This window comes from Sorex araneus, chromosome 6 (assembly GCF_027595985.1).
Source record: "Sorex araneus isolate mSorAra2 chromosome 6, mSorAra2.pri, whole genome shotgun sequence".
Taxonomy (NCBI): domain Eukaryota; kingdom Metazoa; phylum Chordata; class Mammalia; order Eulipotyphla; family Soricidae; genus Sorex; species Sorex araneus.
In genome coordinates this window covers 52,911,019-53,050,557 of record NC_073307.1, presented here as the reverse complement: position 1 = coordinate 53,050,557, position 139,539 = coordinate 52,911,019, and the positions used below count along the sequence as shown (strand labels likewise).

General features: G+C 55.9%; 3 protein-coding genes across 4 annotated transcripts; 1 reads left to right on the top strand and 2 right to left on the bottom strand.

The window, feature by feature from the left end:
• Positions 1 to 34,916: 34,916 nt before the first annotated feature.
• On the bottom strand, positions 34,917 to 73,216 carry LRRC28 (leucine rich repeat containing 28). 2 transcript variants are annotated; one of them, XM_055143097.1, is made up of 10 exons: positions 73,090 to 73,216; positions 70,956 to 71,184; positions 67,521 to 67,561; positions 64,010 to 64,047; positions 62,751 to 62,888; positions 52,065 to 52,271; positions 47,816 to 47,918; positions 43,166 to 43,341; positions 42,218 to 42,377; positions 34,917 to 35,161 (listed from the first exon to the last, which is right to left on the bottom strand). In XM_055143097.1, the coding sequence occupies exons 2-10, from the start codon at positions 71,121 to 71,123 to the stop codon at positions 35,089 to 35,091; spliced, it is 1,104 nt and encodes a 367-aa protein (XP_054999072.1). In that variant the 5' UTR covers positions 71,124 to 71,184; positions 73,090 to 73,216; the 3' UTR covers positions 34,917 to 35,088. The 2 variants fall into 2 exon arrangements, with proteins under 2 accessions (XP_054999072.1, XP_054999073.1); XM_055143098.1 differs by lacking the exon at positions 52,065 to 52,271.
• A 1,395-nt stretch (positions 73,217 to 74,611) lies between these two features.
• Positions 74,612 to 114,105, top strand: TTC23 (tetratricopeptide repeat domain 23). The gene is made up of 11 exons (XM_004617744.3): positions 74,612 to 74,800; positions 80,277 to 80,482; positions 81,832 to 81,955; positions 83,204 to 83,354; positions 83,465 to 83,590; positions 85,845 to 86,022; positions 95,068 to 95,173; positions 99,866 to 99,993; positions 101,624 to 101,773; positions 111,594 to 111,676; positions 112,417 to 114,105. Exons 1-11 carry the CDS (start codon positions 74,776 to 74,778, stop codon positions 112,529 to 112,531), a joined length of 1,392 nt encoding a protein of 463 aa, XP_004617801.3. The 5' UTR covers positions 74,612 to 74,775; the 3' UTR covers positions 112,532 to 114,105.
• Positions 114,106 to 114,253: 148 nt separating this feature from the next.
• Positions 114,254 to 129,157, bottom strand: SYNM (synemin). Its single transcript, XM_004617767.2, has 5 exons — positions 128,257 to 129,157; positions 126,909 to 127,033; positions 119,965 to 120,035; positions 117,475 to 119,678; positions 114,254 to 116,614 (listed from the first exon to the last, which is right to left on the bottom strand). Exons 1-5 carry the CDS (start codon positions 129,058 to 129,060, stop codon positions 116,315 to 116,317), a joined length of 3,504 nt encoding a protein of 1,167 aa, XP_004617824.2. The 5' UTR covers positions 129,061 to 129,157; the 3' UTR covers positions 114,254 to 116,314.
• Between the last annotated feature and the right edge of the window lie 10,382 nt (positions 129,158 to 139,539).

Genomic DNA, 139,539 nt, shown 5'->3' with positions numbered 1-139,539 from the left:
AGCACCTCAGGTGCCTCTTGCAGGGAGAGGACTAGGAACAGTGCCTTGGCAAATGGCGGCCAGAGCTGGGGTCTGCTGTGCTAACAACGTTGCCAGCTTCGCTCTGCTCTCCAAGGGCGTCAGTGAGGGAGGCTGTCTGCCGACTCTCACCTCCAAAAACCAGGGCTGAACCACATGACTTGACGCTGGTCATGAGCACGAGCAAACCAGCGCCGCGCCATGCCCCCCCCTCCCCCCCCCGGCCATCTGCAAGTCCCCAGAGCTGGCCAATTGTCCCCCAGACAACCCATGAGTGTGACCTTGACCTCAACAAGTCCTGACCACCTGCTAGCATTTTGCTCCTGTGTTCGAGAGGCCAAGGGTAATCGGGCTGTCGGGCGGCAGGGCCCATCAGGTGCTCCCGGGTGAGGTACAGACATCTGAGGCCTGTTTCTTCGTGTGTAAAATGAACTGGAAGCCTAGCACGGGGTCAGCCCACAGCTGAAACAGACTCCGAGCTCTCCCACTCCTCATCATCCGTCTGTTTCTCTGCTAGTAGGAGAAAGAAAAGGGCTCCCAGAGCTGGGGGGCGGGGGGAGCTCTCTAAGGCCGGAACTCATACCTCACGTGCGCAAGACCCCAAGTTCAACCCCTGACACTGCCTGGCTCCCAGAGGACCACGGGCAAACCCATGGAAGCCTGGCTGGTGGAGTCACCCTGAGGGCCCTGAGGGAGGCCCCTCAGAAAAGGAAGTTCCTGGAGACTAGGAGATGGGGCAGGCCCACCGAGTATGCGACCCACGTTCGATTCCCAGTACTACGTGGTCTGCCAAGCATTGCTGGTCCAGGCCTGGGGGCTCCAGCGTGATATTCCCCCTGGAAGCAGCTTTGCCTCCTCTGCCTCTTATCCTCCACTCCCCAGTGGCTGAGAATTGTCTCCTGAGCACTGCTTGGGAGAACCCCCAATGGAGCTGCCTAAAATGGGCCCCAGAATGTTGAGCACGGGTCAGAGAGATAGTACAGCGGGGAGGGCATTTGCCTTGCGCACAGTTGACCCAGGTTCGATCCCATATGGTCCCCTACGCACTGCCAGGAGTAATTCCTGGGTGCAGAGCCAGGAGTAACCTCTGAGCATCCCCCGGTGTGACCCAAAAAGAAAAAAAAAAAGAATGTTGAGCACTTAGGGCCGGAGCACTGGGACAGCAGGTAGGGCGCTTGCCCTGCATACACGGCTGACCCAGGTTCGATTCCCAGCGCCCCTGAGCACAGAGCCGGAGTAAGCCCTGAGCACAGCCAGGTATGGCCCAAAGACCAAAAACAAAAGAAAGAACCACAGCTGGCAGTGGGCCCTGTAGGAAAACCATCCACATGCCAAGGGGGCACCCCGGAGCGCCCCTTCCTTCCTCATTCTGGGTCTGCCTGAGCCCCCGCTGAAGGGAGGCAGACAGGGCTGGGGAGACTCAAAGAGAACCCTCTCCTCCCCCCCCCCACACCCTGGTTTCTATGTGCACCCCGCAAATCCTCCTGCACCCCAGCCCCCAGGCCCTTGGAGGGAATCTCCTGCACCCCCACCCTGGATCCAAACTGCATGTGGGGGGTGCCTTCCAGCACGGGGGTGGGCGCCCTGCCTTGTGGGGACACTGGGCTCTTCCAGGCTGTGGTACCTGGCAGGAGGAGGTTTCTCTTGCGCTGCCAGGCTTGTGCAAATATTTGGCTCGGCCCCCAACCCCCCTTTCTGATTCAGCGCGTGCAGGAACCCCCTAATCTCTGCATGACTCAGGCCCGAGCGCGGCTGCATGAGGCCGGCCGGCAGCCAGCACCCGCCGCCCAGGGCCCGGGGCCGTGCAGGGCCCAGCCCCAGATGGAATCTCAGGGTGATTCATGGAGCCGCGAACACGCCTTGGCGGAGGGTGTGATGTGAGACGCTCTTTGTACCTTTTCCAAGTTTTTTTTTTTTTTTTTTAGTGTGGGGGGGTGCTCAATTCCACTGGCATCTCATCAATGATATTTCGGCTCTGAAATAAAACATGTCTGACGGTGCAGGCGTGCTGAGGGTGGGGGATCATGCTGGCTCCCAGACCCCACGGCTCTCCTGACGTGTCCCCAGAGGGATGGGGGAGCTGAAGAATGACCTAGATTCCACAGGAGCAGGGCAGGTAGAGCCGGCTGGCCTGTCTTCAAAAGGTGCCCAAGCCTCGGTTCTCGGGAAGGAGCTGGCGGAGGGAGTGGCCTGGGGGTGGTGTTGGAGGCACGGGGGTGTTATCACGTTCCTTCTAGAACCTACTGTGTTTGTTGGTGACGGTCTCTCCTTGCTCTTCCTGTAGGATTGGCTGCTTAGGAAAATGCCCACAAGTTGGGTTGGTGGATCCCCCCTGCTCCCCTCTCCTTCTACCCCACATGCCTGGCTAAGAGACCTTGGCAGGGGTGTGGTGGGAGGGCGTGATAAACAGCAGAGGGGTGAGACTGTCCTGGGCAGGAGCGGCTTCGTGACTCAGGCTGTGTCTGATGGGGGTCTTCAGGGCTCAGAGAACGTACTTAATATTTTCTCTGTTTAGGGACAGACTCTCCAATCAGTGCTCAGGAGCTCCAGGAGCCACCAGGGCTGTATCAGCAGAGCTGGGGCAGGGGCATGCAGTACAGGGGGTCAGACTCAGATCCTTGTGTTTGCCAATCATGCCTCCGTACACCCCAATCTAATAAAGAGCTTTGTTTATTGTCCCATGTATGGGGGGTTTTTTGGTTTGGGTTTGGGGGCCATACTTGGAAAGGCTCAGGGGTGACTCCTGGCTCTGTGCTCAGAGATCATGCTTGGAAGGACTCAGGGGACCCTATGGGAAGCTGAAGATCGAACCCGGGTATGCCATATACAAGGCAAGTACCCTTCCCACTGGACTATCACTCCACCCCCCAACAATCACCTTTAGACCTTCCCCGATCTGTGGCTTTGGACAACTTTGCGCCCTCTCTGAGCCCTGCTCCCTCACCCACCCTGCACCCATGCATGTACACATCCAGGCACTGTGTTCTGAAGCTCCTCGGCGTCTGCTCTGGGCGCTGGGGGATGTGTGTACGTGGCTCCTGTGGCACCGTGGAGGGGGGACATTGCCAGCACCAGGCTGGGAGGGTGCAGCCTGGGAGGCAGGAGGAACCCGGGAGAGAGAGAACAGCGGCAGGAAAACGCGAGAGCCACACCCAGTAGCAGCTCCTGGAGGTTTCAGCTCTCGCTGGGAAGGGAAAGAGAATCTAGAGTGGGGGAAGGGCGCTGGAAATGGCTTTTCTAGGGAGGTGTTCAAAAGGCCGGGGCTGCGCATGGGGGCTTCCAGCCCTGAGCCCTGAGCCAGGAGTGAGCGTCACACCCTGAGCAGAGACTCGGGGGCGGCCACAACAACAGAGCCGAGTCAGGGAACGAGGCACAGGCGGTTCCAGCCTCACCCCAGGCCCCAGAGGGCAGCCGGTGTGGCTGCCACCAGCGTCCACTGCCGGCCCAGCTGCCAGCAGAGGATGCCAAGTGGAGAGGGGTGCGTTGGGCAGCGGTCCGTGCCCAAAGGACCTGAGTCACACCGGGGCCAGGAGTCATAGCCCAGGGTGTCCCGGGTCTGTGAAGACTCGGACAGACTCACAGGCGCTAACGTCCAGGCCCCTGGGTGGTGACTGTCCTTGTTTCCTGTATTTTTTTCTTTCTTCTTCTTCTTTTTTTTTTTTTTTGCTTTTTGGGTCACACCCTGCGGTGCTCAGGGGTTACTCCTGGCTCTGCACTCAGGAATTACTCCCCACGGTGCTCAGGGAACCCTACAGAGTGCCAGGGATCGAACCCGGGTCAGTCACATGCAAGGCAAACACCTTCCTTGCTGGACTATCGCTCCGGCCCCTCCCTTTTAATTTCTTATTGGGATGGGGCAGTCCCAGAATCCCCACCTGGCAATTCTCAGCCAACCAGGGCGTTCAAACTCAGGCTCTGTTCCCTGGGTCCATCGGTGCTGGCGCTGCTGCCCGCAGCAGGGGGGGGGGGTCGGGGGTCTGCAGTGTTGAGGGGGTTAACCCTGGGACCAGTCCTGTCATAGCGCTTTGATCTCACTCCCATCTTTAAAAGAGGGAAACTGAGTCTGTGAGTTGTTCCAAGGCAAGAAGCTGTGCTTCAGGTGGCGGGACAAACATCTAAGTGCCTGGCTCTGTGTGTCTGTGGAGGTGGGAAATCAGGAAGCAAGAAAGAGGACGCCACAGTGGCCATGCCCAGGACATGGCCAGTATCGTGGCATTCCCTGTCCTCCGACAGAAGGAGTCAGTCTGTTCCACTAGCGGATGCAAGAGGAATTTTCTGGTTCTTTGACCTCGAGCTTGAAGAAGATCCTCAGAAAATCATGGAATTTAATCCAACCCCCAGCCCTACCCATCCCCCCCCTTTTTGTACCTTCAGCAGCAATGAGACACAGAGACACATCCATGGGTGTCCTTGCCCTGGAGCGGGTTGGGGGGTCCCACAGATGAGGCCCCACCACCTGCAGTCTGCACGCCCCTCTCACCTCTTCCCTCCTGCTTCCAGTCTCAGAGGCAGGCCCAGGCCTTGGCCGTGGTCAGAGAAGTGGCTCCTTTCCATTTGTTCACTCTTCTGTGTTTTGTTTTGGGGGGGCCAACTCTGGGGATGCTCAGGGATCACTCCTGGCAATGCTCAGGGGGACCCTGAGGGGTTGGTGAGGTTCGAACCCCGGTCAGTTGCATGCCAGGCCAGCACCCTCCCCCCTTTTGTGCTATCACTCCTATCTGGCCGTCTGGACCCTTTTCCTTCCCTAATGCCCTAATGCGTGGCTCAGCTGGTGCAGCTGCAGAATTATCCTGGGGCTTCTACGGTGCTGGTCGGGGGGAGGGGGGAACAGGGCAGCAAGGGGCTGGGATCCTGGCTCTGTGGCAGGCTGGAATATCCTCTCGGAGGGGCCTTCACTGAGGGGTTCGGGCTGCAGGTGCTCTCCAGAAAGGAAAAGCCGAGCTCCCCTTGGGGGAGGCTCCGAGGCAGCCAGGGGACGGAATCTTAAGGCTTTTGCTGCCTGAACGGCAGACGCATAATTCTCTGCCTTTGTTCCCCGCCTTTGTCTTGGGCGAATGCTCCTGGCCACACCGTGCCTGTGGTTTTATTGTCATCCGTTTGGAGACGGGCAAGGGCATCAATCAACCGGGAAACGCACAAACGGAACCCTTTGGTCTCGCTTTGGAAGTTGACAAAGAAGGTGTCGGGAGAGGTTTGTGATCTGCCAGGGCTTCCCATGAAAGGCAGAGGCGTTGCTTTGAGGATCCACACAGGGTGGGGGTGGTTCTGGGGTGCCGGGTCCCGTGGGAGCCCCGCAGGTGCCCTCTCTTGTGAGCCTCAACTCTCACGGCTGCCTCGTGATCTGCTCCGGGATGCCGTAGGAGCCGAGGCAGCAACGCATGTGGCACTTGTTTTTCCCCTTGTCCCAATTAGGGGCACCAGTGGCTTCCCCAAGTTTGCCCTTGGCGCCCAGCAGAGGTCTGTGTTGTTTTGGTTTTCTGGGCACAGCCAGCAGGGCTCAGCGCTGACTCCTGGGGGATCACCCCTGGTGGAGCTCAGGGGACCCTACGGAGTCCCGGGAATTGTACCCTGCTGGGCTGTGTGCAAGGCAAACGCCCTCCGCGCTGTGCTAGGGCTCCAGCCCCCAGTGGACACCTGACGGTAGTGGGGAGTCAGGGTTCTTGCTGGTGCTTTGCCCCTCCGGCCCCCTGCCCCAGGCTGGACCCTGCTGTGGGTATCATGGAATCATGCGGAGTTGGGGGAGCCAGAAAGAAACTGAGACCACCCAGGCACTCACAGAACACTGGGAAGACTCGGCCCAGATGTTGTGGAGGTCTCTGAATGGGGGTGAAGAGCCAGGGAAGGGCTGTGGCGTGCTGGGGGGTGCCCAAGGTCAGGGGCAGACAGAAATCAGGGGGTTAAGACTCAATGGTCTGGGTTGCCGGGGGCATAGCACAGTGGGGAGGGTACCAGCCTTGCACGCAGCCGACCCCGGGTTCGATCCCCGGCCTCTCATAGGCTCCCCCGAGCCTCCCTGAGCACAGAGCCAGGAGTCAGCCCTGTGTGGCCGGGTGTGGCCTCAAACCAATATATAAATAATTAAGAGTGATCAGGGGTGCTAGGCCAGGAGGCACTTTCTGTGTCCACGAGGGAGTGTGGAAAGGGGGATGGTCCTGGGGCTTGGCGGGAGGGGGGTGGGGGAAGCAGAAACTGACTCAGGGGTGCACCAGTGCGGGGCTTCACATGCTCCAGGGGCCAGGGGGCGGGACAGGGGTGCTGGGGATTTGCCTTGCACATGGCCCACCTGGGTTCGGCCCCCAGCCCCATAGGGTCCCCTGAGCACAGAGCTAGTGGAGTCAGCCCCAGTAGACCCCCAGATAAAAACAACAGACCAAAAAGAGCTCCCAGGGGGCCGGAGAAAGAGTCGAGTGTGTGGAGGAGCACTCGGCCCTGAGCAGGTCCACGAACCGAGCGGCGAGACGACAGAAGCGAAAGCGCTGTCAGATCAGCGCCACGCCAGCTTCTCCCACTAGTTCTCACTCTTGGGACGTCCACCCGGCTCCGGTCTCTCAGCTTCAGCTGCCCGCTGGGCTTACCAACCCCGCATCGACCCTGGGTCCCAGCTGGTGGCTCAGCCGTCTCCGGGGAACTATGGCCGGGTCGGTGACTGGGCTTGCAGATCGCACGCCCTGAGGACTGGGACTCGGCTGCCTCCTGATGTCCAAAGCCCCCGTGCCTGCTGCAGGGGAGGGGGCCGCCCCCTCTGATGCCATTTCCTGCTCCCACGTCCGCTCCTCGGCACTTCTTTGTCCCTCTTCCTCCCGGGAGAGCGTCTTATCTGAGGATGGGCCCTAGCACAGCAGGACGCCCGGAGGGGCCATCCGGTCCGCTTCCTGTCCTGGACTTGAGTCAAAAGATCTGGGTTGGAAGCCAAGCTCCATTTCTTCCCGGCTCCACACCCTCGGCCACGGCCTTTCCCCCTCATACGCTCAGCCTCAGTTTCTCTGTCTGTGAAGTGCTTTCCCCTTTGGGGAAACTAAGGAAAGAGGAAAAAGAGTGAGGGGCCGGGACAATGGCCCAAAGGGTTGGAATTCTGCACATGGAAATCCCTCTCGAGGTTCCTGGTCCCCCGTACACCCCTGGGAGTGACCCCTGAGCACTAAGCTGGGAGTATCTCCCAGTGATGTCCAGCATGACCCCAAATGAAATGAAATACAGTAGAAGTGTGTCTTTTATGGAGAGACAGTCCAGGAAGGAAATGTTTGTCTTGTATGCAGCCAGCCCCCATTCAATTCCCAGCACCAAAGACGCCAACAGGAGTGACTCCTGAGCACAGAATCAGGAGCAAGCCCTGAGCACCACCAGATGTTCCCCCCAGAAGGAAAAAAAAAAAAATTTGTGTCCTAGCCAGCCCCTTTCACTGCAAAGTATCGCTGCTACCACGCTAGCAGGTCCCTCCAGACCTCCGTTTATGTGTGCATTCACAAACACCCCTACTCGCTCCCTGGTTTCGTAGAAAGGGGATCCCATGGGCACACTGCCCTTCACATGCCTTCACTGAGATCTCTCTCCCTCTGGACCCTGGCTCAGCACAGATGGCGTTTACCTTGGTACCTAACTGTTGACATTTCAGCTGTCCTCCTCCACAGATGGCTGATTGGCCAATAGTGGCCTAGGAAGTGACAATTTACAGGCAGTTCTGGAACAAGGCAGAGACGCGCATGTACCCTTTGGCCCAACTTCCCCAGTACTAACAAGTGTTCCAGGGGTAGGGGCCACGGCTCAAAGGGTACTGCATTTGGAAATTTCGGGATCCATACCTGGCACCACTGGGGTGATCCAGCACGGAGCCAGGAGTAGCTCCCAAGCATGGCTGCATGTGACCCCAAAATAGGAAACCCAACTTCAGTCCAGTAGTTCAAATACACCAATTATGCATTGACAGGGCTGAAGCAAGAGTATAGTGGGTAGGGCATTTGCCTTAAATGCAGCTGACCAGGCTCGATTCCCTGCACCTGTCTGGTCCCCCAAGCCTTCTGGGAGTGATCCCTGAGTAAGCCATGAGCATCTCTGGGTGTACCCCCCCTCAAAAAAAAACCCAAACAAAAAAAATTAGGGTCTGGAGAAATAGTACAGTTGGTAGGGAATTGCCTTACAGATCTGAGTTCAATTCCCTGCATCCCGTATGGTCCCCCAAGCCCACCAGGAGTGATCTCTGAGCACAGAGCCAGGAGTAAGACCTGAGCAAGCATCTCCAGGTGTGACCCCAAAACAAACGAGCAAACAAAATTTGTGTATTGGCATAGTTGAGGTGCAGGACCTTTATCTCACCACTAGGGTCACTCCTGCCGCCTCCATCCCTGCTGCCTTCAGGCTTGGCCCCTACTCCCAGGAGAACACTGGCTGTCTCCAATGTCAGTTTGAGAATGCTGCTCCTTTTTGATTGCAGAATAACATTCCTCGGCATGGGCATGGATGTGCCACAACTTGCATCATCATTCACCGTTAAGGGAGACCTAGGTCATTTCAAGTCCAGGACATTACCAGTAATGTGTGTAACAAATATTACTTGTAACAAAATGTTGTTGTGTCCACTTGTGCACGCTGCACAGCTGTTTGCAGGAATATGGATTTCATTTCTCTCCTTTAGCTATAAATGCCCCGCAGGGCCACTGCTAGCATATACATGGTTAAGAGTCACATATTTACTTGCATCTGAACCCATTCAGTTGATTCCTGCCTCAGTTGCCCCATTTTCCATTCTCACTAGTCACCCATGAATGATCAAGATTTCATATTAGCGTTATCTTATTTTAGTCATTTAAACGATGTATGGTGGAATTTCAGGGGGCTTTAATTTGTGTTTCCCTATGTCTAGTGATGTCAGACATCATTGGTGGAGGGTTTCTTCATGCCATTTTCTTTAAAAAATTTTTTTATTTTATAAAGTAATTCACAATATTTGATTACATTTAATATTCAAACACCAATCCCACCACCATTACACTTTCCCACCACCATATTTCGATGTTTCCATACTGAACCCCGATGCTTGCCCCAAAGCAGAACCGAAATTATATATTTCGTTATGAACAATGGCTGAAAATGCTACAAAAAAAGTTTCCTTAGAGTAAAGAGTGTGAAGATTGTTGTATTTCACCCAGGGGCTATTAAGTCCTTCTATAAGAGATCACTAACATGTTGTTAAAGGGTGAGACTTGTGTGTGCTTATATATATGTGTATGTATACATATATATATATATGTATATATATAAAATATTCCCCTCTAAGATTGGTTGCCTCCTACTTTAACCCCATCAGACGTGATGCGATACTCTTGGAGTATGGGTAGGGAGTGTGGTGTGAAGTGTCCATTCACTCGTGGGTGAGGTTCGGCCCGAGCGTGTGGAGAGTGGAGCGGTTGAGTTCTGGAGGTTTTCAGTTACTGGGGCTGGGTCCCTCCGGGCTGGGAGGGGTCTCATCTGCTCCCCTCCGGGGCGACCCAGTGAAACACCCTGGCGTGTGGTCTGGCGGCACAGGGTGAGTGTCATGTTATGCTCCCTTCCGGGAGAAAAGGACATGTGACTCTGGATGGTGGCCGATGGCAAGACGGTGCCAGCCAGAGATGTCATGCCACTTTCTTTTTTTTTTTGGGTCACACCCGGCGATGCACAGGGGTTACTCCTGGCTCTGCACTCAGGAATTACTCCTGGCAGTGCTCAGGGGACCATATGGGATGCTGGGATTCAAACCCGGGTCGGCCGCGTGCAAGGCAAACGCCCTACCCGCTGTGCTATTGCTCCAGCCCCCAATGTCATGCCACTTTCGAATTGGTTTCCCCCTTTTCAAAAATGCTAACTTTTGAGAGATCTTTCTGTATTATTCTAGATTATTCACGTTTTTATTGGAGATGTGACTTGAATCTATTTCCTCCCGTTTTCCAGCCTGTCTTTTCATGCATCTTTTACAGAGAAAAGTTCAAAAATGGTCATCAAGTCTATGCAATCATGGGGCCAGAACGATTGGACAGTGCAGAGGGTGTTTGCTTTGCATGTAGCCAACCTGGGTTTGGTCCCCAGCACCCCATGGCGTCCCCTCAGTGATCCGCGAGCACAGCGAGGTGTGCCCCCAAAACAACATAAAAAGTCCATGCCACTAGTTTTTGCTTTCATCAGTTGTGCTTTGGAGGTCAAATTTAGAAATTTTTGCTTTACTCATAAATATGAGCTCTGTTTTTGTTTGCCTCCCCTCCCCCGACCCCGGACCGACAATTAAACATTTCGCATTGCGGCCGTGATCCATTTCGGATGTGGTGTGAGGCTGAGGTCCACGTTGGCTTTTGCCTATGACTGCCCATTTATTCCAGCACTGTTTGTTGAAAGGACTCTCTTTCTGAAGTGCTCTGGGGCCTTTGTCCAGAACCAGTTGGGTGTTTTTGTGTGAGTCTATTTCTGGGTTCTCTGTTCTGTTCTGTTGACTAGGGCTAGGTCCAGGAGAACTGGCACAGGGTTATTCCAACAGTTATATAAGTTCCCCAGCCAGCCAGATCCTTCTTTCTTCTTTTGTTCTGATTTTTAAAACTATTTTAGAGGGGTTTTTATTTATTATTTTTTTGCTTCTTTTCCATCTAGTTTGGGGAGGGGGCCAAAAAATTGTATTGACATCTATGAAAATTGAGATGAGGTTTTGATAGAAAGCTTTTGAAGTCTGTCGATCAAATTGGAGAGACCATGTGGCATCTTCCACTACACACAGATGGTCTCTTTCCACTTTTGAGATCTTCATTTATTTATTTATTTTATCAGTTTTGTCACTGTCATTATATGCTTTTATATTTTGTTAAGTTTGCCTCTGTATTTCTTTTTCTTTTTTTCCATAGATGTCAATTACATTGTTCATTGCTGATGATCATTAATAGTATCGAAAAATAGATCTTATTGCTTATCATTTTTCTTTTATGGGGGAGGGGCTGGGCCACTCCTGGCTCTGTCCTCAGGAGTTACTCCTGCTGGCAGTGCTTAGGGGACCAGGATCAGCCATGTGCAAGGCAATCCCTCTGGCTCTAAAGTTTATTTTTATATGACTGTTTTGGGCCCTACAACCTTACTGACCTCACCTATTATTTCTAAGAAATTTTATTTCAGGGAGGGTAAATAGATTCTTAGGAATTTTCTATATAGAAGACACTTGAAAAATAGGGACCTTTATAAAAAATTTTGGTGAGGCCAGAGTGATAGGATGGAGGGTAGGGCATTTGCCTTGCATGCGGCCAACCAGGCTCAATCACTGGCATCCCATAAGGTTCTCCAAGCATTGCCGGGAGTAATTCCTGAGTACAGAGCCAGGAGTAACCCCTGAGTATTGCTGGGTGTGGCCCAAAAAGAAAAAAAAATTGGTGACTTGTAAACTGTTTGCTTTAATTTAATCTTAAAATAAGGGATATTTTAAGCTCTTTTATTTAACCCTCTGAAATTTTAATTTTTCTTTCCCCCAAACTGTCTGACTCTTATTTACTTTTCTTACCTTATAGCAGTGGTTAGAACTTTCGTTTCAATAATGAACAGGTGATGAATGAATATCTCAGAGGGTGAGTATTGAGTTGGTAATGTAACCAAATTACAAATCAGATAGAATGTTACTGTAGACTTTCTGTAGATTTTTTTAAAAGAATTTTATTTTATTGAATCATCATGTGGAAAATTACAATGCTTTCAGGCTTAAGTCTCAGTTATACAATGCTGAAACAACCATCCCTTCACCAGTGCCCATATCCCACCACCAAAATAAATAAACAAACAAAAAGCACACCTCCCATCCCGCCCCCAAGCACCCCCCCCGCCATGTAACTGATAAATTTCACTTTACTTTCTATTTACTATGGTTACATTCAATATTTCAACACAAACCTCACTATTATTGTTAGGAGTACCCCACTAGTCAGACCTGTTGTGAAGAGATAGGAGTTCGAGCGGCCGCTACTGAGCATTTTGGATTTCTGTACTTTAGCAACTAAGTCCAGGGAGATTTCTTCCAGATATTGGATCATTGCAAGCTTGTAAACCCCATCTGTGGTTGTCATAATATGGCGGTCACCACGCCCTTCACCCCCGGCAAGGAAGAGGGGAGAGAGAGAAATACCTTTCCCCTCCTGGGCGGGCATGGGGCCTTGGCTTAGTTCTCAGTCTGGAGACATTCTGCGAGGAGCTGCCCATGCCAAAAAATTTAGCTGGCATCTGGAGTCATGCTCATGCAGCTGCGGAAAGGCTGCACACACGTGCAGCCCCCGGGATCACATCTTGGCGGCGGCTATGTAGATTTTTTTAAAAATCAAGTTGAGGGGCTGGAGTGATAGCACAGCGAGTGGGCATTTGCCTTGCACATGGCCAACCCGGGTTCGATTCCCAGCATCCCATATAGTCCCCTGAGCACCGCCAGGAGTGATTCCTGAGTGCAGAGCCAAGGAGTAACCCCTGTGCATTGCCGGGTGTGACCCAAAAAGAAAATAAAAATCAAGTTGAGTACCCTCTATTCTTGGCTTGCTGAGAGTTTAATTTTTTTTTTTCACTAATGGATGTTATGTTTTATCAGTTTTTTTTTTTAAGACCATTATAGGATTTTTCTTTAGTGATGACATGGTGGTGGCTTCCATTAATTGATGATGAGATATTGAGCCAGTCTTAGAAAACTGGAAACATAAAATCAGCTAATCATATATAAGCCATATAAAATTAAATAAAATCATATAAAATCCATTTACTATATATCTGAATTCTATAAGCCAAAGCTTTATTTTGTTATGTTTTGGACCACTCAAGGCTTATTTCTGACTCTGCACTCAGGATCACTCCTGGCTGGGCTCGGGGGACCATATGGGGTGCCAGGCATCACACCCAGGTCAGCTGCATGCAAGGCAAGTGCCTTCTCCACTGTGCTATCACTCTGGCCCTGCCTAAGCTTATTAGGAATTTTTTTCAGGGCTAGAAAGATAACACAGATTTTAAGTCACGGCTGGACCCGAGTTCGATTCCTCCGCCCCTCTCAGAGAGCCCGGCAAGCTACTGAGAGTATGGAGCCCGCACGGCAGAGCCTGGCAAGCTACCTGTGCGTATTGGATATGCCAAAAACAGTAACAATAAGTCTCTCAATGAGAGACGTTACTGGTGCCCGCTCGAACAAATGGATGAGCAATGGGATGACAGTGACAGGGACAGTGACCTCACATATGACCCATCCAAACGCAAACCCAACTCTACATATGGTCCCCGAGTACCACCAGGGGGCACTCCTGAGCACAGAGTCTGGTGTGTCACTGGACGTGTCCTCCCACCATCTCCAACAGAAAAAAAAAGGTTTTGCGTCTAGTTTCACGCGTGATATTAATCTGTAGCTTCCCCCCACCCACCCACCCACTCCCCGGTTTTGGTGCCAGAGTTTTAGAACCGGATTGAGAAATGTTCCCTCTTCTTCTGGCTTCTGAAAGAGATGGTGTAGAACTCATCTACACAATTCTAATTTGGTTCATTTTTTCCCCCTTGTGATGTGAACCCTTCTTTAAGGGCTGGTAAAATTCTGTAACGAAAGCAGAGATTTCTTTGGAAGGGGTTTAAAAATTATCAACTCGGGGCCCGAGCGATAGTACAGCGGGTAGGGCATTTGCCTTGCACATGGCCGACCTGGGTTTGATCCCCGGCATCCCATATGGTCCCCCGAGCACAGCCAGGAGTAATTCCTGAGTGCAGAGCCAGGAGTAACCCCTGAGCATTGTCGGGTGTGACCCAAAAAGCAGAAAAAAAAAATCAACTCACTTATGTACCTGAATATTCTATTTCCCCACGGGGGTGGTTTGTGGTAATTTATCATTTAAGACTCGGATGCCTCTTTCAAAGTTGTTAGATTTGTGTCTGAATTTTCATGGTACCCTTTCATTTCCCCTGTAGTTTGGGGGTGCTATGTCAAAGTTTGTTCTTGCTGTTTATCTGTGTGGTATCTCTTTACCAATTTGCTTTAGTTCACTGATTTTAATGGTATTTTAAAAGAATCAGCTTGTTGGTTTTGTTGAATATTTTTGTTTTTGTTTTTCCCTATTGTTTTTAAATCCATTCACTTACACTCATGATTATCTTCTTTCTTCTGTTTGCTTTGGGTTATTTTGCTATTGTTTTTCATATCAATGATAAAGGAGATTATAGGCATTTCCCTTCATTTAATATAAACATTTGATGCTTGGAAGTCCCTCTCAGCTTGGGGTCACACCTGGCGATGCTCAGGGCCTTCTCCTGCCTCTGCACCAGGAATGACTCCTGGCAGTGCTAGGGGGTCCCTATGGGGTGCCGGGGATTGAATCTGGGTGGGTTACCCATTGTACTATCTCTCCAGTCCCAAGTATCCCAAAATAGTTTTGTATTTACATTTTAATTTGGTTCATTTTCTTTTGCCTCAAGACTTCCTTTTGACCAACAGATTATTTAGAAGTGTACACGAAGCTGGAGAGAGCTTGAAGGCTTGAATGCCAGCTTTGTGTGAGGGAGCCCAGGTTCCATCCACCGCACCATATACGTCCCCTAACAGCGGAGCGCAGAGCTACAAATAGCCCCCCAAGGCCACAGCGGTGATCCCCAAACCAAACCAAAATGAAAAAGTGCATGTTTAGTGTTGGGGATTTGACTCAATATGGGCCATCTGCTTCACACGTGTCATGTCCAGGGCTTGACAAAAACCATCAAGGACAGGATGTGTTTCATTTTTAAATGTCGGGGATTCTCTTGTCATCTTTGACTCTCGTAGCCTGAGATTCCATTGTGGTTAGAGCACGGGCTCTGCATGAGACGGATTCTTTTCACTTAGTTGGGGTTTATTTTATAACTCAGAATACTGGTGTGTGTGTGTGTGTGTGTGTGTGTGAGCACGTGCATGCCTCAAGGGCTGTTGCAAAGAAAGGATCTTCTGCTATTATGGGAATGAAGCTGTAAGATATCGATCCTGTGGGAGATCTTGACTTCTTCCCAATGCCCGCTGGCTGAGTTCTTCAAACTCCGGCTGATTTCTTCCAACCACGAGCTGCCTTTCTGTCTCGTGGTGCCACCAGCTGCTGAGAGGTGTGTGAGGAAATCCCCAGCTGCTATTTTCCCACTCAAGTTCCTCCCCTCCTCACTCGATGTTCGGGGCCCCGAACAATGTCTTTTGGTGCACGAGCTTCTCTTTCATTCGTTTCCCCTTCGTGCCTGGTTAACTCCCTTCGCTCCGACTCGTGCTTCATTTGAGACTAATATAGCCCCTCCTGCTTTCTCTTTTGAAAATGAGCTTTTTAAAAAGATGGGTTTAGGGGCTGGAGTGATAGCATAGTGGGTAGGGCGTTTGCCTTGCACGTGGCCGACCCGGGTTCGATTCCCAGCATCCCATATGCATATCCCCTGAGCAACGCCAGGGGTGATTCCTGAGTGCAGAGCCAGGAGTAACCCCGTGCATCGCCGGGTGTGACCCCCCCAAAAAAAAGCAAAAAAAAAAAAAAAAAAAGATGGGTTTAACTCAGGTCCAGAGTCCTGATTTCAAGTTTAAGGAGAAAACCTTGAATTCCCTACACGCCCCAGACCCTTTCCCATTTATAGTCTTTTATGTTTTTAATTTTTTTTAATTGAATCACTATGAGATAGATCCTTACAAAGCTGTCTATGATTGGGTTTCAGTCATACTATGTTCCAACACCCATCCCTTCACCAGTGTGATTTCCCAGCACTGGTGTCCCCAGGTTCCCTCCCATCACCCCCCTCCTCCTCCCCAGACTGTCTCTATGGCAGGCGCTTTTCCTCTTTCCCTCTGTCACTCCCTCTCTTTCTCCCTCTCTCCTTCTCTCCCTCCCTCTCTCTCTCTTTGTCTCTCTCTCATATAATATTCCCTCATCAGCATGTAGAACCACATCGAGTGAATCTGCATATTTTGCTTTGCTTCAGCTTTCAAACACTTTTTGGAAAATGTTTCAAGCATAACTTAGGAAGAGAGAAGTTGAAGAACGTATCTGCAAATGTCATGACTTTCAGCTGTTCTTTCTTTGTTGCTGATGTTCTAATATTCCTTTTCCTCTTCTTTTTCCTCCTCCTGTTCCTCCTCTTCCTCCTTTTCCTCCTCTTCCTCCTCCTCCTCCTCCTCCTCCTCTTCTTCCTTCTCCTCCTTTCTCTCCTCCTCCTCCTTCTCCCTTACCCAGTGGTGCTCGGGACTCTCTTGTTTGTTCTCAGGTCATGCATTGCCGGGGATGTAAGCCAGGACTCCGACACGCCAAGCCTGAGCACCATCCTCTGAGTCATCTGCAGGGCCCCTGACAGAAGCTCCCCCGTAAGTCCCCATCCCCAGGACTCACAACTGTGACTGGCCCCGCACACAGCATCACTTACCGAGCGCCTGGCTCCCGTGGCGGGCACGCAGCTGATAAATCGGAAGAGCGCGCTGCCCTCGGGGACCAATTTCTTTTTCCATTGCCCGTGTTCTCTGCACACAAATTACAGGCGGCCCCGAGGACTCGCAGCTGGAGGCCGCTCTCCGGGCTCCTCTGCTGCCAGGGACCTGTGTGGCCTCTTCCCCCTGTCACCCCACATCTCCCAAGACAGGGAGCGAGCAAAACGCAGGGCCCGGCTCTCTTCCGACATGGAGAACAGAAACAGTCTGTTGACAGCAGCTGTGCTGGGCAGCAAAGTGGACGGAAGGCCCTGCCCCACTGCCCTCAGACAGGAAGGAGTCCCCAGGCTGGCCCCCATTTCCCTCCAGAAGAGGCGGTCAGCCCAGTGTCAGGCCGGCACTCACCGTCTCCACGCTGTTTCTGTTTAGGGGCTGCTGAGAGCTACTCCTGGTCTACACTCAGGGATCACCCCTGGGAGTGCTGAGGAGACCCTCTGGGGTACAGGGGATCGATCCCGGGTCAGCGGCGTGCAGGGCAAAGGCTCTCCCCGCTGTCCGGCTGCACAGGCCTCACCTCTGTTTCTTTTTCTTTTTTTTTTTTTTTGGCTTTTTGGGTCACACCCAGTGATGCTTAGGGCTGACTCCTGGCTCTGCACTCAGGAATCACTCCTGGTGGTGCTCGGGGGACCGTATGGGATGCTGGGAATCGAACCCGGGTCTGTCGCGTGCAAGGCAAAGGCCCTACCTGTGCTATCGCTCCAGCCCCATCGCCTCTGTTTCTGATGTGGGTTCTCTTGTCTGTCTTTGGGGAGAAGGTGAAGAAGAGGGGGGCTGTTCAGTGACCCCCTGCCCAGTCCTGTTCAATTCAGCACAGAAAGGAAGGAGCAGCTTTCCCTCGCTAGAGAAGTCAGGGTCCCCCTCCCCTGATCTCTCTAAATTTTTTTCAATAAAAACTATTTCGCTTCACTGTTTTACCTCCTGATTTTTTTTTTTCCATGAGAGAAGGTGACACGAGGGCAGCTGTGCCACATAGACGAGTGTCCATGCCGTGTAGACATCGTCCGTGCCATGAGCTGACTTCCCCAGTTCTGACCCCTCCAGGCGTTTCCCGGGGTGGGTCGAGCAGAGGCAGGAGCTCTGCTTTTGGGGGGCTTCCCCCTCGCTCCCCACTTTACCGAGCCCCCCACAACACCCTTCTGAATGCTGAGAACTCCGGGCCAAGAAAATCTGGAGAAATTGTTTCTAAGCTTCTCCCAAAAAGCCTTTTCTCCACTCTTGAAAAGCCTGTTTCTCTCTAAACATGTTTCTTTCCTTCTCTCTGCTCACATTTCTCTAAGCGAATCTCTTTTAGTAATTTTACAAGAGGAGGAGGAGGAGGAGGAGGAAGAGGAGGAGGAGGAGGAAGAATAAAAGAAGGAAAAGCTAAGAGGCTTAGAACATGTGCCTTGCAGGCGTGTGGCTGTGAGTTCAGTCCCTGGTGCTGCCACATGCATCCAGCATGCCCCTGTGCTCCCTGCGCAGGATCCTGTCCCCCTGCATTCAGGGGTGTCCACAGGGCACACCCCGATGCCAGAGCATCAGAGCTGAAAGGTGTGTGAGCACCCCCTGGGGAGCACTGCAAGCAGCAGATGCATGAGCACAAGAGCAAGAGCCCTTTGTAAGCACCTCAGTTGCACATGGAGCACCATAACTTGGTGAGCACTCCAGCCATAGGAATATAGGGGGAGAGAGAGCACGAGAGGGGGAAGGGAGCACTGTAGGGGGCAGGGAGCACTGTAGGGGGGAGGGAGCACGGGGGGGATGAAGAGAGCCAGGATTCTGAGGGCTGAGCTAGGGAAGGGTGGATCTGCAGTGGGTTCGGGGCGTCACCCTGGAGCGGGGCCTCAGGACTCAGGATTCAGGAGCACTGCTTGGGAGGGAGGCAGCTGGTTTCCGAGCGCAGCGCTGGGCCCGGGGTGGGGCGGGGCAGCCTGCAGATACGGGCGTGGGAGGTGCTGCTGCGTGGACATTCCTTCCCCGCTGCTCAGACCTGGCACGGGCCCTGCCTGTCCCTGGGGCCGAGGCCCCTCCCGAGGCCGCCTGCCCACCTCCTCTCTCTCCCGGGGCAAGGGGACAGCACAGACCCCCAGCCTCGCCTCTGAGGACCCTCTGAGCTCCACCCAGCGTCCTGGGAGGAAAGAGGTGGCAGCCGGACCATCACGAGACAGCAGCACCCGGGACACGGGGCCCCGCGGGAAGCGTCCCCCGAAAGGAGAAGCCAGACAGACTGGGGGGGTGGGGCGGGGTGCTGGGGGCGCAGAGGAAACCGCCGTGACTCAGCCCCGCGGTCGGACCAGGATGCAGGGGCTGGTGCCAGAGAAAACACATGCCTCGGCGTGGAGGAGGGCGGGAGGCTCCGGCGGCGCCTGGTGCCGACGGGGCATCAAGGTGGGGGGGTGCGGGGGGGACGAGGGACCCGCCCCAACGTGCCCCCCAGGGACCTCGCTTCTGGGGCCCCCCAGGAAGACCCTGCATCAGATGGACGGAGGCTGCTGGTCAGGGTCAGAAGAGAGGAGCCGCCAGCCCCCCTGCAACAAGCCGAACAAGCCCAGTCTCTGCCCAGTACCCCAGGCAGGGTTGGACACGAGCGGCTGGAGGTGCAGTGCTCTGCAGCACCCGGTGCCCGTTGCCATGGCAACAGGCAGGCTTTGGGCACAGGTGCGGCGAGGAGGCCCGCTGCAGTCCCTGTGGTTGCTGGCCCCTGGGTTTGCTCAGTGCGCAACCTACCCCACCATCCCTGGCTCCCCGGAGGCAAGATCCCGTTTGTCGGTAATTATTTAGAAACAGCCAGAGCCAGGGCAATAGGACCTCGGGGGAGGCACTTGCCTTGTCCATGGCCAACCCAGGTTCTGGCCCTGGCACCACATAGAGTCCCCCACCCCCGCCAGCCATGCCAGGAGTGACCCCTGGGTGCCAAGTCAGGAGCCGGCCCTGAGCAGCACCAGGTGTGGCCCACAAACCCAAACGAAACCAAACCAGGGGGTGGGAGATAAAAAGGGCCAGAGCCGAGGGCGCTGGGGGGAGGCAGGGGGCAGCGCTGCCTGCAGACCACAGGGCCAGTCACACTGAGAGCAGAAGAGGCAAACCGCAGTGGCCAGACTTTCAACTGCGCCTGTGCAGGACTCGGGCTGGGACGCGGGTGGTGGCCTTGGCGCAGGGACAGCTTCCCCGAAACCCGATGGTGAATGACTTTACACATCGTGATGTTTTGGTAAAAGATTACAAAAAAAAAATTAAAACAACAAAGGACCAGAGCCTGAGCACTGCTGGTTGGGGTGCAAGACCCTCTCTAAAACGGCTCCACAAAGCCCGAGGCCGGCCCAGGTGCAGCCTGGTTCTGGCGGCTGCGACAGGTGACAGACAGGAGGCAGCTGAGATTCGGGCAAAAAACAGGGTCCCCCCTTCCCGAGGGGCCGAGGCTGCTGAGAGTGGGGCTCCTTCGGGGCCCCTGCCCACGAGCACCCACTTTTGCTTTCGCTGACCGACGGCGGGAGGAGCTGGGGCTATGGCGCTGGGGTCCCGTGTCCCCAGAGTCACCAGACGGCGAGGCCAGACCTTGTGTCTGCATTTGGGCAGGAAGTGGCCGGGCCGCAGGGCGGGGACAGCCCTGCCTCCACGCCTGCCCCGTGCAGTCAGGGGGCCCAGCGCGTGGGGGAGGGGGACACATCTGCTCCCTGCTGCGGGGCTGGGGGTGCAGGCACCAGGAGTAAAATCCAGGTCGGAACGGGAAAGGGGCCCAGGGCACACGTGAGGTTCTGAGCTTGATCCCCACGCCCCCACACACACACCATCACTGAGACATGGCTCGGTGGCCTCCAAGCAATGTCTCCTACAAAATCCAGGCAGACAGGCAGGAGGAGGTGGTTCTAACTCACATGGGTTCTCCTTCTCCATGGCCACTCTGTCTCGGGGTCACTCAGGGCTCCAGGCTCCTCCCCTTTATGCCCTGGAGTCTCCACGTGAGGACAACCCCCGTGACAATGTCCTGTCCTGGGTTCATAGCCCCCAAGCTGGGCACTCTCGACCTTTCTGGACAGCCAGGTGGTGCGTCTCGGACTGAGAAGAGGGGGTGGAGGTGGCACCCCGGGGGTCAGGGCACATCCCCAGCACCCCTGAGCACTGCCAGGCGTGACTCCGGCGGACTCACACCTCCTGGCCCTAACAGCTTCTCCAGGCTGAGCACTGCCAGGCGTGGCCTGGGTTTCTATCCCCCGGCAATGCCAGGAGCTAATTTGGAGCACTAGACAGGGAGTATCCATTGAGCACTGCCAGGTATAGCTCAAAAATAAACCAAGAGTGCCCCAGTCATCAAACTTGATTTTATTTGGGGCCCGCAGCCGGCGATGCTCAGAGCCGACTCCTGACTCTGTGCTCAGGGCCGACTCAGGGGACCCTACAGGGTGTGGAGGATGGAACCCTGTCTTTTGTGTGCAAGGTCGCCCCCTGCCTGCCCCTACTCTCGCTCTGCTGGACTTTCCCATCCTCTTTCAATCCCTCCCCAGTGCATTTAGGACCGGCTTCCAGTAGGGGGAGCTGCGATGGTCTCTGGCAGTTTCTCTTTGTCCTCCCCCTCCCCCACCCCACCCCAGACCCCTTGACCTTGGCCAGCCTCGGGGACTGGGGCTTTCCCAGAATTGCTGACAGCATGAGGGTAGCTGCGGCCAACAGTGGACCCAGGACTTGGCAGATGCAGCCAATGCAGCCCCGGGCGGATGAGGGAATGGAGCGAGAGCCCGGAGGACGGCGGGGGGAGGAGGAGGCAGGGCTGATGTGGGAGAGGGGGCTGTTCTGAGTGCTTTCTGGGGGCCTCTCTTCAGGGCTGCAGCCTGCACCAGGGAGCACAGGGCACCTCCGGCTCCAAGGAGATTCTGGGTCACTGCCACTGAGTTTGCCCCCTGGAGGTGCCTGGGGCTGTGGCGGGGACCCCTGTCCCCATGCCTGCAGGAAGGGCCCCATGAGCTGTGTTCAACGTGGCTCAGCCTCCGTCATTTCCCCATCCCTCGAACAGGCTCCTAGCACCCTAGGAGCACTAGACAGGGAGTATCCCCTGAGCACTGCCAGGTGCAGCTCAAAATCAAACCAAGAGTCATCAAAATCCAGTCATCAAAAGTGCTTCTGTTTGGGGGCTACAGCCAGCGATGCTCAGGGCTGACTCCTGACTCTGTGCTCAGGGCTGACTCAGGGGCCCCTGCAGGGTGTGGAGGATGGAACCTTTTGCGTGCACTCGGGGGACTTGTCTATGGGGACAAGCCTCCCCACTCATATTTCTCCCAAGCAGGAGCGTGTCAGGCCCTCTAGTGCAGGGCCATGGGGCCCGTTGGCAGAGGAGCCGGCAGGACATGCGGTGACCCCGTGGCGGCCTTTCTCCTGACGCCCCCAGGGGGTCTGTGTGAGATCTGCTTTTCCCCCGGGGCCACAGCCCCGCTGGTCACCCTCGGCACAGAAGGCCCCTGGGCCTGGTATTTCCGGTCTGCTACATATCGCATCGTGGTGGTGGCCGCAGTAAGGGAGCCCCCCTTCTTTGGTTCCCTGCGGGTGGAGACCCCGCCCAGACTGGGAGAGGCCAACCAAGGCAGGCCAGGCCTCATTAGGAGCTGGCCTGTGGTGTGAGGGACCCCCAAACGTCCCCAGCGGAGGTTGTGCGGGCGGGACAAAGCCTGCCCTGTCTCCCCTCCCCCTGGCAGGACTAGGATGCCCCTCCCTGGCCCCCAGGTCCTTCTTGCTCTGCCCGCCTAGAGCCAGGCTGGGAGTGGCACTCCAGGAGGGTCGGCCCAGACCCAGGTGCCGCCCCGAGACGCAGGGCCAGCAGCCGTCCTGGGCCCAGGTGCAACCGCCCAGGGCTGTCACAGACCGTAGTCGCCCCTTCCCGTTAGCGGAGGGAGCCCATTAGCACTCTCTGGGTGCGAGAGGACGGGGCGGGGGCTGGGAAGGAGGGGCTCTCAAGGCCAGGAGGGCGCACTGGGCTCCAGGTGCAAACAGGCACAAGCTCCAGGGAGTGGTTTCACCCTGAAGACTTCCTGGGGTCAGGAGACAGTGCGGGCGCAGGGGTCACTTCCGGCTTTGTCACCGTGGGGCTCGTTTGGGGCTGTACCTCGCAGTGCTCAGAGGCTATTCTTGGCTCTGTGCTCAGGAGTGACCCACATGTGGTGTCGGGGTTCAGGCCAGAGTAAGGACTGAGGGGGCTCGCATCTCCTGTGCTGTCGGGCCCCCAGTCACAGTCCTGCACGCGGGAGGCCCCAAGTCCCGTCCCCAGCACTGCAGGTGGAGGTGGAGGTGGAGGCCCCAGCGTGCAATGACCCCTGGGGCCCAGGACAAACTGTCACTGTCACTGTCGTCCCGTCCCCGTTGCTCATCGATTTGCTCGAGCGGGCACCAGTAACGTCTCCATTGTGAGGCTTGTCGTTACTGTTTTTGGCATATCCGATACGCCACGGGGAGCTTGCCAGGCTCTGCCGTGTGGGCGGGATACTCTCGGCAGCTTGACGGAGGAATCGAACCCGGGTCGGCCGCATGCAAGGTGAACGCCCTACCCGCTGCGCTGTTGCTCCAGCCCACCCAGCACTAAAATAATCCTTAAAATCCAGCACGAAATGATCCCTGGGCCCCAGTGTGAAATGATCCCTGGAATCCAGTAAGAAATGATCCCTGGGATCCAGCGTGAAATGATCCCTGGGCGCCCCCACACGTGGGCCCAGGCTCGGGGTGGCCACGTCGCCTCTGTTCTGGGCCCGTGGAGTGGGTTTCTGTTTGAGAGTCTAATCTGGGGACTTTGATTAGAGCAGCCGGGTCTGTTCTGAATCTGCATCATTAACCGCACAAAGGTCCTTATGAATATGCAGATGGGGAAGGCCGTAACTTGACCTTGGAGGCGCCAGAGTCCTGCGCTCCCTGCACGCCCTTCCGCTGAGCAGATCAGCGGGAGAAAGCTGCCTCCCCCAAGCGCAGGGGGGCACCGCCTTCAGCCACACACTGATTAGGATGGGATTTGCGGTGCTCTGCTGGCCATGAACCTGCGTGTAGGCAAAACCGTGGTGATTGGAAACGCCTCGAACACACGTCCCCTGCAGGAAACTCAGAGGGCTCCACGTGCACCAAGGACAGTGCAGGGTCTGGCCGCAAAGTCCCCCCTGGAGCCTCATTTGAAGGGTCGGTGGCTTTGGGTTTTAGGGCCACACAGGCAAGGCCCAGGGTTACTCCTAGCTCTGTGCTCAGGGGTCTCTCCTGGTGGGTCTCGGGGGAACCCTATGGGATCCTGAGGCTCAGACCCTTGCAAGGCCAGTGCCCCCCCACCCACCCCTGCCGTGCTATGGCTTCACCCACCTTCCCTGGTAGGACCTGGTGAGGGGTCTTCCCTGGGGGGGGGGGGCGCGGCAGAGAGCTTGGCCCCTCCCCGGGAGCCCCAGTCTTCATTCCCTGGAGAAAGCACCGTCTCCCGCTCTGCTCAGGGGGGCCAGGGAGAGAAACTGCCCCACAGTGGGCCCTGTCCGTACACTTTCTTCCTGCTTGGAACATTTTTTTTTTCCGAGTTTAATTTAGGGGTCACACCCAGAGGGGCTCAGGGCCTCCTCCTGGCTCTGCACTCAGGAGGCTCTCCTGGCGGGACCTGGAGCACCAGACGGGGTGCCAGGGGTCGAGCCTGGACTCCTGTGTACAAAGGGACATGCCCCAGAAACTTCTCCACAGCCCTTTCCTCTCTCAGACCAGCACCTGGGGGAAACACAGCCCCAGGCCCTCCCAGACTCGGGTCCGAGCCTGCTCTGGGGGTTCACCCGTGGATCTGGGCTTTGGAGGTATCCACAGGGGAAGAATGAGCCCGGGATGGGCACCAGGCTGGGTAGGTCCAGGGCCGGCACCAGCATCAGAGTGAGCTCGAGACACTCCTCCCTGTCCCGGGGTGTCTGCAGGGCGGAGTCCCCTTCCCCCAGGGGCGGGCATGGTGGGGGGCGGGGCAGGGACGGGGAGAAGCCAGGGGAGACGGCCTGGCCTGGGCATCAGCCTTTTGGGGGCATCCTCTGCACCCCTCATCATCAGCGGAGGCAGCGCCACGTTGGATCAAATCAAAAACCTCCCGGGAGTTTCTCCGGAGGCAGCGGCTCTGGCAGCCCTCTGCTCCTTTCCTGTCATCCGGGCATTTCCCTGTGTCTCGGACTCGGGGGAGTCCAGGGGAGACAGGTCCCCCCCCAGCCCTCTGCTTCCCACTCCTCTCAGCCCTGTATTTCACACGCCTGTGATGAAGTCTGTCAAGGGGTTTGGATGTTTGGTCTCTGAAGAGCCTTCAAACCTCTCCCTCTCTCCCTCCCTCGCACCCTCCCTCTCCCTCTGTCTCTCTCTCTGTGTCTCTGTGTCTCTCTCCTATCTCTCCCTCTCTCCCTCCCTCACACCCTCCCTCTTCCTCTCTGCCTCTCTCTGTCTCTCTTCTGTCTCTCCCTCCCTCGCACCCTCCCTCTCCCTCTGTCTCTCTCTGTCTCTCTCTCTGTGTCTCTGTGTCTCTCTCCTATCTCTCCCTCTCTTCTTCCCTCGCACTCTCCCTCTCCCTCTCTGTCTCTCTCTATCTCTCTGTCTCTCTCTTTCTCTCTGTGCCTCTATTCTGTCTCTCCCTCTCTCCCTCCCTTGCACCCTCCCTCTCCCTCTCTGTCTCTCTCTCTGTGTCTTTGTCTCTGTCTCTCTCTCCTATCTCTCCCTCTCTTCTTCCTTCTCTTCCTGTCTGTCTGTCTGCCTCTCTCCCTCCCCACCTCCCCGCCCCGTGCTCTGAGTTGGGTGCGAGGATCAGAAACATTTCCTGGCAGTTTTGTGGGGTGCATTCCCCCCCCACCCCCGCCCTCCCCAAGGAGGGCAGATTCTCAGCCAAGTCTGGGACTGGCCTCAAGGAGACGGCCAGACATTTCCAGGTTTCGGGGTGTCCTGCTGCTCTGGGGTGGGGGTGGGGGGCGGGAATCAAAGCCAGGCTGGTCGCGGCGCTGGCCTGGCCGACCCCAGCCTTTCAGGCAGGGCGGCCGCTGGGAAGAGAGAAAGCCCAGCCGAGCCTGCAGCCTGCAATGAAACCGGGCCGCGCGGACAAAATCCTTTAAACTCGACCCAGGAACAAACGGAACCTTTTTATTTTTTTCCTGTGCAAAGCCAGCACTGGGGCTTCCATCCTCAGAAGCCTTTGTTCCGGGTACCTGCGCCTCACCCCCCACCACCGCCTTTCATTATTCCAGACTTTCTTGGAGGCTGGGCTGGGGGCAGACGGGTCCCCCCAGCCAGCCTCGCCCGGGGAACCACAGGCCCTTGGGGCTCACTTGGCCGCAGGCCAGCCCCGAGGGATGGGAGGGCCTATTGCTGGAGAAAAGAAACGTCCCGGGAGTTGTGGGGGTGCTGCCCACAAGTGGGGGTCTGCCCTGCTCCCCTCCTCAGGGGCATTCCCTTGGGGGAGTCCCACAGGCCTGGGGCAACTTTTCATTCTTTTTTTTTTTTTTGCTTTGGGGCCACACCCAGCAGTGCTCAGGGCTGACTCCTGGCTCTGTGTTCGGGGATCACACCTGGTGCGGCTTGGGGGATCCTGTGGGGTGCTGGGGGATTGGATTGGGGTCAACTGCATTCAAGACAAGGATCTCGTGTGCTGGACTATGTCTCCGGGCCTCTGGGGCAAGTCTTTATAAGCAGAGGTGAAGGAGAGAGGAGTGGAAGGGGGGAGGAAGGGATGGGTAGGTACAGAGATGGGTGGGGGGATAGAGGGATGGGAGGATGGAGGGATGGAGGGATGGAAGGATGGATGGATGATTGGATGGAGGGATGGAGGGATGGAGGGAGGGGTGGAGAGAGGGATGGAGGGAGGGAGGGATGGAAGGATGGAAGGATTGAGGGATGGAAGGATGGATGGATGATTGGATGGAGGGATGGGTGGAGGGAGGGATGGAGGGAGAGTTGGATGAAGGGAGGGAAGGTTGAAGGGGGATGGATGAAGGGAGGGATGGAGAGAGGAATGGAAGGAGGGAGGGATGGAGGGATGGAGAGATAGAGGGAGGTAAGATGGTAGGGAGGGAGAGAGGGAGGGGTGAAAGAATAGAGGGAGGGAGGGAGGTGAGGTGGATGGAGGTATAGACATGTGAGTGGTGAGCATGCCTGTGTGACTGAGTCCCCCTGCCCTCGGTGGCTTCTCTCTTTCCCTCCTGCTCTCTGTCCCCTCCAGGGCTCCCGTGGCCCTGGGGGTCCCAGCACTTACACCATCACATATTTCACAATACACATATATACACTCATACAACACACATAAACACACTCAAACACAGCCATAGCCACAGCCACAGCCACAGCCACAGCCCCCCCCCCCCCATACACACAGCATCCGGCACCCAGGGCCGGGGAGGGCGTTTGCCTGGCACACACCCAACCCAGGTTCGACCCCCCAGCACCCCGCAGGGCCCCCTGCGCCCTGTCAGGAGTGACCCCTGAGCACCACTGGGTGTGGCCCCCAACTTTGGACTCTGCTTAAACTTAGTTCCAGGAAATCCTTAGCTCTGTTCTCCCCCCACCCTGCACGTGCACCCCTCACGGCCGGTGTCTGTCCCCACAAAATAAACTGAGACGGACCCCTGGCAGAAGCTCTGCCGGGCCGGCTGCGTCAGGCCCTGCACAGTTCTGAAGGTCACAGAACCACAAACCACTGTGACCTCGGCAGATGGGGAAACCGAGTCACGGCGTCTGGACGGAGGGTGCAGGCCCTTCCCTGGGGCAGCACTGCACGGGGTGCGGGGAGGCATCTTTGCTCAGCTATTCACTATCCCCCCTTCCCGGGCCTTTCGGCAGTGTTTGTCTCGCTTCCTAACTCTTCCTTTTGACTAGGCTGGCAGCCCCCAGTGCCCGCCCCCCCAGCCTAGTACCTGCCCCTGGGGTGGTGGCTCATGTAGGGGGCAGGCTGGGGTCATGGCCCCCGATATCCCTTAGACGGCCCCTTCTTCCACGTGGGGCCCGGCTCTCTGCCTGGGCCGTCTCTCGGGACCACCCGACATTTGCTCCTCCCCTAGGGGCTCCTGGGCCCTGTCTGGAGGCAGGACGCTGGGAGGGGGGGCGGGGGCCTGCCATGCCCTCCCGTCCTGTGGCACTCCCACACCTTTGGAGCTCCTCGGGGCCTCCAAAGCCAGAACCCAGGCCCTGGCCCGCTCCGCCCCACGTGGCTTCCTCCCCTCCCCCCTCTCTGTCCCGGGGGGCTCCCGGCCCTGGAGGGCCTTTCTCTGTTGCTGCCCTGTGAAGGCTGGCTGAGAACATCTGGTGCTGAAGAGCGAAACTTATCACCCACCCCATCATCAAAGGCCAGGTGGGGTGGGATGGTTTCAACTCGCCCCGACTGTCTCCGAGCCATCTGGCCGGCTTTCAGGTCCCCCTCCCGAGGCTGACGTCAGTCCCCAGAAACAGGATCACGGCTGTCCGGCAGGGCCTGGGGTTTTGCTCAGTCCACAACCTCTCCAACTGGCCCTGTGCTGCTGGGAGGGGGCAGGCGAGCCTCGCCCCGCGCTAGATCTGGAGTCGCTCAGCCTTGGACGCGGGACTCTAAGAATAGTCTCTTTGTTTCTGGAAGGGGGTTTTAACAACCTAGAAAGCTTAATTAAGCTTTCCTCTGCTCTTCTTTTTAATTGAGTTAGTAGTGGTAGGGTATTTTTAGAACTGAAGTGATTATTTCCGTAATAGATACACGTCTAAATGTTCTTAACCTCTGTGGGGAAACAGCCAAACAGTGGACAGATGCCACAGGGCTGAGGCACACACACACACACACACACACACACACACACACACACACACACACACACACACACAGGCATCAAGTCTCTTGTGCTCTTTCATTATTTAAATCAAGTTTCCTTCGGCTTCTGAAGTTGGGGTGTGGTAGAGTCGGGCAAGGTTTTGCAATGCCTTTCAGATCTGCTGAGCGCTGGGTTGCTGGCTGGCTTTGCTGGCTTCCTTTTTCCTCTTTCTCACTTTTTCCCTTTCTCTTCCCCTCCCCTCCCTCCCTCCCTCCCTCCCTCCCTCCCTCCCTCCCTCCCTCCCTCCCTTCCTTCCTTCCTTCCTTCCTTCCTTCCTTCCTTCCTTCCTTCCTTCCTTCCTTCCTTCCTTTTTGAGTCACACCCTGCGATTCTCTAGGGCTTACTCCTGGCTCTGCACTCAGAAATTACTCCTGGCAGTGCTCAGGGGACCATATGGGATGCCGGGGTAAAATCCGGGTCAGTTGTGTGCAAGGCAAATGCCTTCCCCTCTGTACTATCTCTCCGGCCTCTCCCTCCCTCCTTTCTTCCTTTTCTCTTTCTTTTTCCTTCCATCCTTTCTTTTCTTTCTCTCCTTCCTGTCTCTATCCTCTCCCTCCCTCCCCCTTCTTTCCTTTTTATCTCTCCTGTCTTTTTATCACTTTTTTCTTCCTTTCTTTCTCCCCTTCCCCTCTCCTTTCTCTTCCTCCTCTCTGTGTCTCTGTGTCTCTGTGTCTCTGCGGGGCTGAGGTGTGTGTGGGGGAGCCTGGGGCCTATCTGCACCGCAGCAGTTCTCCAGGCCCTGGGGGCTTCCCCGTCCTCCCAGTCCCACTGCTCTGCCCGGCCTTGCTCTCTTGGCTTCAGTCTTACTTGGGTTCCCAGAAGAATTTCGACATCACGAAGGGGGGGCGGCAAGGGTGGTGCCTCGATAACCCGGAATAGTGCAAAGGGTTTGCTACGAGGAAGTGGCACCCAGAAAAGAGAGCAGCCATTTCACCAGTCATGGAGTGCGGCTGTCCCAGTCACTCACACCCCACGGCCAGGCCAGTGGGCAGCGAGGCGGCTCGTGGGACCTCAGCCAGCCTGGTGGGGGCTGGGCTCAGTCCTCCGCACTGCATAAAAAGGGAAGGAAAGAAAAGTCATCCGTGTGACTCCGATTTTTCTATTTATTTATATTGGTCTTGGGGGGACTGTGCCCAGCTGTGCAGGGGTCACTCCTGGTGAGGCTCCGGGAAGGCTGGGCGGAGTCAGGCATTGAATGTGGGTCAGCCGTGAGCAAGGGAAGAGCCTTTCCTGCTGTCCTTTCTCTCCAGCCCCATCTCGTTTATTGATAATTATTATTCTGGACTGGAGCCATGGCACAGCGGGTAGGGTGTTTGCCTTGCACGCGGTCGACTCGGGTTCGATTCCTCTGTCCCTCTCGGAGAGCCCGGCAAGCTACCGAGAGTATCCCACCCGCACGGCAGAGCCTGGCAAGCTACCTGTGGCATATTCAATATGCCAAAACCAATAACAACAAGTCTCACAATGGAAACGTTACTGGTGCCCGCTCGAGCAAATCCATGAACAACGGGATGACAGTGCTATGGTGCTACATTATTCTGGTTAACTCCCTTTTTTTTCTAGAAGGTTCTCTGCATGAGAAAAGAGGTGCATTTAATACTTGTGAGGTGAAAAATGCAGTTTGCTAGCATTGAGTCCTACCACTTGGCTAATGCTCACTAAAATATTTCTCAATCTATATGTATGTATCTTGTTCTTTTGGGGGGACACCTGGCAGTGGCCAGGGCTTACTCCTGGCTCTGGGATCAGAGGTCACTGCAGAGGGGCTCAGGCGATGCCGGGATCACCCCCAGGTTATGTGTGCACAGGGCCTAATGCGCTACCCACTTTACTATCTTCCTGGCCCTCACTCAACTATTTCTATACAAAACGGCCTTCCTTTGTTTATTCATTTTGTCTTTAATTTTTTGGATTTTGGGGTCTGGCAATGCTCAGAGGTTACTCCTGGCTCTATACTCAGAAATTACTCCCGCTGGTGCTCGGGGGACCGTAGAGGGTGTCGAGGAGGGAACCTGGGTCGGCCGTGTTCGAGGTCAACACATCTCCCTGCTGTGCTATTGCTCCGGGCCCCTGAAACGACGAGCTTTGACTCAAAAGAGCACCCGTTGGGAGAAGCCCTGAGCCCCATTTTCGGAGTCTCTGCCTGGGCTGAACAGGGGGCACTCGGGGCCTGCGGGCAAGGCGGAGCAGCCCAGGTTCTGTCTCAGGAATTTTCCATCTCCTCCAAGTGCGCCCCGCGATCCACGTGATGATAAGGGGTGGGCAGGGCGGTCCCCAGGAGCGCTGGGGATGGCGCCTGGGGCAGAGGCGGCTCGCGAGTCCGTTCTTGCTCAGCGTTTGAGAGGGCGCCCCTGCTCCTTCCTGTCCCCTGTCCAGGATGGCGTCCGGGGGAAGCCGCAGCCCACCTCCCTCTCTCCCTCTCTCACGGGCTCTCCCTCTCTGTGTCTCTCCCTCTGTCTCTCCTCCCCGACACGCTATGGTCAGTGCCAACTGGACGTTAAATGAAAGGGTAAAGGGCAGGGGACGTGACCTCACCTTCAGGAGACCTGGATCTGATCCTCAGCACCGTCAACTACATGTGGAAAAGTCAGTTCCCCGCCCGTCCGCTCCCCACCGCCAGCAGAGAGTCCTGCTCAGTTGAGCCCTGACACCGCCGGGGTGGCCCCCAAATCAACAACAAGTAAAGGATCCGGATCTTTTGTTCATTTGTTTGGTTTCTGTTTGGGGACCACGCTGGCAAACGCTCAGGGCTTACTCCTGGCTCTGTGCGCAGGGCTTATTCCTGGTGGGCTTGGGGGACCCTCGGGGAAGTCGGGGATCAAACCCAGGTCAGCTGCATGCAAGGCAAGTGCTTTGCCTGCTGTACGGTTACTCGACTCCAAAAGGATAAAGATTTCTAAGACTGCCTTAGCTGGAAAGAGCTAAACTGATCATAGGTGTTGATAAAACAATCTAGTACTTGTTTTCACCTTTCACACGGCCGACCCGAGTTCGATTCTTCCACCCCTCTCGGAGAGCCCGGCAAGCTACCGAGAGTATGCAGCCCGCACAGCAGAGCCTGGCAAGCTACCCGTGCATATTGGATATGCCAAAAACAGTAACAATAAGTCTCTCAATGAGAGACGTTACTGGTGCCCGCTCGAACAAATCGATGAGCAACGGGATGACAGTGACAGTGCTTGCTTATAAAAGAATTAAGCACCCCCCTGCATTTCCCAATAAAATGGTCCTAAAGAGAGGAGGAAAGGGAAGAAAACGGAATTGTTAAATACAGTTAAAAAAAAAAATCCTCATTACTGGGCACAAAGAGAAAAGGAAGAGGCAAATCCTCATCCAGACACGCAGGGAACCTGAAGTTTTTTCTCCCTCCCCTCTCTGGTCTGCAGTATCGCTTTGTAATTAAAAAACAGAAAACCAAAAACCTAGTTAGTTGGAAAGTCTAAGCCAGGGCTGGAGCAGTGGACCAGCGGGAAGGGAGCTTGTCCTGCACGCAGTGGACCTGCCGTCCACCCCTTGGCACCCCTTGGGGTCCCCTGAGTCCACCACAGGTGATTTCTGGGAGCAGAGCTGGGAGGGAGCCCTGAGCACCGCCGGGTGTGACCCCCAGACAAACAAAAGTAAACAGTGAACCACAGTGTGCTGGTGTGGAGCAAGATTACTGCAGGGAGTAATTACGTGGGTCCTTAAGGGGCGCTTCCCCGAGCTGCAGAGTGACATGCGGGATTCATCACGCCAAACACTGTTTCTCTGAATTATGTCAAACAGATCATACAACTGCAAACGAACTTGATTTTTTTTTTCTCTTAAATATGTTGCCAATTCAAACTGCCCAGAGATAAAGAGCAGGTCTTTAGGGACAGTATGATATCGCTACTTTTGGTGACGCAGTTAAACACTCCCGTCAACTGACTAAATATCTGGTGTTTTTTTCCCTTTTTCTTTTTGGGTCATACCTGGTGGTGCTCAGGGGTTACTCCTGGTTCTGCACTCAGGAATCACTCCTGGCGGTGCTCGAGGGACCATATGGGATGCAGGTTGGCCACATGCAAGGCAAACATTCTCCCCACTGGACTATCACTCAGCCCCCTCCAGCAGTTCTTTTGGGGACTTGGTCCTGTCACAGAAGGGTCAGAAATTTAATGGTAATTTTTGATTAGTTTCAGAGACTCACTAACAGGCCAGGGATCAAGGTATTTTTTGGACCACCTGATAATATAAACACAAATATTTAATAATTATGCTGCAGAGACTAACCCTTTGGTGAAGACTTTCTGCCTACATATTTTTACTATTTTTTTTCTTTTGGGTCACACCTGGCGATGCACAGAGGTTACTCCTGGCTCTACACTCAGGAATTACCCCTGGCAGTGCTCAGGGGACCATATGGAATGCTGGGAATCGAACCCGGGTTGGCCGCGTGCAAAGCAAATGCCCTCCCCGCTGTGCTATCGCTCCAGCCCCTGCCTGCATATTTTTGTGCTCGGTCAAGAACGGCACCAAGGCATAGCACACTGGGGGACAAGCAAAGATACCAGCCCCAGGCTCCTCAGCATCCGCAATGAGATTCTATTTTTGAACTCAATTTCTCTCATGATTTTGCCTTTTCTTCATTTTGGTTTTGGGCCAAAACTGGTACCCAGGGCCCCACTCTTGGCGATGCTCAGGGGGCCCGAGGGGGCATGGGTATCAGAGCCAGGCACTTCCCTGCTGTGCTCTCTCCAGCCCGGCGGAGCACGGGCGTTGGAGTTTTCGACATGCTTCCGTTCCAGAGACACTGGCCCAGATCTCCCTCAAGTGATGACTCCTTTGTTCAGTGTGTTAAGTCAGTTGGGAAACCTGCCCACCAGGACTTTTTGAAATTACTTGCTGGCGTGGCCTGGAGCTGGTATCTGCGGGTGATGACAGCGTCTGCCGCCGAGATTCCATCGCCGCAGCGTCCTGGCCCGGAAGGCTTGTGCGTGCACCCAAAACTGTGCTTATCATCAGATCTGGAAAGTATGCTGGCTCACCGGCTGATTTCTTTCGAGATAACATCATTGCACTATTAAATTCACCCTTTTGATGCGTGCAGTTCAAGTAGGTTTTAGGATAGTTACTGAATTTTTTTTTTAAATTTTTATTAGTGAATCACCGTGAGGTACAGTTACAAACTTGTGAACTTTCATGTTTGCATTTGGTTTACATCTCTCCACCAGTGCCTGTTATCCTCCACAATGATCCCAGTATCCCTCCCACCACCCCCACCCCAACCCCCACCACCCCACCCTGCCTCTGCGGCAGGGCATTCCCTTTTGTTCTCTCTCCTGTTGGGTGCTGTAGTTTGCAATAGAGGTACTGAGTGGCCTTCATGTTCGGTCTACAGTCTATGTTTGGTACGCAGCTTTCAACCCGAGTGGGTCCTCCCAACATTCTCTGTGAAAAATATTTTTAAGACGACCACTAACTGCAGACCATGGTCGGCACCTGCGAAACACCCCACCCGCATTGGCGGTCACTATCCCTCTCCTCTCTCCAGGCTCTGGCAACCAGGAATCTAGTTTATGTGGTGAGCATTTGCCTGTCTGGACACTGCACATCCCCTGATCTTGTGTCTGGTTAGTGCTCCCGATGGGAGCTCGGAGATCTCGCCTGGGTTGGCCGCGAGCAAGGTAAGCTGTCCTATGCTCCAGCCCAGGGTGATCCTTTCTATTATTTATTTATTAAATTTTGGGCCACATGCGGTGATGCTCAGGGCTTGCTCCTGTTTTTTGCATTCAGGAATCACCCCTGGTCGGGGGGAAAGGGGCGGGGGGGGGGGGGGAGGATGGAATCCTATGGGATACAGGGGATTGAACTGGGTCAGCCGCCTGCAAGGCAAACACCCTCCCTTCTGTCTTAGCACTCTACTCTGGCACTGGGTAATCCTTTTTAAATCAAACCCTCTCATGGGAGAACCTAAAAATCTTCTGATTTTTACCCTTATCAACACATCACGTCCTTTTGCTATCAGTTTGCTTGAAGTATCTTACTTTGGGGTACTGGGGTGGGGGTACGAGTATTTCTCCACCAGCATAATCACTATTCAGAAAATAACACGCACTAAATAATGCTTTTCTGGAAAAAAAACAAAACAAAGAAGGGTTCTGGATGCAGGTTGGGTGGTCAGCAGCACTGGGCACCTCTGCTTGACCCGCTGGAAGAGTCAAAGGCTCAGGGCTGAGACAGTCCCTGGTCATGGCCAGCTGGCCTGTCTGCCGCTGCCACGAAGCCACGGTGCATCAGACACCAGCGCAGAGTTGGATTACAACATCCTTTTACACTCGAACCTATTCAGCCCCCAGAGCATGACCTGATTCCAGGGCAACCCCGAAGGCCAGCTGAGCTCCAGGGCTCGTCTGAAGGGCTGGGGTGGGCGAAGGGCAGGAGAGTGTTCTCAGGGGGCTGAGAGACAGGACTGGGATTCAAATGCTGGCCCCCAGCTGATCCGGGTTCGACCCCTGGCACCCCGTGGGGTCCCCAGAGCCCCGCCAGGCAGAGAAGAATCTGGGGGGGAAGAGTGAGGGCGGGGAGGAGCAGCCCAAGGCCTATGCCCAAGAGAACTGGGCCCGTGTGGAGCTGCAGTTCACTGGGGGAGAAACTTACTCAGGGGGATGCCCCTCCCCCCTCCCCCCCCCTCTCCCCCCAGGGGGTGCCCCTGTGGAAGGAAGACACAGATGACAAGAGACAAGAGACTTGATTTGGGGACGGATGTATTCTAACACGGTGGGGAGTGGGCCGGCAGACACGCCTCGGTGACCTTTCCTGATGCAGCGGCGTGTCAGCCTGCCTCAGTGGCACCCACGAGAAGGATGGGCTGCGGGTGTCACAGCGCGGGCAGCGCTGCGTGGACACCATGGGACGCGGTCAGCTGAGGAGGTCGAAGGTCTGCAGGCAGCCGGCAGAACAGCAGCATGCCACGAAGCTCACGGCTGTCCTCCTGCAGGGGAGAGGCGGGAGGGGGTGCGGTGAGGTCCAGATTCCCGTCTCGGGGTGTCTCGCCTGCATTAAGTGGAGGACGGGGCCAGGGCGGCAGCACAGCGGGGAGGGCGCTCGCTGTATACGCGATGGGCCCCGGTTCCATCCTGGCATTTTATAGGGTCCCCCAAGCACCATCAGGAGAGATCCCTGAGCACCAATGGGTGTGCCCCGCAACCCCCCAGATATATAAATGATTAAATACAATGGGAGACGGCAGGGCTGGGAGATCATGCAGCAGTCTGACGTGGGCCACACCTGCTGGTTCCTGCTGCCATACGCTCCCCCCAATACTGCTGCTGTCACCTGTGGGGGGTGGGGCGTGCCCCCAAGCACTCCAGTGACCAGCTAGTGACCAGCACTGCAGGCCCCTGAGCAGCACCAACTCCACCGGTCAGGATGGCCAACAGGTGCCATGGGCGGGCGCCCTGCTCAGGTGAGGGGGAAAAAAGTCAATCGTCATAAAAAACCAACACAGGTGAGGATGCCATCTGGACGATCCCCCATACCTGGACGGCCTGTCCAGGTGGCCTCTGCGGAACTGAGACGCAGAGACAAACTGGCCTCAAGTCCAAGTGAAAATGAGATTTCACTGTTTATTTCTGGTTTGGGGGCCATGTCGACTGGGCCTGATGTCCACAGTCACTGAGATATGGCAGACACAAAACATTATCGCAGTGGTAGCAAACGGGAGCCAAACATACTAGAAAACCGAACAATGACGCCACCACTGGTTTCCAGGGGGGCACTCCCAGACGGTGCTCGGGGGCTCTGTGGAGGCTGGGGATCGAACCCCATCAGCCACGTGCAAGGCAGACTGGACTATCGCTGGCCCTCTCCCCACCCCCTTCAAAAAAGAGACAATACGTAGAGTCAAAGGGACTCCCTAGGAGGGACTCATTCCACACTGCAGGCTGGAGGAAACCGTATCTGGGCCACCAAGAATTCCCACGTCTGTGTATTTCTTTCCTTTCACAAGACTCAGCAGTGGCTAACTGCAGCTGCGAGCTGTGTTTCTCATCTAAGTGACCACAAAGACACTTTGCATGCAGGACCCCTGGGTTCGGTCCCTAACACCCAGGGGTTTGGAGCGACAGTACAGTGTGTGTGTGTGTGTGTGTGTGTGTGTGTGTGTGTGTGTGTGTGTGTGTGTGTGTGTGTGTGTGTGTGTGTGTGTGTGTAGGGGAGGGTCTTTCCCTTGCACGCGATCAGCCTGGGTTCCATCCCTGGCACCCCACAGGGTCCCCTGGACCTGCAAGGGGTGATCCCTGAGCCCAGAGTCAGGAGTCAGCCCTGAGTAACTGCTAGGTGTGGCCTGAAAACAAAACGAAAGAAAGAAAGAAAGAAATAAAGAAAGAAAGAAAGAAAGAAAGAAAGAAAGAAAGAAAGAAAGAAAGAAAGAAAGAAAGAAAGAAAGAAAGAAAGAAAGGGAGAGAGAGAGAGAGAGAGAGGGAGGGAGGAAGGCAGGAGGGAAGGAAGAAGGAAGGGAGGAAGGAAGGAAGGAAAGAAGGAAGGAAGGAAGGAAGGGAGGGAGGGAGGAAGGAAGGAAGGAAGGAAGGAAGGAAGGAAGGAAGGAAGGAAGGAAGGAAGGAAGGAAGGAAGGAAGGAAGGAAGGAAGGAAGACAAAGCCCTCAAAGGTGTGTTGGTTCAGTGTGCTGAGGTTTTGCAGCTGAAGCTCCAGAGCCACACGGGACTCAGGGCACAAACTATGAGCTGAGCCTCCAACTCTACAGGCAGGAGAAGCGATGCCCGAGGGGCTGCCGTCGGTCCCCACAGTCACCGGCGAAGCAGCAGAAAGCACAGTTCAGCATCGTTTGGAAACACGGAAATGCCACGAGACTTAACAACACACACCACACCACTGTTTGCACATATGGGGCCCTTGGAAACCAGAAGAAACGTGGGATTTTCTTTGCAGAGACGCTGCCTGATGAGCAGCAAAAAAAAAAAAAAAAAAAAAAAAAAAAAATTAAAAAGTAGCTCCCTGACTCAGAAGGAAATTCAAAGCAGAAGGGGGGAAAAATTAGTGCAGGTGGTCAGAGAAAAATCCTGAGTATGTGAGCACATTAGTAAGTCCAGGAGAATGACTGAAAAACACAGCAGCCAACCTGCTGTCCACTCAGGCTAATGTCCACTGATGCGGGCAGCGGTGGCCCTGTGGGGCGACCCGAGTTCAGTCCCCAGCGCCGTGTGGTTCCCCCCACCCTGCCCCCCAAGCAAGGAACCAGGAGCAGTGCCTGAGCACTACCAGAAACTGAAAACCCAAACCCAGCAAACAAAAACCCACCTGCGGCGTGACCGGGAAAAGGAGGGCCAGGGGGTCTGGCCCAAGCACCTGTGTGGTGACAGGAGAGGCAGCACGAACAAGCGAATGCAGCCTGCTGGCCAGTCGGGGGACGGAGCCACAGCACAGCGGAGGGGGCGCTGGCCTGGCACACGGCTGACCCAGGGTGGACTGAGCGCTGCCAGGAGTGACCCCTGAGCACAGCCCGGAGAGGCGGACGGCCTGCTGCCTCCATGGCACACGTGCCCGAGAGAGAGCTGCCAGTCCACCAACCACCAAACATGGGGTGCAGGAAAAGTGGGGCCACACCGAGGCAGTACTCAGGGGTCACTCCTTGCAGTGCTTGGGGGACCCTATGGGTTGTGGGGATCGAGCCCAGGCAGGAGCGTGTGCGAGGCCAGTGCCCTCCCCGCTGTGCCAACTCTCCGGCGATGAAAACCGAAAGCTGCCCAGACCCGTGGTCCAAGTCAAGAACCAATTAGCAAATCCTCGGCTCGAGGGAACCGGAGGCCCAGGAGCTTATGTTTATGCAGAATGCTGTCATTTCTTTCTCTTTCAATCTATGAGGCTGGAACGGACAGCCTAATATTACAGAGAACTTAGTATTCGAGAAGCCTATGAATTCTGCTCCTTAAAATAATGCCAGACGTCCACACTCATTGAGATATGGCAGATATGAAGCATTATTTTGTCACCTCAGCGGCAAACAGAGTCAAAGATATTAGAAACCCGAATAATGATGTCATAAAAATCTCTGGGGGCTTGTTGATATTAAAAAGAGTGAATGGGGGGGATACGGGGAAAATAGTGAATTTTTATTTTTAGCAATAAGCAACTAAGTTGTGAGTATTGGCTTTTCAGGGACAAAAACAGGTCCTTTCATGAATGCTTGTGACACCACCTCCGTAGCTACTGAGGAATACAACCTGGCGAGCCGGTTAGTGCCACACACTCACTTGCAGACCTCAGCTTCGACTTACAGCACGTGTCACGTTTATATTCCGGCATCTCCTTGGCTATAAACAAGAGGTGGGGCTGGGAGCAATAGTACAGCGGGGAGGGCATCTGCATGCACACGGCTGACCCAGGTTCGATCCCATGTGGCCCTCTGAGCACCATCAGGAGTGATTACCGAGTGCAGAGCCAGGAGTAAGCCCTGAGCATCACCAGGTGTGACCCAAAAAAGCAAAAGACACAAAACCAAAAAAAAAACCTTAAGAGACCCCCTCAGGCTTTGCTCAGTAGAAGCGCAATCAATCCCCAACCCCCAGGCCTGGTCTACTTCTTTTATTAGATCAATATGATCAGACTGAATCAGTGTCCGAGTCTTCATACTCAATCTCGTAAGTCACAGCAGAAAAATAAATTGCCATTAATACGGGAAAATGCAAATACTGACGAGGTGCCTCAAATGGTCAAATGGAGTTAGGAAGCTAACCCCAAGGGGCTGCACTTGAAGAACCTGTTTAATCTTCACAAGTGAATACAAACAAGACATGAAATTTTGCTTTTCAAAGAGGTCTTTAAAAACCTACCACGAAAGCAACATGAGCAACAGACAATAGAGATGACCTCACACCAGGCTGTCTCATCACAGGCTCGAACGAGCCTCATCCATGAGTAAATCTGCCGAAAAACCCCCCCGTCTCCCTGTGCTTCCGGTAGTCTGACGGTCATGCCGAGGAACTGCCTCTGGTGCCATATAAGCTCATCAATGGCCATGATCCAGACACTCACAAATAAACATCTTGGAAGAGAGCAACACGAGAGCAACACACCACTGAGATGCCTCCAGACCTCAAAATCATCATTCATTAAAAAAAAAAAATTAACCTCAGCTGTATCACCGTATTTAAAATTTCAGAATTCCTGGAGCGGGTAGCTGCATTTGCACCTCATACTCTACACCACTGATGTACCAACAAGAGCTTAATGGCTCCAGGGTGAAATACAACAATCTTCACACACTTTCCTCTAAAGAAACTCTTTGGGATAATTTTTAGCAGACTATTATAAACACGCAATACAAAATAAATTATTTATGTCCTCCTTTGGGGGCAGGCTTTGGGAGTCGGGGTGGAAATATGGTGGTGGTAGGTGTAATGGTGGTCGGATTGGTGCTGGAATATTCAATGTAATAAATTATTGTGAACAACTTTATAAAAATTTTAAAAAGACTACCAGCTTCTGGGCCAGAGCAATAGTCCACAGGAAGGGCGTTTCCCTTGCACATGAAGCCTGGGTTTGATCCCCGGCATCTTACAGCGTCCCCTGATCACGGCCAGGAGTGGTTCCCGAGTGCAGAACCAAGAGTAACCCCTGAGCATTGCCAGGTGTGACCCAAAAAGCAAATAGAGCAGATGATTCGGTTTCACTTTCCTCCTTCCTGTTTCGGTCTTCCACAGTAGGAAACAACGCATCAGTATCTTCATCTCACTTTGCACAACTGGTTCGGGTATTTCATGAGTGCACGCTCACAGGAAGCACGTGTGTATGCTAGGTACATGCATGTCACACGCACACAGTGCAGTGGCAGCAAATTGTCCGAGCTGCCCAAGCCGAGAGCAGCGACCCTGCAACAAGATTCCCTCTCGGTCAGCCTCAGACTGGCCTCTGGGGAGCACTGAGCCAAGGGAGCCTCCCCAGGCCCTGCATGGAAGCCGCGACAATGATCTTCTTCATTTTACACTCGAAAGCACGAAGCTCAGGAGTCTCGCCAGCTGCCCCCATGTCCCGGGGAGACCCGAGTCCAGGGCCTGGTGTCTGCGTAATTCAGGGGCGCTACTTGCAGGCCACGTGAGTGGGCCTCAAGTTTCTAATTTAGAGATCTTGTAGTGCAGATGCAGAGGCAGATGAGGGAACAGGTCGGGGGGGGGGCCGGGGGAGAGGTGAGAGCACTCCCCACACCGCAGGGCTGAACTTGTTTGCCCTCAGCCCTGCTAGTCAGAGCGACAGGACAGGGAGGATGTTTGCCTTGCACGTAGCCAACCTGGGTGTGATCCCCCGCATCCCATATGGTCCTCCGAGTAGCACCAGGAATGATCACTGAGCACAGAGCCAGCCAGTAGCAAGCCCTGAGCATCACGAGGTGTGCCCAGAGTCTGCCCCCCAAGGCAGGACCTAAGTAATTTACTTTGTATTGCTTGTTAATGAATGTAGCACTGCTGTCCCATTGTTCATTGATTTGCTCGAGCGGGCACCAGTAACGTCTCCTTTGTGAGACTTGTTAATGAATAATCCACCAAAATAAATTTAAAAATCAATAAAAAAAATAAAAATCAATAAAAAAAAATCCTTCCCTCTGACCCTGCCACTCTGGGTTGGGGAGATGCAGCAGCCTAGCCCTCTGTGGGGGGTCCTGCGGCTCATCACCTGGTGAGTCACTGAATTTTGGAGGAGACTCGTCCAGCCAGTGCTCGCCCTTGAACACGGGTCTCGCTGGCTGGTCGTGATATTGCTTTACCTATTCCCACTCTGGAAAAGCCGGGTTCTCTCCAACCTGTCCTTCTCCTCCTCTCTCCCCTCTCATCTCTCTACATGAGGTTCAACAGAGATGATCATGCGTCACAAAAACAGCAGCAGCAGCAACAGGACGACAGAGGAGGCTTGAGCTTCAGTTTCCATGGCTCCTCCACTCCCAACGCCACGGCTGGGGCAGGAGTGAAGCAAGACAGTGTTTCCTGGAAACTCTGTGCTTAGAGAATCGGTAAGCTACGATGGGACAAGTGGAGTTTTGGGAAAAAAAATTGTCATTCACCTTTTGTTTTGGGGCCATACCTGGGGGTGCTCAGGGGTCACTCCCGGAGGGGCTCAGGGACCCTCCGCAGTGCTGGGCTGTCTGTGTGCCAGCCCACGCCTCCCCCGCTATGCCAGCCTTCCCGCCCCGGTGTCCTTTGAAACTGCTGCCTTTCGTCTTTTTGCAGCTACCACCCTGGGAGTCTCCACCTGGTGAACCTTCTCAGGACCCCAAGGCAAGGTCCCGGAGAAGGGCGCAGCCGGAGACTGCCACCTGGACAGGTCAGACATCTAAAACCACTCCCACCCACGCCTGTGCGCACACACATGCATGCCTGCACATTCACACACTTTGAGAAAGTAACGCCCATGAAGTCGAAGGTCTGGGCAGGCCCGTCATATAACAGGTACTCTGCACGTGAGCAGGGAGTGTCGGGAAGATTCCAGAGACTGAGAGGCTTCGAGCCCCAGCGACAGCACAGTGGGGAGGGCGCTGGCCTTGCAAGTGGCCGCTCTGGGTTCGAGCCCCACCATCCTATAGGGACTAACGAGCACCGCTGGACTGATTCCTAAGTGCACACCCTGCCGGGTGTGGCCCCAGAACCCAAACGTTTTGCCACCCTACATGGATGACAATGGAACTCTTTTCCTGCCCCGAGAGACATGCTGCTCACAAAAGGCTGAAAGGCTCCTCCGAGGGGCCGGGGCAATAGTGCAGCAGGGAGGGCGCTTGCCTCGCATATGACCGATTCAGGTTCGATCCCCAGTACCCCACAGGTTCCCCCAAGTGCCGCCAGGAGTAAAGCCCGAGTGCAGAGCCAGGAGTAACCCTTGAGCATCGCTGGGTGTGACACCCCCAAACAAAAGCGAAACTCCCACAGACACACGCGATGCCCCCTGCAGGCTGCTGACGGGCGATCCTTGCACTGGTGCCCCCCCCACCCGCTCCGCCACCCCCCACCACCCCGTGCCCGTCCGTGGGTGGGGGAGGGTGGTTACCCCTGGTGCAGGCCCGCCATGGGCGTCTCTCTTAAGGGAAAGAGCTTGGGGTAGACGATGGTGAACATGGGTTCCCCGCAGCGGTGGCAGTGGCCCAGTGGGCAGCGCAGCAGCTCCAGGAGGCTTCTGGGTAACGAGACAGGGGACAGACCCTCCAGATCTGGAAGACACAGGGAAGCCCGCCAGTCAGCAGAGCCGGCCAAGGGTGCCTGGGAAACACTGCAGGGGGCCTGTTTGGGGGCCACACCTGAGAGCACTCAGGGATCACTCCTGGCAGACTATGGGAGCCAGAGGGGGTGCTGGGGCTTGAACCGGGTCAGCTGTGTGCAAGGCCAGCACTCTCCCCACCATACTATCACCCTGACCCCAGTGTTGTATTTTGAGGAAAAATAAAAAAAAAGAAAAAGAGGCCAGAGCATTATTCTAGCAGGGAAGGCGCTGGCCTTGCACGCGCTGACCCGGATTCAATCCCTGGGAGTCCCCTGAGCCCCGCCAGGGGTGATCCCTGATCACAGAGCACAGGAATCAGCCCGCAACACTGCCAGGTGTGGCCCCAAACAATACGGAACACAGGTCTAACTGCACCCCCGTCAGTGTATATGCCACACGGGGCAGGCAGGGCCACACGCCTCTCGCAACCTTCGCATCTGCCCTCGGGCACTGCTGGGCAGTCTCCCCAGAGAACCACACTCGTGTAGTTAGTCAGGAACGTGGCCCCTGTTCCACTGGAGCTGGAAGCGGTTTGGCTTTGTTTGGGGGGTGCAGTGGTGCCCCCGCCTGCGCTTCCTGATGCTGCCTTTGTCCAGTGGGAGACGGACACTGGGGCTTCATGCCGGCCCGGCCTCTGGTGGACATGGCCGATCTGAGGTCAGGACTGCCGTCGCTGGGGGCAGCGGGGGGGCTCCCTTTCTGGAGGGGCTGCCCTGAGGTGGGGGGCGGTGCACATACCTTTGGGGGTGCGGGAGCAGGCGCGGTGGAGTGTCCGCATGACCAGCTCCTGCAGCGGGAGGACGGTGTCCTGCCCCGTGCCCACGGCCTTCACCTCGGCGGGCAGGAACACGGTGAGCGGCCCTGACGAGAAGGCCAGGAGCTTCGCCTCGGACACCTGCAACGGGGCCCCGCAGCTGCCGAGAGAGGAGGGGCGGGCGGGGCGTCAGGAGAAGAGGCCCTGGACCCCCGCGGGGTTCCCCACCCACTCAGCCCCCACTGGGAGTGATCCCTGAGCACCGCCAGGTGTGAATCCCCAAAGAAAACAAGTATTTGGGAGCCTTCCTTGGCCCTTCTCCTGCCCTCCAGCGGCCGCCGGCTTTCTGTGTATTTGGTTCTGGGCTTTTGGGCCATTCCCCAGAAGTGCTCGAGGAGCAGGTGGTGCCAAGGATCGAAACCGGGGCTCCTGCATGCAAAGGCCTGGGCTTCTGGCCCTTTGAACCCTGACCCCAGCTGCTGCTTCTTAGCTCGTGTGACCTCTCCATGAACCCTGCCCAGGACTCAACACCGTCAAGTCCCAAATGCAGGCTGAGAAGCCCAAAAGCCCGGTTCTCGGGCTCCCACGGATCTGTCCTCAGCGCTGTGGCCCACGGGAGGTGGCGAGCGGCTGCGGGCGTGGCACGGGCTGCGGGGGCGCTGAGCTCGCGTACCGCCTACCGTTTCCCTTGGCCGTTACTCCCGCTAGCAGAACTGGCTCCTCGTTCGTGAATGCCACAGGAACTGCTAATTACGTTCATGTGGCAATTAACAGTAAATGTCTCCTCTGCTTGGCACCAGCCAGGGCAGCTGTGTATAGAACCCGGGTAGCGAGCAGAGGGCAGACCCGGCCCAAGGGCCCTTTCTGCGCTCCAGGGCCGACGTGTGGCCCGTGATCTCATCGGCATCAGTGATGGGAGAGCAGCAGGAGCCCCAGAGGCGTTTCCCTGCGTGCTGGGAGGGGTCAAAGAGGCGCTCAGGCACACGGGGGACGGGATTTTGTGAGCGAGGGGCCGGGAGGTGGGGAGGTGAGGAGGGCCCGGGAGGCGTTCTGAGATGATGGAGCGCTGAGAACATTCCCGCCTCACATCATCTCAGGGCTGAGCTGCCGTCATTGCTAAGGGAGGGGCAGTACCACAAGGGCCTCTGGGAGACGCTGCAAGGCAGAGGCACTCCTGAGAAGCCCTGCTCGAACACACGATGCACAAAGACTCGGGTGACAGGCTGCCAGGGAGCAGACACAAGTCCAGTGTCCCACAACTCGGCTACCACAGGCCAAGACTCGGCAAACACCAGTCTCGGTGTGGCTGGGGGACAAACTATGATTAGGATGACGATAAAAGGCACAGGTGGGGTAGGTACGGTGCCAGCAGGCCAACCTGCACCTGCGGGCCAAGTGCAGCGGCAGCCTGATGGTGCCCTCAGGCTTCCTGAGGCCCCAAATTGCTGCTGTGCCTTTGGCCAGACCCCAACAACGTGGGACCAAGTTTACCAAGAAATTAAATGGCCAAAAGTTAGGTATTTACACACCCACACATGTACACCCACAAACCACCTCCGGCTCAGCTACACAAGCTTGTTTATTGGCCTTGTTTCAGAGACCCACAAATAAATCTCGAAAGAGATCAAAAGCCACAGTTAATCTTGTTTTTTTTTTTTTTTTGCTTTTTGGGTCACACCCAGCGATGCTCAGTAGTTACTCCTGGCTTTGCACTCAGGAATTACTCCTGGCGGTGCTTGGGGGACCATATGGGATGCCGGGGATTGAACCCGGGTCGGCCGTGCGCAAGGCGAACGCCCTACCCGCTATGCTATCGCTCCGGCCCAGACACAGTTAATCTTGAACTAGAGTGAGGCGGGTCAGCCTGGAGTCGCACAAGCAGAGCCCCTGGCAGCCTCTTGTCTTCACAATCCAAAATTGCCGCCACACGCCCGGCCTGACTCCACTGTCTTAGGACGGACCTCACCAAGATAAAATCCGCTGAAAATTCTGGCATGTGGGTTTTGTGACTGAAATCTCCAGGCTTTCTGGGGTCGGGATGGGCTACCTCTCCCCAGCTCCCTGTTCTTCCGGAAGTCACATCCACACCCCAGAGCAGACACCTGATTGAAAAGCTACTCCAGCCTTACTGTCCAAAATACCAAATGCCCTGAACTAATACCATGACCTCCTAGCAGCTGTATTGCAAACCATAATGCACAAAGGGAAAAGGAGAGAGAGAGCAAGAAGGAAAGTGTCCCCATAACAGGGAGTCTGGGGGCGAGGGGTGGGGTGTTGGGGGATGGTTGGTGGGAAACAGGGGACACTGGTGGTGGGAAATGTACACTGATGGAGAGATGGGTGCTGGATCATTGTATGACTGAAGCCCAATTATAAACAGCTTTGACGTGGTCTATCTCATGGATATTCAATTAAAAATATTTTTTAAAAAGTAATGTGGAATTCATGCTCAATTCAATCAGCTTAATCAATGGCTGAAAAAATAGTACTCCCACATTAAAAAAAAAAAAGGCACTGGGGCTTAAACCACCCGCCCCATGCCAGTGCTAGACTCACGGGACAGAGAAGTGGGGAGAGGCCTGGGATGGCTGTGCCCTGAAGACCCAGGGCAGTGGTCTCTATTGGAATTATGGGGGGCTGGAACAACAGGACAGTGGGGAGGGTGTTTGCCTCGTACAAGGCTGACCCGGGTTTGATCCCCAGCATCCCACAGGGTCTCCTAAGCTGTCCAGGAGTGATCCCTGAATGCACAGAGAAGAGTCAGCCCTGAGGACCACTGGTGTGGCACCAAAACAAACAAAAAGAATTAGGAATAAATGATCTGTTGGAGGATGAAATCCTGGTATGCTACAGTTCACAATGTAATGAGAGTCACTGCCAGAAGCCTTTCCTTAAACTCTCTGAATGTAACAGATCTTGCAGGAATTGTCTGAGATTAAATGCCAAAGTGATTGCAAAAGATTGTACATTTGGGGGCCAGAGTGATAGGACAGTGGAAAGGGCACCTGCCCTGCACATGGCTGACCTGGGTTCGATCCCCAGCACCCAGGGTCCCCTGAACACAGGCAGCAATGATCCCTGAGTGCAGAGCCAGGAGTAAGTCCTGAGCACTGCTGTGTAGCCCCCTTCCCCCAAAATAAGATTGTGCATTCGAACCCTTAAATAAGCATAAATTGGAATCTAGTACCAATATTAGTACCTTTTAACAACAGTAAGCTGGCTCAAGTATTGTTCATTTGGATCCAGAATGTTTTATCAGATCCCCCCCAACACACACACACACACACACACACACACACACACACACACACACACTGGAACTGGTTTGCTCATTACCATATATTACTGTATATACTGTATATTACCATGTGTTACCTTTATATTACAGTACTTACTGTAGATACTGTATATACTGTGCACACTGTGTGTTACTGTGTATACTATATACAGTGTGGCCTTTGTGGCCAACCAGAGCCACACCAGAATCAAGGACAGTGACTTCCAGGCATCAAACACCCTCCTGCAGCAGGGGGCAGGGAGCCTGGGAAGGAACGCGGGGCACGCTCCCTTCGGGGCTGCCAGCTTGCATCACCCAGTCTCCTGGTGGCTGAGGGCTCGGCCCTGCTCCGGGCGAGCAGGAGAATCTGCACGAGTCTCCAAGAACTGACTGGGCCTAACGAGCGCATCTGTCTCACGGCCCCTTCAGCAGTGGCAGAAAGCACGAGGGGAGCTGCGAACGGCAGCCCGCCCGCCCAGTGTCTGCGAGGAGGGCTCTGGGCCCCCGCGCAGGGTGAGGTTTCATCAGCCTGCAGAGACGCTCGCCCGCCCGCCCGGGGCTTCCCAGGACAACTCTCTCATTCCTCCTCAGGGAGGGACCTGGTTCCTGCGTCCTGCCGGTGCTCTGGGGCAGGCACCCAGGTGCTCCGGGCCACGCCGGCCCCTCTGGACAAGCTGACGTGTCGCCCCGTCCTGCTGGGAACACGGCTCAGGAGCCCAGGCCTGAGGATGCTGAGGACGCCAGGGCGTGAGTGGCACGTCCTGGCACCGCCGCTGGATTCCAGGCAGCCTCTAAGGTCAGGCTCGGGGGGAGCCTGGCGCCCAGCCTTCCCCTGTGGGCGTCACGGTCCGCTGCCTGCAGAAGCTGAAGCGGGGCTCTCTGGGACCCCCGGCTGAGCGGGAAACCAGGGCGGCTCTGCCGGGAAATGCCCACCAGGTTGATGAAGATAAACATCGGATTTGCTCGCATCAGGCTCGGCGGGGGCCCAGGGACTATTTCCAACTGTTGCGCTGTGAACGGTCCAGCCGGCCTGGTGCCAGGGCTGTTGCTACAACCAGAGGCCCAGCGCCTGGCGGGGTTGGGGCGGCGGGGCAGAGGAAGAAAAGTTTTTCCATTCATGCCAAGCCCGGGGGCATCTGGGACCTGGCTGGGCCACCGAGTTCCTAGCGCTGTTTCCTTTTGAGCGGAGAAGGAGGAAAACTCACGGCGCCTGGGCTACTCACAAAGCACTCGCGGGCCCGGGCCTCCCGGCTACCACCGGGCGGCGTCTACGGAGACACCGGACAACTGAACGAGCTCAAGGCGTGCAGGGGGATTCTGAGGGACCCAGGGCCGAGCTGGGCTTGGGGGGGCTTACCCGCTGCACCCGACGACCTTGTTGTACAGGTAGGAGGGCAGGCCCTGCAGGTGGGCGTTGTTATCCACGAACACGTACTGCAGTTCCCGAGAGCGACCGAGATCTGCAGCAGAAAGAAAGTGGCCGTGGGGCTGGAGCGATAGCACAGTGGGTAGGGCGTTTGCCTTGCACGCGGCCGACCCGGGTTCTAATCCCAGCATCCCATATAGTCCCCTGAGCACCGCCAGGGGTAATTCCTGAGTGAAGAGCCAGGAGTAACCCCTGTGCATCGCCGGGTGTGACCCAAAAACCAAAAAAAAAAAAAAAAAAAAAAGAAAGTGGCCGTGATGCTGGCAGTCAGAGGCCAGGGGCTTCCAGGCCTTCAGGCGGGACACCAGAGCAACGGAAAACGGGGATTCTGGATGGGAACTGGCAGCTGCATTCCGGGGGAGCAGCGGGGGCTCATCCAGCGGTGCTCAGGGTAGAACTTGGGTCTGAGGTGTGCAATCCGGGGCTGCATCTCTCTGACCCTTTGTTTTCGGTCCCTGGGGGATCTAAGCCGGGTCTCCTTCCTTCTTACCTACGAGAGCCCCGTACTGCCACCCCCTCCTCCGACTGTCCCCTCCTCCTTTCCTACCACCAGCCATGTCTCTCTGGCCCCGACTGGACTTTTTTAAATTAAAAAAAAAAAGTTACAAGTATAACTTATATACAATTATTATTTTTTAAATCCTTTGGGTCATCCCCTCAAACAAATTTTTATTGTTGTTTCACTTTGGTTATTTTTGTGTTTTTCTCCCCCGCATCCCCCCAGTTTTATTTTTTATTTGTTTACTTTCCCCAATATTCCCCTTACAATATATAAACACAGGTTTACAATGTTGTTCATGATGATTTGTTACAGGGCACCATCTATGATGCCAGGGAGTGGAAAGAGGTCACGTGCCTGGCAAATGCCTTATCCGCCCCATGATCTCGTCAGGTCCTGGTCGGAGATTTCAACACCTCTGGGATGAAACCTGCTGTTGACCATGGAAAAAGGACTTAACCTGCACTCCTGGCAGGGCTGGCTTCGGGGAACACATGTGCTGCTGGGGATCGAACCCAGGAAAGTTGCACGCAAGGCAAGCGTCCTGCCCACTGTACTATCTCTTTGGCCCTTCATGCGCTTAAGTTTTTAATCAATGCATTTTTATACTCCGTCTACCCCTCTCTTCTCCTTTGGCAACCTGGGTTCTGTTATCAACGGTTGATCTTTTCATTCTATTTCTGTTTTGTCACCAACTTTCCACCTTTAGGCATTAACTACCTATCAGGATACAGAGGTAAAATCACCGAATCCTTGTCTCTCCTTCTGACTTCTTTTGCTTCCCATGATTCCCCTGCAAGCTCCTACTCTCTTGTAAACTGCATCTTCTGTCAACAGCTGCCAAAAATCCTACTGTATTGATGCTTCTCCATTACCTACTGCACCAACAGACGAATCAGCTGGTTCCCTAGTTTAACTGCAAGAAACCTTGTGGGTGAACCACCTTCTTGTGGTCATGGTACTGACACTGAGTTGGTGCCCTGATGAGGCTGGGCCTTCTGGATCATACACACTAGCTTGGTCTTCAGCTTCCCAAGGATGCTCGGAAGCATTTTCCCATGACGGCTGCACCTCTGCATCCATTTCCACCAATCACGGGCGAGGTCCCTTGTGTGCTGCAATCACTGCTTTTAGAAAGAGCTATCTTCCCAGATGGGCATGGTTTGTTTCTGCTATCCAGGAAACACCTGGCAGTGCTCGGGGATGACTCCTGGCTCTGTGCTCAAGGCTCACGTCTGGTGATGCTCAGGGGACCCTCTGTGGCATGAAGGATCAAACCGGGGTTGGCTGCAGGCAAGGCACATGCCTCACTGGCTGTCCTATATGCCTGACCCTCCACTGTCATCTTGATCTGCGTTTCCCAGGAAGCAGGGAGCACTTCCCGCATGCTCTGCACGGCATCCTGGGAGACGCTGCCTCAAGCCGTTGACATCTGCTAGACTTACAGGCAGAGAAAACTCAGGACTACTCCAAAAAAGAAAAGAAAAAAAAAACACCCAAAAAACAATCTGTATTGACCAAATCCACACCCTTGCTGGTCTCAGAGTTGCCCTTTAGAATCTTTTGAGCCCGTCCTCACTGTCTATTGCTCCAACCCCCCAAGTCAACTATTTAATAGCACTTTGGTCTGGATACTACCACAGTCTCTGAATCCCACTGGGAGCTCTTTTTTTCTGTTTTTGCTCCAAGGCCACATCTGGTGGTGCTCAGGGCTCTGTGCTCAGCGGTCACTCCTGACAGGCTCGGGACCTTACGGGATGCCGGGGATTGAACCTGAGTCTTTCCACCAAGTGAACCTACATAAAAGTCGGCAGGAGTGAGAGCACAGGCCAGAACCGAATCGGCCCCTCCGGCACCACGCTCTTTCTGACCCTGTTGGCGCCACGTGGTTAGAGTCCACTGGGGATCATGACCTATGATGGTTCTGGCCACCCAACATATCATCAGGAACAGTAACGCTGAAGTATATGGACTTCCCAGAACTCGGGGTGTCCTGAGCACTGTGTGGAGGGTGCTCCACCAAATACAAAGATAAGGAAAGAAGAGGAAAACAGGAGGAAATGTAGGCATCCATGGCTCACAAGTCTGAGGGGCTGCCGTGATCTGCTGCGGCTGGACACTGGCGAGCCTCTGTGATTCCACTCTCGTTTTCCTAGACCCCGTGGGCCCTGCAGTGGACATGTTTCCTTATAAAATCTACTATTATTGGGGGTTGGAACAATAGCATAGTGGGGAGGGCGCTTGCCTTGTGTGCAGCCGATCGGGGTTCGATCCCCGGCATCCCAGAGGATCCCCTGAGCAATACCAGAAGTGATTCCTGAGTGCAGAGCCAGGACTAAGTCCTGAGCACTGCCAGGTATGACTCTCCCCTTAAAATAAAAGTTACTAATATCCCCCTTTTTCTCTCTCAAAAGACTGTTGGACTTCTCAAACTCATAGCATGCAGAGGAACTGGTTTTATTTTGTTAATTTCCTAAGTGCAGAATTTAATTCTGTTTGTAGGAAAGGCATCCTCTTAAGTGGGACAATTATTCATTATTATTCAAATCGGTCCCCATGTCTCTTGGTATTCTGAAATGTCCTTGAAGACATTTTAATGGAGAAGAATATGTATCCCTGTATTATGCTGGAAAGTAGTTCCTTTCGGGGGACTAGTAAATTATTCACATTCCTGACCTCAGAAATAAATCATCCACTCTAGAAAATTCTTTCCCCAAGTCCTCGGGGCTGAGCAGGACAGCTGAGACACAGCAGTTTCCTACTTTCATTTTTAATCACACTCATTATCCCCCAAATTAATTCCCAGTGAAAAGAAACAGAAGATGTCAGTACAGTCCTTTTAAGATAAAGAAGCCACGACAGATGTGCTGCAGGGACCAACCGCGGCCCTCACGCTGGTCAGTAGCGGGGAGACACGCTCCGTGGGCAGCCACGCGGTCTGCTGTGAAAGCCCCGAGACTCGGGGGCTGGGGACCTGCAATACCAATCAGCAGAGTATCGGGCACAGTTCCTGCACACACAGGTCAACGTGCATCCTTTTCTTTCTTCCTTTCTTGGGGTCCTGGGGATCCACCCCAAAGCCTCACGCTCTGCTTCTCCGCCAGAAGTCAGCACCTCAGCGTCCCCGGGCGGGAATCAGCACCTCAGCATCCCCGGCGGGCGGGAGTCAACATCCCTGCACCTGCAACAGCGCTGGTCCCTTCCCACTGCTCAACACCCTCTGCCTACACTAGCGACGGTCTTCACGTCCTTTTCTGTATTATGTACAGGCTACATACTATATTTGCACTTGCCTCGAAGTGAATCATCTCTTCAGAGCATGTTTTATCTGTAAACACACTTTGCCGTACATGACTTTAAAAAAAAAAAAATGGAATCCCACGGGGACTGGAGAGACAGACAGCTTAGAGGTGGGAGCTCATGTATCACACATGTGAGGCCCAGTCTGATCCCTGGCACTGCATGGTCCCCCGAGCACGGCTGGGAGTGACCCTGGAGCACGGAGCCTGGAGCATGTCCCCACACAGAAAGGAAGACCCGGCTTCACCAACAAGCCACAGAGAGGAAAGCGCTCCTTCCAGCCAGGGAGCCCACCTGGCGTCTGTGAGTGGCGATGACGTCGGGGAGCAGACACGGAGGGACGCACCCTTCCTCGGCGCCAGACCCCTTGCGGGCACTTACCGAGCGGCAGGAAGGCGAGGCGGTTTCCCGCCACGGAGAGCTCGCTGAGGCTGGGCAGCTGGCAGAGCCGGCGAGGCACGCACCGGAGCCGGTTGCGGTCGGCAGTGAGGCACTGCAGAGAGAGGCAGAGGTGGAGGCGGTCGGGCAAAGCTAGCAAACGGTTGGCAGACAGGTCCAGCGTCTGCAGCTCCTTCAGCTCACCAACCTCTGCGGCCAAAACCAAAACGAGAAAAGTCGCATCCTGAGCCCGGGACTCCTCCACGAGGCGCACGCGTGCGAGCCCGAGACAGCGCGGGGAGACGGTCCCGGCAAGGCGCTCGGCAGCCGTGTCCAGCCGGTGGCCAGGCCTGGACGCCAGGACCGTGCGGGCTAATAAAGCGCACTGTCAGGTGTGTACGTGAGAGCCTGCCGGAATGTTCCAGCACAAAGGAAGTGTGTGGGCCTGGACCAAGGCAGTGCTCAGGGCTCACTGCTGGCAGGCGCGGGGGGACCCTCTGGGACGCTGGGGGTCCAACCCAGGCAGGCACCTGCAAGGCAAACGCCCTCCCTGCTGTCCGAGCACTCCGCCTCGGACTCTGCTACTGGAGGAAGCAGAAGCTGGTTTCGAGAGTGAGACAAAAAGATGGTTCCACCCCTTCCCGGTCCCGGGGTTTTCGGAGTGAACTTTCATCTAAGTAGACAGAGACGGAGACGATGAAGACTAGTTTGGCAAGGCTGACACTCAGTTCTCCTATGAACTCAGTTAAAAATGAAAACTCTCAGTCCAAAAAAGAAAAGGCAGAGTATCTCTGGGGAAGTTTCCACCAGAGTGAAGGGTTAAGGCACTAGCCATGCACCCCATGAGCCCCGTTTGAAGCCTGAGTATCATCGATCAACAGTCCCCAAGCACGCTGAGGGGGGGTGACTCCTGACCACAGAACCCAGGAATAGATCCCGAGCACCGCCGGGTATGGCCCCCAAACCATAACCAATAATAACAAAATGCAACTATCAGAAGGTAACATTTGTAGATACTGTTCAGACCTGGGCAATATTTTCTGCTTGTTTGATTTGGGGGCACACCCAGCAGTGCTCAGAGCTTACTCCTGGCTCTGAACTCAGGGATTATTCCTAACGGTGCTGGGGGACCATCATGGGATGCCGGGGATTGAACCTGGGTCAATGTATGCAAGGCAAGCACTCCACCAGCTCTGCTATCTCTCTGGCCCCAGGTCTTTTGGGGGTTTATTTTTGGACCACACCCGGTGATACTCAGGGGACCCTATGCGGTGCCAGCGATGGAACCTGGGTTAGCTGCATGCAAGGCCAATGTCCTCCTCGCTGTACTAACTCTCCGATCCTTCCTTCTTCTTTCTTAAATATTAAATAAACAGTGTCTCTAAAACTCTTTGGCTCCTTAGAGTGTGTCCGCATCACTGCCACACGGTAATTACTTATCCCGAGTCTAAAAATAACGCAAGAGTGCCAATTTCCAGAGGATGACACCCGGCAGGTCCCCTTTAAATCACCGGTCTCTGCAGAGGCATGGACTTAACCTCACATTTAAGCGGGGGACGGGAAGGAAGCTGCCCACCCGGGCCAAGCCAGAGACCACACCGTCCATCACACGTGTGCCAGGGTGTTTTCAAGCAGAGGCTTTTTCCGGGACCGCTAAAAAAAGCTCCCATTTGAGTCCAGAGCACCCCAGGTGGGGGACAGCACACGGAGAAAGAAAAGACAATATTTTCAATGTCCAAGTCTACTGGGCAGGTAAACAGAAGTTATTCTTCTTGGGACCCATTCCCTTCCTCTGTGAGTTAGAAAGAATTTCTTCCCATAGGCTACTTATCTGCTCTGTGAGTTTGGCTCAAAAAGAAAAAAGAAAAAGGAAAATCCACAGAAGGGGCTGGAGAGGCAATGCGGGGAGCTGAGGGCTTGTCTTCAATGAGGCTGACCCTGGCTCCATCCCCAGCACCCCACCGGTCCCCAGGAAGCCCCGAGCCCCGCTGGGTGTGGCCTCCCCAGACAGATGAACCGTATGTAGACAGCATTACAATACTATTATAGTGGTAACATGATAATCACAATAGTGTAACAGTAATATGGTAGAATGGTAATGGGATAATTATATTCACAATAGATTAGAAAAGTAATACATTAATTATAGTATTATATACTATATGTGTACAGTTTATTTGTATACATAGAATTTTTGTTTTTGTTTTGGGGGCCACATTTACACATTTTCACACCTGGAAGGGAGCCAAGCAGGTGCCTCTGGGTGGGAAAAGACCAGCCTAGGCCTTACCTGGTCTGTTGGAGGGGCCAGAAAGGGCCTCTATGGGCCTCCTGTTTTTTAAATTTTTTAAAATTTTATTTTAGTTTTATAAAGCTGCTCACAGTAATTTATTACATTCAGTATTCCAACACCAATCCCACCACTTTACACCTACCTTCCCACCACCGTTATTTCAAATTTTCCTAACACCACCCAAACCTGCCCCCAAAGCAGGTCCTAAATAATTTTTTAAAAAATTCTTGTTATAAATATTCCACTATAAATGATTCAAAACAGTTTCCTTAGAGGAAAGTGTGTGAAGATTGCTGTAACTCACCCTGGAACCAGTAAGCCCTTATGTAAGAGATTACTAACAGGTCGTTACAGGGTGAGCCTTGTATGCTATATATCTATATCTATATCTATCTTTTTTTTTAAATCAATATCGGTTTCCTTCTACTTTATACCTCATCAAATGTGGTGTGCTACTCTTGGAACATCCAGTGGCAAATGTGGCCGCGCTCCAGGAATTCTAAAATTTTAAATAGGTTCACTGGCCTTCTGGCAGGATACAATCGAGTGTGTGTGGGGGTGATTTTCCTGGGGGCGGGGGTGGGGGGTGGTCAGCACGTTGCCCCTCTTCACCTCATCTCTCTGTTGCTGCCGTGTGCTGACTTCTATTCCTCTTCCCCACAAGAGCAGTGCTGTGTGAAACACGTCCCGGGCCCTACAGTCACACAGGTGCTGGGAGAACGGGCGGAGGAACTTAGTCACCAACTACATTGCTGCCAAGGGACAATGGGCCTCAAATTCAATAAGGATGACAAATACGATTTTTGTTTGTTTTTTTTGGGGGGGGGGTCACACCCAGTGATGCTCAGGGGCTACTCCTGGCTCTGCATCAGGAATCACTCCTGGTGGTGCTCAGGGGACCCTATGGGATGCCAGGATCAAACCAGGTTTGGCCCATGCAACTGTCCTCCCCAATGGACTATCGCTCCAGCGGCCCCAAATAAAATTTCTAACATCCTGCTGGGAGGACCCTTCTGGGTCGAAAGACGCATGCCAAAAGTAGACTATAGACTGAACATGATGGCTGCTCAATACCTCTATTACAAACCACAACACCCAAAAGGAGAGAGGGAGCAAAAGGTGCCAAGAGGTGGGGGGCGGGGTGGAGGGGATGGCGTGGGGGCGGTGGGAGGGATGCTGGGATCACTGGTGGACAATGGGCACTGGTGGAGGGATGGGTACTCGAGCATCATATGACTGAAACGCAAGCATGAAAGTTTGTAAGCCTGTCACTGTACCTCACAGTGATTCACTAATAATAATCAAGAAAATTTCTAACATCCTAAGTGGCCCTTCATAGTTTTATGATCTAGATCCAAGCTCTGCTCGACCACAAAGGGCCTAGAATACCTCCGCCACCCTGGTCCTGCCCAACCGCAAAGAATCACAAAGAAAAGAAAAAGAAGGGAAGGAAGATGCTCAAGAACATCTCCTCACCACGCGTGGATGAATAAGTGGATAAATGGGTGAATAAAGGCACTGGGTAGCAACCTTGCCAATGAATTCCCAACAGAACTTTTTATACGTTCAAGAAATGGCTCCAAAAACAAAAGAGAAAAGAAAAAGGAGCAGTCACGCTGCGCTGGCACTCTGCCTGCTGGTTTCGCGTGACTGCCGGAGCACACACGGAGCCTTCGGCGTTCCTCAACGGTGACTAGCCACGACTCTCTGGACTCTCAGACCAAGAAGTGCACTTGGCACCCGAGGGCCCTTGTAGTTTGCCACCAAGAAGGTTGCAATCGGCAAACAAAAGTTGACTCCAAACTCGTCTTCCGAAGCGGCAGTTAGAACTGCCCGCTAGCATGGGCAAGCGAGAGACGCTTTCTCTGGATCTATTCTGCCATCGAGATTTGAAACCGTTTGTTCTGAAGCTTCTCATCTCTCTGATTGCTCGTGGCAGTGCCCGCTAAGAAAGGTTCTTTTTGTGCAAGATTCACGGTGGCCACGTGGGGCCGGGGCTGGCTTGATGCGGCAGTGCAGGGCCGGGCGTACTTCACAGACCTCTTAGACGCGGCTCCCCCCCTTCTGCTGAAACAGCACAGTGGGAATTTGAGGGTCTGGCCTGAATGAGACCCACTGGACGTCCATTATGGACCAAATTAACAAAGTGTTCAAAGGCCCCTCGACAACAGTAAGTCACAAGAACAATGACAGAACGGGCTGAAAAGAAAAGCACAAGGAAACCGAGCAAACGCATCAAGACTCCCAAGCAGATCAAAACCGGGAGTTTAAGATGCCTTGGGCGCCCACAGTTACTTCCCTTTCAGAAACGTGTCGGTCGCAAGCAAAGGGGCCGGGAAAATGAACAGCGCCGGATTAATTTCTGTTCTGCTTGTCCTATTTATGACCTGATCCAGCAGTTTCGTTTTAAAAAATAATAAAATAAAAAGAAAATCATGACAAAATACCCAAAAAGCAAACTTAAAAAGTGCCCATCTTTGCCAGCCAAAGAGAGAGTCTAGCAGGGAGGGCGTCTGCCTGCCTTGCTCACGGCTGACCGGGGTTCAATCCTGGAACCCCCAGAGCTCCCCTGAGGCTGCCAGGAGAGATTCCTGAGCACAGAACCAGGAGTAAGCCCTGAGCACAGAACCAGGAGTAAGCCCTGAGCAACACCGCCCGTGTGGCCCCCAAAACAAAACAAACAAAAACAGTGCCCCTCCTTCACGGTTACGCAAATGTGGCCAATATCTGTACCCACAGCTGAGACCAGCTTCACCCACCGCCAGAGGCGCGTTTACTCCAGCTAAGCCAACGGGAACCAGTGCAGAGCCGAGTTCTCAGGGCAAGCAGGTTTAGGAAAACGGTTCTCCAAACACGAGAAGCCCTCGGGAACCTACTTCCACACACCAGTGACTGTGTACTGGTCGGCCCTGCCCATAGTACGCTTTCTTGATTGTTATGGGGCCACACCCAGTGATGCTCAGGGCTTACTTCTGGCACTGAGCTCACGGATCACTCCTGGCGGTGCTCAGGGGACCCTATGGGATGCTGGGGATCTAATCCGGGTCAGCCCTGTGCAAGGCACAGTCCTCCCTCCCAACGATGCTATCTCTCTGGCCCCAACACAGTACTTTTTGTCTTTCTACAGACAATGTAGAGAAAATGTGACAAGTGCTAAAAAATAAAAAAAAAAAATTTGTATTAAAAAATACTATTATAGGGCTGGAGCAATAGCACAGCGGGGAGGGCGTTTGCCTTGCACACGGCCGACCCGGGTTCAATCCCCGGCATCCCATATGGTCCCCCAAGCACCGCCAGGAGTAATTCCTGAGTGCAGAGCCAGGAGTAACCCCTGTGCATCGCCAGGTGTGACCCAAAAAGAAAAAAAAAAAACAAAAACAAAAACAAAAAATACTATTATAAAATTGTAAACATTTAAATACAACTATCATTTTTTAATTATTTAGGCATATGCTTTCTGTAGTGTTAATCTTTATGGTCTCGATATATGTAGCCACAGAAGATTAACTGAAGCCACTGAAAGAGAACGAGTCTCTGGTGTGTGTCTTTCGAAGGAGGGTTGCTCAGGACCACAGACCCAGGTTCAGAGAACAGGAGTAGGCCAGGTCTGGACGCCTCGCATACTAGAAGAAAAAGTGGTTTAAAAAAAAGAAAAAAAATGTTGTGTGTGTTCCCCTGGCTCAGGGGGGGTTTCTCCTGGCTCTACACTCGGGATCACTCCTGGCAGGCCTGGGGGACCATATGGGATGTCAGGGATCAAACCAGGGTGGGCAGCGTGCAAGGGAAGTGTCCTTGCGCGTTCCTAACTCCCAGGCCCCGAGGAAGTGATCTTTAGTCCGTACACAACACAACGCCGTGGACAAATGTGGCAGGAGATGAACAGATACTTTGCAAAGAAGCCAGATGGATGGGGGAACAGGCTGATGGAAAAGGGCTCATTATCACTCACGAAGGGAAAAGCAAATCCAAACACCCAGATGCCATCTCACCGCCCTGAGGGTGGCACCGGCCCCAGCGTCTGGAAACAACCACAGCTGCTGCGGCTGGTGACAACGTGTCGCATCCACCTTGGTGGCAATATCACCTGCGGAGATTTCTCAAAATATGAAAGGGAATGAGGCCCAGTGATACCCTCCTTGGCAGCTACCCTCAAACACAAAAACATTCACTTGAGTGGACATATGCAGGGGCTGGCGTGATAGTCCAGTGGGGAGGGCATTTGCCTTGCATGCAGCCAGCCCGGGTTCCACCCCGGCATTCCAGAGCACAGAGACGGGAGAAAGCCCTGAGCGCTGCTGGGTCTGGTCCCCAAGTCCCCAAACCAAATGTTTTTTTTTTTTCTTTTTGGGTCACACCCGGTGATGCACAGGGGTCACTCCTGGCTCTGCACTCAGGAATTATTCCTGGCGGTGCTCAGGGGACCATATGGGATGCTGGGAATCGAACCTGGGGCGGCTGCCTGCAAGGCAAATGCCCTCCCCGCTGTGTTATTGCTCCAGTCCCCAAATGGTTTTTTTTTTTTTAAAAAAAAAGAAAGGATATACGCACCCCTATGTTCACTGCTGCACTCAGCCCCGTCCCCAGGGTAAGGAAACTTGCCAAATGTCCAATGATAGTGAATGGATCAAGAAGCAGGTACCACCCAACAGCCTCCACTCGGGAACGGCCCAGCTCCACTGCTAATCTCAAGGAGACCAAGGAGCCTCCCCAGTCTCCAGGCGCTGGGGTGTTCCCAGACTGGGGGTGAAGACTGCGACCACGGACCCCACACCACCACCAGAAACCCCACAGCCCAGCTCCAGAAGAACACGATGCCACGACTCCTCCCGGGTAGGCTGGCGGGGGTTGAGAGCTCTGGGCCCCCTCAGGATGGGGCGGGAAGACCCCCTCCTGCCTGGTAGCCCTGCAGCCCAGCCACACCCGACACCCTCCGCCAGAGAAACGCAGCTGCACAGCTGAACTTCATCGAGCTGCCAGGCCACCCCAGGGTGCAGAGCACAGCTCCTGGCGTGCACAGCTACACACATGGCGGTGTGACCCCTCCGCATCTCCTAATAGTACGGCAAATCGGACGGGAAAGTTGCCCAGAAGGCCAGCAAGCTCAATGCGGGAAAATAACACAGAAGGTCCAACAGCTCCGAGCGGCCCAGTCAACCCTCGGACGGAGACGTCTGTGACGCCACCGAGAGTGAGCACGATCACCACGATGTGACTTTCACTGATCGATTTCCTGATCTTCCCGTCTGTCGGTGTGTTAGTGCCTGCAAGGGGACAGGATGGGGTGAGGGGTGGGAGACTGGGGACACGGGGGGGGGGGGAAGGTCACACGGGTGGTGGGATTGCAACTGGAACAGTAAATCCCCCCAAAAACTGTACTATGAACAACTTGGTAAATCATGGTGTTATTAAAAAAAAAAACTGTTTATAGAGACAACAGAAAACCATGCAGTTCTAAGAAAGAAGAAAAATAAGGCAATTTGCAGTAACATGGATGAAACTAGAGATCAGACTGAGTGATGTCAAAAAGGGACAGAGACAGAATCTCTCATGTGCGGGACTTAAAGATACATAGCAAGGGGGCGGCAAAGGGCCACGGATTCACACAACTAAGTATTGGGGTGGGGGAGTTGAAAGGAAGAGGCACTGGGGACCTTGGGTGAGGGAGGTGGGTACACGGGTGATGGTGAGGTGTTGGAACCACTGTCACTGTCCTCCTGTTGTTCATCGATTTGCTCGAGTGGGCACCAGTAATGTCTCCATTGTGAGACTTGTTACTGTTTTTGGCATATCAAATACGCCACGGGGAGCTTGCCAGGCTCTGCCATGAGGGCGGGATACTCTCGGTAGCTTGCCGAGCTCTCCGAGAGGGACGGAGGAATCGAACCCGGGTTGGCTATCTGCAAGGCAAATGCCCACGTACCCAGGAAACCACAGAAGCTCAATCAAAACATTTCTTACTAAACAGAGAAAGGAACTTTGCACACTGACCCAGGCCCTGCCTTGCAGGCATGAGGCCAAGGGTTCGATCCCCGGCACCGCCCACATGTGCTGAGTGTGGCATATCACCTCGAAGCTTAGGACGCCTCCTGCGGCTCTGCCAGTGCCTGAGTCCTGGTGAGCACCACAGCCAGGAAAACAGCCAAATGCAAGAACAATGGCTTCACAGCGAATCGTGCTTCCAAACTCTGCCATCAGCGTGGGCTTAGAAACAGAGCACTGTGCCCACAGATCCGATTCCACGCTGGATTTTGAATATCAACTGGGAAAACTGAAAGGGTCATCTTGGGGGAAAAAAGAAATCTCATTTTCCGAGTGGCCAGATACATAAAGGTGACAGAAATGAGATCACGAACCAGCAGTGGGTGTTGGTGCCAGGCTCAGCAGCCAAGAACATGTTCCAAAATGTACTGAAGACACTTCAGCATTGGGGGTGGGGGGCAAGTGACAGCACAGCGGGGAGGGCATTTGCCTTGCACGCAGCCGACCCTGGTTCTATCCTCGTCATCCCATATGGTCCCCTGAGCCCCGCCAGGAGTAATTCCTGAATGTAGAGCCAGGAGTAACCCCACAGCACTGCCGGTATGACCCCCAAAACCAAACAACAACAACAACAACAACAACAACACCCCTTCAGGGGATGGAGCAATAGTACATTGGGGAGGGTATCTGCCTTGCATGCAGCTGACCCGGGTTCAATCCCCAACATCCCATGTGGTCCCCTGAGCACTGCCAGGAGTGATTCCTGAGTGCAGAAGCAGGAGCAATTCCTAAGCATCGCTGGGTGTGACCCAGAGAAGAAGGAAGAGAACCCTTTAGCATTAACTGGAGTTGAGAAAAGCAAGGCTCCTATTAAAACTAATAACCAAACTTTCTGAGCAGAGTCACAGCTAATCCAGCACCGTCTGATAAACACCACTAGGCCAGCACTAGGAACCCAGCCACCAGGGTTTCCACTTGGAAATCTCTGCACCTGAAAACACCAAGGGAAATACAATATTTTCCATATTTCATTTATTTATAGTTTTGGAGGGGAGAGTCGCACCCAACATTGCAAGAGTGACCCCTGGCTCTGTGCTCGGGGGCCACTTCTAGCAGGGCTTGAGGGACCTGATGTAGTGCCGGGGGTGGAACCTGGGTCAGTCGTGTGCAAGGCAAGAGCCCTCCCTGCTAGACTATCTCTCAGGCCACTGAATTCAATTTTAATTGTATTGATTTTTGGTTTTGAGGCCACACCCAGCAGTGCTCAGGGGTTCCTCCTGGCTCTGCACTCAGGAATTACTCCTGGTGATGCTCAAAGGACCCTACGGGATGTCGGGAATGGACTCAGGTCAGTTGTGTGCCAGGTAAATGCCCTCCCTGTTATACTATCACTCTGGCCACTAAACATCTTTTTTTTTTTTTTAAATTTGCGCTTTTGGGTTACACTCGGTGATGCTCAGGGGACCATATGGGACGCCCGAGATTGAGCTTGGATTGGCCGAGTGCAAGGCAAGCACCCTCCCCGTTGTACTATCGCTTCGGCCCCTGACTATAGTTTTTAAACCATCACTGTCACTGTCATCACTGTCATCCCGCTGTTCATCAACTGACTCGAGCGGGCGCCAGTAACGTCTCCATTCATCGCAGCCCTGAGATTTTAGCAGCTTCTCCTTACTCATCTTTCCCAACTATTGGAGGCTCTTTCAGGGTCAGGGGAATGAGATTTGTTATTGTTACCGTATTTGGCATATCAAATATGCCACGGGGAGCTTGCCAGGCTCTTCCGTGTGGGCGGGAGTTTTTCACTTCTGGGGCTGATACACCTACTCTGCAGTATTTTCGTACCACTGACACTGGCTGCATGATGTCATCAGTTACTGCCGTTCCACTTGGATACCCCAAGAAACAGATCAGGAGGCCCAAAAGACACTCAACAGGAAAGTATTCCAGGGCTGGGGAGACACAGCAGGAGAGTGCTGGCTTTCACCCACCCAACCCAGGTTCAGTTCCCGAGCAGGGCCAAAGGCGTGTGGAGACTCCGGTAGCTACGCCACAGCCCCACGGGACTCCCGGGCAGAGGGACACCTCCAGCCCTGACCCTCCGAGTCCACTACTCAAACTCCAGCCCGAGTTCCTGGGAAGTCAGCGTCCACGCGCCTCCGTGTCCCCGCTGCCACAGCTGCTCTGGGCGCCCGGCAGACACGCGAGAACCATCACTGCGGGCTGCTGCAGAATCCAGAATGGGCAGGTCTGGAGGGGCCCCACTCTGCCAGGGGGACGTGGGGAGGATGGGGGACACGTATCCACAGCCTTCAGGTCCGTCTGGGCACGGGTGGCTGGATACCAACTGTCCCACTGAGACACGCACACCAGAACCTGTCAGACAGACCCCGGAGGGCGCCCCCACATCGGGTTACCTGGAGGCAGGAACTGCAGCTGGTTGTTGGCTAAGCGAAGGTGCCGTAACGCCCTTAGGTGGCCGATTTCTGGGCAGACGACTTCTAAGGCATTGTCGCTGAGATCCAAACACTGGAGTTTTACCAGGGACCCTATGGCTTCAAAGAAAGCAAAGGTCAAGCAAAGCTGACTCAAGCCAGATGCAAAGCTCAAATGAGGCACCACAGTGTCACTTAAAATGCTCTATTAATATTAATAAACAATGATAGCTATAAATCCATATTAATAAAGACAATACTATATTAACTTTAGCATCTCTGCCTCTAGTTTGAGCTCTGTCTTTTTTTTTTTTATTTTGTGAGCAACTGAAATTAAAAAATTTTTGTTTGGGGTAGACACCTGGTGGTGCTCAGGGCTTACTCCTAGCTCTGGACTCAGGGGACCCTCTGAGGTACTGGGGAATGATACTGGGTCAGCTGCATGCAAGGCAAGCACCCTACCCACTGGACTACTGCTCCAGCCCCGAAAATCAACTTTATGTCAGTGCTCTAACTTGTACCTCGATCTGAAATATAATGAAAAGTGAAGACAAATAATAAATAGTGAACCAATACAAAACCTGGGTTGCTAAGTAATTCATGAAACAATATATGACAGTCTTTTTTAGATCTACCCCAATTAACTTGTTTTTATTACACTTGGATTTGGTCATTTTATTATTTGCCAAATAACTCACCTAATAATAATTTGCCTATCACCCTAAGTATTGCAGGCCTATTATTTCTTAACCAATTACTAATGAGGGGAGAAACGTTTTGAAATTAATAAAATTTTAAGTCCTTTTATATTGGCACAGTTTGAGTTTATTTCTTTCTCAACCTCTTCTTCTAGTTCCTTTAAAATTATTCAGGGGGCTGGAGCGATAGCACAGCGGATAGGGCGTTTGCCTTGCACGCAGCCGACCCGGGTTCTAATCCCAGCATCCCATATGGTCCCCTGAGCACCGCCAGGGGTAATTCCTGAGTGAAGAGCCAGGAGTAACCCCTGTGCATCGCCGGGAGTGACCCAAAAACAAAAACAAAACAACAACAACAACAAAAAAATTATTCAGGTTTTCTAAAATACACTGGGTAAAAGAAAAAAAAAATCTCTGATATCCCAACTGAATTAGTTTCAAAGAGACAAATTATTTTACTATACTAAAGCACAGAAAATTAAGAGGAAAACTTACACAAAATTAGGGGAAAACTAAAAATTGAAAGTGGTTTGTTTTTTTTACCTTCTGGAATGACAACAATGTTATTTGAGTGAAGGTACCTGCGGGGAAGGAAGAAAAAAGACGCCGTTACACTCACTGTGCTGGATCATGTTGATAAAACATCCACTTAGAAAAGTTTTCAAACACACAAGAACTAAAACTCTCTTGAACAAACCACTGTAAGTACATACAAAATAATGACCCTGGCTAATACAAGCTTGAGAACAACTTTATGCTGGAATCTCAGGTACTAAAATTATTTACGGATTTAGCTGTCATTCTAAAATAAAAACACGCAGAAGAGACAGATTAGGTTTTCCTTTGCTATGAATCAACTTAGTTTTATTTTAAGGTCCTTTTATATTGGCATAGTTTGAATTGGTTCCTTTCTCAACCTATTTCTCTAGTTCCTTTAATATTATTCAGGCTTTTAAAAATACTCTGATTGGGTAAAGGAAAAAAAAAAATCAATAGGCACTGAATAAAGGAAAAGGCAACTGCGTTTTGTGCAAAAAACCAAGCACGGAAACCATAACTGTCCCGGCAGCCACTGAAAATCCACCAATGCCAAGGTGCTTAGTTTATTTCATACTAAAAGAAATTTCATAAACAAATTGAATTCTTTCCTTGATTAAAAAAAAAAAAAAAAAGGATTTCTACCCCCTCTCCCCATGGCAAGGCTAAGGCGTGCTGACGCTTCCACAGAAGTGTCTCCGGCGCCCTCTGCTGGAATATTCGATCAGCAGCATCACCAGTTCAGGAGCAAAAAGACTACACCAGCGCCGACCAAACACAAACGCATCAGCACACGAAGCAATTTCCACAAATGCACCTACGCATTTAAGCAATTTCCACAAATGCATCTGACATTTAAGCAATTTCCACAAATGCATCTACATGTTTAAGCAATTTCCACAAATGCATCATCTATACCACTGATTTACAGACAAGAACCAGGCAAGCCATTTTCAAACCGTGTTGGAAATCAATCCTCAAAAGGATTTTGCTTTTTATATTCTGGTTTTGGGGGACACTTCCAAAAATGCTCTGGAATCACCCCTGGCAGGGCTCGGGGACCCTATGGGGTCCCAGGACGGAATCTGGATCTACCACATGGAAGGCAAGTGCCCTCCCCACTGTACTATCTCTCCAGCTCTCCTCATCAAGTATTTCAAAATACAAGTTGGAAAATTTCCTTTCATTTTTTTTTTACAAAAATTATCTATTGTGCCACCTGGGCTCTGTGCTCAGGGATCACTCCTGGTAGGGCTCAGGGAATCAGATGCAGTGAAAATATAATAATAATCAGTGCAAAGAGACCTGATGGAATCAGCAAATAAGAAGGGGAAAGATGGTCTGAATACCGAGTTTGGGTATTTCAACGAAAATAAGACGACAGAGAGAGATGATGAGGTACAGAGAAGAACAAAAGGCTGTTCTGAGATGAAAAGTACAATGAACAGAGTGAGGGAAGGAGGGCGAAGCTACAGGCCAGTGGGGAGGGCACTGGCCGTGCAGTACAGACCTGGGATCCATCCCTGGCACCCCACAGGGTCTCCCGAGCACCCTTGGGGGTGATCCCAGAGCACAGACAGGGGTCAGTCCTAAGCACGGCTGCGGGGGCCCAAACTCCTACAGAACACCCCTCCCCCCAAACAACAACAACAACAACAACAAAACTTAACCTGGCCACCAAGAATTCCAACCCCCAAAGACAAAAATAAAACCTCAAATGATCAGAAATGACAATGATTCATGTGGCATAAAAACTGAGACGCTTTTGGTCTCTGTTGGGGAGGCCAGCCCCAGCCATGCTCGGGGCTCACACCGGGCTCTGCTCAGACAGGACGTGGACAGGACAGTGACCCTCAGGGTGCTTGGCAGGCACACCGCCAGCGTGAAGGTGCAGGTCGGGCTGGGAGCGAGGCCACGCTCAGGGAGACGGGGCGGACGCAGCCGTCTGCCGGCGCGGCTGGAAGCCGACAATGGCTCACCAGGATGCTCTCAGGATGCTCTGACAACTCCGTGAGACTTGAACACAATTCAAAGAACTGCGGTGTTTATTTCAGTGCTGGGTGATGTGTGAGGCAGTGACACAATATTTTGTCATTTTCTCTACGATGTGAGTTTTTGGAATTGTTTTTTCTTTTCCTCCTGCAGATAAATAGCCAAGATCGCTCCCCACCCTCTCTCCACCGCAAAACTCTTCCTTCTTCATAACTGACCACTAAGGTAACCGAGTGGAGCATTTAAAAAGGATTTTTCCACGGGGGGCAGGGGCAATAGGACAGCAGGGAGGCACTTGCCTCGCATGCAACTGACTTGGGTTCGATCCCCAGCATCCCACATGGTCCCCTGAGCACCACCAGGAGTAATTCCTGAGTGCAGAGCCAGGAGTAACCCCTGAGCACTGCTGAATGTGGCCCAAAAGCCAAAAAACAAAACCAATACATTTTTCCAATATTCGGAAAGGAGAAGAACACAAAGGAAGGCCCCCAATCTATCCCAGAGGGCCTAGGGTCCTGTGATCACAAACACCCAGACCAGGGCATCAGAAGACAATGAGGAATATGAACTTAAAAACGATCCCTGATAAATACGGATGTGAAATTCTTCAATAGCCGAGCGAATCCCATGACACAGGGGGCTGCATTCACGATCCAATAGGATTCCCCACCCCAGGACTGTCACTGGAACATCAGAGAATCATTCAATGGAACATCATCACAGCAAAAAGGACCCAAACTGGCTGGCCATCTCTTTTGGGGGGAAGACGTGAGAGGCTGAGCCACACCCAGGGCTCTGTGGAGACTGGGTAGTGCTGGGGGTGGGACCAGGATCTGACACAAGCAAGGAGGCATAGGCAGAAACCAGGTCTGAAGGGTCTGCAGCCCCCGGAACCCCCCAGCACCCACACTGGAAGCAGCCACGCCCCTAACCCGCCAAGGGTGGTGGTGCCAAACCAAACTCAAACCTCCCAAAACCCTTGACAAAAAGAGAAACAGGCTTTTAAAAGCAGGGCAGCACAGGGGGGAGGGCGTTTGCCTTGCACGGGGCTGGCCTGAGTTCAATCCCCGGCATCCCATAGGGTCTCCCAAGCACTGCAAGGAGTGATCCCTGAGTGCAGAGCCAGGAGTAAGCCCAAGCATCGCTGGGTGTGACCCAAACAAACAACAACAACAAATTCGGGCTGGAGGGAGGGCATCTGCCTTTCAGGCAGCTGACTCAGGTTCGATCCCAGCATCCCATATAATCCCGAGCACACCCGAGTGATTCCTGAATGCAGAGCCAGGGGTAATCTCTGAGCATGGCAGTGTGACCCAAAAAGCCAAAACAAACCCTAAAACAAACAAAATAAAATCCATTAAAAAAAAAAAAACAGCGTTTGGAAGCACCCTACCTCTTCCACCTATGCTCATCACCGACAAATTAGAAACCAACACATTAAAACCGCATATCCTGTTTTTCTCTGAGTAACTTCTAACTCTTTGCCATTGGGGTTTGTGTGGAAAAGCAAAGAAACGGGACTCACAGTTCCACAAGGTTTGGGAGCTTCTGGGCAAGGTTTTCTGGCTGCAAATGAAAAGCTCAGAATTAAAACACTCATCCAGCACCGTCAGGAAACCCCTCTCACTAGCTTAAAACACAGTGTGTGGGGCTAGAGCGACAGTTCAGCGTGGGGAAGGTGTCTGCCTTGCACACGGCTGATCCAGATTTGATCGCTGGCACCCTACGGAATCCCCCAAGCCCTGCCAGGAGTGATCCCTGAGCACAGAGCCAGGAGGAACCCCTGAACACTGCTGGGTGTGGCCCCCAAACCAATAAATAAATAAACAAATGCTTTATAATGGCAGTTTTTCTTCTTATTTTGGGGCCTACAACTAGAGATGTTCAGGGACTCCTCCTGGCTTTGCACTCAGCAATTGCTCCTTGCGGGCTCAGGGGACCATAATGCCAGAGGGTCTGCCATGTGCAAGTCAAACGCCTCCCTGCTGTACTATCTCTCCAGTCCTAGCATCAGAACTTCTGATATGCAGTGGAGAATTGAACTCTCTGGCCGGACTGCATTTGCCGTGCTGGTTTGTCTTGGTTGAGAGGATTTATGATCCTGGAAATTCCAAATGTTTTGACCTGTAAAGATCCTGATGAATAAAAGCAATATTATTTTAATTCCACTGTTCTATGTATTTTACATAAAATATATATTTATAGCACTGTAGCACTGTCATCCCATTGTTTATTGATTTTTACTCAAGCGGGCACGAGGAACACCTCCATTGTGAGACTTGTTGCTACTGTTTTTGGCATATCAAATAGCCATGGGTAGCTTGCCAGGCTCTGCCATGCGGGCGGGATACTCTCGGTAGCTTGCCGGGCTCTCCGAGAGGGATGGAGGAATTGAACCCGGGTCGGCTGTGTTGGCCCTGTGCAAGGCAAACGCCCTAACTGCTAATTTTATATTTTAATTATATTTAATTTTAAATTTATTTAAATTAAATTTGAATTTTAATTAAGTTAGAATTTTAATCAAATATTAAGAGGGTTCTCAGAAATGGTCACTGCTATTAACTTCGCAATTTTAGTACATCCAAGTTTTAGCAGATCCTGCACCTAATGCCTTGAACATAACTATTTCCTACTCAAAAGATGGCCAGGAGGACTACTGCTACAGTGGGTGGGGAGGGCACTCAGGGCAGAGAAGGGACCACTGTGACAATGTTGGAAAGTACCACTCCGGACAAGAACCAAGTGTTGAAATAGGTAAAGTGACATGCAGGGATGGAGAGGGACGGAGGAAAGGAGAGAGAGAGAGGGAGGGGGAGAGAGAGAGGAAGGGAGAGGGGAGAGGGGGCAGGAGGGAGGGAAGAAGGAAGGGAGGGAAGGAGAGAGGGGGGAGAGAAGTAGTGAGGGGGGAGAGGAGAGAAGAGGAGAGCACTGCCGGATGTGACCCCAAAACAAAACACAAAACACACAACTACACAGCAGAGAAGAGGGAGGGGCAGGCCTTCGCCCTTCGAGCACTCTCCAGTGGCGAGATGGACACTGTCATACGGCCATTCCTTCCCCTCAGAGCAGGAAGGGAGAGAGGAGGGCAGAAGGGGAAAACAGTGAGAACATCAGGCCGCCCCAGCTTATTCCCCAAAAATGCAAGACCATAAGTCGGGGGTTCGAGAACCCAGGGGGCCCGGCGACACCCAGAATCATCCCCCACCCCCACTGAAACCTTCGAGTGAAAAGCTCCACGCACAGCGAGGGCCACTGGGCCCACTGAGTCCAGTGGTCAGCAGACAAAACACGCAAATGGCCAACAGCAGGAGCGTCTGGTGGCCGGTGACCTGACAGAGCCGCAAGCAGCCAGGGGCAAGACACGGCAGAAGGGACGCCGGAACCTCAAAGCTCGGTCACGTGGCTGACCTGGAGGGCTTTGGGTTCCGTGGAACAAGGCGGGCGAGGGGGTGTCTCACTCATCTGTGGAATTCAGAGCCACGGAAGTGGGGCGCAGACAGAACCCAACAAGACAGTCCTATGATCCCTCGGGGCTGGAGCAGCAGGCCGAGGGAGAGCGAGCTCGCCTTGCACCCAGCACACCCAGGTTCGAGTCCCAGCGGGTATAAAGTGAGCCCGCCAGGTACAAACTCTGAGCTATGCTGGGTGTGGCCCTAAAAAAAAAATGAAATAGCAACAACAACAGCATCACTAAAAAAAAAAAAAAAAAAAAAAAGCTGATTTCCAGGCAAGGGAGAGAAGGTTACTTTTTAACTATCCCTCAAAGAGGCTGACCTTTATTTTGTGTGTGTGGCCATTTCTCAGTCACCTTCTTGTTCAGGAAAGTATCTCTCTGTTTTGCAATTTTAATTGATCTTCCTGAATGCCCATGAGGAGGCCTTTCTTGTTCATGCTCAAGCACCCGTGTATTCACTAGTCAACTGTTGTTTAGAATGATCCTCTTTTTTTTTTTTTTTTTGTATGAGGGAGGTCACACCGGGCAGTATTTCTGGTTCTGTCCTTAAGGGTCAGTCCTGGAGAGGTGGGACCTTATGGGAGGCCGGGCATTGAACCCAGGTCAGCTGTGTGCAAGGCCAGTGTCCTACCCACTGGACTCTCTTTCTGGCTCCTGCTGTTTAATGCTTCCTCCCAGCCTAACCATTTCAAATCTATGTGTCAAAGATCATTTCTTTTGTTTGTTTGAGGGGGGGGCACCTCGGGGCTTATTCCCGGCTCTGGGTGGCTCTGTTGGTGCTGGTACTGAGGAAATCCCACTAGCAAAGAAAGCCCAGGGGCTGGAGTCAGAGTGCAGCGGGGAGGGCGTTTGCCTTGCATGAACAAAACAAAACAGAAACCCAAAGCAAACCCAGGAGGTGCTCAGTGGGGCCAAGGAAAGAGAAATTTGTCTTAGTGTTCTCGGTCACACTGAAAACGACGCTCAGAGCTGACTCCTGGTTCTGCACCCAAGGATCACTCCTGGCCGTGCTTGATACGGGGTGCTGCGGAACGAACAGGGGTTGGCTGCCTGCAAGGCAAGCACCCTCCCCACTGCGCTAGGGCTCTGGCCTCTTTTAAGGGAAGAGAAAGTTTTGCATCAATTTTCTCAACGGCGCGTTCGTGGACCTCTTTACCTTTGTCTATTCCTGCAGCCTGCTAACCACAGTGGGACAGGAATTCTGAGTGCAAGACCCCCCCCGCCCCCCCACCCCCCGTGGCTGAGATGACAGCATGTAGAAGACAAAGTAAAGGAGGCAGGGTCCAGGACTGTGGGGCACACAACTTTTTTGTTGGTTTTTTTTTGTTTTTTTTGGGGGGAGTCACACCTGGCAGTGCTCAGGGAATACTCCTGGCGGTGCTGGGGGACCCTATGAGGTGCTGAGGACTGAACCAGGGTCGGCCTGGAGCCTGGCCGGCGCCCTCCCGCTGCCCCATGGCTCCGGCCCAGGGTGCTCGGTCCATCCCACGCCGCCCCGCGACCTACCAAGGTGGTGAGAGAGTTGCGCTTCATGTAGAGCCGCTGCAGGTGCTGCAGCCCCTCCCCCCTCAGCAGCTCCCGCGGGAAGTGCTCCAGGTTCCGGTAGTTCAGGAACAGGTTCTTGTGCCTCTCCAGCCGGGCCACGGAGATGGCCTTGCACAGTTCGGACGCCATGTCTGCACGGAGCCCATGGGCGCGCTCCGGCACACTACATCTTGTCAAAACAGCTTCATCTCTGCAGAGAACAAGGGCACCGGAGTGAGTGGGGGTCTCGGGGGGAGGCAGCTGCCCACTTGCAGCCATGATTTGGAAGGACCCCAACTCTACATAGAAACCACCTGAACTTAACACAGGATCACTGACTTCATATTCGGAGTATGAATCCCGGACCTGGTCGTATTTCCATGCAACCCAAGAAACAGCTGATAAATCAGAGGCAGAAAACTCATTCTTTTTGGGGAGCGGGGTTGGGTTTGGGGTTACCCCTGGCTACGGTCAGGAATCGCCCCTGACAGTGCTGAGGACTGCGTCAGCCACATGCTAGGCTGCATGTTCATATGGCCTGCACATAGAAAACCAGCGTGAGGTGTTTTCTGTTGTTTCTTTTTTTTTTTGGGGGGGGGGGTGGGCACACCTGGTTTACACCTGGAAGGGCTTAAAGGATCCTCTGGGATGCTAGGGATCAAACCCAGGTCGGCCACACGCAAGACAAATGCCGTCCCGGCTGTGCTGTCTCTCCAGCCCACCCGTGCCCATAGTATTTGATCACGATTCCCCCGGTTTGCTGAACCAAGTGTTCTTCACACTTTCCACTCCTGCATTTGTCCTGCACACTGGCCCTCCTTAATCAATGAGACAGTGATTTCCAATCTTCTTACACCTGCCAGTGATCAAAAACAACAGCCTAACCTACAAAATATGAAGGGCGATTTATAAGAAATGGTCAGGTCCCAGAGTAAGAAAATCAATCCTGTCCTCACTGCAAAACTGACCAGTAAATTTTGTCAAAGGCCTTGCCTGGACTGACTGGTCTGATCAACCAGTGTTATCAAGACCTCCTTGTTCCCCGCCTCAGGATTGTCTTGGGGTGCTTGATTAGGCAGAACATCCTTTACAACAAGGCGAACGCTGTTTCCCTTTGAGAAAAGGAAGCCTTCTCAGTGAAAGAGAATGCCAGGCTTTCTCAAAGAGAGCATTCTTGTGGGTGCTAATGTCTGGACTTAATAAGTGGAATATTTCACCAAGCAATGCCTCTGGCATGTGATTACTTACATGGAGACCAAAGGAGTCACAGTCGCTGTGGCTATTTTCATTCTCTGACTTGTGGGTATTTTGTACTTGTGCTGGCTACTGTATAAGTCCCCCTTGCCCTTACCATGTGCAGGACCCCACTTTACAGAGAAGCAATCCCCCTCCCCTTCCTGCAAATGTAAGCCTTTCCTGCAGTCCACGGGGCCTGGCTTTCTTCCTATGATCCTGTGACGGCCGCAAAGCTCACACACAGAACACACAGAGTCTCCATGAGACCTCAGCAGATCCCGTGTCCTAAGCCTGGGACAGGGTGCCTCTCTTTAAAGTAACACCCTGTGCCATGCATCGAGCTGCAAAGCTAGCTGGAGAGATATCAAGCTACAGAAAACAACAGCTTCGAGGTTCATAGTACACACATCAGGCTCACAGGTTTGCCATATGCAGCCCTAGGCACGACGGATCATTCTAGAAAGGCCACGACCTTCTGCCTGCCTCCCAGTTCTGCAGCCCCATGACCAGCGTGGACTGAGTATTAGCTGCCCACCCTCCTACCTCATGCCATCTTGCACAAGCACATCAGACTTGGCATGAGAGCCGTCAAGGCGAGTCGCTTTGATCACAATGACTCGGAACTCGATTTAAAATTTTCAAACCAGCCAAGGCAGGTGCAAAAAAAAAGGTCATGCAGGTGTCGGGACCAAACACCTGAGCAAGTGGAGCGTTACGTTTGGGGCAGCGAGCCCCGGGCCAGGGCGGCCAGGCCAGGATGCCTGGGCTCAGGCGGACCCCGCTGCCCAGGCCTCCCCGGGTCCACTGGCCGCGGCCTCGACGCAGCCGCGGGACGGCCGCTGCCACGTTGAGCCCCTAAGCCAGGGCCAGCCTCACTCACCTCGGCGCGGGCGGAGCCAGGCTCCGGGGCGCGGGCAGCGCTGGACCGCACAGGCCGAGGGACCAGCAGGCAGGACGGGGCGGGGCCAGGCGCGGCGGCGGGGCGGGGCCAGCGGCGAGGGGCGGGGCTCCTGGAGCGCGGGGCGGGGCGGGGCGGAGACGGAGCGACGGACAGGAGGACGAAACCTCGCGAGCCTTCACTCTTGCTTTTTGCGCTCTCCTGATAGGTTGGCAGGACGCGCGCTCAGCGACCCCAGCGCGGTGCCTATTGGCCGAGAGCTCGGCTTCCTCTTGCCTGGCCCCACCTACTGCTCGAGCCCCACTTCCGGTTCCGGCAAGGCTGGCAATGCGTTCCAAGTGGCGTTTTGCTTGGTACTTGGCTGGGTTTATTTCCTCCAGCGCCACCCTCTGTTGCCCTTTTCTTCAGCCATTCGTGCTTCCGGGCCTCACGTCCTGTTACTACTCCCCTGGCCCGCAGAAGGCCGCCGCCCAGTGGGCTTATGTAACTTGGCCGCGGCTCGTCAGGGTTCAGCCCGGGGTTTCAGGGCTCCCTGGGCCCCTGGTGCCGTTCCAAAGACGCGGCAGTGACCTCGCCGCTGTCCTGGAAGGACCCGTGGCCTGTTGCGAAACGCTAAGCGACCCCGACGCCGTGGAGCCCCGCCAGTGCTCGGGCGCTGGGCGCTTTCCCCGAGACGGGAAGTCTGCCCACGAGCGCAGCCTGGACGCTTTGCTAAAGCAAAGGGGGGAAATCCGATCCAAGCGTCGGTACTTGGATTGCGTGTGTTTCCGAGACCTGTCGGTCTCTAAAAACCTAAGAATTGTGCTCAAAAGTCTTACTAAGCTTTAAAAAATAGATGCCTACAGTTGGTGTAAAAGCGACAAAATCTTGTAGAGTGTTAAGTACTACTCTAGGATTTAAAAGCAAAAGAGCAAAGAAAAGGATTACCAGTAGCTAGAATACTAATTCTTTGTGTAATATATTTATTCTTTTGGTGCCCAGGGGTGGGACCCAGGACCGCATAGGGACAAAGGACTCGCCCAGTCTCTGAGCTACATTCCCCGCCAGACTAAGTTTTTTTTAATTATCAGTGTGAAAGTCTCCTGACTTTCACTTACTCTTGAAAAATATTTGTTTAACTAGTATGAAATACTGAATGCAAAATGCATCATCTTAGAATTTTAACACCCTCCCTCCCACCACCAGACAACAAAAGTTAGTCACCGGATTCTGTGTGTCGGGTAATATTTTTAAATTCTGTTATTAAGATGACTAAATTTTCATACACAAAAACACTAAGTGTGAGATCTCTTGGGGGTGTGATTTTGCCAGCTTTGGTAAACTTCCACAGCAACAGGCAGTGTGTTACCCCTTTAAGAAAATTACAAAGAAAAGGCACCCCGGGTTTAAAATTCCCACCTCTGGCTCTCAAGGATTGGGCTACAAACTTCCTCAAAATTCCTTTCTCCACTCCCCATTGGTGCGGGCTCCATCATTCACTGCTCCGCCTGGAGTTTCCCTGAGTTCCAGGTTACTTCATAGGAAAAGTCTCCAATTCAGGCTGTGAGAGTCTGGGACTTTTTCAAGGTTATCGATCTGATCGCCAGAATCTGGGGAGCTGAGGCAATGGGATGCGATGCGAGCTGGCCAGAGTGGCTGCTGAGACAGCTGTGACAGCTGGGGAGAAACATGGAGACGCCCTCCTGCTCACCGGGTAAACCGACAAAGGATTTTATGCCACGGGTCTAAGCGCGAGTGAGACTTTTCCAAGAGCTTTGGGAAGGAGCAAGTGTTCAAGGGATAATGGATAAAAAATACTAGCTGTCTACTACTTGTGGCGGGAAGAGGAGTTTTCTGGGGTGTTTTCTCCTTAGAGTAAACTGGATTCCTGGATCATCAGGATGTGGGACCATGCAGAGCCTGGGATCCAACCTGGGACCCCTGCCCCCAAACCCCCCCCCACCCCATCTGCTTATTTGTAAAAGAAACAAGACAGAAAGATTCATCACAGGTTCTTTTATACTCTAAGAAGCTGTGATTTGTCATGGTTCCATAGAAACACTTAAGAATGTCATTTTGGGTTCTTTTGTTTGGGGGCCACACCTAGTGATGCTCAGGGGCTACTCCTGGCTCTGCACTCTGGAATTACTCCCGATAATGCATTGGGGTCCCTAGGAGATGCCTGGTATTGAACCCTGGTCAGCTGTGTGCAAGGCAAGAGCCATACCCACTGTACTATCACTCTGACCCCCAGGAATGTAATTTTTAAGTGAAGTCAGTGTTTTGTGTGTCTGTTAATACCTAGCACAATAGACAAAGCATATATTAAAAGAGGTAAGGGAAAAAAGAAAGCTAGACAGAGTACAGCAGATAAGGCATTTGCATATAGTGCCCAACCCAGAATTGATCCCCAGTACCACATAGCACCCAGTCCTGTCAGGAATGAGCCTTGAGCACAGAGCCAGGAATAAGCCTTGGGCACTGCTGGTGTGCACCCATCTTCCCAAACAAAGAAAAAAATGGAATCATCTGGTCCAGATTCTGTATTTGCATATAAAGAAACCCAGGGACAAAGTATAGCATCTTAGAGATTCTTCAAATTTTAGTACAACTAATTAACTAGTGATATACTTGACCTCTACAAGGTCTGATGGACAGTTGGTTTGCAGTGTGTTTCTTAAATATTTTAAAATATTTCTTAACTAGTCTCCATTCTCCATAAGAGGATATGAAACAAAATACTCCCTAGAAATGTGAGTCTGACTGGGAGAAAGAGCTAAAACATTTAAAGAAGTTTTCTGGATGTTTCCTGAGATGTAGATAAGCTTCAGAAGGCCAGCTCCCCTGAGTGGGAATATTCAGACTTAATTATTCACAATAGAAGAATTAAATCCCAGTTGGGCCAGAGCAATGGGCAGAATTTCAGTAAAAACAGAAAGGAAAAAGACCTGGGCTTAGCCCCTAGAGCCCCATGTCATCCTCCCCCCACCCCATAGTGATCTTTGAGCACCTCCAGGTGTGGCACAGAAACAAAAATAAGGGGAATGACTCCTGGGTAATGGGTGAGTTGTTGGAAGATCGAAAATGTGTGCGCACAGTTCTCAAAGAATCTAAGTGTCGCAGTTGTATGGTTTGGTCCTGGATTAGGAATAGGAGGGAGAAGAGTGATAAGAAGATAGTGGGTGAAGTGGCTTCAAGAGTGAAAATTGGGGGGCTGGAGCAATAGCACAGCGGGTAGGGCATTTGCCTGGCATGCAGCCGACCCAGGTTCGATCCCCAGCATCCCATATGGTCCCCTGAGCACCGCCAGGAGTAATTCCTGAGTGCAGAGCCAGGAGTAACCCCTGTGCATCGCCGGGTGTGACCCAAAAAGAAAAAAAAAAGAGTGAAAACTGTGTGCCCGAGGGCTCAGTTCTATAAAGAATGGACTACAGATTGGTCCCAGCTCCTTCCAGGTCCACGATACCATCCCACTGATGGGCAAACAAAGGTGAATCAACAAACACCCCCCACCCTCCTCTTTAGGGAACCCAAGTGGGCCTTTCATCTTGCTTCACAACTTGCCCCAAAGAATCTAAAGCTCATTGATCCTAAGTTGTTGACCAAGATGCTGGATTCAGGGCAAGGAGAGAGTGGAAGAGCACACACGTGTTTAAGTGTGCAAGTCCCTGAGTTTGAGCCCAGGCACTGCATCCCCACCTTTTTCCTGCCCTCAGCACTGTCAGCCCCAGATTACCCATTGGTCCTGTTAACCCAAGGACCAATGGGCTGAGCTCTGTTGGGAGAGGTCCCTAAGAAAACAGAAAGAAAAAACGATGCTTTATCCAAATGCCTTTTCTTCCCAAAGGTTGAATAATAAATGATGATGTGATGCATGTCTTCGTATTCTCCTAAAGCAACATTTTCTCAGCTGGGGGGCCGTATGGTCCCTCTTCGAGGCCTTAAGCATATTCTAGGGTGGCGGGGGCAGAGGTAAACATTACATCATTGGTGACCCATGGCACAAGAGTAGGGGCCAATTTGTAGGACAGGGTGGCACAGGAAAGAAACGATCAAAAGGGGGCACCGAGGGGACAAGAAACACCATAAAGCACTGAAGTTGTTTGTATAATTGCATCCCTTTTGGAGGGAGTTAGTGTGCAGTCAAGGCACAGAGGATTGTTGTTTCCGTTGAACCAGTTCCGGCTTCTTTTCACCAAAGCTTAAGTGTGTTTCTTGGTTTTGTTGAACCACATTAAAGGGATTTTGTTGTTATTTGGGGGCACATCGGGCAGTGCTCAGAGATCACTCCTGGTGGGACTCAGGTGACCTCGCAGTGCTAGACATTGAACGTGCAAGGCAGGCTCCTTAACCCCTGTTCTAGCTCTTTTACCCCGATTGAAGGCATTTTAAGGACACACAAAAAAATACTCAGCGCCATTCAGGTGTCCTGACTAACTGTCACCTTTCTCCCACCCACTTCTCCAAGATGAAACAGCTCCACCCCTCTGAGCTCTGCCGGGTCCGCAATACCATCCAGCCTAGGGATGGGCAAACACTGGCGGGTCTTTAGGGAAACAGAGAGGTTTTCCTCTCAATGCACAACTTGTTCTAAAGAATCAAAAGCTCGTCGAGCCCAAATTGTTGACCGGTGTTTTTATTTGTCTTGGTTTGGGTCTACACTGCAGTGGTGTGCCAGTGGTACTCCTGGCGTGGTGCTCAGGGGCCCATGTGTGATGCCAGGCAGGGACTGAACTGGGATTCAAGGGAAGTGCCTGACTCCTGAAGTCTCTCTCTCTGACCTTCATTTAATTTCTGTTCTTGTTACAGTTCCACTCAAATTTCCCATCTCCTGTTCAATCCAGTTTGGCCTTTTCCCCCCTTTCGCCATCACTTTTCCATTCTGCAGTGCGATGTCTCAACTTTCAGGCAGGCCAGACGGCTTTCTAAGTAGCACCGGAGGGGGCGTGGGGACTCCTACCTGGCAGTGCTCCATGACTACTCCTGGCTCTGTGCTCAATTCACTCATGCTGGTGCCCGGGGCTCCCAGAGTTAGCACCTGAAAACCCTGTGCTCTCTTTGCTCTCTCCTATCTGGTCACAATGGAGCCGCTGCCCCTCCCTGCCCGGGTCCCTTCTATCTCCCCAGAGGCCGCACCTGGACCGCAACACCTGGACCCACTGGGGCCCTTTGGAATATGGCTCCAGCGAGTTTCCATCGACACCGCCGGGTGGGTTCTCTTGCTCCCTCAGTCATTCCCTTTGCAAGCAGCACCTCTTGGAAATGGAAGGCCAGGACCCCGCTAAGACCCCTCCCCCGCCCCCACCCCCGCTCCTGTGTCTCTGCGTTCTGTTGGGCAGGCCTGGCAGGTAGAGCACCAGTTGATTAGGGGTGTCTGTCTGACAGTTGCCACTGGCCTTGGGAGGCTCCCAGAGGCCAACCAACCCAGACAGGCAGGGAGCAGGGGTGGGGAGGGGGCAGGCTCATGAGATCGTAAATCCCAGCCATGGCTATTACAAAGAAAAGGAAGGTGACGGATGAGAGGCATGTGGCCCCAAGTAAGTGAGCAAGAGAGTGCGTGTTCGGCCGTCACTCTTCCATTGCAGAGCCCACACGTGGGCCGAGTCGGGGTGCCCGCCACAGTGCCAGGGTGCACTGCCATCGCTGCCGTTGTGAAGCAGGGGCGTCTGCTCCCCCATGGCAGGGGCTTGGGAAGAACGCTTTCGTCCATGCTAGCCTGTCGCTTGGAGAGCTCTGGCTAGGGACAGCGAGTGACAGTGAAACAACAGCACGGGAACAGTGACAAATGGCATCTGAGTGTAGAGAGAGAGGCCACAGCTCACTGACCACCCGCCCCGCCCAGCCCGGCCTGGTTATTGTTCCCGGGTTGCCCAAGCAGGCTGGCAGCCAGAGAGAGAAATCTTCACCTGGGTGTAGAATTTCTGACTTGAAACCTACGTTCCTTCTAAAGCCAGCGTGACAGGGTAGCGGGGTGGGTGCTGGCCTGGCACACAGCTGACCTGGGTTCTATCTGCGGCGTCCCCTCTGGTCCCCCAAGCACCACTACGAGTAATTCCTGACTGCAGAGCCAGGCGTAAGCCCTGAGCATCCCCAGATGTGGCCCCCAAACCAAACCAAACCAGACTCTGGTTTCTTGCACCTTTGTTGAGGACTATTCCCACATGCTGCCTTACCGAGGCCCCTTTGCTGATTATCCTTCCCTGAACGGGCTAACCTTTCCGGCAATCCCTCCTGCAAGCCCTGTGCTCCTTGGCCTCCCAGCCCCTCCCGTCTTCATTCTCAGTTCAGAGCATTACCCCACTGGGTGATTTCTGGGTCCCCTCTCTGCTCTGTGTCCTGGCACCTTCCTCAAAGCAATCTACCAGAGTTACCATTGGCCTCGTTCGGCTTCATTTTCCCATCTATCAGGAATTCCTATTTCACCACCTAATGTCGTGTTTCTTCACTAGTCTGCGAATTATTTGGTTTGGCTATTAATGACCAAGAATATAGATCTGTTTTCTCTGATGGCATTTTGGACAAAAGAGAAAGTTTGGCAGCAGTCTTTCTGCTCCCTGTCCCAATTTCAGTTGGGGTTCTGCTCATCTTAATTTGTGTGTGTGGGGGGGGTGTGGTGTATACGTGTATGCGCATATATATATATATATATATATATTTCCCCCTGGCGGATGGGGCAAGATTTGTGATGCCAGGCTTGCTCAGGACTTAGTCTGGCTCAATGCTCAGGGATCACTCCTGGCAGTGCTAGGGAACCCTTCATGGTGCCAGGGATTGAAATGGGGCCCACCGTGTGCCTACAAGTGCCTTCACCCCTGTGCTCTCTCTCAGGTCCACGTACATATAATTTTTTAAAATTCTTTTATTAATTCACCATGTGGAAAGTTACAAAGCGTTCAGGTTAAAGTCTCAGTTATACAATGCTCAAACACCCATCCCTTCACCAGTGCATTCCACGTACATATAATTTAAAGGAACTAGGAATGCTTTCTTTAGAACTGGGAAGCATCCTGAGAGTTTTACAGCGAAATCAATGCTAGCCTCTGGGACCTCCATGTAGATTGCTACACCTGGTAGCAAGAGATGCCCTGGTCACAGGGTCGAAGAGTTTCTAGTTCCAGGGCATTTGGGGGAAATGGATCTTTGTCAGTCTGGAATCACTTACACCTTCACTTTCTCATTGGGAAACTCAGAGGACAATGCCTATAAAAACATGCAAGAATCCCCGGAACTCCACCTGACCAGGCACCTCGATGAAGTGGTCGCTGCGGTCAGCGTCACGCCTCAGAGGAAGGCTCAGGACCGGCTGCTGCAGACTCATGACAAGCTCTTTCGGCCACCTCGGGAGAAGCTCCAGCACTGTGCCGAGAAAGCCAAGCTCTACTTGGACAGCCATGAGGTGCAGAGGGCGGGTGTCTGGGCATCCTGGGCCTGGGGGTCTGGGTGCAGAGGGCGGGTGTCTGGGCATCCCGGGCCCGGGGGTCTAAGTGAGGAGGGTAGGTCACCGCTGAGCTCCCTGCCCTGCTCTGGGCGTGCTGACGGGGAGCCCCAGTGAGTCCTGCCAACCCCCCACACTCCTTAACCAGTATTGGCTGGTCAGTGTGAGGTCCTGGCACAGTACTCGGCCTCCAGCCCCGAGGACACGAGTCCTGTTGGCTCAGGCCCACCTTGGTGCCCCCACTTAACTCTAATTGATGCTTCAGTGCACCTTTCGTCAAACGCCACTTTGGGGGTTCAGGCTCCACTGCAGGAGACTGGGGTGTGCTACTGGGGGCCAGACCATCTGTTGCCTCAGGTTGGTGACCGGCACACTCTGTTTCCTGTGGCTGGTGTCAGTGTGAGGTTGTGTTTCCTCATGCTGGGTTTGGGCGGTGAGCCGGGGGCGCTGGCTCACGTCCCCTTTACTATCCGGCAGCTGCCCTGGAGCAGTTGGTCAGGAGTTTCTTTGCCGTCTTTCCTTTGTGCCACCCCTATTGCACTGACGCGAACTCTGAACCACATGTAATAAAAGAGGCCATGACTGGGCCTGTCTGCCGCCGTCCGCCTGGAAACTGCCCCTCGACAGCTCTTGCCCAGAATCTGCTGGGACTGAAGCCGCGATCTGTCCCACGCTGCTTGCCAGTGGAGGCTCGAGGCCCCGGCCTGCTTCCCTCATTTCTTCCTTGGCGTTTCTTTCATGGCAAAGAGATTTTCTTCTCAGGCTGTGGCTAGAAATGCCCGACCCATCATCCTCACCGTGGTCATGTCCCTGCCGTTGTCTCCGCGCTCTCTGCCTGCCCCAGTCTTCCTTTCCAGCACCCCTAGGTTGTGTAGGTCAGCTCGTGTAGGTTTCCTCTGCTCCGCTGGTCCCTCTTGGGGGATAACGGTCCAGAGCCACCACGGTCCGGGTCCAAACACCCGCTCTGGAGGGAAGGGTGCCTTCCCCAGGGGCCCCGCAGTGCTTTGGTGGGACTGGGGGTGCGGCCTGAGGCTCAGCATCAGCCACTCTCCACTCTCGTGTCTGTGTGTGCAGTGAGTGTCCACTGACGGCTATCTGGGACCCCAGAGCGTGCCCCGCCGCCCGCACCCCTGGTCCTGCTCTGTCCTCAGCCCACGTCGGTTGGTGCCTTTCTCGTCCACATCTCCCCCCACATCTCTGGGTCCTGCCCTGGCTTACCCCAGTGCCGGGCACCATACTGGGCACTCTGCCAGAGGCCCCACCCTCTGCCGGGTGTGGGGCCACTGCTGAGCCGTGCCCTGTGTCCGCAGCACAAGCATGCCATCCGGGAGCTGGTGCGCTGCGTGGCCCTCACCAGGATCTGCTACGGGGACGCACACTGGAAGCTGGCAGAGGCACACGTGAACCTGGCGCAAGGCTACCTGCAGCTGGGCGGTGAGTGCCCCCCCCCACTCCCTCACCCCACGGCAGGCTCCGGGGCGGGGGAGTCAGTGTCACACAACAGCCAGTGGGAGTATTTTGGCAAGGAGCTGGGGTTCCCCGCAGGCGACAGTGCCACCCCACCCAGTCAGGGAGAGACTTTTTCTTCTTTTTTCTTTGGGTGGGGATGGTTGGGCCACGCGCTCCCAAAGGCTGACTCCTGACAGGCTGAATTGACCCTCTGGGATGTCGGGGCTCAACCCCCGGGTCAGCCATGTACAAGGCAAACGCCCTCCCCGCTGTCCTGTCACTCCGGCCCCAGTGAGGGGATTCTTGACCTCCTATGTTACCAGTGGCAGGAAGCCTTGAGCCCTTCAGAAATTTGGGTTTTATTTTGTTTGGGGTGGTTTATTTTGTCTGGCAGTGCTCAGGACTTACTCCTGGCTCTGTGCTCAGGGATCACTCTTGGCTGGGCTCTGGGAACCGTGCGGGGTGCCACGGATTGAACCCAGTTTGGGTATGTGCAACAAGTCCCTTCCCTGCTGTCCTGGGCTCCAGTCACCGCCCTCCCCTGGTTTGTTTTCATGAGCCCCCTCCGCCCCATCCCACCCCCAACACCCCGCAGCAGGGAGTAAGTGCGTGGGGTTTTGAGCCTGTGCACCAAGGGCCCAGGGTGAATCTGGGCGCTCAGAAGGGCTGTGTTCACGTCTGTGTGGAGGGAGCAGGTGGACCGAGGTGACCAGGGCCACCCTCTGCCCCCAGCCAGGAACAAGTGGACCCCTGGCTGGCACAGCTGCGGGACCTGGGCGATGAGCCTGACTCCAGCTAAGATGGACACTTCCCATTGCTCGGCGGCCTCTTTGCTGTCGGACCCTGCCCCTCCCTCCCCGCTGGCCCGTCTCTCCAGACCGAAACCTGGAAGTTTTCAGCCAAGCCTTCCCTGCGCCTGTGGCCGGCACAGACCCAGGGCTGAGATGATGTGGGCGACGGTCCCCTGGTGTTTCCCGTTTTGTCCCCCATTTGATTTAGAACACAGTGCGTGTCTGGGGCCAGCGAGGCTCCCGGGGTAGGCCGGCCGGGGCCAGGTTGAGGTCATTCCTCGCGCCCTCTGGTGCCGGTGCAGCCGATGTTTCCTCCAGTGCAGCCAAGCCTGAGGCAGGCCTGGCCCAGCTCTGGGTGCCACACGGCAGGCTGGGAGGAACAGGGTTCCTTGGCCCAGAGGGAGGGGGACGGACCCCAGACACCTTCTCCGTCCATCTGCAGGACTCTCACTGCAGGCCAAACAACATGCAGAGAAGGCCAAGGACATCCTCACCAGCTCCGTGACCGCCTCGTGCGCCGACAGCACGGACATGTTCAAGTGCTCCATCGAGCTCTTCCTCACCACCGCCCAGGTCCTGCTCGCCCTGCAGAAGTATCCTTTGGCCACACCTCGACGGGGCGGCTCTGTTGGGGGGACGAGGGGCCGGTCCAGGGGGTCCTCCACTCAGAGCCTCCACGCCCAGTTTCCTGAACCTGCCTCAGGGCTAAGGAGGCGGCCGAGAGCCTGAGCAAGGCCGAGCGGCTGTCCCACAAGCTGCTGCAGTGTGGCTGCATCCCCGAGGACGAGTGGGTGGACACGCAGTGGCGCATCGAGCTGACATCGGCCCAGTGAGTCCCGGCCCCGTGGGCCCCCAGAGGGCGGCATGGGGTGACAGTGGATCTGGGCACGTTCTGTGTGTGCCCAAGAGACGGGGGCACTCTGAGTGATTTCTTGGGGCACCTCGGATCTGTGCGGTGGCGGGAGGCCCCCCTGAGAAGACCCCTGCCCTCAAGTAGCAACTGCTCCACCACACATATCCCGGGCTTCTCCGCGGCCACTGTCCAGAAGCAGGAGGGCAGCCTGGCCCCCCCGGCAGAGGGGGAGCACCCCGCACACTGGGCATGACCAATCCCCACCCCTGCACCCTGTCCCCACCCCTGCACCCTTCCTCCTCACCCCTGCACCCTCCCTCCCCACCCCTGCATCTGGGCATGTGTGTCTTCGTCAGAAGTGGCTCTGTGGGCATCTGTGAGTGAAGACGCATTTGCCATACCCACTTGGGCCATTCCCTGTGCCTGCTGGTACCTGAGCTGGCTGACGCTGGCCTCTGGCTGGGCCTCCCTTGAAGACCCGACAGTGCTCCTGCCTCGGGGGTCGCTCCCAGTGGTGCTTGGGGCACTGGGCCATGGCGAGGCTGGAACCTGGGGCTCTTGCATGCGGGTGCATGGCCCAGACACCGTCTCTTCTCCCCAGCGCCCATGTCACCACGTCCTGAGCTGGGAAGCACGTGTGGTCAAACAGGAAGCGGGCACACCAGAGACCCACGATCTGGTGTTTGTCGTAGCTGCTAAGACCTGACTGATGCTACGAGCACATCATGTCGAACAGCATTGCTATCAAACAAATGGGTCTTCGCCCCCAGAAGCAGGCAGTTTTCCCGCGGCTTTCCTAGTGTGCAGTGACACGCGCGGCCAGCAGGTGGCGCGCCTGGCGCGCAGCGGGGCAGGCACCCCACAGGCATTTCACAAGCCCAGGGGCCAGCCCAGCCCAGCCACGTAACTTTGGAGGGGAGCGCCTTAAACGTTGCTCTGTGTCGAACACTATAGCCTCCTGACACCCCGATTCCTCTCAGTGTGTCCGATTCCTAGGAACTGGCCCAGGTTCCAGGGTTTTTTCCCTGCGCGTCTCTGGTTTCTCGCCCTGGGCTCTGCGTGAGACTCTGGGCCTGTGCTTTCATGCAGACAGGGCTCAGAGGTGGGGGAAGAACTGGCAGCCCCGGCGAGGACTGCCTGCCCCGTGTGTCCACTCTCTCTGGCTTGCCTTTTATGGTCAGGCCCGTTCTTCCTTCCTCGGGGCTGCTGCACGCGCCCTGCCTCCCTTCCTGTGCGGGCCATCCCTGCCACCTGCCCTCCCTGAGCCAGCACTGAGTCCTGACTCTGGGGGCCCCATTCGCGGGTTCCCATGGGGGCTGTTAACTGTTTTTTCAGAATGGGGGAATGGAGCAATAAGTCCAGCGGGGAGGGCGTTTGCCTTGAACACAGCCAGCCTGGATTCAATCCCCGGCATCCCATAGGGTCCCCCTGAGCCCTGCCAGGAGTGATACCTGAGCACAGAGCCAGGAGTATGCCCTGAGCACTGTTGAGTGTGGAGAAGGAAGGGAGAGAGAGAGAGGAGGGAGGGAGGGAGTGGGAGGAAGGGAGGGAGGGGGAGGAAGGAGGGAGGGGGGAGGAAGGGAGGGAGGGGGAGGAAGGGAGGGAGGGGGAGGAAAGGAGGGAGGGGGAGGAAGGGAGGGAGGGGGCAGAGGGAAGAAGGAGTGAGGAAGGAGGGAGGAAGGGTGCAGGCACTGTTACTCTTTTTGCTCGTTTTTGTTTGGTGGCCACACCCAGCAGTGCTCAGGGGTTGGCTCTGTACTCAGGGGTCACTCCTGGCAGTGCCTGGGGGACCCTATGGGGTGTTGGGGACAAAACCCAGGTCGGCCCTGTGCAAGGCAAACTGCTTGCTGTCCTATCGCGCTGGGCCCCACACTGTTGTTATCCTTAGCTGACTGAGAGGAGACCCTCAGTCTCCCGGGCATTCCATGGTCCAGCCTCGTGCCCACTGGCTGCCCTTTGGCAGAAAGACGGGCTTTGCCAGTTGAAAAGCCAGTCTGGGGCCGAAGAGATGGTCCAGGGTCATGCTGACAACCTGATTTGATTCCCAATACTCACAGGGTGCCCCGAGCGCCCCTTGGGGCCACGTCGGGGCACAGAGCCGGAAGCTGCCCGTGAGCGTGGCCCACACCCTCCCCACATGAGAGAAACAAGCTGGGCAAAGGGTCCGAGAGCAGCGCCCAGCCTCCAGAGGCCGTCTTGCAGTGCTTGGTAATTTTCTTGACTCTTCTAGGATCTACCAAGGTCAGAAGAAACCGAAAGAAGCGCTGGCTCGCTACCAGAAAGCCTTGAACCACGCGGTGGCCAGCAAAGGGGAGAAGAGCCTCGAGTGTGTCCCCATCCTGCGGGAGCTGGCGGGCGCCGAGCAGGCGCTGGGACTGCACGACGCAGCTATGCAGCACTTCCGGCAGGTGAGCTGGGCGCCCCAGCACCTCAGGCGCTGCCTCAGCCCTTGGGTGCCACCCCCCCTCCCCGCGCACTTGAGCACCTCAGGCACTGCAGATCCCCCCAGATGCTGCTTCAGCCCCACCCCCACCCCCAGGTCCCCCCACCCGAGCACTTCAGGTGCTGCCTCAGCCCCCCTTACCCCCCTCCTCAGCCCCCCACCCCACCCCTTACACCCGAGCACTTCAGGTGCTGCCTCAGCCCCCCCCCTTACCCCCCTCCTCAGCCCCCCACCCCACCCCTTACACCCGAGCACTTCAGGCGGGTCCCCAAGTGCGCCTGCATCTGCTGCATGTGCGTGCTGAAGTGTATTTAACCTGTGGGGGAAGGGGGGACTTCCACCCAGTGTCCAAAACTGTCTCCTCTGCGTCCTCCAGAGCAGACCGCTCTGCTCCCTCACGCTGTCCCCAAACCCGCCTTTGTTTTCAAAGACCATCGAGTGCGTGTCTAGCGGTGTCTGTTAGGTCTTGATCTGAAGTTCTCTGGTGCTGAGGGATGTTCTGCCCCTTGATATAAGCTTGTTTTCCGTCCGTTTGTCTTCTCTGGAGAAATGTCTCTTCGAGTCCTCGGTTCTTTGTTTGGCTGCAAGGTGCGAATGGGCTACACCCGGCGGTGCTCAGGACTCACTCCTGGCGCTGCGTTCAGGAATCTGCACTCAGATCTAGGGGACTCTTTGGGGTGCTGGGGATTGAACCTGGGTCGGCCGCATGCAAGGCAAGCGCCCTACCCGCTGTGCTATCACTCCAGCCCCGAGGTTCCATTTCTTATGTCTTGCACACGGCAGACCCAGGTTCAATCTTCGGCACCCAGTATGGTCTCCTGAGCACCACTGGGTCTGGCAAAAAAACTGGGGGGAAAATATAAACGTACTTAGATAGGGGCCAGGAGAGTTGATACAGAGGGGAAGGCACTTGCTTTGCCTGCAGATGACCCAGGTTCTGTCTGGGGTATCGCAGAGAGTTCCAGAGCGGCCTCCTCAGCACAGAGCCAGGAGGAATCCCCGCACACAGCCAGGGGTGGCCCCAAACCACACAGAAAGAAAACCCCTTAAACACTCGCTGCTTGAATTCCCGCAGCTCCTTTTAAATCAGAAACCCAGGTCGGAGTCCAGTCTTCCCTGCAGGCCAGTCATCAAACCTCTCCACAAAACAAAACACGACTCAGAGCAAAAGCGCAGCGGGGAGGGTGCTTGCCTTGCACTTGGGCCACGGGGTTCAATCCCCGGCATCCCACAGGGACCCTGAGCACCGCCAGGAGTGATTCCTGAGTGCAGAGCCAGGTGGAAACCCTGAGCATCACCGCCGGGTGTGGCCCAAAAATCAAAATGATAACAACCAAGAAACCCCAGGTACAGAAGACAGACAGACCTCCGAGTGCAGGAGACAGACAGACCTCCACGTCTCGGAACGCCCCCAGTGCTTGAGGAAGGACTGAGCAGGACCCTCCTTTGGCCGAGGCCCTTTACCTAAGGCCCAGTCCTCGCGGGGAGCTGGGCCTGCAGGGGCCCGGGAAGAAAGGGGGACTCTGTGCTTCCCTCCCTGTGGCTCGCATCCGTCATTCCTTTGGAGTGAGAGAAAGGCCCAGAAAGAAAAGGTCTATTCTTTTCTGTGGTACATAGAAAACGTTCTGGAATATTTTCGGAACGAACCCATTAAGATGGAAAATTGGAGCGAAGGCAGCAGAGCACAGAGGCGTCCAAGGCCCCATGAAAGGGAGTGTGAAAGCCCCCCCGCCCCCCATACACACACACACACACACACACACACACACACACACACACACACACCCCTCAACAGACCTTATTTCCCTCTCCACAAGGAAAATTACAGGCCTCATTACTGAGCACTGGAGTGTTTGAGGGGGAGGAAGGCGGTGGCTCGGGGGCGTCGGGGGGCTTGCAGGGGCTCTGCATATACGCCACTGTGCTTGAGGCCGTCCCTCGAGGTACAGTCCCTTCCTACTAGGGCAGAGCTCTGCTCCTCGGGGTCCCCTGACAGTGGAGTGAAATAACTGAGGCTCCTCAACTAAAGACTTGCAGGGGGCTTGTGCAGCATCTGGCCGGGGTGTCGGCCCTGGCTGGCTGCCCCCCAGCTCAGACCTTTGTGGCAAAGGCTGCCCTGCCCACGCCCTGGTCAGCACCACCCAGAAGCCGGCAGAGGCCCGGTTTGTTTGATTTGCTTGTGTCCTTATTCACGTGGGTCCTTTGGGCCACACCTGGCGGTGTGGAAGTGATCCAGGCACAGTGCTCAGAGGGGTGTTTGGGGGACTTCAACGTGCTACAGATAAACCCTGGGTCCTACGGGCCAGACCATTGCTCTGGGTCCAAAATTTAAATAGATGCCAAATGCAAATGCCTTAGAGACATTTTCCAGAAATGACATAAGCCAGGTGCTACCTGCTCCTTTTTTGGTGACAACTTTTTTGTTTGTTTTGTCTTTATTTGGAGGCCACACCCAGCAATGCTCAGGACGTACTCCTGGCTCTGTGCTTAGGAATCACTCCTGGCAGTGCTCAGGGAACCCTAGAAAATGCCGGGGATTGAACCTGGGACAGCCGTGTGCAAGGCAAACACCCGTCCACGGTACCATTGTTCTGGCCCCGCTTTTCAGAAAAACATAAATGATAATGTTGTTCATTTTTTGAAAAATAAATAAGGCCGAAACAGAAGGATTCCCAGCGCCCTGGCCTTCCCTCCTGGGAGCCACCAGCACTGACAGGAGCCGGACATGTTCCCACCACGAGTGCTGGGCTTGGGTGGGGCCAGGTCCTGAGGAAGAAGGAAGAGAGAGCCAGGGTGACGGAGGGCCCTGCCAGCACGGAAAGGAAAAGATGCTCCGTGCCAAGCATATCGGAAGAGCAAAACACAAAAGTTGTCGGGCAGATAATGTAGAAAGAGTTCATATAACCTGGATGAGAAAGATAACTCTTTATTTTTAAATTTTTTATTTTATTGAATCACCATGAAAAAAGTTACAAAACTTTCAGGTTTAAGTCTCAGTCATATAATGATCAAACCCCCCTCCCTTCACCAGTGCACATGTTCCCCCACCAAGAACCCCAAATATACCCCCTTCCCACACCCCCCCCACCTGAGTGGCCAATGATCTTCACTTTACTCTCTCTATACTTTGAGTACATTCAATATTTCCACAGAGGACTCACTATTATTAGTTAGAATTTCCCCCCAACAATCAAACCTGCTGAAAAGGCATCATTTGATAATTTGTTTTCCATTGCCGAGAGTGAAGAATATGTGAGCTTTTGGATTTCTGATATTTTAGTAATTAAGTCCAGAGAGATTTCTGCCAGAAGCCACCGAAAGACAAGGCCGAGAGAGAAAAACCTTCCCCTCCCCGGGCGGCCTGGGGTTGTAGCTCAGTTCACAGTCTAGATGCATTTCTGTAAGAGGCCGCTGGGCGCCAAAAGTGATTAGTAGCCCCCCCGGAGAGAAAGATCACTCTTCTTGGGGTGAGAAGAGGGGGCTTGAGGCTCTGCGCTCAGGATTTGCTCCCAGTGGAGCTTGGGGGACCCTGTGAATTTGGGGACCAACGCTGGGTCAACCACATGCCAGGCAAGTGCCTTCGTGCCCTGCCCTGTGCCCTATCCCTGCCCCGGGGCCAAGGATGAACCTTGCTAGCCTGTTTCACCAGTGATCTGAGCCGATGGGCCCCGAAGGTCTGCTCCTGGCACTAGAGATGGGGGGTGAATCCCCCTTATTCGCATCAAGGATCCTGGTGAATACGACCAAGGAGAGGGTGGGCCGGCTGTGGGGGGCTGGCTGTTCACCCCCCTGGTGGGAGGCACAGGCAGGACTGGATCCTGGGAAGCCCATGCTTTGGTTTGGTTTGGTTTGGTTTGGTTTGGATTGGGGGTCACACCTGGGGATGCTCAGGAGTTACTCCCGGCCCTTCACTCAGGAATCACTCCTGGCAGTGCTCGGGGTACGCTCTGGGGTGCCCAGGACAGAACCCAGTGTGCAGGCGCCCTCCCCGCTGTCCTATCACTCGGGGCCTGGGAAGCCTGTGCTTCCGGCCAGCAGGCCGCTGTGACCCCATTAACGGGGTGACTGAGCCGCGGCCGCCCTGGGAGTATTTATAGTATTTATAGTCTCAGCAGGCAGTCCGCTCCAGAGCTCCCACTCCGACCCGCCAGACTCCCACTGTGCTCCTGCCCCCTTCTCCGCCTGCAGGGTAGTCTCTCGGGGGCAGGCTCCAGCCCCTCCTTCTCTCCCCCAGCTTCAGGGAGAACAGCCCCTGTCTCAGAACCCCGCAGAGCGCCGTCAGAGGAAAGGGGCTGACGCTGCAGGAGGCTGTGGGGGCCCTGTGTAGGGATGAACCACGTCCAAGGGGCCCCTACAGTTGGGTTGTGCTGGTGGGGACCACCCTTTACCCTCTCAAGCACAGCCTGGTGTCAGCCAGACCCGGGGGCGGGGCTGCTGGGGAGAGAGAGGGGGTCCACGGCAGCACAGGCATCTGAGCCAAGGTGCCAGCTCATGCCAAGGGGGTCCCCAAGGGGGTGGGGGTCCTGGGGTTCAGCCTGGAGTGGGAGGGGAGTTTGACCCAAAGGGCTCAGGGCTGGCTGCACAGGGCCCTCATACCCCCACCACCCCCTCCGGTCAGGAGCCTCGCTGGGCCTGAGCACCGCCGCGTTTCTGCTGAGTGGGGCCTGAGGTCGGGGATGTGGGTCTGCCTGCACGTTGCCCCCGTGAGGGCACAGACCCAGCCACGCTCAGCCAACTGGACCCCAAGACCTGGTGGTTCTGGGGGCCACTAGAGCCAGCCTGGTGGTGTGTGGGGGCCCTGTGGGGGCAGGGCCTTATGTCCTTGGATCCTTGTGCATGCCAGAGCGCATGTGTGAGCCCCTGTAAAAGTGAGACCCCTGCATGTCTGTGTGTATGAGTGCACTTGTGCACACATAGGCATGTGTGTATGTGTGTGTGTATATGTGTGTATTGTGAGTGTGTGTTTATGTATGTGTGTGCATGTGTGTTCATGTGTGTATGCATGTGTGTATGCACATGTAAATGTGTACATATGTGAGTCTGTATGTGTATACGCAATTGTATGTATGTGCATGCGTGACTGAGTATGTGCATGTGTGTATGCATATGTGTGCATGTGTAAGTGGATGTGTATTGTGTATGTGAGTGCGTGCGTATGTGCATGTGTGTGCATGTCATATATGTGCATGTGTGAGTGTGCTTGTGTGAGTAGCGTGCATGCATGTGTATGTGTGTATGACTGCACATGTGTGTGCATGTTTGTATGTGCATTTGAGTGTATACATGTATGAGTGTGTATGCATGTGTGTGTATGTATGAGCACGTGTGACTGTGAGTGTGCTTGTGTGAGTGTATGCATGTGTGTGCCTGCGCATGTACGTGAGTGAGCTCGTGTGTGTGTATTCCTGGTGTTGGCCCAGTAGCTGGCATGCCAGATGCTTGCAGAAATGAAGATGAATTAAACCCCCACGGCTGCAATCTCCGGAGCCCAAGAAACGCTAATCGTGCACATTTTAAATGAGCCCCTTCCTTCCTTTCTCCACTGTCCTCCTGCTGCAAGCACACCCCCATCCCAGCCAGCGTATTTTTTTTTTCAGAAGCTTCATGAATGTCAAGTAATAAATTAGATCAGGGGTTGAGTTTCCGAAGTGCATTATGAATAATAAATGTTGTGCTTATATTAGCATCTTACGCAGAAAAAAAATATGTTGAGGTCATGAAGATTCTGTGCTAGGGCCAGACTCCCCGTGCGCCCGTGGAGCGTGTCTGCTTCTGGGCCTCGCTTCCTGCCTCCCGGCCCAACGGCGGCTCACGGAGCAGTGTCTGAGCGACCCACTCGAGCTTCCTCTCTCTGGGGGGCCTTCCCAGTATTGCTGGTGGCCCCAGACTGTTCCCACTCCTGTTTGAGCGGACAGAGGGGCGGGGGCTGCTCCTGGGGGACCCTGGGGGGGCGCCAGCACCACAGCCTCCTAAGCTCCGAGGCCCATGTGATGCCAGTCAGGACCAAACTCTGGCTTCATGCCTGTGAGGCTTGTACTCCTGAGCACTGGACACAGCTACATGTTGGCAGGTGATTGGACACCAACTAGAGTGTTTTGATTTTTCTTTGGTTGGGGGCAGGAGGCCCTCGTGGGTGGAGCTCAGGGGCCCTGGGACCCTTCCCCAGACAAGTTTTATGCATGGGCCTGAAAATGTGCCCAGGGCAACACCCAGGGGTGCTGAGGTGAGGGTGGGGGCTGATGCTCTAGAGGCACCCTGGATGCTGCCTAGACCGAGCTAAGGCTGGTCACATGGAAGGCGTGTCCCTGAACTCCCGCACAAAAGGGATTGGAAGATACCTGAATCGAACCCTCTGAAAACCCTGTGTCCCACCACATCTCTGCGATAGTACGAGTCAGACTCACTGGGTCTCAGGGGTGAACTTGGCTTTTCTCTTATGTTTGGGGGCCACACCCAGCAGTGCTCATGGCTTGCTCCTGGCGGAGCTCGTTGGGGTGCCCTGGGTTCTCCTCTGCCCATCCCCTGCTCCCTGGGGCTGGTCTCTTTAAGAACAGGCTGGACAGAGTTCACAGGGGAAGCAGAAAGGGATCATGACTCAGCCGGCCTTGGGGCGGGGCTGGCTTTTCACTCTCCCTCCCACTCTCCCTCCGGTCCCTGTCCCCAAACATGGACCACGTGGTGAAGCCGGGGATCCACGCTGCCTCCCAACCCCTCCCTGCTCCTTTATCACGTACTCTCACATTTTGGAGCACTTGGGAGCATTTCAAGCCCGAGAGGTCAGGCCAGCAGCTCAAGTGGGAAAGTGCACGCTTAGCTTTATGGGTCCTCAACACCGCTTGGTCCCCCAGCACTGCGAGGTGTGGCCCCGACGACCCCCAGCACTGCTGACTAACACCCTCCTTTTGGGGGGACCCACACCTGGCGATGCTCAGGGCTCACTCCTGGCAGTGCTGGGGGATGCTATGGGATGCCGGGGATCAACCCCTGGCTGACCACATGCAAGGCCTTTCTTGCTCTACTACCACTCTGGCCCATAACCCCTCTTTTTAAAATTAAATTTTTTTTTTTCTGGGGCCTGGAGAGATAGTACAGTGGATAAGGGACTTGCTTTGCACACGACTGACCCAGGTTCAATCCCTGGCATCCCATATGGTCCCCTGTTTCCAGAGTGCAGAGTGCAGAGTCAGGGGTAATCCCCCCTAAGCATTGCCAGGTGTGGCCCCCAAACAAAGAAGAAAAAAACCTTTTCCTACAGTTGACATAGAATGGGTTCTCATGCACGTAATTGATCGTGGTTTCTCATGTCTACGATTCCAGCCCACACCAGTGACCTGTCTTCCTCCCTGGACCCCAGCACCCTCCCTTTTATCACCCCCCCCATGTCAGTTGTGTGGATCAGTTCTACCGTTATGTTGCTTTGTTTTGTTGTTGTTGGCTTCTTTTTTAAATGCATTTCAAGCTAGTGCGTCAGACCAAATTGCGGATGGGAGGGATGCTAATATTCATGACATGGCAGAAAAAGTCAGAATCTGCAGATGGAGCTTCAAGGTAAAGAGGCCCGAGAGAGCACAGGGGTTAAAGTGTTTGCCTGGCATGTGGCCATCTCAGTTCCGGGCACTGCAAGGTCCCCCAAGTACTGTTGGGGGTGACCCTGAACAAGGGCTGGAAGAGGCTCGCAAGCTCCATGGGGTATAGTTCTGGGCCCTGCGCCCCCTTAGCTATGAGGTGTCCTGGCCCCGCCCTTTTCAGCATCGCCCCCTCATCCATCCAGCTTCCGGTTCAGTCTTCTCATCTGTAGCAACATAATAAAGCCCCTCAAGGAAAGGACAGATTCGAATCACACATGAGAAAGCGGCAAGGAGCCGCTTAGACGTTTGCCCCAAACCGGACAGATCTGCGGGCACAGCGCTAAGTGAAGCAAGTCAGCAGAGAGATGAACGAGTGGATCCCTCTGCATGGAGCCCGGGCAGCAGACCTCCAAAATGGCTAGAGAAAGAGGTCAGACGGGCAGTTGCAAGCTCCCGTCTCCATACTGCGAGTATGGGGGAAAGGGTGATGACTTGTTATGAGGGACATTTGAAAACAGGTGACAGGAGAGTGCCTAGATGAAGAGGTTGATATTAAACAGTGGCCACCCTTCTATGGCTTCCTTCGTGGTCCTCCTTCCGGGGGTCCTCCTGTGGTCCTTCTGTGGCCATCCTTCCGTGGTCCTTCTGTGACCATCCTACCATGGTCTTCCTCCTGTGGTCTTCCTTCCGTGGCCATTCTTCCACAGCCAGTCCCTCATGCCATCAGGCTGTGTGCTGTAAGCTTCTCCGCAGAGTCCTGTGTGTCTGTAGCTCCAGGAGAAGGGGGCAGCACAGCCTGAACCACACGAGGTGTGTTTCCCCTCTCCCCACCTGGAAGTGTCTGTTTTAAGCTCAGTGTTTAAGTAATCTGGGCAGGCTATGGAAATAACTCAAATGTCAGGCACAGTGAGACGGCCAAGAAGCCGTTGCTGAAGTCCACATCCACGGTGGGGCACAGCGCAGCTGTAAGGGTAGAGGAATTCTTGGCGTGCGTCAGGCAAAATAAGTCGGAGGGAGAAGGACAAAGACCACCGAGCTCACACGTGGTATAGAGAGAAGAAGGGGAAGGACAGTAGCCAAAGATGACGCGTCCTTGGCCTTGACTGATAGAACTGAGATGGCCAAGCGGTACAGGCAGAGATTTGGGAGAAGGAAGAGGCATAGTAGGACCACAGGGACAGGCACGGAGGAAAGTCAGGGGCACTTTGATAAAGGGGCAGCAACTTTTTAAAGCCGTAAATATTATTATTAGTAACAGTATTTTGGCTCGGGGGCCACACCTGGTGGTCTTCAGGGCTTGCTCCTGGCACGCCACCCCCGGAAGTGCCAAAGGGACACTATGGGGTGCCAGGGATGGAAGCGGGGTTGGCCGTGTGCAAGGCCAGCGCTTGCCCTCGTGGCTGGATGTTTCAAATCTGCGTGTGTCTTCTCTTTGGTCACAGGCTCACCTCACCCTCCTGAGCAGGGGCCCCTCAGATGAGGACGCGGCCGACTCTGCACATTGCGTGGCACATGCCGCCATCACCTCGGGGACACCTGAGCACCGCGGTGAGAGACGCCTGGGAGCTGGGCCCCCTGCTCGTCCTGCCCACCCTGCTCCCACGTCTGTGTCTGTCACTAGATCACTGGGGGCCCTGGGGGCCCTGAGGAGCCAAGCCCTCGGGTAGACGTGGCCCATGGGGGGATGGGTGGACACGTGGTCCCAGGGAGACAGGTGGACACGTGGCCCTTGGGGAGAAGGTGGACATGTTGCCCCCAGGGGAACATGTCTGCCTCCATCTTGCTGACTCCTCCTGGGTTTTCTTCCACTCTGGGGGTCCTTGAATCCACCTTCCTGCTGGGCCCGGCTGTATCTTCTGCCTCTCTGGGCAGAGGACACGCAGTCTCAGGACTTTTGGGGGGAGGGTTTGGGTGCGTGTGTTTGCCAAAATGTCCCGAAGCAGCCTCCCTCACAGCAGATGCCTGTGCGGGCCAGGGCGGAGCTCATGGTGTCTGCGCCGTCCCGACACCGCGGCAACATGCTGCCTTTTCCTTCTGTTTGGTTTGTGGGCCACACCTGGTGGTGCTCGGGATCACTCCTGACAGGCTGGGACCCTCTGGAATGCCGGGGATCAAACCCAGGTTGGCCATGTGTACGGCCACTGCTTCATGTGGCCAACTGGGTTTGATCTGCAGCGCTTTGTTTTTTTAAATTTGGTGTCACACCCAGAGGTGCTCAGCATGTCACACCAGGGTTCCTGCATGCAAAGCCAGCATGCCAACCCACTAAAGTACCCATCATCCCAACACACACACATGCATGCACGCATGCACGCGTGCACACACACACACACACACACACGCACGCACACGCGCAAGCACACACACAGTTTTACATTGTGTTGGTAATACTTAAAATCAGGGTGCGGCAATTCAGCAGTGGGGAAATACAGCACATTAGCTCAGTCCCATGACAGCCCTAAGCAGTAAGAACGGCCTCCGTCATCGGTGGAGAGTCTGAGGCCAGGGCAGGTTAGCTCATGTCCCCCCTGGCCCGAGCTGGCCAGTGGCAGGTTAGAATTCAGACTCGGCCTCCAGGCCGCCTTGTAAGGGCACCAGGAGGCACGTGGCCTCTCCTTGCAGGCCTGTTCTCGGAGGCCGCCTAGACAGTGGGATGGGCGGGAGTCGAGAAGAGGGAAGCGGGTTTGCGGGGTCCCTGGCAGCAGTCAGGGGCAGAGTCAGGTCCTCCACACCCTGACCTGCCCACCACAGCTGACATGCGGGAGACGTGGAAGCAGACCTGGGGTCGTACCCCTCCCTGTTGCACCTGGGGTCGAGACAGGGAGGAGTACAGAGGAAGTGGAGCAGGGATGGGGTGAGAGGAGGTGCTTTCTGGGGAGCCCTGTTGGGGCCCTCTTCTGCTCCCCGCATGAGTGCTTTCTCCTGGACTGGGTCCACTAGGGGTCCCCATAACCCCTCTTCCAGCTGAGTCCCCACCTCAGTGTCCACTCACTGCTGCCCCCAAGCATGACAGTCCCCCTGTCCACCCAGGGCCATTCCCGATAGGCACTTGTCATGTCCACTCAGACGATACAGGGGAACCGGGAAGGGCGGCCCCCAGATGGCCGGGACTCTGTAAGCCCCTCGTGTGCCCCCCACATGGGAGGAAGTCAGCTGAGGAAGCGTCTCTGTGGCCCGCCCTGACTTTGGCCTGGGGCGTGGCTAGTCAGAGCCCCGGGGACCCCATCCCTGGGCTGAAGCCTTCCCCGCACCTTTGCAGACACACGAGCGGGCCTGCGTCTCCGCGGGGGCCTCTGCAGATGCCCATGGAAGGCGCTGTCCTCAGGCAGATGGGCAAAGGGCCAAGGAGCCGGAGTCTTCGTCCGCGTGCCAGCCAGCGGGTGCTCCTGCTCGGGGCTCCCCCGCAAGCCTTATGCAGACAAAACTGGCTGGAGCCCACGCAGCCCGGACCGGGTGAGGACCCCGCAGCCTTGGACAAACTTGGCCGGGGTGCCGCTGGGCCGGCGAGGCTGCTGCGGGGCGCGGCCCCCCTGTTTACAGCCCCCTCTCCCAGGAGACAGGCAAGGCAGGCGGGGCGCCAAGTCGTAAACCCCGGTGCCGGGGAGGCCCTTGTTTGGAAGAGGCCGTGGCCAGGCGGCAGCTCGTCCCGGACAGGACAGCGGGGAGTCGTGGGGGTCTCGGAGTGGGGGTGCCTTCCTGGGATCCCCCAGCGGCCTTCCCTTCCCCACCGTCCACAGGGACCCGGGACCCGCTTCTCAGCGTGTCCCTGAGCTGCGCCCACGGTGTCCCCTGGAACCAGCCCTGTGGGCTTCTGCCCGTCGGCCTCCCGCCTCCCGCCCCTCACATGCCTCTAAGCTGCTGCCCAGGCCCCTCCCTGCCCTGCCCCAGCCTCAGGCCCCCAGGAAGGCCAGGGGGTGCAGGAGAGCAGGAAGAACCCAAGGAGGCCCCAACCTCTCTCCCTTCCTCTTCCTCCTTCCTCCTGCCCACCTGTGTCTCTCGGCCCTGCCTGTAGTCCCGTAGGCCCCAGACCCGCCTCTGCGCCATCTAGAGAGGTTGGGGTGGGCCAGTGTTGCCCACTCTCCAGCGCTGCCAGGCAGGATGGGGGGGGGGGCCCTTCCTCACCCCGTGGGTGTCCACACGCAGAACGGAAGCTGCGTTGGGCCTCACCTGGGGGAGGGGGCACGTGCACCCCTGATCCCTGATTCCGTCTCCATGCCCCCGTTCTCCCGCCCCCGGCGTGGCGTCTGAGTCACCTGGATATGTGAGGAGGCGGGGGACTGATCCTGAACTTCCCATCTGACTCCGTGCAGGGGGCGGGGGTCCTGGCCAGGTGAAGACGGGAGACCCCCACAGTGACAGCCCTGATGGGGGCTGTGTCACCAGGTCTCTGGACCCCATGAACTCCTGGACCGCACGGCTGTGAGCAGGAGGGTCCCTAGGCTGAGGGGGCCCAAGGCAACTGGGCAGAGACAGGAGCCACCATTTCTCAGGGCCCCGGGGTCCTGCCAGTGCCCAGCCTGGCTGTCCTCGCCTGCCCAGCTCCTGCGTCCCAGCACTGCTGTTTATCTTAATTAAAAGCCTCCGGGTGCCGGTGCCAAGTCACCAGCCCACATTCCTCAGGCCCAGTGTGAAGCCAGGTCTCCTTTTGCCTGTATATGAGCATCCAGACACGGCCGAGCCCCCGCAAGCCTCCCGGCCCGCACACGCCTCACGTGCTCCTGCTCGAGCCACTGACCCTGTCCCACCGCCCAGCATCAGTGGACGGGCTCCACCACCCCTCACGGCAGTAAGGACACGGCCTTGGGCGGGGGGCAAGCACAAGGCCCAGCAAGGTCCACTCAGACTCGACTTCTTCCAGTTAGAAAGGGAGGGGGGAGAGAGAGAGGGAGAGAGAGAGAGAGAGAGAGAGAGAGAGAGAGAGAGAGAGAGAGAGAGAGAGAGAGAGAGAGGAAGGCACTTTCCTCACATGCCACTGACCCTGGTTCGAATCCACAGCCCCTCCGGTGTGAGCCCTGGGCACAGAGCCAGGAGTGAGCCCTGAGCACAGAGCCAGGAGTCAGTCCTGAGCACAGAGCCAGGAGTGAGCCCTGAGCACAGAGCCAGGAGTCAGTCCTGAGCACAGAGCCAGGAGTGAGCCCTGAGCACAGAGCCAGGAATGAGTCCTGAGCACAGAGCCAGGAGTGAGTCCCAAGCACCGCTCAGTGTGATTTAAAAACCAAACCAGGGGCTGGAGCGATAGCACAGCGGGTAGGGCGTTTGCCTTGCACGCGGCCGACCCGGGTTCTAATCCCAGCATCCCATATGGTCCCCTGAGCACTGCCAGGGGTAATTCCTGAGTGAAGAGCCAGGAGTAACTCCTGTGCATTGCCGGGTGTGACCCAAAAAGCAAAATAAATAAATAAATAAAAAATAAATAAAAACCAAACCAGGGGCTGGAGCAGTTACAGCGGGGAAGGTCGCTTGCCTTGCTCATGACCTATCCGGGGTCAATCTCCAGTGCCCCAGAGGGTCCCTTGAGCCCCACCAGGAGTGACTCCTAAGCAGTCAGGAGTAAGCCCTGAGCACTGTCAGGTGTGGCCTCCGAACAAACAAGGAACTCTAAAAACCCGATCCAGGGGCTTCACACACTGGTGGGCGCTTGCCTTATACCTGGCCAACCTGGTTCAATCCCTACCACCCCGTAGGGTCCCCCTGGGCCCACCAGGAGCGATCCTTGAGCTCAGAGCCAGGAGCCAGCCCTGAGAACCGCCAGGTGTGGCCATAAAGAAATCGCGGGGGCCCTCTGAGACCCGGGTCTGTTCTGACCCAATGGGCCGATGACCCACTGTGCCCAGCTTCCTTCCATCCCAGAGTTCTCTGGCTCCCTCCATGGAGAGCCAGGATTGACCCCTGAACATGGTCGGGATGCCCCCCCCCCAAAAAAAAAGGCTCCCTCCCTTAGAGCCCCTGTTTTCCCCTCCTTCCCTCTCAAAGCACTGTGCAGTTTGGGGCTGGAGCAATAGCACAGCGGGTAGGGCGTTTGCCTTGCACACGGCCCACCTGGGTTTGATTCCCAGCATCCCATATGGTCCCCTGAGCACCACCAGGAGTAATTTCTGAGTGCAGAGCCAGGAGTAACCCCTGTGCATCACCGGGTGTGACCCAAAAAGCAAAATAAATAAATTAATTAATTAATTAAAATTAAAATAAAAAAAGCACTGTGCAGTTTGCAGAGCTGGTGTTGCCGCCCCTTTCCTTCAGATGTAGCTGGCCAGTATTTTCAGGAGACCTTGGAGCACCTCAAGAAGTGCGAAGAGCCGGGAAAAGCCAAGTTCCTCTCCGTCCAGGATGAGTACTGCCAGTTTCTACAAGCCACCGGCCAGCAAGAGGTATGTGGTTCTGCCCAGTCACGGACCCGCAGGTGGGTGCCTAGAAGCTCCGGCGTGGAGTGAGGCGTGTGCCTTTGGGGTCCCACGCAGCACCTGGGGTCCCGCACAGCATCCAGCACTCAGTCCGCAGAGGCGGGCTCACAGAATCACTTTCCTGGGTTGATGGGCCTTAACTTCCCACCAAGCCAACAGCTCCCAGCCGCGTCCTGTGGCTCTGTTTATGTAGACACGAAAGAAAAACACCCATCAAAGTAACCCCTGCAGATAGAATGTGGTTGTTTGTGTTGCCGCCTGCGGAGAACACGCTCCCAATTCTTTTTGTGTGTTTTTGTTTGGGGGCCACATCCCACAGTACTCAGGGCTTACTCCTCGAGGAGCAGAGTCGGGGACTGAATCCAGGTCAGCTGCATGCAAGGCAAGGGCTATGACCCAGCTACTCTCTTTTATTGGGGGGGGTCAGAGGGTTGGGGCCACAGCCAGTGGTGCTCAAGGCTGACTCCTGGCTCTGTGCTCAAGGTGGGGTACTTTTGGTGGGGCTCTGGGGATCCTGTGGGTGCAGGAGATCGAACCCAGGTCGGCCACTTTCAAGGCCAGTGTCATCCCTGCTGTCCTCTCTCTCCACCCCCTGTCCCCACTAGTCAATCTCTCTCACCCCAGTCTCAGTTGGTTTCTGTTTTTTTGTTTGTTTGGTTGTTTTTGGCTTTGGGGGTCACACCTGGTGATGCTTGGGTATTGCTCCTGGCTCTGCACTCAGGAATCACTCCTGGCGGTGCTAGGGGGTACGCTGTGGGATGCCGGGGATTGAACCTGGGTTGGCCACGTGCAAGGCAAAAGCCTTCCCTGCTGTGCCATCACTCTGGCCCCCAGTCCCATTTATTTATTTATTTATTTATTTATTTATTTATTTTCCTTTTTCCAAATCCATGGGGTTTTTGTTTCATTAGCGTCTTGCCCTTAGAACTTAGTTTCTAAGCTTTTGGGTTCAGTAGTCAGTGAGCCATGGAGTTTGCTGAGTTATCATGGTGTCTGAAGGAAAGCATTAGCGTCCTTTGAACTTTCCCTGCTGGGTTTCCTGGGACTTCACTCGTGCAAGAGGCTCGGCCCAGGTGTGTGGGAAGCGGCCTTGGACGTGGGGCGGTTGGGTTGTGGAGATTTTTGGCTGCCAGGGCTGGGTCCCTTGGGGTGGGGAGGGCTCTCACCTGCCCCACTCTGGGGCGCCCCGAGTGAAACAGCCTGGCGGGGAGTCCGGTGGCATGGCTATGGGGCCTCATGTTATGCTCCCTTCTGTGTGATCTCTCATGCTTTTATTTAGACTTTTCATCACATCCACAGCCCTCACCCCACCGCCACTTCCTCTGGCCACAGAGGGTCAATAGCAACAGTCCCAATTGGAGTTTAGGGACTTCTCTGGATCCCCCAGTGAAACAGAGACGTGCTTCTTACCGGAGTAGGGGTGGGGCTGCTCTAGAACATTCCTAGAGGTTCTGTGGGTAGTGCTCGGGAACCCAGGAGAAAGCCTGATTCAGGCCCCACCCCACCCCCTTCCGGGGTGCACCCCTGGAGCCCACCAGCAAACCACGGGGCCGCCCCCCTGCCCTTTCACCCTGACGGTCTTGTACCCCCTCCGCAGAGAGCCTTTGCCATCCTGCGGGAGTCCCTGGAGGCCAAAGAGAGTGTGTTTGGAGACCTCAGCCCCGAGGTGACGGAGACCTACAGAATCCTGAGCACGGCAGACCTGGCGCAGAAGAACTACACTGGGGCCCACAAGAAGCTGAAGAAGGTGAAGTGACGCCAACTCAAAGGTGGAGAAAAGCCCCCCTCCCAGCCCCCCCACTCAGTGATCATTTGAAAGGAAACCGTGTAAGTGGTGTCACGTGATCTGACGTCTGCAGAGACCATGAGCCAACACTCCTGGGCTCAGAGATCCCACATCCCTCGCACCTGTGTATATTTTTAAATTAAAAAAAAAGCTTTTCCTTTTTTAATCATGCTACTAATTTTTCATTTTTTGATAGTCTGATTTATCCAGCTCCCATTAGACGGTGCCCGTTGTCTGTGTCGCGGGGACCTGAGAGCAAACAGCAGGATGTCGTATCCGAGAGCACCCCCAGTGACCCGCAGGTTTCCTAGATATATATTTGGGGCACTGCTCAGGAGGCCGCGGCGGAGCGGCCTGACCTTTCGGTTATTCTCAGCCAACTGGGCCTGTAGTTGCATGCAATACCCTAAGGCCTGGGTCCGAGGGCTGCCCTGGGCCTCCCCAATGGGGCTCAGGGCCTCCTGGGTTACATTCTCAATGCCTGAAGGAACGCAAGGTTCCAGGGATCTGAACTGGGGTTGACTGCCTGCAAGGCAAGAGCCCCAACTCCTCTGGCCTGTGTCTATGGCCTCTAGTTATTCTTACATCTCTCGTTCCCGTGTGAATCTTAATATCGACTTGTCTGGCTCCATCAAAAGTTTAATGGCTTTTTGCCTTACATGCGGCAAACCTAGGTTCAACCCCCAGCACCACCTCTGGTTCCTCAAGCCCCACCAGGAGTGATCCCTGAGCACAGAGCCAGCCCTCCCCCCAAAAAAAGCCCTAAATATTAATTAAAAAATAAGGTGTGCCTTATGTAAATATTGAAAACAAATTAAGTTGGTGTCGAGGCATCATTTTATCTTCTTGGGTTTTTTTGTTTGTTTTTTTCTTTCTGGGTCACACCTGACGATGCACAGGGGTTACTCTGGCTCATGCACTTAGGAATTATTCCTGGCCATGCTCAGGGGACCATATGGGATACTGGGAATCGAACCCGGGTCGGCCGCATACAAGGCAAACGCCCTACCTGCTGTACTATCACTCCAGCCCCCATTTTATCTTTTTTAATGCTATTCTAAATTGTGTTTGACCCTCTTGTTTAACTTTTGACTGGCTATTTTGTGTTTATAAGGAGGTCCATTTTCTATTCTACTAGTCGCTGCCTTTCTTGATGGAGTGAATTCAACTGTTAAATCTTCCAGGATCTCTGAGTTTAGTATTTCGGAATCTGCAATGGTTTTACTTTTTGTTTTCCATTTCTTTTTTTTTTTTTTTTTTGCTTTTTGGGTCACGCCTGACAATGCACAGGGGTTACTCCTGGCTTTGTACTCGGGAATTACACCGGCGGTGCACAGGGGACCATATGGGATGCTGGGATTTGAACCCGGTCGGCCGCATGCAAGGCAAATGTCCTACCCGCCGTGCTATCGCTCCAGCCCCTGTTTTCCATTTCTTATGTCTTGAGTTGATTTTTCTGGCCTAATTGCATTAGTTTGTGCCTGCAGTATGGTCATAAAAAGGAGAAATGATGTGCAGAGTGGCCTGGTTCTTGATTTTATTGGAAATGTCTTTAAAGGTAGTGCATTTAGTAGAGGCTGGCTTTAGGACTAAGGTTTATATATTTTATAATGTTATGGGAATATATCCATCAGTTTCTATTTTTGAGAGTTTACTAGGAATGAACATTGTATTTTATCAAAGACTGAACTATTGATGGGACTGATCAGTTCATTCTTTGTAGCCATGTGGTATATTTCAGGACAATATCAAACCAATCTAGTATTCCTGGAATAACTTTCCTGAGTCATATTGAATTATTTTCTTAATGTTATGTTCTTCTGTTTTGCTTTTATTTTAGGATCGGTACAACAATATTTATAAGTGATATTTAAGTAGTAATGTTACCTTTGCTTCATGAGCTTTATTTTATACGTTCTCAAGGAATTTATGGAGCATTGAACTACCCTGTCTCTAGACATGCTACTTCCCATCAAACCCTTTTGGAGGAAAATTTCTCAACAATTTTCTTTATTCACAATCATAATCACACTATCCCGTTAATCGTTGATTTCTCGGGCGGGCTCAGTAACATCTCATTTTGTCCTTTCCCTGAGATCTTAGAAGTCTATCTTGACTCGGCCCTCCTAACGATGTTGCACTGGGGGCTCTTCAGGGTTAGGGGAATGAGATCCAGCTTGTTACTGGATTTTGCATATGAATACACCATGGGAAGCTTACAAGGCTGTCCCATGTGGGCAGGAAACTCTCAGAAGATTGCCAGTTTCTCCTAGAGGGAGAAGTAGGCTACAGATATCGCGTGGCCACAAAGTGGCTGCACGCTTCTGAGAACTTGCTTTTAAGTCTCTCTCTGGATGCTGGCCGTTGATGGGATTACACTCACCTGGGTTCCTCTGCCGGTACCTTCATGCATGAGGCCTGTCCAAACATGTAGAGAGGAGCCTCCAGCATGGCTGTAGCTAGGTTCCAGTGGTTTTGGCCGCCGGGAGCTCTGCTCAGAGTGGGGAGGGAAGCTGGAGCCCATCCCCTCCAAGGGGCCCCAGGGAAGACAGCCAGGCGTGCGGGCAAGAGACTCTTTTCTTTATTAGTTTATCCAAAAAACAAAAAAAAAGGCCTGTGAAGACTTCTCTCTCTTGTGAGATCATTTTGGTAAACTTTTTCTAGGTTAATGTCTTTTTATTTAGATCTCTCAGGTAGTTTTGCAAATTGGTCCCATGAACTTTTAGAATCTCTGCTATTTTAATGGTTATTTTGCCGTTGTGATTTCTGAGTTGTAAGAAATTTTCTCGCTTTTTTCTTGACTGTGTTAGCTGATGGTTTGTCTGTTTTGTAACTTTTGCTGAGAAGTAGGATCTTAGTTCCGTAGGTCACTTGCCAACAATTCGTGATTTACTGTTCCGATTTCCTCCTCTGTGTTCTGGCCTTGAGATGGGCTTGTGTCCCTGGAGGCGTTTCTTCCTGTCTCCTGGAGCTGGGATTCTGTCCGCGTGTCTTTGGGTCTGGTGGTACCGGGGCTCACAGCGGCCTCCCCGTCTCTTCTGCCACAGTCCCTCCATTGTTTCCATACATCTCTCCTGCCACGTTGCCCGCCAGCCAGCGTGTTTGTTGGAGAAGGAAGCAGGGGGAGGGGCTTGGGGCCAAGGACCCAGCCAGCAGCCTGGAGAAAGGACTGGAAAGCCCCCCCCCCCGCCACAGGTGGCCTCTTCCTCCTCTGGCCACCAGCTCGGACCAGCTGAGCTGTATTCGATCCAGGCCCAGCAGCTTCTGGTCTTTGTGGGATGTGTGAGTGTGTGACCCTGAGCGCATCGGTGTATGTATGTGTAAGTGTGTGAGATGCCTGTGTGTGTTGAGTTTGTAACCATGAGTATGTGTATGTGACCCTGAGAGTATTGGAGTGTGTGTATGGCTGTATGTGTGTGTGTGTGTGTGAGTGAATGTGTAATGTGAGTGTGTATGTGTGATATATGTGTGTATGTGAAACTTATGCAAATGTGTATATGTGTGATGTGATGTGAGTGTGTTTGTGCCATGTTTGTATGTGAGTGCATGTGTGATGTGAGTGTACATGTGTCAGAGAGTGGTGTGATATATGAGTGTGTGAAATGTGTATGTGTGATGTGTGTGTGATATGCGTGTATATGTGTTTGTGTCATGAGGATGTGTGTGTGAGAGAGTACATGCACGTGTGTGTGAGAGAGAGAGGAGAGAGAGAGAGAGAGAGAGAGAGAGAGAGAGAGAGAGAGAGAGAGAGAGAGAGAGAGAGAGATACAGAGACTCGTGGGCTCCCCAGACCCCCCGCCTTCCTGCCTGGCACCTCCACCCTCCTCTCCGTGCTGCCGTCCTGCTGTGGGTCTCCCCTCCAGGGTCACCCCAGCCAAGTCTTCTCCCACCCAAGCCCCTCAGACCCCCACCCTCACCCCTTTGGTTATCAGGACCGTGAGTTCCTCCTTTCCTGCCACTCCCCCCGCCCCGTGGTGATGGGTTTCCTTTTCGTATTTGGAAACGAACCCCCCCTTGCCCTCCCCGCCCCAGGCCCAGCCAGCAGATGGCAGGAAACTTCTGGAGTGTGGCCACAGGAAAGGGTGGGACGGGAGGACAGTCTGTCGGAAGTGCTGTCCACGAGGCGGGCTGGGCTCTGCCCCCAGGTTCCCCGCAAGCTCACCCTGGGAGACCCATTTCTTTCCCTTTAGGCTGGGAGCCACACCCTGCAGTGCTCAGGGCTGGGATCACTCCTGGCACAGGCACATGTGGTGCAGGGGGTCGAACCTGGGTTGGCCGCGTGCAAGGCATCGAGCGCCCTCCCCCGTCCTCTTATCCTGGCCCCTGGGAGCACCTTCTCTGGGGCCGGGGAGCGAGCTCAAGGCTGGTGCCCTGGCAGGGACCCAAGTTCACTCCCACCTGCCCTGGCTCCCCAAGCGTTGACCCCTCCAGGTCCACAGGCTGACTGTGATCAGGAGGGGCCCCAGGTGCCCCGAGCACTGCGTGGGAGCCCTCCCGAATGAGTGAAACAAAAAGCTAAACTGGGAACCACTTCTGCCTGCCGGGCCCCGATGCTCCATCACAGTCCCGGGTCTCAGCTCTTCCCCTCCCTCCCGCCACCAACAGCCCCTGTTCCCGACGGTGCCCCTGGGAGCCCCTGGGAGTCTTGGGGATGACCCCACTCCCCGGCCCCAGGGAGTGCCAGGTAGTACATTTCAAAGTCCAAATTTCAGATTCCCAGTGCGAGTGGCGTGTGTGTGTGTGTGTGTGTGTGTGTGTGTGTGTGTGTGTGTGTGTGTGTGTGATTGTTGGTTTTGTGGGGATGTCTCTCCCAGCAGTGCTAAGGGAACTGGGGCGGAGGGACCAGGACCCCTGCACACAGCACCTGTGCTCTGCCCACTGAACCATCTTTCCGGCCCCCAAGCATTAGTGTCCCATGTTCTCTGACTGTGGGTCCCATAGCGGCTTAAAGACAAAGACCCACAACAACGAGACGGGGCTGGTGGCCTGCCGCCTGCATCCCATCTCACCATGTGGAACCTACTTGAACATCTCGTTCTGGTCCCTGCAAGGGAGGGAAGGCTCCCTTCCCTCCACCCTGCCCGCCCAGGCTGGCGTGTAAACAGGACGTGCCCCTCGGCACACTCATTGTCTGAACTGCCCACGTGCCGTGCCCTTCCCAGGGCGCACGGGGTGGGGAGGGCTACAGCAGCCCAAGCCCCTCTGAAGAAGACCCTGAGTAGCAGCTGCCAATGGTCAGAGCTGCTCCCCCACCTCCACCCCTGCCCCCAAACCAGAAAATAGGTTTTCTCAAGGGTCTCGGCATGTCAGGTGGTTTCTGGAAGCCAAATTGTGTGGAGTCAGCTCACAGCTGCCCCTGGGGAGGCTGTGGGCTGGGGGTGCGGGAAGGCCAAGGTCAGGGAGACAGCGCTCGGCCCTGCCGCCAAGACCTGAGCTGTCAAAACAGGGGAGCCCGGGTTCTGTCCCAGCAACACCCAGGGGAGACCGCCCCAGCCCCTGAGCACTGCAGGGTGTGTCCCCCAAATAAGCATCTAGTCCCCAAACTCAAAGTCAGCTGAGAAAAAAATTATCAGGGGGCTGGAGCGATAGGAGAGTGGGGAGGGTGCTTGCCTTGCACACGGACGACCCAGGTTTGATCCCCAGCACCCCATAGGGTCCCCCAAACTCTGTGAGGTGTGATCCCCATGCACAGAGCCAGGAAGAAGCCCTGAACACAAAAAAAGAAGGAAGGAAAGGAAGGAAGGATAGGGAGGGAGGGAGGTGGGGAAGAAGGAAGGAAACGAGAGAGGAAGGGAGGAAGGGAGGGAGGGAGGGAGGGAGGGAGGTGGGAAGGAAGGAGAAGGGAAAAGAGAAGAGGGAGGGAGGGAAGAAGGAAGGAAAGAAAAGATAGATAAGTTTGCAGCAAAAAGAGAAGAGGGCTTTGAGAAGCTATCTGACCAAGGGCCCCTCAGAGATTGCAGACGCACGACCTGCCTTGAGCCCGCTGGCATGTGGCACAGTGCCCTTGTCCTCCTACCCCGCCCCAGCTTTCTTTCCAGAACTTTCTGTAACTGACATCACTGGAGCCGGCTCTGTCTGAAGGCTCTGTGGAGGAACTTCTCACGTGACAGGTGTGTCCACGTCCCAGGTCACTCGTGTAGCCGATACTTCCTCATAGATCAGGAGGCCGGGGGCTGCCCTGGGCCTGGGCACAGGTGAGGACGTGGGGTGCCCTGGGGACCGAGGGGGGTCACTGCAAGGATTGGAGGCGGAGGAAATCCCCGTGGCCATTCTCGGCGTTGGCAGATCAGTTGCAGGAGACCGAGCAGCCCGCACACCCTCAGAGTCTCAGGGCCAGTGAGGGTGACCGCCCTGCTGGGGGGAGGGCCGGTTTCACACCAGGGGGAACTGGCCTCCCGGGAAGGACCTGGGCCACCCAGGAGACCTTTATTCCCGGCGGAGAGTTCTCCCTCGTGCAGATTTGAGGAGCAACTTCAGCACCCAGCTGCCCGCAGTGAGGCCGTGAACAGCCCGTGGTGGGGAGGGCGTTCCCTTCGCAGGGAGCAGAGAGCTCGAGCTGGGCCGTGGTCAGGGCCAGTGCCTGGGGGACCAGATATGGTGCCGGAGATTTGTCTTTGGTCCCCGGGGCACCCCACCTGTGCTCAGACCCAGCCCAGCCCCCGGCCTGATCTCTGAGGGAGTTTTGGCTGTGCAATGTGCTTGAGGACCCTGTGCGGTGTGAGATACCCAACAGGGGTTACCCCGGGACTACCTCTCCAGCCCCAGAGTCTGTGTCTTTGGGGCTTGGGGACCACACCCGGCAGTGCCCAGGGCTTGCTCCCACCTCTGTGCTCCAGAATCAATCACTCCTGGCAGGCCTCAGGGGAAACTGTGGTGCTGGGGACAAAACGTGGGCCAGCCACATGCCTGGCAAGCGCCTCACCCTTGTATTGTTGCTTCACCTCATGATGAGAGTTTTGTTTTTTTTTTTTTTTGGAGGGGCGGGGAGCACACCTGGCAGTGTTCAGGGCTTAACTCCTAGCTCTGTGCTCCAGAATTCCTCCTGACGGGGCTCGGGGGAATCCTGTGCGGTGCTGGGGATCAAACCGGAGTTAGCCACATGCAAGGCAAGCGCCCTAAGTGCTGTCGCATCTCTCTGCCCACAATGTCCCTGTCTGTGAGCGGAATACAGAAGCTCTCTGTCCCGAGAGAAATGCTCAGGCAAGTGTAAGTCAGCACCGAGACAGATTCCACGGCCGTTTCCTAAGCCAGTGGCCAGCTGTGCCCAGCCAGGCTGTGAGAGTCCGTCGGGAGGGGTGACCTACTGTTGGAGAAGCGGCGTCTCGGCCTGCTTGACCCCGCCTCTGGGCTTCCTGAAAGATCGGGTTTGGAGCTCTGCCTGGCTCCAGCTTAGGATTCTGAGCACCGGAACCTGCTGAGAGAAGGAAGAGTACTGACTTGGGGCGTGCAGAGTGGGGGTGGGGGCTCCCCACTCTCAGGCTTAACCTCTGAGAGCGTCACTTCACCCGACCGGGACCCTTTCTCCTGATCCGCTGTGTGTGTGTATGTGTGTGTGTGCATGCATGCACGCATGTGTGTGTTTGGTGTTTGTGTGTGTGTGTGTGTGTGTGTTGTGTGTGTGTGTGAGAGAGAGAGAGAGAGATTTGGGGGCCACCCTTGGTAGTGCTCAGGGCTCATTCTTCCTGGGGAAACATGTGTTGCCGAGAATTGAGCCTGGACTGGCTGCATGCTGAGCAAGCACCCTGCCTCCGGTACCCTCTCTCCAGCCCTGACCCCACTTTTGTTTGTCTTTGGGTCTCCCCAATCTAGCCCACAGGATCTGGAAGGAAGTGTTTCATAGAAAAAGAGGTTAAAAAAACCCCAAAATGATCTATTCCCTGTTGGTCCCCCTAGGGAGGGGCGGGGTCAGGAAGAAGCAGCTTTAGTAGCCAGAGGGGCGGGGGCTAGGGCTGTAGTGCAGAAGGGAGGGCACTTGCCTTGCCTACAGCTAGCCTGGCACCCCATATGCCCCCCCCCCCCCCGCCGAGCCCTGCCAAGAGAGATCCCTGAGAGCAGAGCCAGGAACAAGCTCTGAGCACCTCCAGTGTGCACCCCGCCAAATAAAGAAATAGCCAAAGGGCTAGCATGGAAATTTCTCCCTTTCTAAGCCATCTGTTATGGTGGCAAACCCAGACCTCGGAGGGTGGTAAATCACCCGTTTAATGCCGGTGAGATTCTTGCGTGGCAGTGAATGAATTAGCGCCGGGCGCCGCCAACGCTCCTGCGAGCAGGACGAGGGTGCAGTTAAAATTAGACCTGATCTTTTTCACTGAGCAGAGGCCGTGCCCGAGAAACGAGGCCCACGGGGGTGAGAAGCGTGGGCCCTGAGGGCACTGAGTGGAGAAAGCCCGAAGGGGCGGCGACCCCGGTTTCCTGAGTCCCCTGAGCCGAACGGCAGGGCCGGGCAAACAAGAGCTTACACCGAGCGTCACAGGGTCTCACGTCCGCCCGAGCAGAGCTCTGCCACGCCTCTCCGTGCCAGCAGCGGTGGGGCTGGGGGGGAGCACGGCTGGGGCGCTCGCCTCCAGCAGCTGACTGCCGTTCAGCCCTTGGCACCGCCGGTGTGGCCCTTGCAGCAAGCGGCCAACAGCAGAGAGACCGTGCTGGGCTCCGGGCTGCCGGCTCAGCGGCGCCGGGCCTGGTGCCAGGCGGCCTGCCTCGGCCCGGGTCGTCTGTGACTGCAGCAGACGCGCGTTGCTGTTTCTCCACACGCTCTCTCGCCCGCTCGGGTGTTCTCACCTCCGGACGGCGTCCAGTGTCACCGTCCCTCCCTGTCCCCCCGGCCTTCCGACGGGCTCTCAGCGGAACACGAAGTCCTTCAGCGGCCCGCTCTTCCCCTCAGCCCTCGGGGGAGTGGGCAGGCCAGGACAGACACTGCCCTCAGCCCCTGGGCCCTGCCAGCCGGAGAGCGAGCTCACCCGTCATAAGCCCTCCAGACACGGCTCACCTCTGCGGGACCTGGCCGGGCCCTCCCCTCTCACGCACGCCCCAGGCTCCCTCATGGTTTTGTTACACGTGGTCTTTTTTTTTTTTTTTCTTTTTGGGTCACACCCGGCGATGCACAGGGTCACTCCTGGCTCATGCACTCAGGAATCACCCCTGGTGGTGCTCAGGGGACCATATGGGATGCTGGGATTTGAACCCGGGTGGGCCGCGTGCAAGGCAAACACCCTACCCACTGTGCTATCACTCCAGCCCCCAACGTGGTCTTTTATTGTTATTTTATTTTGTGCTACCCCAGCTGTGCTCAAGGATCACTCTGGGGGCTGCTCAGGGGGCCAAAGAGGTGCTGGGGGTTGAACCCGGGTCTGCCATGTGTGAGACCAGTGCCTTCACCCCTGCACGCTGTGCGGCCCAATGATAGTGCTTTATGCAGGGGTTCCAGCCCTTCCCTCCCATAAAAGGCACACTGTTCAGTCGGGGGCTGGAGCGATAGTACGGCAGGTAGGGTGTCTGCCTGGCCTGCGGCCAACCCAGGTTTGAGCCCCGGCATCCCATAGGGTGCCGAGTCTGCTAGGAGTGACCCCTGAGCACAGACAGAGCCAGGAGTCAGCCCTGAGCACTGCCAGGTGTGGCCCCCAAAAGCAGCTGTTTCCCGTTCCCTGGGAACTGATGGAGGCCTGGGTCTGACAGAGACAATCAGGAGAGATCAGCGAGACCCCCACCCCACGCCACCCCCCACCTCCACTGACCTCTGCACTCTGCCCTTCCCATGACCTTGTGCCTGGCTTGGTCCTCACAGTGCCTGCAGCTGCAGACGTTGCTGTACGGGGCCCAGGACAGGAGGACACAGGCCACGCGGGAGGCGCTGGACAGGCTGAGCAGGTGAGTGGCGCTGCCCGCCTCCGCCCCGAGAGGTCAGCTGGGTCGGGTCAACTTTCCTGTCCCTCGGCAACAAAGACCAGGCCCTTTAGTCTCGAGGGCCACACCTGGAGGTACTCAGGGGCTCCCCCCAGCTCAGTGGGGTGCTGGGACGGACCAGCTCCTGGCCCCCAAGATCGGGTCCTTTGAAAACCCAGTTGCCTCCTGCCCCCTTGGCCCGAAAGGGGGGAGAAATCAGCTCTGTTCATTTGGGTCACACCCGGCAGTGCTCAGGCCTTACTCCTGGCTCTGCACTCAGGAATCCCCCCTGGTGAGATTCAGGGGCTCGAACCCGGGTCGGCCACAGGCAAAGCAAATGCCCTCCCCGCTGTACTATCGCTCCAGCCCTGAGCAATCAGTTCTTGATCCTCCCGCCTCCACGTCACCCTTGGTGTCACCCTGCACTCTTGGGGGTCCTCTCTGGAGGGCAGCCCGCACCCCTCTACCTTCCTCCCCTTCACCCCTGCTCAGCCACGGAGCAGGGAAACGCCCCCGCTGACAGCGGGCTTTGGGCTCCTCTTCCCTGGGCTCCCGCTCTCAGTCGCAAGTCGACTCAGTTGGCTGAGAAGGGAACGAGAATCCGGGTCTTCTGATGCCGCTGCCGACCCTTCTGGTCCTCCTCACGGGAACGCCTGCAGAAGAGGGGGCGTCTCCGGCTCCGGGCGGGCAGAGCTCTCAGGACACCCCGCTCTGCTTCTCTGCAGGCTCCCCGAGATGGCCGTGAAGCGGAGGCAGCCTCTGAAGACCAAACCCACGGCCCCTGCTGCTGTGTCCTCTCGCCGGCCCCCCGGGAGGGCCAGGCCCAGCACTGCCCACTGAGACGCCCCCAAAGATAACTGCCAGAGGAATCAGGGGTCCCACTCGGGCCGTGCTGCCCTAGAGGGGTCGGGGGTCTCTCTCCCCCGCAAACCCGCACCCAGGCTGCGGCCACAGCAATGGGGAAAATCATCCCGAAGCTCAGTGCCTCGAAGGTGATGCTCCTCATCCATTCTCCTCCCCCTCCCCTCCCTCCCCCTCCTCCTCCTGCTTCCCCTCCTCCCCTCCCCTCCTTTTTTGGCTTGGATTTGATTTGGGGGCCACACCCTGCAGTGCTCAGGGCTTACTCCTGATTCTGTGCTCAGAAATCACTCCTGACAGGGTTCAGAGGACCATGAAGGGTGCCGGGGATCAAACCTAGGTCGGCCCCTGCCAGAAGGTGCCCCTCCCGCTGTCCTATGGCTCCATTCCTGATGCTTTGGCCCTTTGGGAGCGGGTCGCCTCCCGCTGTGCACGGCTGGGGGCTTCTCGTGACCGTGCCCAGGGGACCATGCAGTGCCCGAGTGAGCCCGGGGCTCCCATGCAAAGCTCGTCTCAGCCCCAAGAACCTCCTCCTGGTCTCCCAACAGTCGCTCAGAGCCCCCAAACCTCCCTGCACTGGCCTCAGAGGTGATACGGGGGACCAGGCTGCAGGGAGTAGGGTCAGCACCTGCTGGGACCAGGCAAGGGTCTTTCTTGCCAAGCAGTCCTCCCGGCGGACCCCGTGGCTGTCCCGGACTCCAGGCAGGCTTTCCGGTCAGTGCAGCTGGAACGCACTCAGAAAGGCCTCACTGGACTTTATTTTGGGGGGTGGGGAGCAGGGGAGGAATTCTGGTCTGTAGCTTTTGCTAATTATTGGAGGAGAATCTCTTGGAATCACAGCTCCAACACCTTTGTCCCCGTCGCTGCAGTGTTTCCAACCCCCACCCGCCCCCCACCTCACAGCCATGAGATGCCCCCTTGAATAGCAGGGGAGAGCTACCGCCATTCAAGTGGGTGGCATAGGTGAGCAGGGAAGGGCCGGGTCAGGAATTCTCCACCTCCAGCTCCCCCCGTTCAGAATCCTAAGAATCAGGCATGATGGGGCCAGAGCAATAGAACAGCAGGGAGGTGCTTGTCTTGCACACGGCCCATGCAGGTTCGATCCCTGGCACCCCAATGGGTCCCCCGAGCACCACCAGCAGTGATTCCTGAGCTCAGAAGAATCTCTGAGCATCACTGGGTGTGGCCCCCCAAATACCCCAAAGAAATAGCCATCATGAAGGAGCCCCCACTCCTGCCAAATGGGATGGTCCGGCTTCCCCCTCTGGGGGGTGATGCCAATATGCTCAGATGTATTTGATTTCGGGGCACTGGGAGGGGGGCACCTATTTGTCCTCAGGAGTGAGCCCCAGTGGTGCCTGGGAGCCACATTCAGGGCTGGGGACAGAATCTGACTGGCCTGTGCAAGGCCAGGGCTTCACCCCTGCACTCTCTCCGCCTTCCCCCCTCTGCTGTCTCACCACCCCTGCATCTATCTCTGAATGTGACGGTTGACGCTCAGCCACCACGGCTGTCCAGTCCGTCGTGACAACATGGAGTTCTGGTCTGCACAAACAATTAAAGAGCTTTTCTTGAATACTCTCTTGCCTGCCCACCTCCTTGTGACACCCAGCTCCCAAACCCACATAGCTCGCAGGGTGGTTTGACCAGAACCCACAGCCACATCTACAGGAAAACACCGATTCTCTTTGAAGACAAATGTCCTTGTCTTAATTTGTTTATTGGTACACATTCTCGTGGCATTCCTTTTTGTAAGCAATGGGGACAGAAGCAAGATCAGCCGTCCAGAGGCGCCCCTGCTAAGCGGGCATCTCACTCTACCAGAGCAGCCCGGGTCAGGGAGAGAACATTCCAGAAGCACAGTTCTGTCTAAACGAGGAGAAAGAGGGAAAAGACTGGTCGTGCCCTGGCCCCCTGCAGCCGCTGAGTTCTCTTTTGTGGTCTCCAGAGAGGCCAGTTTTAAAGCTGGAGGGCGGAGGGGAACAGGCAGAATGAGGGGTGCAGGCGGGCGAGACCACCCCCAGCCCCCGTCAGCTCAGGTCTCCACATTTCCTGAAGAGTCTCAGCAAGAGACCTCTCCCCAGGGCACACTCTGGTGGTGGGGAGACAGAAATGAAGCTGTCGGCTTGGGGCGGCCAGTGGGTTGGGCACTTTGGCCACATGTGCATAAGACTGCAAAAAAAGACGTTGACACCAGACCCAGGTGCCCGTGTTCTGTCCCGGCCATCACCTAGAGCAGGACGTAGTCTAGCATAAAGCCCCCCAAAAGGTGCCCAGCTTGATTCCCCCAAGACACTCGACAGGGCGAGACTGTCCCTGCAGACACATGGGACTCTCTCTCTCTCTCTCTCTGGAGGCCTCCATCTGGCCAGCTGTCCAGTGCACACTCTCTCTCTCAACAAACTTGCTTTGCTCCCACCTAAACCATCATCTCATTATCTCCTGATCACTTTTTCCCTTCCCCTCTTGGTTTCTGGGCCACACCCAGGGATTCTCCTGGCTCTGTGCTCAGGGATCACCCGAGGAACCATACGGGATGCTGGGGATCGAGTCTAGGTCAGCTGTGTGCAGGGCAAAGCGCCCTCCCCGCTGTCCTGTCTCCCTGACCCCATCTAATAAACTCTTTGACCATCTCACCCTCAAAACCAGTGGCCACTCCTGGGCCTAACTCTTCCCCTAACTCGAGACCAGATTCTCACTGAAAAATCCCTCCTGTAAACATCTTCCTGGCTGACCAGACAGCCTGAGTCTTGATCTGTGAAACCAGGACCAGCCTGGGGCCAGCACTTGCCAATCCACTGGCAAGTTTTGTGATTTTTGTTTGGGGACCACCTCCAGCATTGCCCAGGGGTCACTCCTGACAGGGCTCAGGGATCTGACCTGGGTCAGCCGCATGCAAGTGCCTTCACCCTGTACTGTATGGAGGCAAAAACTGCTCCTTCTATTACAGTCCGGCTAGGAATCATTCCTGCTCCACTCACGGGGCCCCACGGAGGGTTCAAGAACCTGTGTCAGCCTGTTAGGCCTGTCCTTTTGCAATCTGGCATAAATGGAGCCTGCACACCTCATAAACAGAATATTGTTCATGAGTCTGCACATAGAAAGCAATTCATTCCAGTCTTAAAATGAACCCAACTCCTCATGTAGACATTTTTTTTCTTAAAGCGAAATCATCAGATTTTTCTTTTTTTTTTTTTTAAGAAAAAAATCTAAGTATTCTGTTTCTTTTCTCTCTAAGACTTTGGAAAGAAAAGGAGGTTGGGAAAGGATGTTTTTGCCTTACAATTTTCGGTGACTATTTCCTACAAGTACATGCAAAATACAACTTCCTCTTCCAGAGACACTTTTCCCCCTGTTACCCCAGAAGGCAGCTGATCGATAGATCCACAAGTGTCACATTCATGCGAGGCTTTTCCGTGAGCTGGTGCAAACAAAAGTCGCCCTAGAAATGAAGTCCAGCAAAAAATAAAAATAGTGGTGTGTGTGGGGGGGGGTGGGGGAGGAGGGACTTTGAAGGTCTCCAGAAAGAAAAGTTATTTCTGTCAAAGCCCCCCTCAAAGATAAATTTCAGAACCCACCACCCTCTCGTTTTAAGGCGTGAATGAGCTGGAACCCTTCAGACTGCAAAGCAAACGGGGCAAAACTCTTTTGGAAGAGCCTTTTGTTAAAAAGGTGGGGCCCTCTGCCCAGCGGCCCCACAGTCGACACAAGTAGAAGTGCATGCGTCCCCAGACGGACACACGGAAGGCAGAACCCCGCTCTTCGTTAGAACCAATGGCCCTCGTCCTGCTCCTCCTGGTCATCCAGATACAAGAGGGCGACTTTCTTTTCCCCCGAAACCACCGGCCCCTGGTCCTCTGTCCTCTGGCTCTGCACCGACTTCGCCAGCTCCTTGCCCGGTTCCCTGGGGGACAGGGCCCCCCCCGCAGCGGCTGCCCCCTCCTTCCCCCCACCAGTGTCTCTCCAGGTCCTGGGGTCAGGCACGTCCACTGTCACTGATGTGGGGAAGAAGATTCTGGTCTGTGGGCTCCGGGCCCCAGCCGGCTCTTTGCTCCTCACGTCCACCTGAGAAGGAGACAAAGTCGCTTTGGGGTTGCCGCGGTCTCCGGGGATATGCCCCCCGCCCCCCAGACCCCGCCTGCAACCCCCCAGCCAGGGCAAATGTACCTGGAGCTGGTCACCGGAGTTCCACAGTGGACCCGCTGGCCAGGGCTGAAACTCAGGCTCAGGCCCAGGGTCCCCCCTGGCCCCATCTCCTATAACACCAGTGGCCCCCCCCCCCTGAACTGGAGTTCCACCTGTGAACTGGTCAGCAGGGGTCGCTCCCTGTGGTCCAGCTTTCCCAGGCACTGATGTCCGTGTGGGAGAGCCCTGCTTGGATGCTGAGGCTCAGTTCGATTTTGGTCTGTGTTTTGGGGCCACACCTGACGGTGCGCAGGGTTTATTCCTGGCTCTGCACCCAGGGATCACTGCTGGTGGGGCTCGGGAGACCCTGGGGGAGTGCTGGGGATCGAACCTGGTCAGCTGCATGCCAGGCCAGTGCCCTCCCCGCTGTCCTCACTCCCCAGCCCCCATTGAGGCCTCTGAACCCCGACTCTGACCCACCTCTGGACGAGCCTTTCCCTGGCCACCATTCCTGGTCTGAAGGGGGGCCTTGGAACCGGGCTTGCGCCCCGGATCTCCCCCGGGGCCTTCCCTGAAGGCGCCTTACAGATGCTTTCAGGGAGCCCTGCCCAGCCCCTTCGGTCCTAGTGACTGGCACTCAAGGGCACCTCCTTCTAGGTGGCTCTGAGGGAGGACCCCCCACCCTAAACCGCTGCCGACCTGCAGGAACAGACGTACAGCTGGAAACTCCTCCCCCCGCCCCCACAGGCTTGGACGGAGACCCCAGGACAGCCGCCCCCTACACTGCCCGTTCCACTTACCCGCACCACCTCCGTGGCGGAGCCCTTGGGGGAGCCGGGCTCAGTCCTCCAGATGCCCGAGGGGCTGATGTCAATGCGCCTCACAGTGGGGCCCTCATCATCCCGCACAGGCGACCGGGCGGAGCGCCTCCGGCTGCTGACCTCCACGGTGGCCGCTCCGGGCCCCGTCTCCGCGGACGGGCTGTAGAGCTCCTGCGTGGCCCAGCGCTTGAAGAGTGCCCCGGCCCCGGGGATCTCCCCGTCATCGTGGTCCGGGGGGCTGCTCGGCTCGGGGCTACGCCGCCTGGCCAAACTCTCCCGGACCACGGCCTGCACCGCCCGCTCCACCTCCCCGGCCCCGGCCCGGTCCAGCTCCTCCAGGTCCACCTGGTGGGCGTCCAGCGTGCGCGAGAGGTTGACCTCGGCTACAAAGGTCATGCCCCTGCCGCCGCCGCCGGCCGCCTGGACCTTCTGCACGTCCACGGACACGGTCCCCGGCCCACCGTGGGCCTCGCGGGCGATGGTGGATAGCTCCGTCCTCATGCGTTCTGGAAGATTCTCTTCTAGCTGCCCCAGCACTTCCTTCATCCGGGGCCCCGGCTCCCAAGAGGTGCCCCCCGCGGAGGTGTGGACCCTCATTTCCTTCTCTATCACGGTGGATTCAGTAGCGCGGACCTGGCCGCTTCCAGCACGTTCCTTCCAGGGGGCGGGGCCCGCGCCCACTTCCTCTCGCGCATCGTCCCTCTTCCCTCGCCGCCCGGCCCCGGGCACCAGCTCGTCCCGCCAGGAGTAGCTGCCGGCGGCCTCGCCCTCCACGTGGACTTGCCCGTACACGGAGCCCTCCTCATCCTCGTGCTCCCCCGGCTGGTCATCCGGGGTGGACACGAAGTAGCTGAGCTCTCTCACCCACTCCCCGACCTGCGTCGCTCCTTCCGCTGGGGACCCTTTCCCCGACGGCCGCTGCCGCGCGCTCTCCCCTCGGGGACCCCCCCACGCCACGCTGCTCATTTCGTCCCCGGACCCCGGGGAGGAGTCCACCTCCTCCACCCGGAACGGGGCAGCGCCCGCCGCCGTCTCCTCCTCCTCGGGCTCACTGTAGCTCCGGGACTCCTCCACGATCTCCACGTTGACCACGCGGGCCCGGCCCTGCAGCCCACGCTGCACCAGGTCCCCGATGAGTCGCTCGGCCTGGCCCCCCATCAGCTCCGCCTCCAGCGTGTCCCCGCTCAGCAGCGCGTCCAGCCCGGCCTTGTCGGACACGTCCACCTCCTCCGTCTGCTTGGACTCCACCACGATCTCAGTCTGGGTGGCCCCGTCGCCTGGACGCTCCTCCCGGCCCACGTAGGTGACTTTGGTGTCGGGGGCGGAGCGCGTGGGCGACCCGGGCTCGGGGCTGCCGGCTAGCTGCTGCAGGATCCCCGACACGATGTGCTCCGCCAGCGCCTGCGTGGTGGGGTCGCCCCCCGTCGGGGAGCCCAGGTGGGACCTGCTCTGCTCCCGGCCGGCCCCCGCTCGGGCCCCGGCTCCACCCGCAGCTGCCTTCCGCTGAGGCTCCGGGGAAGCTTCCGGGGCCCGCGCTGGGCTGCGGTCTCGGCCTGCGGGTGCCCGGACGGGGATCAGCACCTCCCTTCCTGCCTCGCTCTTGGGCCGCTCGGGCGGCCTCTCTCGGGCCTTCTCCTGCAGCTGCCCGCACGCCCTCTCGCGCGCCTCTTTGTCCAGCCTGGTCAGGCCCTCCCACTGCAGGTTCCGCGCCTCCGACGCCCTCTCCTTGGACTCAAACATCTTCTCCCCACGCCTGCTCTCCGGCCCCTGCATCTCCACTTTCCTTTCCACGACGATGACCCTCTCCTTGGCCGTCCCGTCTGCCCGGCGTGCCGGGGACGGCTCGCGGACCAAGGCCACTTCCCTGGCCACATGTACGGGGCCAGCCTTTGCCCCTCGGGCTCCTGGTCTCCTGGGGGACGTTTCCAGCGCAGCTGCGGGGGGCTTCATAAGTACGCGGCTGGCAGGGAAGGTCTGCAGGCTGGTCTCCCCGTTGAATATTCTATAGGCGTCTGCGGTAGTGCTGAAGGAGCCGGAGATGCCCCGCCCCGCCCGGGACGCGGGGTCAGCCCGCCGGGGACGGTACGAGCTCGTCCAAGATGCCTTCTGCCTGGAAAGGAGGTTCCGGTGGTTCTCCCGCTGCCACGGGGAGGTGGTGGATTTGTAGATGGATTTTCTGAACTCTGTGGAGAAGGAACGAACAGAACATGGAAGATCTTCCTCCTGGCCCCTGCCCGACTGCAAAGTGGGTCTGTCCTACCCTCACCAAGACCTCCTCAACTTCCTTTTCCAGGTACTTCCCATCTGGACCACGGCGGGCGCTACTGGGGTTGGAACCTGGGCGGCCTGCAGGTAAGGCCTGTGCTGCAGGCCTTTCTGAGCCGCCTCCGCCCTCCGACCCCCTTCCTGCAGACAAATGTCGCCAAGCCTGCCACCACCCACTGGGGGACCAGCCCTTCTCCGCTGTACCTTGTGGCAAACGTTCCAGGCGCTCCGTGAGGATGAGCAGGTCGGGGTTACTCTCTCCTTCCAGCAAAGCTCTGTGTGAGAGGAAAGAGGTGGGCAAAGGGCTCATGAGGACGCGAAGAGTGAAACGCCAGTCTCTGAGCCCTCATGATGCCCAGCCAGGGGCCACACGACTCAGAAAATTGGGGCGCTTTTCTCCCTGGCATGAAGGACCTAAGGGACTTGGCTTTCTGACATTCGGAGAGCCTGACTCTTCTAGAAGGCCCTTTCTAAAACCTGGGGGGGGGGGGGGGGAGCAGACAAGAGGTGCAGGCACCTCCACTGGAAGTAGAAGTTTCCAGAACCTTCTAGAACCACATTCCCCTGAGCACTTTCTGCAGCCCACAGGGAGAGCTATTGCAGAGGGGCCACTGTTATTCTGTGATGCACAGAATAAGAACATGAGGTCGCAGGTTTGCAAACTGGGTTCCGTGGGGACTTGCTGGGAGGTGGCTCTGAGGGATGCAGCCCGCCTGGCGTGTGTGAGGCTCTGGGTTCGAGCCCTGGCCCAGCAGGCACCAAGAGTCCCCTACCATTGGGGCTGAGCACTGCCCCAAGAAGCACAGCTGAGGTGACCCCTGGTATCAGTTTCTTGGTTTTGTTTTTGGGCTGCGCCCAGCACTGCTCAGGGCTGATTCCTGGCTCTGTGCTCAGGGATCACTCCTGGCAGGGCTCAGGGGACGCTCTGGGGTGCTGGGGATAGAACCCAGGCCAGCTGCGTGCCAGGCAAGTGCCCTGCCCGCCGCTGTCCCATCTCTCCAGGACCCCAAAATGAGATATTTTGAGAAGTGGGGGCGGAGAGAGCCCAGTGGGTAACTAAGGTGCCCTAAGCCGCCAGGAGTGGTCTCTGAGCACAGAGCCAGAAGCAAGTCTTGAGCACTGCAATTGGGCCCCCTCATCCCCCAATAAACTCATTTTCAAAGTCAGAGAGGAAGTGAGGAGAAGTGAGGGGGTCTGAGAAGGGAAGGGTCCGCTGCACCCCGTAAGAAAAGGCCAGGAAGCAGCTAGTGAAGAGGCTGCTCTGAAGAGTCTAGAAGGTTCTACTCAGTTGACACCAAGGGCTCCTACTCAGACCTGGTACTGGGCAGGGTGGGGACAGCAGGCCTCCGGGCTGGGAGTGGCATGGGAACACTGTCCGAGAACCCCAGAACACTGGCAGCCACCAGGGCAGCTGCCCATCCACCGCCAGAGTGGCCGCCAGTGGGCAGGGTCTCGGGCAGGGCCGGCAGGGAGGTGGCGGCACCCCCGGGAGCCACCAAGCCTGGCAGGTCACCAGGTCAGCACCTGCCCTGTTTCCAAGGCCCGTGGGCAGGACAAAGGCCGGGGACCCCCTTCAGAGCAAGGGGGTTTCTGCTGCCGGGCCGCGGGTGCGTGTGGGGTGCAGGAGCTGCCCGGGCCTGGCGGGGGCCGGGAAAGAGGACACCGGCCTTGCTCCCAGCCCTCATGACCAAGCGCTTTCCGTTCCAAGACCACAAATAGCTTCTAGCCCGAGGACCGGCACCGTGTCCGCGGGGTGGCTGCGCGCCACAGGGCCTGGTGGCCGGGTGCCCCCACGACGGCAGTGCAGGGCGCAGGGCCCCAGAGTTCCGTTTTAGACCCTCCCTTCCAGACCCTTCCCCGAGGGGCTGCCCAGGGCAGCAGGCTGGGGAACACCAGGGGTCCTGGATAGGGGCATCTCTCTTCCACACCCCCCAAAGGAGCAGAGTGTGGGGGCTTCCTCCTGGGGAGATTCGAACCTTCACACCATGCGGCCCCTGAGGCTGGGGCGGGTGTGGGGGGCTGGTGCAAGTAGCAGGAAAGGTCCCTCTGGGACCTTCAAGCGCCCCGGACCTCCTGACTCTGCTCTGTCCGTAAGAGTTGTCCAGGGACGCCCACAGACTGGGACCCCAGCTCACGGGCAGGGCTGAAACACACCCTGACTCCTCAGGAAATGGGAGTGAACACAGTGTCCCCAGGGGCACAGCGCACCAGGGGTCGGGCACTGGGAAGAGTGCCAGGAGGAGGGAGGGGTCAGGAGGAGGGAAGGGTCAGGAGGAGGAAGAGGTCAGGAGGAGGGAAGAGTCAGGAGGAGGGAGGGGTCAGGAGGGAGGAGGGTCAGGAGGAGGGAGGGGTCAGGAGGAGGGAGGGGATCAGGAGGAGGGAGGGGGTCAGGAGGGAAGAGGTCAGGAGGAGGGAGGGGTCAGGAGGAGGGAAGGGTCAGGAGGAGGGAGGGGTCAGGAGGAGGGAGGGGTCAGGAGGAGGGAGGGGGTCCGGAGGAAGGAAGGGTCAGGAGGAGGGAGGGGTCAGGAGGAGGGAGAGGTCAAGAGGAGGAAGGGGTCAGGAGGATGAAGGGGTCAGGAGGGAGGAGGGTCACAAGAAGGAGGGGCGTCAGGAGGAGGGAAGGGTCAGGAGGAGGGAGGGGGTCCGGAGGAAGGAAGGGTCAGGAGGAGGGAGGGGTCAGGAGGAGGAAGAGGGGTCAGGAGGAGGGAGGGGTCAGGAAGAGGGAAGGGTCAGTAAGAGGGAGGGGTCAGGAGGAGGGAAGGGTCAGGAGGAGGGAGGGGTCAGGAGGAGGGAAGGGTCAGGAGGAGGGAAGGGTCAAGAGGAAGGAGGGATCAGGGGGAGGGAGGGGTCTGTAGGAGGGAGGGGGCCAGGAGGAGGGAAGGGTCAGGAGGAGGGAGGGTTCAGGAGGAGGGAGGGGTCAGGAGGAGGGAGGGGTCAGGAGGAAGGAAGGGTCAGGAGGAGGGAAGGGTCAGGAGGAGGAAGAGGTCAGGAGGAGGGAAGAGTCAGGAGGAGGGAGGGGTCAGGAGGGAGGAGGGTCAGGAGGAGGGAGGGGTCAGGAGGAGGGAGGGGTCAGGAGGAGGGAAGGGTCAGGAGGAGGGAGGGGTCAGGAGGAGGGAAGGGTCAGGAGGAGGGAAGGGTCAGGAGGAGGGAGGGGTCAGGAGGAGGGAGGGGGTCCGGAGGAAGGAAGGGTCAGGAGGAGGGAGGGGTCAGGAGGAGGGAGAGGTCAAGAGGAGGAAGGGGTCAGGAGGATGAAGGGGTCAGGAGGGAGGAGGGTCACAAGAAGGAGGGGCGTCAGGAGGAGGGAAGGGTCAGGAGGAGGGAGGGGTCAGGAGGAGGGAGAGGGGTCAGGAGGAGGGAGGGGTCAGGAAGAGGGAAGGGTCAGTAAGAGGGAGGGGTCAGGAAGAGGGAAGGGTCAGTAAGAGGGAGGGGTCAGGAGGAGGGAAGGGTCAGGAGGAGGGAGGGGGTCAGGAGGAGGGAGGGGTCAGGAGGAGGGAAGGGTCAGGAGGAGGGAAGGGTCAAGAGGAAGGAGGGATCAGGGGGAGGGAGGGGTCTGTAGGAGGGAGGGGGCCAGGAGGAGGGAAGGGTCAGGAGGAGGGAGGGTTCAGGAGGAGGGAGGGGTCAGGAGGAGGGAGGGGTCAGGAGGAAGGAAGGGTCAGGAGGAGGGAAGGGTCAGGAGGAGGGAAGGGTCAGGAGGAGGAAGAGGTCAGGAGGAGGGAAGAGTCAGGAGGAGGGAGGGGTCAGGAGGGAGGAGGGTCAGGAGGAGGGAGGGGTCAGGAGGAGGGAGGGAGTCAGGAGGAGGGAAGGGTCAGGAGGAGGGAGGGGTCAGGAGGAGGGAAGGGTCAGGAGGAGGGAAGGGTCAGGAGGAGGGAGGGGTCAGGAGGAGGGAGGGGTCAGGAGGAGGGAGGGGGTCCGGAGGAAGGAAGGGTCAGGAGGAGGGAGGGGTCAGGAGGAGGAAGGGGTCAGGAGGATGAAGGGGTCAGGAGGGAGGAGGGTCACAAGAAGGAGGGGCGTCAGGAGGAGGGAAGGGTCAGGAGGAGGGAGGGGGTCCGGAGGAAGGAAGGGTCAGGAGGAGGGAGGGGTCAGGAGGAGGGAGAGGGGTCAGGAGGAGGGAGGGGTCAGGAAGAGGGAAGGGTCAGTAAGAGGGAGGGGTCAGGAGGAGGGAAGGGTCAGGAGGAGGGAGGGGGTCAGGAGGAGGGAGGGGTCAGGAGGAGGGAGGGGTCAGGAGGAGGTAGGGGTCAGGAGGAGGGAAGGGTCAGGAGGAGGGAGGGGTCAGGAGGAGGGAGGGGTCAGGAGACAGCGGTCAGGAGGAGGGAAGGGTCAGTAGAAGGGAGGGGTCAGGAGGAGGGAGGGGGTCAGGAGGAGGGAGGTGTCAGGAGGAGGGAAGGGTCAGTAGGAGGGAGGTGTCAGGAGGAGGGAGGGGTCAGGAGGAGGGAGTGGTCAGGAGGAGGGAAGAGTCAGGAGGAACAGTGGGGAGGGGGCCGGAGTGACAGTACTGCAGGTAGGCTGTTGCCTCGCATGTGGAGTGATCTTTGAACACCGTTGGGTGTGACCCCAAAACAAAGTAAAAGGGTGGAGGGAGTGATTCCCAAGCACAGAGCCAAGAGCAGTCCCTGAGTACCACCAGAGCACCCTAAAATCATGCCCACCTGTGGGCTAGCTCACTGAGGCTGGAAGCAGAGTGACCGCTGAGTCCCTCCGTGTGCCTCCTTCCATCCGGGAGACTTGATTCGTTTCAAGTACTCGCCCACAAGCTGACTCGTTGCTAATAGCGACGTGGACTCTTTAGTGGTCTCACCAGAGTGACATCGACCAAAACCCAGAACACAGTTCCCAGCCTCCCAAACACCCATTTTCCGCTGGACACACACCTACAAAGGCTTGAAAACTGACGGAGCTGGGGCTGGGGACAGGCCCCGGCACACCGCACAGACGCTGGAACACCACCGGGTAGCCTGGAGGCCTCAAGGCATGGCCAGGTGTGGACCAGGGCACTTGGGAGCACTGGGTCTGAGCCGTGATGCATCCACTGAGCTGTCCAGGCCCCTGGCCCAGCACTGCTTGTCTGCCCATCCCAATGATGAAACAACCAGAAACAGCATTAAAACCCTCACAGAGGGGGCCGGAGCAATAGTTACCACGGGGAGGGCGTTTGCCTTGCACGTGGCTGACCCGGATTAGATTCTCAGCATATGGGCCCCCGAGCACCGCCAGGAGTAATTCCTGAGTGCAGAGCCAGGAGTAACCCCTGAGCATCACTGGGTGTGACCCAAAAAGCAAAACTAAATAAATAAAACCATCACAGAGCCTTGTATAAGTGAGGCCCGGGGTTCGATCCCCCGCTCCTCCAGAAAAAATATGAACAAGGTGAAAAAAAAAAAAACGCAAGTGAAATAAAGCAACGACAGCACCCTGGCCAGGAGATCTGCGAACTGGTCACCTCAAGACTGGAGACAGGACCAGAGCAGTCAGCGCCGCTGCGGGGAGGTGGCTGAGGGGTAAAGTGCTCGCCCGCGGGCAGGAGACCTGTGTTGGACCCCCAGCACCACGGTAACCACCGCCAGAAAAGCCAGGCTCCTGCATGGCCTGCATGTCTGCCTGCGGGACCAGCGGTCCTACCCAGAAAGCACCGAGGCCCGCGCGTCCGTGTCCGGGGCTGGCTCTTCCTCGGAGGCTGGGCTGGGCACCTCCAGGCTGCAGGGCTGGGGGTGGGGGAGGCACAGTTCTCACCCTCCCCCAGGGCAAACCTGGCCTCTGAAAGGCGCACTGTGACATAGATCCCCTCATCCCCGAAAGAGCCTATGACTCAATTCCTCGGACAGAGCCAGGGCACTCCCTAACTGGGTGAGGGAAATGCCAGCCACAAGCCGGGAACACCATCGTGGGCACACAGGCTGCTGGCGGGGCTCCCCAGCGGTGCCCTTGACCGGGGCCATGTGGGCACCCCCAGGAGGCTGGCCCTGAACCCATGCCCACCCTCGCTTTTCCTGACAGAGAACAGCAATTTAGGGGGGCATCTAGTCTTTCGGGGTGCGGGCCGAGTGCTTTACCCCATGGATCTACTCCTGACTGTGCCTGGGAGTCGCTCCCTGTGAGGACTGAGCTGGAATGGCCAAGTATTAAAGTCCTGGGGCCAGAGAGGTAGTGCAGTGGGTAGAGCATGTGCCTTGCCGCCACTGACCCGGGTTCAAGTCCTAGAACAGTCCGGGCAGAACTGATCCCTGAGCACAGAGCCAGGAGAAAGTCCTGACCTCACCAGGTATGTCCAAAACCAAAACAAAATGAAATGAGCTGTTACAAATCATAAACGAGGGGTGAGGAGATAGTACAATGGGTAGGGCACACGGCGGACTAGGGTTCCATCCCCGGCACCTGATTCCTGCCAGGCGTGATCCCCGAGCAGAGTCAGGAATAAGCCCTGAGCACCGCCGGGTGTGGTCGAGAAACCAAAAGAAAAGAACAAGGAAGGAAAAAAAAAAACAAAAACTCAAAAGCTCCTGGTCTACTAAGCAGAAATGAGTGTCTCTACACCAACCGGGAGAAGCATCACCAGCGGGAAAGGGGAGGGTCTGGCGGCTTTGCTGGGGGAGGGCATCCGGGACAGCTTCCCATCATCATTCCTGTCATCATTTTCTGCTGACACCTTCGGGCAGGCGGCCAGAGCGGGCAGAGCATCTGGGCTGGCACAGCCTCTTAAGCTCTGCGGACTGGATGGATGCAAGGAAGATGCCACCAGCTCTGACTCTGCCTCGGTCTGCTGGGGGAGGGGGTCCTGTGGGCGTGGGCACTGTGGATGGAGCCCATGAGGGCATAACCAGGGTGGGCAGAGCCCTAGTCAGTGGAACCATTCTGGGCAGAGCCATTGTGGGTGCTACTGCTGTGTGGGCGGGGCCAGCGTGGGCGGTACTGTCGGTGTGGGCGGGGCCAGGGAGGAGCAGAGGGGCAGCTAGGAGGACCACTAGGGAGCAGTCCTGTTCATCTGTCCCCAATTCCTGCTCCAATGAGCCGTATGAATACGTGGCAACTCTCCCATGGTGCCCAGGACCAGGTTTCCTGGCTGGGCTGTTCCCTCCGGGGCGGGGGGGGGGGGGGGGACACCTGTCCCTCCACCTGCCTTGGCCGGGGGTCCCCACTCGGGCTCGCGTCCTTACCGGTAAGTGGCCACCTCCAGGCTGAGGCCGGTCTTCACCTGCACCAGCTCCTGACAGTCTCGCAGCCGGTCAGCCATGGCCAAGGTCAGGGCTGCCTTCTCCTCCTCCAGGCAGTCGATGGTTCTCTAGAGAGAGCACAGGGCTGGGCATCAGGAGGGGTGCGGGTGGGAGGGCCGCGTGGGCACAGAGGGACCACAGAGCGACCCACTCTTTGCTAATCACTCCTGGGTCTGTGTGCTCCCACAATCTCTCTCCACATGCCCCGACGTCTAGTTATTAGTTTCCCCACGAATGCACCAAAATACCAGGAGGGCCAGAATAGGAGTACAGCGCATGCCCTGTATGCGGCCAACCCAGGTTCCACCCAGAACCCCGCCAGAAGTGACCCCTGAGCACAGAGCAGGGACTAAGCCCTGAGCATTGTTGGATGTGGCCCAACGAACAAACAAACCAAAAACCCAGTGCATAGAACTACCACGGGCCTTCAGCTTAAGGCTACAAACAGGTCTTTAAGAATCTCTCTGAAATGGTGCCACTGTGACTTTAAACTAATCTCCTGAGAAGCTTCCGCCCTCTGGGAACTTTTCCAGCTCTGCCTGCCCTGGGCTGGGCCAGTTTTAGGACTGCACCGGGTGCTGAGCCACAAACCAGCCCCAGGTGCCACCCTGCAGGGATCAGTGCTGCCCCTTGGAAATAGGAACTTGTTTCTCTGTCTCTGTGTATCACCCCATGGTGGCCGGGTCAGTTTGCGCGGTTCGCAGCCAACCCAGAGACCTGACGTCAGTTTGTCCATGAGAAAACATTTCTCAGGAAGCTCCTTCCTGCTTCCCACTGGCTGCCCCTCCGGAGAACAAACCCCAGGGTGCCCCAGGAAGCCACATCAGCTGGGAAACCATTGGGGGGGGGGAAGCCAGGGGGGGGTGTTGTTTTATGATTAGTTTTGGAGGGGGGAGGCCACACCCAGCGGTGGCCCAGGGGGACCGTATGCGGTGCTGGGGATCTCTCTGGGGCGGCCAGGGGGCAAGCCAAGAGCCTTGACTAACCCCGTGGATGTCTCCGGCCCTGTTACGTGGGTAACAAGGTCTAAGGAATGTGAAAGTGATCCTAAGCTTGCGCGCCCCAGTAGAGGAGAAACTGACTGCAGACCAAAAACCTGACCAGATGGGGGTGGGGAGGGACTCTCGGGGACCCACTTCCTGGCAGAAATCGCCCTCCTGGCAAGGCCGACCCCTCCAGCGCCGCAGTCCCCAGGGCCCTGGGGGTGGGGCAGGGGCCATGGGTCAGCCCCGCCCGTCTATGCGGCTGGAGATCGCGCCGCGGGCTAGCAGGGGCGTCCCGGGACACGGACCTGCCGCTCCTCGGCCTGCAGCTCGTAGGCCTGGTGCATCCTCAGCAGCTCGTCCTCCAGACGCTCCCGCAGCTGCTCCAGCTCCAGCACCTCGCGCCGCAGCGCCTCGGCCTCCTGCGCGCCCCGCCGCGCCTCCTCCTCCGCCCGGCGCCGGTCCTCCTGGTCGCGGAGCAGCACTTCGCTCAGCTCGCGCACCTGCTCCTCGTACAGCTGCACCGTCTCGCCCCACGCCGCGGCCACCAGCCGCTCGCAGCCGGCCTTCACCTCCCGCAGGGGCGGCGGCGCGGCGGTGCGGACGCGGACGCTGCAGCTCCGGAGGTGCGCGTGGCGCGCGCGGAGCTCCCGCACGTCGCGCTCGTGGGCCGCGGCGAGGTGCTGGCGTTCGGCCTCCAGGCGGCCCAGCAGGGCCTCCAGGTCGGCGCGCGCGGTCAGCACCTCCTGCAGCTCCCGCTGCTGCGCGCCCAGCTCGGCGTCCAGGCGGCCGCGGGCCGCGCGCACCTCCCGGCCCTGGCCCTGCAGCTCGGCCAGCTCCCGCCGCAGCGCGTCGCGCTCGCTCTCGGCCTGCGCCGTGGCCCAGCTCAGCTCGTCCAGCTGCCGCCGCAGCCCGCGCGCCTCCTGCGCGAAGCGGGCCTGCTGGCCCGACGTCCACGCGCCTTCCTGGCCGCGCTGGTCGCGCAGTTCGTCCTCCAGGAGCCGGTTCTCGCGCTCCAGCTCCCGCACCCGGCACACGTAGTCGTGCAGCCGCTCATTGAGCTCCCGCAGCTCGGCCTTCTCGGGCCCGGTCTGCAGCCACCAGGCGAGCATCGTGTGTGCGCGTCCGGCCACCCGCGTCCCTCCCGAGCCGCTCCCGTCCCCGCAGACTGCGGCGGGCGCGGGGCCGCGGCGGCTCTTAGCGGCTCCTAGCGGGCGGGCCGCGGCCTCCAGCCAATCAGAGCGCGGCCCGACGGCCGCCCCTGCGCGGAGGACCGCGCGCGCCCCCTAGCGGCAGCCGCGCCGCCCCGCCCCGCAGCATCCCGGGTTGTGGCCTTTTAGGGACCACGGACTATAGAATCCTTGGGCTAGAGTGAGAGAGTGCCCTTCCCACCCCCGCCTGGAGGGCGCTTGCCTTGCACCCCGGGTTCGATCACCGACATCCCATAGGGGCCTATAAGCGCCGCCAGAAGTGATCCCTGACCGCAGCGTGTAACCCTAAAAGCAGAACAAGAATCCACCAGTAAGATGGATGCGTGGGACATGTCCATTCTCTGCCATAGCCCGAGCCTTTTTTTTTGCACGTAAACTGGACCGCAATTCACCCCTGATCAAGCTACCCCGCTGGGTTGCTTTGGAACCCTAGTATGTCTTTTGCATTCTCGTGAATCTTTATTGTTTGTTTTATTTTGTTTGGGGGCCACACCCAGGGGTGCTCAGAGCTGACTCCTGTCTCCACACTCAGGGATCACTCCTGGTGGTGCTTCCCTGGAGGCACAGTTGCCTCTCCAATTTTAGAAAGATTTTGAGGGGCCCGGGAATTCACCATGGGGGAAAGTGAGTCCTGTTGGTTAGTCGTGTCAAGTGATATCCTCCAGGATCTGACTTAGTCCTCATCAAAGTGAGGCTCAGAGAGACTGAGCCACTTATCTGAGGACACGGCCCCTTGATTTGGGACTGGTTGCATTGCAAGTGGGGTGCCCTAGAGTGTGTTTGGACAGGCAGGGGAGAAGGCTATTTCAGAAGAAGTAGCTAAGGACAAGCCCTTTGAGGGCAGGGCTGGGGGAGCGTGGGGAGCCACGGAAGCAGCCAGGGCAGGGAAGTAGCAGGGAATTCCAACCTTCCTCTTCCCGGGGGGCCCCTTTTCTCCTGCCAGCACCTCCCATGGGAGGGTCCAGAAGCCTCTGAATCTGGTTGCCCACAGATAATCCGGCACTGGCCTTGGTTATTAAGCACCGGCATTATCGAGCATTAAATTACTCACAGGAGCCAGAGAGATGGCACAGTGTGCAGGGCATGTGGTTGACCCGGGTTTGACCTCTGGCACCACATGTAGTCCCTTGAGCCCCGTCAGGAGTGATCCCTGAGGGCAGAGCCAGGAGTGAGTCCGGAGCCTCTATGTCATGAGAACACAGCAGGTTTGGGGGGGATCCCAGGTGGGCCGGGCAGCTGGTGGGAAAAGGGCCAAACTGACACTTGGCCTGAGAGAATTCACAAGAACTTGGGCGCACCCTCCTCCCTCCCTGTGTTGCGAAATCGAGTCCTCAACAAGATGGATGAACTTGGGGTCAGCCGGAGGGCAAAGAAGCATCTGAGCTTGGTCTTCCTGCAGAGATGGGCCACATGGCCTCCTGGGTGCGAGGCCAGCCCCTTGCAGAGATGCACACAGCGGACTCGAGGTCTGGCCCATCTCGTCCAGGGGGGTGACTCATGGCAGTCGAGACACTGTCACCACTGATGAGCCGGTGACGCCTCCTCAGAGCCCAGGACCAGGCTGGGACTCAGACTCACTGTCCAGCCTCCAGACGTCCAATAGGCCCCTGGGGCATCTCTTCCCAGCATGCACTGCTCTATCCCAGGGGCCAAGACCACGGGGGCTTTTGTTCACACTGATGGCTTTATTTTATTCAGTTAGTTTTGGGGTCACACCCAGCAGTCCTCAGAGGTTACTCCTGGCTCTGCACTCAGGGATCACTCCTGGCGGTGCTTGGGGGACCCTATGGGATGCTGGGGATGGGGCCTGGATTAGGCAAGGACCCCCCCCCCCCCCGCCGTTGACTGTCTCCAGCCCCAGACAAGCTGGTGGCTTTAAATCCCCATCACTGTCACTGTCACTGTCATCCCGTTGCTCATCGATTTGCTCGAGCGGGCACCAGTAATGTCTCTCATTGTGAGACTTATTGTTACTGTTTTTGGCATATCTAATACGCCATGGGTAGCTTGCCAGGCTCTGCCATGCAGGCGCGATACTCTCGGTAGCTTGCCGGGCTCTCCGAGAGGGGCGGAGGAATTGAACATGGGTCGGCCGCGTGAAAGGCGAACGCCCTACCACTGTGCTATTGCTCCAGCCCGAATCCCCATCCTGACCCAATAATATCCTGGATGGGTCCCAGTGCCCTGTGTCACTAAAGTCCGAGTCTGGGGTGAGACTCTGTCAGTGCCACGACCACCACGGACCCTCACGTGCCGAGAGAGCCCTCAGGGGCTGGGGGACCCACTTGCCTTCACTGGGGACCCGTCAGTGCTGGGGACCGAAGCCAAGATGGCCCCTGAGCGAGGCCTGTGCTCCCCACTGAGCTCGTGCCCCGCTTGGGAGTTCCTCCGGCACAGAGTGAGGGTCCCGCCCCCCAGGGTGATTGATGGGGGCCTTAGGGCGGTCCAAGGACGTGCTCCAACCCTTACGCTCTTCCCCCTGTTGTTGTTTCTTTTTCTGTCAATTAACTTTCTATTGAAGACGGAGGAGCTGGAAACCCGACTGACTCGGGCGGAAGCCGGGGCAGTTGGGCATCGGGGAGCCATTGATTCGACACAGGTTTTGTCTTGGGGCCACACCCGGCAGTGCTCAGGGCTGACTCCATGCTCTGCTCTCAGGGGTCTCTGTGGGGACCCTGTGGGGTGCTGCGATGGAGCCCGGGTTGGCTGCATGCAAGGCCAGCGCTCTGCCCACTCCAGCCTCAGTCCTTCACAGTTTGGGCTCCTGGGGTGTGTGTGGGGAAGCCCCATCTCCCCTCCCCTGGGAACACCCTGTGCTGTGAGTCAGCTCTGCGGCACCTTTAGCCCCCCCCCCAGCTCCCATTCCAAAGTTGCTACTCATTTTGGTAATTATACTCACCCTGCTCTGAGGCCTGCTGCGGCCTCCCGCCTGCCAGCCCCCCCACCCCGCCCCCCCCACCGCCCACCCCACTCCCCCCTGCCGCCAGGACAGACAGTGAAACAGGACCAGCAACTGTATGGCTCAGGTCCCAGAAATGGCCCTTTGGGGACCAGAGCGACGGGATGGCAGGGATGGCGTTGGCTCTGCAGGTGGCTGACCCGGGTTCGATCACCCAGCACCTCCTGTGATCCTACAGCCCCGCCAGGAGTGACCCCTGAGCTCCGAGCCAGGAGTTGGCCCTGAGCACCCCGCCAGGTTTGGCCTCAAAATCAACCAACCAAACAAAACCAGAAGTCACCTTTCTCTACCCTCAACTGCAGACTTTGTAAACTCAAACATCCATGTGGATTCTAAGAATATATCACTGTGTCACTGTATCACTGTCATCCCGTTGCTCATCGATTTGCTCGAGCGGGCACCAATAACGTCTCCATTGTGAGACTTGTTGTTTATGGTTTTGGCATATTGAATACACACGGGGAGCTTGCCAGGCTCTGCTGTGTGGGCAGGATACTCTCGGTAGCTTGCCGGGCTCTTCGAGAGGGACCGAGGAATCGAACCCGGGTCTCCGAGTGCAAGGTAAACTCCCTACCCACTGTGCTATCACTCCAGTCCATCAAAATATATACATATAATTAAATTTTTTAAATGATTATGTAATCTCTCCTTCACCTTATCTTCCTCCTTTCTCTTGCCTTCTCCTTCATCTTTACCCTCCCCCTCACCACCTGTCCCTCACACCCTCACACCCTCTCCCTCAACTCCTCTTCTCACCTCCTCTCCCTCACCTCCTCTCCCCTCCTATTTCCTCTCCCCACCTCCTCCCCCTTACCTCATCTCCTTCCCCTCCTCTCTCTCCTGTCCTTCACTTTCCCCTTTCTGCTCTCCACACATGCACACCAAGAAAAAATATATATATTATTTAATTTAAAAATAAATTTATGGGGCTGGAGCAATAGGACAGCAGGGAGGGCACTTGCCTTGCTCGTGCTGACCTGGGTTCGATCCCCAGTGGTATCCTATAGGGTCCCAGCCCTGCTAGGAGTGATTCCTGAGTGCAGAGCCAGGGGTAAGCCATGAGCACTGCCAGGTATGGCCCCCAAACAAACAAACAACATTTATTTTAAATAGGGGCACCCCCAGCAGTGGTCCAGGGGCTCCTTACCCTGATACTGACTCAGCACTGCCCACCTGAGGGCTCCATACTCCTGCCCGTGGTGCTTAGGGTGGTACGGTGCCAGGGGTCACACTCAGGGCCTTGAGCTTACAAGGCATGTCACGTGCTCTGAACTTTGAGCTGCTCTCCTTGGCCCTGATTTTAATTTTTATCCATTATTTTTTTGAAGGCCATATAAATTTTAGATGTGATGCTTGACCATTAGACAGAGACAGACACAAAGAGCAAAGAAGAGAATAAAAATCCTGTAAGTCACACACACACACACACACACACACACACACACACACACACTCATTCATTCACTCACCTAGAGACAAGTGAATTACAGCCCAGGATCCAGGGCCGTGGAAAGGACTGTCCCTTCATCAGAAAGGTGGACAGTCCCATGGGAAAGAAAAAAAAGAGAAGCTTGATCACGACTTCACACCGCAGTCTCAAAGTCAAACTCAAAGTGGATCAACAACTTGAGCGTTAAGACTGGAAGCCACGAACTGCAGCGCAGGACACAGGTTCCCGGCAGAGGCCTCGGTGATGTCTCGGTGGACCCGACTCCCCCAGCCAGGGACGGCGGCGCCGGAGTCGTGGACAAGCAGGTTCCGCACAGTGAGAGTCCTCGGTGCCTCAGCAAATCCTGAGATGCTGAGAGCCACGTGGGTGGGACTTCCTGTGCCCTCTGGAAGGGCCGGACCCCTGGCAGCCCCGTCCTTTCTGCCTCCCGGCAGACACCAGGGAGTCTCACCCTGCTCGTGTGACCTTCCTGGGGTCACCTCGGAGTGTCCACACATCCACCTTCCCACGGGGGCCACGGGTTCAGTGGGGTTATCTTGGCCCCCTCTGCTGCCATCCTCCCTGTCCTCCTGTCCTGGGGTTCAGCCACCCAGAGTCCCTGTCACACAGTCTGTGTCTCCCAGGCCGGCCCACAGATCCCTCCTGGCCCTGATCCTGAGTGCCTCCTCCTGGCCGGCAGCCTTTGCTGTGGGGACCCTCTCCCCTGTCCCGCCCCGCCTGCCACCGTCTGACCCGTGATGTAGGGCGGGGAGCCAGGAGGGAGGGTGCTGGTAGGTCCTCGAGAGGCCAGTGCTGTCCCGGAAGGCAGTGGCCTCACCTGCAGCCTCGGCCTCGCTGACCAGAGGGAGGAGGAGGTCCAGGGAAATGGAAGGGGAAGATTCTTCCCTGGAGGACCCAGTTCCCCCACTGGACACCTGGCCTTGCCCAGAGGACACTCCCAGAGGACTCAGCTCCCCCGGCTGCTGCTCCTCTCTCCTGCCCCTGCCTCCTTCCTGCAGGGGCGCCCCGGGTGCCACACTCTGCTCACTGAAAGAGCTCAGCAATGGGTTTGAGACCAGCGTTGATGCTCAGAATGAATTAGCCAGTCTCTTTTTGTTTTATTTTTGTGGGCCACACCCAGCAGTGCTCAGGGCTGACTCCTGGCTCTGTGCTGAGGGCTGACTCCTGGCTCTGTGCTCAGGGCTGACTCTTGGCTCTGAGCTCCGGGTTCACTATTGGCTCTGTGCTCAGGGCTGACTCCTGACTCTGTGCTCTGGGTTTACTATTGGCTCTCTGCTCAAGGCTGACTCCTGCTCTGTGCCCAGGGATAACTCCTGATGGGGCTGAGGAGATCATAGAGAGCGGGGCGGGGCGGGGGAACAGAACTGGGCTTGAGTACAGTGGGGAGGGCGTTTGCCTTGCATGCGGCCAACCCAGGTTGGATCCCCGGCATCCCAGATAGTCCCCTGAGCGCCAGCGCCACCAGGAGGGATCTCTGAGTGCAGAGCCCGGAGTCACCCATGAGCATCGCGGGTTGTGACCCCAAAACAAGAACAAACAAAAGGACTAGTTTCGCTGTTGTTGTTTTTTGCTTGCTGAATGTGAGGTGAGCGCCTTAACGCAGCAGCTGTCCCTTGGACTTGCAGGTTCTTTTTTTTTCTTTTTTTCTTTTTTTTTCTATTTTTTGGGTCACACCCAGAGATGCACAGGGGTTACTCCTGGCTCATGCTCTCAGGAATTACTCCTGGCGGTGCTCGGGGGACCATATGGGATGCTGAGGATCTAACCCGAGTCGGCTGCGTGCAGGGCAAACGCCCTCCCTGCTGTGCTATCGCTCCAGCCCAAGACTCGCAGGTTCTTGAGTGAGATCGAGTCACAGTTCCAACTGACCAGTGCTGACCAATCCGACCCCGCCTGGTGGTCACAGGCAGCCTTCAGGGAAAGTTTGGGACACCGGTAGGGGTGCTCGCAGGCTGCTGGGCAGGTGACTAAGGCAGGGGCTCCAGGTGACCCTTCTGAGAGCTAGGAGAGATGGATGGGCTGTAAATCATGAGCCACGATTCAGAACGAGGCAGAAGAACCCAGGCCAGCCTGTTCCCGAGGCAGGAAGGGGGGGGGTGGCCATCAAAACAATTAGCAAATTATTAAGAGTCTACATGGCACCTTAGACAGAATGGTCTGAATGCGAAGGTTCCCAGCGACTGGGGGCCCCTCCCGAGGGTGAATGGCAGGGAAGATTCCAGCTGGGAAATTCCAGGCTTGTGGCTTGTTTGGGGGCCACACCCAGCGGTGCTCAGGGCTTATTCCTGACTCCACACTCAGGGATGGCTCCTGGCAATATCTGGGGAGCATACGGGGTGCTGGGAATCAACCCCCAGTCAGCCGCATGCAAGGCGTGTGCCCTCCCCGCTGTGCTGTCGCTCCAGCTACTTGTTTTGACACCTTTCTTCCTTTTGCTGTGACTCCCAGAAAACTCCTCTAAAAGTGCTCTATTTGGAGGGTCCAGGTTTTAGGCGACTGCCTAGTGGCGGTACATCTAATTGTTAATCGATCAAATCTCCGTGCTTTCTGAGATGGGTTGATCGTGTGACTGATGGAGCGAATTCCCTTACTGCGACCAGGTCTCTCCCCGCCCTGGCAATCCACGAGGCATGGGAGGGGGGTGGGGTAGGAGGGAGGGGGCGGGCCTGCCCCAGCGGCAGGCGCATTTCTGCTGAGAACCCCAAAGGAAGACCTGGAGAAGCCAGAGGGAGACGCTGATTCCACAGGCACCATCCGGCTCTGAATTCCGGGCCTATCCCGTGAGCTGAGCTGGGAGATCACAGGTCAACTCCCTCCTGTGAGCTGAGTCTTGGGTCACGATGGAGGCGCTGGAGAGACAGTCGAGTGGTTCGACCCTGGCTCCATCCCTGTGTGGTCCCCCACGCAGTGGTCCCTGAGCACAGATCTAGGAGGAAGCCCTGAGCACTGCCACGTGTGCTCCTACCAATATAGACAGACAGAGACTGGCCAGCCGGGCAGCGTGAGTTGGGTGATTCGGCCGAGCAGAGCAACGCCCACCACGGGCCAAGCTCTGAACCCCTTTCTTTGCTCCCGAGACGTCATTAAGGCGCTTTCCCCAAGGGCTGCTCACGTGGGCACTTTGCTGTCTGGAGCAGAAATAAAAACCACTTGTTAGCCGTGGCCACTGTTATCTGGGTGCCCCGCAAACAAGCTCTCAACGCTATGTGCATGGCTGAGAGGCGGCGTCCGGGTTAGCACATTTGCCTTGGATGCAGTCGACCCAGTTTCAACTCTGTTCCACTGAGCCCCGCCAGGAGTGAGCCCTGAGCACAGAGCCAGGAGTCAACCCTGAGCACAGAGTGAGGAGTGAGCCTGAGCACAGAACCAGGAGTCAGCCCTGAGCACTGCTGGATCTGGCCCCAACCCCTTAACCCTACGAGGCCAAAAAGAACCTGATCTAAAATTCCCCTGAAACAAACCACTTCCTGGTCTCTGGCCCTCAGAAACTGACATGAAATAAATTTGTTGGTTGAAGCTTTGATCTGAAACTTGACATACTCCCTACAGCCACTTCCTGCTCGAAAAGCTTTCAGGCCTCACCCCAAGCTGAGAGACCACCCCCCCAGCCCAGATTCCACAGTCGCCCACCTTCCTGCTGGCGCCCGGCTGGAACCCGGAGAGCCAGGACACGAGCATGTCGGGGTGTCTTTGGGAGGGCAGGTGGGTATTTTACGGGCATTTGTAAGAGCCCCAGAGTTGGGTGGGCCTAGTTCGCTGGGTCCTTTTTGTCACAAGTGAAGGCGGGACCCCGGGTAATGGCGCTCCTGGAGTGGGGTCTGCATCCCCGCCCCAGGGGAGAGAATGAGCGACAGATCCGCTCTGGTTGGCTGTGGTTTCAGCCCTAGATACATGCTTTGAGGGGCGGTGACACCGCGGGCGGGTGGGAAATCCTGGGGGATGGGGGAGGGGCACGCCTGTGTTTAAGTCAGAATCAGCCAGGGGTTAAGTCAGTGCATGCAGAGGGCAGTGCATGGGAAGGGTGGCGGGGGCAGTGCCACCCGTCAGCCTGGAGTCAGGAAAGACTGCTGCTAAAAAAAGGAGAGATTTCTTGGAGCCTGGGGATGGCTGAGGGTTGATGAGAACAGTGGCCTTGCAGGTGTGAGGCCTCGAGTTCGATCCCTGGTGCCTCCCACATGCGCCATGCCTTCGACTCTCTATTGTCTGAGGGTTCCGAGTCACAACTGAGGGTGTCATGTCCTCTGCACACTCAGGTGTGTGCAAGCACCACAGCTAAAGTGTGCAGCCCGCTGAGTGCTGGACAGGAAAATGAAGAAGCGTTGTTCCAGCCAGGAGCGGGGAGATTGGAAACTTCCTCCCCCCGGCTGGGTCCATCCCCTCCTGTCCTCAGACCATGCACCACTTTTGCTGTCCCTTTGGGCATGGAGTTCAGACACACTTGGGTGGGGTGCAGAGAAGCCAAACCCAAGGGAAATTCGGGAAGATGAGAGATGAAGGACTCAGGCCGAACAGATGCAAGCCCCCCCCACCGCCCCTGCCCCAGGGAGCATTTCTAGAAAATGTCTAGGCTAGGTGGGGTGGGGTGGGGCGTCGGGCACCTCCAGGGGCACTGTTGTGCCGGGGGGGGCAGTATTTCCAGTCACACTTTTTTGGGGGGAGGGAGGGAGCAAGAACATGCCCCAGTGGCAGCCACAGGCCCAAGGCACCCCCCGGGTTTCTAAGACCGTGGAGCCCGTGTGGTCCAGTGTTGGCAGATCCGGGTCCTGACGGACGTTTCCTCTGGCGCCGAATCAGACACAAACTGCAGTGCCCGCGATTGTTAAAGCGTTAACGCAGAGGAAGATTCTAGAGCCCATCCTTAGGACTCTGGGGAAAGAGGGACTGGCCAGCAATTTTGAGGGTGGGGGTGGAGATCCAGGACAGGTTGGTGGAAGCTGGTAAATCAAGGAAAAGCCAGGAATCGGGGGACCAGCCCCCAGGGTCTGTGGCCGCAAACGCCAGCCTGTAAATGCCCATGGCACACGCCCACGGGGCTGGCATCCTCTGCAGCTTTGGGAGCTGGGAACTAGCAAGAGGAGCCTGAGCTCGGCTGGTTCCCAAGCGAGCCTGGCTTTTCTGAAGGCTGTTTTTTTTGTTGTTGTTGTTGTTGTTTTCTGGAGGTGTGTGCATGGATCCAGGTACTCACCTCATCGGAGTCCCCAGAGCGGGTCCAGGAGCAGGTCAAGAGCCAAAGATAGACACGCCCAGTGCTCCCCCCAGAATCTTCTCTCGTCTGCACCCCCAGAGCATGGCTGTCCCCTTGGAAGCCATAGCCCGGAGTAGCCGGGGGCCGGGGGTCCCACACAGAGTTCCGGATGCTTTACTCTTTGGCACAACCACGTTTATGATTTCCGAGGTCTGGAATCACTTGCTCAGCCCTAGAAACAGCCGGGCAGTCAATGGGGACATTCCCGCAATGAAAACCAAGAAGGAGCATGTCCTGCAAGCCGGAGGCAGGAGGGAAGGAGCCACACTCTGAGGGAGGTGTCACCTGCAAACGAAACGAAGACTTGAGACTCCCAGGTGGTCCCCGTGGAGTGACGGGTAGAAATGTGTGTGTTTTATGATGGGGTGGTGGCTACACCCAGCAGTGCTGACTCCCAGCTCTGTGCTCAGGGATCTCTCCTGGCAGGGGCTGGAGGACCCTTTGTGGAACGGAGGATCAAGCTGGCATCGGTGCATGCAAAGGTCAGTGCCATACCTGCCGTCTCCTGGCCTCCCAACTTATTTTTAGTGAACTATGGGCTCCCAGCAACAGGCAGCTTTCGGATCTTCTCACACTTGTGTCCTTGGCAGAGCTCACTGGTTCTCACTGCTGTCATCGGGGAAGTTAAGGAAAAGGTGGCCATCAGATCTTTACCGCAAGCTCCCAGGCTTCTTTCCAAGTGTGGCAATGTCTAGAAACCAGCGCCAAGGCTTTGCAGCCACAGTC

What these genes read in the sequence shown, in the direction of transcription:
- LRRC28 (XM_055143097.1), bottom strand. Translation starts at nt 71,123, where the DNA reads ATGGCGTCCGAACTGTGCAAGGCCATCTCCGTGGCCCGGCTGGAGAGG. An exon ending in GCAACTCTCTCACCACCTTG is followed by an intron (nt 67,562 to 70,955) that starts GTAGGTCGCGGG and finishes TTTCATTTGCAG; the next exon opens with CCAGAAAACCTTGCCCAGAA. An exon ending in CCTCGCCTTCCTGCCGCTCG is followed by an intron (nt 47,919 to 52,064) that starts GTAAGTGCCCGC and finishes TTTCTGCTGCAG; the next exon opens with ATCTCGGTCGCTCTCGGGAA.
- TTC23 (XM_004617744.3), top strand. Translation starts at nt 74,776, where the DNA reads ATGGAGACGCCCTCCTGCTCACCGG. An exon ending in ATCGAGCTGACATCGGCCCA is followed by an intron (nt 83,591 to 85,844) that starts GTGAGTCCCGGC and finishes TGACTCTTCTAG; the next exon opens with GATCTACCAAGGTCAGAAGA. An exon ending in CCCACAAGAAGCTGAAGAAG is followed by an intron (nt 101,774 to 111,593) that starts GTGAAGTGACGC and finishes TGGTCCTCACAG; the next exon opens with TGCCTGCAGCTGCAGACGTT.
- SYNM (XM_004617767.2), bottom strand. Translation starts at nt 129,060, where the DNA reads ATGCTCGCCTGGTGGCTGCAGACCGGGCCCGAGAAGGCCGAGCTGCGG. An exon ending in CCTGGAACGTTTGCCACAAG is followed by an intron (nt 119,679 to 119,964) that starts GTACAGCGGAGA and finishes CCTTCTCCACAG; the next exon opens with AGTTCAGAAAATCCATCTAC. An exon ending in CCGCCACGGAGGTGGTGCGG is followed by an intron (nt 116,615 to 117,474) that starts GTAAGTGGAACG and finishes TCTCCTTCTCAG; the next exon opens with GTGGACGTGAGGAGCAAAGA.